At 35.9% G+C, this 144,179-nt stretch overlaps 4 protein-coding genes and 1 non-coding gene across 6 annotated transcripts in view; 1 reads left to right on the plus strand and 4 right to left on the minus strand.

The window, feature by feature from the left end:
- Positions 1-4,566: 4,566 nt before the first annotated feature.
- Positions 4,567-87,218, minus strand: LOC136026441 (transmembrane protein 198-like). 2 transcript variants are annotated; one of them, XR_010617289.1, is made up of 9 exons: positions 87,079-87,218; positions 66,682-66,845; positions 64,757-64,867; positions 58,865-59,098; positions 53,394-53,615; positions 49,004-49,146; positions 34,731-34,902; positions 9,401-9,592; positions 4,567-4,798 (listed from the first exon to the last, which is right to left on the minus strand). XR_010617289.1 is itself a non-coding variant. In XM_065703043.1 (7 exons), exons 2-7 carry the CDS (start codon positions 66,842-66,844, stop codon positions 34,783-34,785), a joined length of 993 nt encoding a protein of 330 aa, XP_065559115.1. In that variant the 5' UTR covers position 66,845; positions 87,079-87,218; the 3' UTR covers positions 34,150-34,782. The 2 variants fall into 2 exon arrangements, 1 of the variants encoding a protein (XP_065559115.1); XM_065703043.1 differs by lacking the exons at positions 4,567-4,798; positions 9,401-9,592 and having other exon boundaries at positions 34,150-34,902.
- Positions 87,219-96,442: 9,224 nt separating this feature from the next.
- Positions 96,443-114,776, minus strand: LOC136026454 (mitochondrial import receptor subunit TOM20 homolog). The gene is made up of 4 exons (XM_065703053.1): positions 114,554-114,776; positions 106,347-106,438; positions 102,988-103,092; positions 96,443-96,651 (listed from the first exon to the last, which is right to left on the minus strand). The coding sequence occupies exons 1-4, from the start codon at positions 114,678-114,680 to the stop codon at positions 96,535-96,537; spliced, it is 441 nt and encodes a 146-aa protein (XP_065559125.1). The 5' UTR covers positions 114,681-114,776; the 3' UTR covers positions 96,443-96,534.
- A 5,658-nt stretch (positions 114,777-120,434) lies between these two features.
- LOC136026464 (U1 small nuclear ribonucleoprotein C-like) lies at positions 120,435-139,155 on the plus strand. Its single transcript, XM_065703064.1, has 5 exons — positions 120,435-120,584; positions 128,439-128,547; positions 130,267-130,341; positions 133,087-133,278; positions 139,025-139,155. Exons 1-5 carry the CDS (start codon positions 120,534-120,536, stop codon positions 139,078-139,080), a joined length of 483 nt encoding a protein of 160 aa, XP_065559136.1. The 5' UTR covers positions 120,435-120,533; the 3' UTR covers positions 139,081-139,155.
- Trnav-uac (transfer RNA valine (anticodon UAC)) lies at positions 136,041-136,113 on the minus strand. The gene has a single exon. It is a non-coding gene; the product is annotated as a tRNA-Val (tRNA).
- A 2,620-nt stretch (positions 139,156-141,775) lies between the features above and the next one.
- LOC136026469 (prolyl 4-hydroxylase subunit alpha-1-like) overlaps positions 141,776-144,179 on the minus strand; it is a 49,866-nt gene continuing 47,462 nt past the window's right edge. Inside the window, exons 10-11 of the mRNA XM_065703079.1 lie at positions 143,897-144,062; positions 141,776-141,921 (exon numbers count right to left, since the gene is read on the minus strand). Coding sequence (XP_065559151.1) covers positions 141,836-141,921; positions 143,897-144,062 — 252 coding nt within the window. The 3' untranslated portion in view covers positions 141,776-141,835. The remainder of the gene's footprint in view (positions 141,922-143,896; positions 144,063-144,179) is intronic.

Here is a 144,179-nt window from a genome sequence, read left to right on the forward strand (position 1 = left end):
GCAGCCAACCATGGACCAACACACATTGTTTTCATGCTTTTTCGCAACTCTGCTCTCTTTTCTTTTGATTCTTCATAATTACTTTATATTCTCAGATTTCCAGGAGGAATGCCCCCTGTCCCCGACCCTGTTTTGGGTACCCATAATAGCCATGTCTTCTTTTTAGTTTTTTTGGGGTTTTACTGCCAAACCTTGTGATAAACTTTTGCAACTTTGTCCTAAGAAGAGTTGTTTACTCTTTTTTTCTTCCCTGACTTGTTCTTTCTAACCAATTATCTTGGTTAATTACACCGGTCATTGAACATACCAACCGAAAATTTTTTAAAGTACCTTGCAAATAATGTATGTAAAGTTATGTAAATAACTTTACATACAGTTATGTAAACACTTACAAGTTATGTAACTTACAGTTATGTAAATACCAATGCAAAAACAAATAAACATATATATATATATATATATATATATATATATATATATATATATATATATATATATATATATATTATATATATATATATATATATATATATATATCATGAAAAGAGAAATCACCAATGCAACAGCACAAACACAAAAAAAAAAGAGACAGAAGGAGAAAAGGAAGACTGTTTTCCTTAATCAGTGATTAATATAGACCAGCACTTGAATGAGGCCTTGACCCTACTCATCCATACAATCACATATATATATATATATATATATATATATATATATATATATATATATATATATATATATATATATATATATATATATATATATATATATATATATATACTAGCTGGGTCCCGGCGGCTTCACCGCCGGGCCCCAGCATGGCACGTGGCAGGCTTCTATATATGGATTCTCATTGTCTCTTGTGTTCGCTTCGCCGCCGGGCCCCAGCACCGTATCCAGGGATTTTTGCTTCAACTCCATTCATGATGCTTTTTCGTTAAGAAAAATCAATTATTAATAATTTATGTTGACAATACTGATTCGATCCAGATTACAACATGCTACCAAAAATGAGGGCCAAGTAGCAACCCATGTTTGAAATTTTAAAATATAGTCCATTTTAATATTTCTATTAGTCTTTTTAGACTTCACTTCTTTTCTTAAAATAGCCATTAAAGCACAGATGATACAACTAAAAATAGCTTCAGGGTAAAAAATGAATGTATTTATTTTCACAGTAACTGCCAAGGCTTTTTCTCTCTTATTATTCACTAAATTATTAGAAATTCTTTTTTATTAAGCCAGGGAACAGACAGGGAACTTCGAACTCAGATCATAATTTCGCACCGTTTTACTCTCTTGCAAGGATCTGAAAATGAACTGACCAGATATTACGAAATAAAGGAGCGGGGAAACCATGAATATAACTGAAAAAAAAATCTAATGGCGGAAAAAAACACCGGATGTTTTTTTAGGGATACCATTAGCTTTAACCAGCTTTACTGAAGAAACGAAATAATTGTACTGTACAAAGAATACCTCAAAATACTGAAAAAAATAGATCTCATTGTTTAAAGATCTAAAAAACATAACAATGAAGGAAAAATGAGAACATAGAATTGTTGGGGATGGGAGAAACACTTAACAAAAAAAACATGAAAACAAAGTGCAATAAAAATATTCAAAAACATTGAACAGTAAGCAACCCCTTTCCGGGAAAGCTACTTTTGGTGTTTTAAAGAATCCAGTGAAGCTGGGTTAATAACAAGAGCTAAGAGCTCATATGGCACTTGTGACGAGGCGAGAAGAGCTAAGAGCCAAGAGATCATATGGTATGAGCTCTAACAAAATTCTATGAATCAATAGATTGATTTAAAAAGGAAAATAAGAGGCTTAATGCCGGTCAAGACTTAAAATAAGAGCTCTGAGTCACAAAGTCCTTCTAAATATCAAAATTCATTAAGATCCGATCACCCACTCGTAAGTTATAAATACCTAATTTCTTCTAATTTTTCCTCTCCCTTTCGCCCCCCAGATGGTCGAATCTGGGAAAACGACTTTATCAAGTCAAATTGTCCAGCTCCCTGACACGCCTACCAATTTTCATCGCCCTAGCACGTCCAGAAGCACCGAACTCGCCAAATCACTGAACCCCTCCCCCCAACTCCCCCAAAGAGAGCAAATCAAGTACGATTCTGTCAATCACGTATCAAGGACATTTGTTTATTCTATCCACCAAGCTTCATCCCGATTCCTCCACTCCAAGTGTTTTTCCAAGATTTCCGCCTCCAACTCCCCCCAATGTCAAAAGATCTGGTTACCCTTTCGCAAGTTACAAATACCTCAATTTTCAAAATTACCCCCCCCCCCAATTCCACCAAAGAGAGCAGATCCGGTCTAGTTATGTCAGTCACGTATCTTAGACAGGTTTCTAGTTACGAGGTCCTTCTAAATATGAAGTTTCATGAAGATCCAATCACTCCTTCGTAAGTTAAAAATACGTCATTTTATCTTATTTTCCAGAATTCCCCCCCCCCCCAAACTGAGCGGATCCGTTCCAATTATTTAAATCACGTATGCAAGACTTCTGCTTATTTTTCCAACCAAGTTTCACCCCAATCCCTCCAATCTAAGCGTTTTCCATCATTTTAGGTTTTCCCACCCCAAACTTCCCCCAATGTCACCAGATCCGGCCAGGATTTAAAATAAGAGCTTTGAGACACGATATCCTTCTAAATATCAAATTTCATAGAGATCCAATCACCCGTTCGTAAGTAAAAAATACCTCATTTTTTCTAATTTTTCAGAATTAACCCCCCCCCAACAACCCCAAAGAGAGTGGATCCGTTCTGGTTATGTCAATCATGTATCTAGGACTCGTGTTTTTTTCCCACCAAGTTTCATCACGATCCCTCCACTCTAAGTGTTTTCCAAGTTTTAGGTTCCCCCTCCCACCTCCCCCCCCAATGTCACCAGATCCGGTCGGGTTTAAAATAAGAGCTCTGAGCCACGATATCCTTCTAAATATCAAATTTCATTGAGATCCGATTACCCGTTCGTAAGTTAAAAATACCTCATTTTTTTAATTTTTCAGAAATACCCCCCCCCCCCCAACTACCCCAAAGAGAGCGGATTCGTTCCGTTTATGTCAATCATCTATCTAGGACTTGTGTTTATTTTTCCCACCAAATTTCATCCCGATCCCTCCACTCTAAGTGTTTTCCAAGATTTAGGTTTCCCCCTACCAACTCCCCACCCCGTCACCATATCCGGTCGGGATTTAAAACCTCATTTTTTCTAATTTTTAAGAATTACCCCCCCCCCCCCCCAACTATCCCAAAGAGAGCGAATCAGTTCCGATTATGTCAATCATGTATCTGGGACTTGTGCTTATTTTTCCCATCAAGTTTCATCCCGATCCCTCCACTCTAAGCGTTTTCCAAGATTTTAGGTTTCCCCCCTCCAACTCCCCCCCCCCAATGTCATCAGATCTGGTCGGGATTTAAAATAAAAGCTCTGAGACACAATATCATTCCAAACATCAAATTTCATTAAGATCCAATCACCCGCTCATAAGTTAAAAATACTTCATTTTTTTTATTTTTTCCGAATTAACCGGCCCCCCACTCCCCCTCCCCCAGATGGTCAAATCGGGAAAATGACTATTTCTAATTTAATCTGATCCGGTCCCTGATACGCTTGCCAAATTTCATCGTCCTAGCTTACCTGGAAGTGCCTAAAGTAGCAAAACCGGGACTTTAGGTTTCCCCCCTCCAACTCCCCCCAATGTCATCACATCCGGTCGGGATTTAAAATAAGAGCTCTGAGACACAATATCATTCCATACATCAAATTTCATTAAGATCCAATCACCCGCTCATAAGTTAAAAATACTTCATTTTTTCTATTTTTTGCGAATTAACCGGCCCCCCACTCCCCCCCAGATGTTCAAATCGGGAAAACGACTATTTCTAATTTAATCTCGTCCGGTCCCTGATACGCTTGCCAAATTTCATCGTCCTAGCTTACCTGGAAGTGCCTAAAGTAGCAAAACCGGGACCGACAGACAGACCGACAGACCGACAGACAGACAGACCGACAGAATTGGCGATTGCTATATGTCACTTGGTTAATACCAAGTGCCATAAAAACCTCGGAGACTCCACTTAAAAATCAGGTTCTGAAAATTCCTGAAAGTCCACTTGGCTCAACTACTTATTTTTAAAACACGAATGAAAGTTTGTCCAAAAGTCGATTATATCCCCTAAATCATTTAAAATACCCACAATATATCAAGAAATAAAAATTTAATCTGACAGTCCAAATTTTAATCCAGAGGTGTTTACTAAAATCACAAATATCCTTCTAATTTATCCTAAAATGACACAATACACAGAAAAACAGATTTCTTTTTTAATAAAAAAGAACAATAACAGACATTTAATGCAATATGGTAAATATCAATTTCTTTCTGTATAAGGCAAAAATTGGAAACAAGTGCGCAGGTTAGAAACAGAATTTAGGCCAAAAAATTATGAAAACAGAAAAGAACAATAGAACATTTTCTCAACACCATAAATCATTTTTAACTTTTATTGATTTCTTTCAACATCATCTCTTTGAATACCACTAGTTCCAATTTGTTCTTTCTGGAACCCTTTTCCAGGCCCTCCCATAGCTGAACCTATAATTCCTTCAGAAGTTTGAACATATCCTCCTCCACCAGAAGCAAGGTCCTTGCTAGCCTTGAATCGCTCACCTAAGTGCTCATCACCAGGAAGAAAATGACTTTCAGATGGGTTCGTTTGCTTGATATCAAGAATCTCGTCATTTTTTGTTGTTCTTGAATAGCCTCCCCCTAAAATCAAAAGTATGAAACATAATCAAACTTATTGGAATTCAACCTACTTCAATTCAGGCTTAATTTTAAATGGTCAATAACATGAAATAAGAGTTAAGAGCTCATATGGCACTTGTGACGAGGTCGGAAGAGCCAAGAGCCAAGAGCTCATATGGCATGAGCTCTAGCAAAATTCTAAGAATCAACAGATTAATTTAAAAGGAAAATTAGAGGCTTAATGCGTGTTGGGATTTAAAATAAGAGCTCTGAGACATGAGGTCCTTCTTAATATGAAAATTCATTAAGATCCGATCACCCACTCGTAAGTTAAAAACACCTCATTTTTCAAATTTTTCCTCTTCCTTCAGCCCCCCCCCAGATGGTCGAATCGGGCAAAACGACTATATCAAGTCAATTTGTGCAGGTTCCTGACACGCCTGCCAATTTCCATCGTCCTAGCACGTCCAGAAGCACCGAACTTGCCAAAGCACTGGACCCCCCTCCCTTAACTCCCCCAGAGAGTGGATCCAGTCCGATGACGTCAATCACGTATCTACGGCATTTGCTTATTCTATCCACCAAATTTCATCCCGATCTCTCCACTCTAAGCGTTTTTCAAGATTTCCGGTTTCTCCCTCCAACTACCCCCCCTAATGTCACCAGATCTGGTTGGTATTTAAAATAAGAGTCTGAGACATGATTCGCTTCTAAATATCAAATTTAAAAATACCTCACGGACGGTCACCCGTTCTTAAAATAAAAAAACCTCCATTGTTCTAATTTTTCCGAATTAACACCTCCTCCAGCTCCCCCAAGGAGATCATATTCAGTCCGGTTATCTCAGTTACGTATCTAGGAATTGGGCTTATTTTTCCCACCAAGTTTCATCCTGATCCCTCCAATCTAAGCGTTTTCCAAGATTTTTGGCTTCCCTCTCACACTCCCCCCAATGTCACCGGATCCGGTCGGGATTTAAAATAAGAGCTCTGCGACACGATACCCTTCTAAATATCAAATTTCATTAAGATCCGATTACCTGCTCGTAAGTTGAAAATGCATCATTTTTTCTTTATTTTTCCGAATGAACCGTCACCCACTCCCCCCAGATGATCAAATCGGGAAAACGACTATTTCCAATTTAATCTGGTCTGATCCCTGATACGCCTGCCAAACTTCATTGTCCTAGCTTATCTGGAAGTCCCTAAACTAGCAAAACCGGGACCGACAGAAATTGCGATTGCTGTATGTCACTTTGTAAATACCAAGTGCCATAAAAAAGAAAATAGAGATTTATCTACAATGCCTCCATGTTAGAAAGAGCGCTTTAATTACATTGGTTCATTTTGGTGATGCATTTTCATAAATCAACTATGTTATCCATATTGTCTAAGGAAGAAAATGGCCTCGCGTTTTTAAAACCGAATTAACTAATGCTGAGAGCCAAATCTAGACAAACAAAGAAAGTCAGTTTCTGAAGACAGATAGCTCCCCCTCCCCCTCCCTTTCGGGACCTGATTGGCTCTTTCACAAGAAACACAAAGCAAGTAAGAGAAACAAGTGTTTGAGTTATGTATCTTATTTTATTTTTATTTTTTTTACAAATAAACTCTGCTTCTCTGTGATAGCTCTATCAAACTACGCGTCAATTAAAGCAAGGAAACCAGAAAATAGAGAAAAAAGGGTATTGTTAGCACCAACTGAAGCTAAAGCAGTATCAGTGAAGAACTTTTCACGGCTGAAATAGTTAACAAGAGGGACAATTTCGTTTTTTTCAGAGTGGCACCTATCTTAAAAGGGACCAATTTTATCAGAGCTAATGATACCCGTCTCTAAGTTTTTGTTTGGAGGGTCCTACGCTGGGAAAGCAATATTCGTAAGAAAAAGAAAGTACGAAAGATTTTCACGTAGGGAGGAGGATTCAATTCAAAAGATTGATTTGGAAAGAAAAAGAAATGGGAATAACAGACCATATCACCTTTTCACTTTTTTTCGGTGATGCTGTCATGAGGCATCACCAATTCTTATTTGGAACAAAAGTAATAATCGTAAATCAAGCTAGAATAGAATAACCAAGGCAGAGTAAAACCAGGCAACGTCCGATGACACTTAGTTGCGGTTTCTAAACTCTTCAATCTGTAGCTATGGTCTGCTTAGCCAATAATAACAATTTCTAAATTATTTCTTGGGATTGTACGTTTAGTATTGTATTTCTTTTGCAAAAGCAAGTAGAAGATTCCGATTTAAGTAGGAAATAAATAAAAAATACTAATCATATTCTATGTCAAATATCTTTCATGGTTATTGAAAGAGGTTATATATATTATTTTCGTTTATAAATTTATCTTACCTTAAACAAACGAACTAGAAAATTTCATGTAGAAAAAACTCATCATAACTGTTCAAATATGGGAAAATAGCACAAATCCGTCTATCTGAGCTAGTCTCATAGATATAAACGTTGACAAGTCTGAGGAACAATAATTTTGTTTAATCTTCTTCTTCGCTCTTTATCCCCTTAAGGCAGAACGGACTCTCTAAACATTTAGAGTTTGCCTGGTGTTCCTGAATTAGTGATTTTGGCAGTTTTTATGTCAATAGAAATAAAAAAAAAATCTGGTGAATATTTTGATCTAATCAAATCTTAAAGCCGACAATTTTTTTTTTTATAATTCCAAAATAATTATAAAACCTGTTTCGGGTTTGCATTCTAGATTGCTATGCTTGACACTGTTGTTGTGGGGTATCAAAAAATAGAGCACAATATGTTCTATTCAACAATCAGAAACTTATTTCAATGCCTAATCGTAATTTTGAGTGAGAATTCCCGTAAGTTCAACCTTCTTATGTTTGTTTAGTTGAAGCGACGAAGAAAACTGATACCTTTGTATTTGAACGAGCTGCCGCCTAAGAAAAAGAATTGACTAGGGAGGAAAATACTTGGACTTAGGCTAGGCCTTAAGAAAAAGTTGCTTCTAAAAATGTATTTCTCAACGCAGTAAAAATAGGATTTCACCCAATCATAGCCTCCTCTCCGGAAAAAATTTTTAGTTTAGCTATGATGTTTACAGACACCAGGATGAGAATTAGAGAAGAAACTTTCCAAGAACTGTTCAGTATGAAACTGCAGAGCTCAGAATTGATAATGAAAAAGATGGCTGGATGAATTTTAGGAAAATAGAACACTAAGCAGCAGAAAATGTCTTAGGGAGTAAAGTTAGAAACACAGCAAGAAATATTAGCGAAGAAACTTTTGGCTTGGTAGAAAAGGTAGGAAGCAAATTACTTAGTTTGATTATACTCTTAATACAAAAAGATGCTGCAGACAAAGTTTTAAGAGAAGAACAGTATGGTTTTAGTTAGGGGAGAAGATTCATCGACCGAATTTTCACTCTTAGACTAGTAGCTGAGAAGTGTTTGAATCATCAGACCCTATTACTCATCATTTTTATATATTATAAACAGACATTTGATGAAGCTGATAGAAGAGCTCTGGTGAAGGTCCTATTCACTTATCATATATCAAATAAGTGCATTAAGTTGACTAGCGCTATGTGCGAAACTAATAATGCTGCAGCTAAGGTAGGCAATCAGGATAGTAGTTGGCACAGTGGGGAATAAAAAGTTAAGTATGATTGTGTCTAACATCTATTCATACAGGCTGTTTTGGCGAACTTTGACCTATGGAACACAGAATAGGCTATAGAAGACCATTGTATCAAAGCAAAACTCTCCTAAACCTAAATTAAGCAGATGATTTGTACATCCAAGATAAAATATTATTTTCATTTAATTTTGCTATATTATATTATTTATAAGTACATTTTATTATCATTATACTTGTAATTTTTCTTTAAATATACTTCACTCGTCCTTAGAAAGACGATAAATAAATTACTCAACATTAGCTTTAAGTAATACACACTATTATTTACCCAATACAAGGCTTCATGGCGGCAGGGCTCTTAAACGTAATGTTTATCATGCTTATTTCTTCCTCAGCCAAGCCAATTAGTTTATTTATGTGAAAATGTAACAAAAAATAGTTTACGGTCAAGAAAATTAATTATTGCCTAATAATTTGTTTTCAATTAATTAGAAATTTTAATTATGTGGTCAAGACAATCAATTAATTTTTTTTTAGTCACATTATCAAACTTTGGTCTACCAAGATACTAGGTACTAAGATACTAGGGGATATAGAAGTACTGTTATTGATGTTAAAAGTAAAGATCACCATCTAGTAGTGTCTAAGGTTAATTTAAAGCTGAAATTTCGAAAGGGTAAATACCTCTTGGGAAGTTATGATATTGGTAGACTCCAGTATTAAAATTTGAGAGAAACTTTCCAGGAACAGAGAATACCAAGCTTGAGAGTTTAAAATTTGACAATGTGGAAGATGGTTGGAATAATTTTAGAAAAATAATTTGTGAAGGTGCTGATGATGTATTAGGGAAGAAAATTAAGACTGTAGCTAGCAATATTAATAAAAAAGCTATATGTTAAATAGAGGGGAAAAGGGGTTTATTAATTAGAATAAATTATTAATTCATTAGAAATATTAATTATGTAGTCAAGACAATTAATTAATTTTTTTAGTCACATTATCAAACTTTGTTCTACCTGTTGGTATTGTGTCTGACGTATAAACAGATTCCATTCCTTCATTTCCTCCACTTGGAACAAACTGAGGACCACGAGGCTCATTTGCGCCTCCAATCTCTTTTGACAGCTTAACTGCCTCCTCAGCACTTCCAACGTTTTTCGTTTTCGACTGCTTCGACATTTTTACAATTGTTAACTATCAGCAAAAGTCTATAAGACAAATTAGTCATTACAATAGGGAATTCAAGAGCATAAATTAGCCTCTTTGAAAATAGAAAACGGAAAGCACGTTCTCTTTAAAAGGGAAAATTAGAATGCCCAACACTTGATTGGAATCAGACAATAAAAGGACATAAAATCACTAGAAATTTCGGGGAGATGCCCAAAGTGGACGCTTAAATACTGTGGGAGGGAAAATGAGATATCGACAGTAAAATGCTTAGAAACTGATTAGAAGTTGAGGCTAAAATTGTAATATACACGTTCGTATGAAGTACATGTTTCACAAAATATGTACATATTGCACCTTGTTGAAATCAGTCATGCAAAGATTTCTAATCTGTACGGCTGGATATGCCTCAATAGCGTACTTCGACATATTTTCCTTCCATCACCCTAACCCAACCCCAATCTTAACTCCACACATGCAGGCATAAACATGTCTAGACATATATGTCTGTCAGTTTCAGGTTATTATTGATAATAACATGGAAAGCTTAGGAGCTACCCGACCTAATAGCACAAAATGCAAAACATGAAACCATTGTACACACATACAATTTAAAGATAGCAATTGAAGGCATCCAATTTTTTTCCAATGCTACTAAGAAGTCAATTTTTATTCCAGAACCACTAAGAAGTTTTCAGTAGACCACATATCACAATATAGCCATTTTTGTGGAGGGGAGCAGGATATTGGCGGGGGTAAGTATTGGCAATACCACACTTGTTTATAGTTTAAAATTATTTAAATTAAAAGGAGAAGGATCAAATGAATGGTTATTTGGTGTATTAAAGCTTCTCACTGTTTATAACAAAAGTCATGGATTTGAATCTAAAGCAAAGGGTACACAAAGTACTAATAAACAAATGATAAAAAAATTATTAAGTAGTGAAAAAATGTTTTTTTTTACAATGAAACTAAATTAATTTATCTTTCAGTCTAATAATAAAAAGTACAAAGCTCAAAACTACTACATTTAGATAAGTTATGATGGATACCATTTGGTTGTACCTAGATATATACTGAATTTTACAGTAACCTGCTTCTGATCAAGTTTCCTGAAACTCCTTGGCAACATTTCAGGCATGACCACCTTACTCTGTGACTTTAATGAATACATGAATTGTAGAATTTTAATTAGCATGTAATTTGCGACATTTGGAGAATGAGGGGAAGCGTAGGGGCGAGTTTAGCAAGATAGATGTGTCAGCAATGAAACGTAAAATAGAAAGCTAGAAAGCATAACTTGTTTGAATTCTGGTTGAACTATCTTATGAATCTTTAAAAAGAAAATAAATACTGTATCACTTCAATACAATGCCTTAAAAGTAGCCTCTTTCAAACAGTACACAAAAGATACTAAAAATTGTCTATTTCTTCTACCACCATGATTCCAAGTATCAGTGCTTTGTCTATTTATTGTTTTTATTGCAACATTCCTTACAAGGAAGTCAAGGCCGAGGGGGTCCTGTAAACAAGGATAAAGGCCCCAAAAAGACGTCGTGAAATTTCACAGACATCACAAATTGGCTCAGCAGGAGCAACAATTACGTGTGATACCTAACAAAAACTCCTATTAGAAATATAACTAAAACCTCCCAGGCTACAAGGGCAGATATAAAGCAAAATTTCGGGGGGACCCATTGTGACAAGGGCGCCAATAAGCAAAATCTTGGGGGGGAGATAATGTGAAAAGGCGCCAAAAATTGACAAATTAAACTTTTAGAATACCGAAAAAAAACAAGGAATGGGGGGCGCCAGAAAACATCTTGGGGGAGGGGTGTTCCCCCGATCCCTCAGGATCTGCCAGTGCCAATCTGGCCTCTGGTTTCAAGGCCTTCTCTGATCTAGTAAAGTATTTATTTGACTCTAGGTTTTACAAACATAATTTTAAGAATATGAATGGGATTTCGAATCATATTTGGATTTTTTTTCAAAATTTCACACATTCTTATACAATCCTTAAAGCCTTCCAAATAAAGATTTAGTTCAGGTTTGAACCTTCCTTAAAATTTCAAAATTTGCCTGTATGACAGTTTATCCAAGCTTTTCGAAGGTTAGTCTTGGTTGGAGGGAGTACGTAAGGAGGCTCATGTTTCAAAAGATCTTTCTATTGCATAATATAAGCTACAGATGAATTTTTGGAAGTTTCACTATCCTAACAACTACTTTTCAAGATAGCAAAGTCTCTCAGTGATTGTGTAGATTTTCGATGGGTAATGCACAGTCTTTATTATATAAGGAATTTAATATCTTTACTTGATTATGATTACTGTCGAAACGCTTTGGATTTAAATTCAAATAAAATAAAAATTCTAATAAAAACAGGGCGGGAGAATGAATCATGATCGCCGCTAGGAAATTTCAGAGGGGAGCAGGCTACCAGGAGCACCGTTTTTATGAATATTTAAATTGAAATATTTCTCATGTTCGAAATTTAGTAAATTTTTAAAGAAGTGGCTCTCCAGAAGGAGACATGCTAAAACAAAAAGAAAAGACATTTTTAGATTGTTAATTTTATGCTCTTTCTTATGGTTAAAGTCAAGTTTGTGGCATCCGCACCCCTCACGGTCCCATAGATAGATAGATAAGTGTATTTCAAAAGCCTATGGGCCATATACACACAAAAATATAAATAAATAACAAACTAGCAAGGAAATTAAACAACAGTATGAATTACAAACACGCACAAAAACAGAAAATAAAACGCGAAAATGCCTAATCTAACAACAAAAGAAATGGTACCAAATTTATCTTGTGGTAGTTTTGTATACAGCCTAGGGCTATACTTGAAGACTAATGGGAGGGGGGAATTATCAAACGTGTGACTTTACCCATAATAAAACATAAATTACCATTCTAAAAATGCCTGTCTTTTGTTTCAGCATATCTCCTTCTCGAAAGCCGCTACTCTGCACATGTACCTTCTTTCATAATTTTATATGTTAACTGGATTCTCTGGGAGAAGTTTCCCTTGCCAGCATTGATGGAATGTGGCTATTCATTACATTTAAGGTTTTCATTGCTTACAAGGAATTATGGTTATCTTTTCTGAGGTAAACAAAACAGCAAAAAATAGTTACTTTGTTATATTTGGGAAATTCCTACTTCATTAGATTTTCAGAGAATGCTAATTTTCAATATGACTGCATCACACCTCTACTCTAACCCCTCCTGAATTCCAAATCAAACTGAATACAAAGAGACGCAGTCTTCCCCGAGCCCTTTTCAATACTTCTGATTTTCTTTTCTCTTTATTTGTACATTTATCACTAGTCCTGTTAGGATTCAACCTACTGATGTCTACTACGGTTTTTCCGGAAAGGGAGACACTTTTCCAAGGGGTAAGGGACTGGTTAGAAAAAAAATGTTGACAAGCAATGAGCACAAAATATATTGCGAACTAATATAATCTTAAATGGTCAACAAAATGAAAAAGATGGCTATATGTGGCCTTTTTAGGAGATGGGGGCTAGGTTGAAAACACATTGTAATGACTAATATATTCGGAAGTGATGCTGAATGGACAATTAATTGATACTACTCATTTCTTTTATAATGTTAAATTCAGAAGGGACTATGCACAAGATTGTTACCATATAAAGTAACTAAAACAAACTGTAGGATTTGTTTTATTATAACAAAAAAGGTTCCATTTTACCTTTAGCTGCTATAGAATCCAATTCAAACAAAAGATGCTTGTAGCTTGCATTAAGCATTTTTAACGTATGTAAAACGTTTTCATGATATAGTAAGTATAGTAATGTATAAGTATAGTAAGGTATAGTAAGGATGACTTATAGTATATGTAAGCAGCTAGCAAATTCCATAACTTGCCGCCCTTCCTCCGGGTGCTGTGTCATCCCCAAAGACATTGTTATTGGACATTTCATCTTTATTGAACTGGAATGGCAATCTAAAAATTTTGATTGGACAACTTTGGGAGAAAAGGGCATGAGAAAAGTTAGTCCCTGTCCAATTTTGCGGTAACTTAAAAAAGAGCACTAGAAAGTATACCATATAAAGTAACTGAAACAAACTACAGGATTTGTTTCGTTATAAAAAAAAACGTTCCATTTTACCTTTAGCCGCTATAGAATCCAATTCAAACAAAAGATGCTTGGAGCTTGCACTAAGCATTTTTAACGTATGTAAAACGTTTTCATGATCACCCGGAGAATGTGAACATGCATTTGCTGTAACGCTATAAAGATTATGGAATACAGCTACACAGAAAGCTGATAATAATCATTAAATGTAAGGATAATTGAAGGTAGAAGAGGAGGAGTGGGCCAATCACGCTAAAAATAAAATTGACAGAGCGCCAATAATTTATTGCTATTTTCGCTCAGGAACTAAAATAACTATCGTCCAAAAAGTATTTAATTAAATTTAGGTTTATCAAGGGAATCTATCCGTATTACCACAAAACCCAACGGGAAGGCAAAAATCTTTATTTTGTAATAACTGGGAGGGGAAACTTAAAATCCTAACTTCTTTAGGCTGTCGAAATGATATTTCAGGATTGTGCTGTCACAACGGGGCTGAAAAGCAAAATATTTACTTCTTTCTACTGGTCATGCTTTTCAGGCAGATATACTGATGACAAAAATTGTGGCTCTTCCCCCCATTGCCTTAAAACGCACAACTATGGCATAAACCCTTGCCTATCAGCAAGTATAGCTGGTATCCTGCAACCCTTTCTTATAAATGCCCTGATGAAAAGCATTTATATCTCAACTGTCAACAGCTTTTCTTGAAATCTGGCGACAAATCCTGACCTACTTTCAGAAGGGGGGGTGGCTAAAATTCCAAATGAATTTTCAATTTACAGTTTTTTAATTCTTCAAAAGTGGCGGTTCCTTGGGTGAGCCTTGCTCTTCGGCAGTTTCTCATCCCTTCTACCTTTCTACAGGTAAGTTAAGTATATGAACCTAATTTTCGAATGAGTTTTAAAAAATCTTCACAAAAAAGAGGGGGACTACACTCCTCTGGCTATCATTTTCCAGGTCTAGTCCAAATACATTCCTTAAATTAAGGGAGGTTGGGTATAATTATCCTCCCTTTCCGTATCGATGTGAAGGAATTCTTTCGGAGTTTATTAATTTAGGCTTACAAAGTTTTTGTTTTAGAAATGAAGTAAAGACTCACGTAAACTAAAAAATAAAAATTTAAAAATTAAAAAAAATGGTAAACCAAGTCAGAGTTGAAGTTGATTATAACTTATAGAATCTATTTAAATGAAGCTTTAAAACAGGGCTGTGGACTCAGAGCTTTGGTAATTTTTTCTGAATAGAGTCGGAGTTGGAGTCGGTATACTGAAAATTTCTGGAGTCGGTATACTGAAAATTTCTGGAGTCGGTTATAGCATTTAACTGACACCACAGCCCTGCTAATAAATTCACTCGGTTAAACAAGACTTTGAAAATTTGACATCCCATCAGGTTAGGTTGAAACCCAGTAACTCCTCCTCCTGGATGCCTTGATGACACGAGTTTAAAGACTCTCCTCCCCGTTTTCTCTCTTAATCTTACGCTTAATCTTGCTTCCCACAAAGTTTGATTTAGATATGAAAGCCCCTTCTTGTGGATGTCACAAATAAAAGGATCGAGCACACCCCCCTTCCTCGACAAATATCGGAGTTGGTATGAACCACCAAGCAGTAAAGGTAGGGTACTGACCCTTATTTCTGGCTATGTTCGGTTGAGATCCACTTGCCCCTTCTTTAAAATGTCCCGACGGCAATAATTTGCTGATCCCTTCCCTTCAACACATAGGTTCCATCGGGTTTGACCCCCCCCCCCTTCCCCCCAAAAAAGTTCAAATTAAAAAACGAATTCTTGCTTACAACAAAGTTTGGTTGAGATCTTATGTCTTTCTGAGAAGCGCTGTCATGACGACAAGAAGCGCAGTCTCTCCTTTCCTTTCATCCCCAGGAGACAGATTTAATCTGGCCCTCAAATGGAACAGCTAGAACATTTACCCGTATGTCTGAACAGCTCTTTCCAGTAAGCTAACCAATCAGTAGGGCAGACAAATAAATGATTCCTGTTATTTAAAAAAAAAAAAAAAAAACAGTGGAAATTCTCCAAGCTTCAGATACAATTGTCTTTGCTGTTTCACAGCCCCAGATTGAAAAGTTTCGAATTTCCATCTCTTACCCTGGCCAAGTGACAGACTGCATATCACAAAAAAAGGATAAGCAAACTAAAGCAATAGTATTGCTCCACAGTACAATTACTTTTTCCTCGCCTGAAATCTTGCTATATTTCAACATACAATAAAAACACGCAACGGTCATGATATCAAATGCAATAATACATTGACATGTATTACGTTGCCATTACAATTCAATTTAATGGGAAATGTGAGCTAAGAGATAAAAATAAGAATACTTGTCGCTTACTTACTTTGATTTCACTGAATTATGTTTAGTACGTAGTTTTAATGTTCTTTGATTCTTAGCAATGTTTCTTTTTGTTCCTATAAGCAGTATTTTCGGCTTCGTTGACTAAAAGCGGCACTAATTGGAACATCCGCTTCTTCGTTTTCTTCATAATTTATGTGCTCCCCTTGTCTATCCCATTTTTTCAGACACTGCTTCTAGTTCTTTTTCACTTATTATTAATCTGTTGATGTCTGCTCTGTAAGCCTTATGAGAAGCTCTCCTGTTTAAAGCATTAGACTATGTGTTTTTTTTCTTTGTTTTTCTTTTTATTCAGAAAAATTTAATTTTCTTTGAAATAAATCCTCTTAGCTAAAGTAGGATCTATTTTATAGTTAATGTTAGGGAGTGGGTGCCACTTAAGAGAGTTGATCCTAATAACAAAGATTAACTAGACCTACGTTGCCTGGGCAACGTGAAGTGTTGCGGCAACCTTTGTTCGGCTTTGCCGATTAAAGTGTTGCGAGAGCAACACTTTGGTTTTGTTTCTTCGCTATCGGTTAAATGCTTAAGTTGTCAAAACTATCAAAGCTTTCAAAACGGCATATTCAAAGAAGAACACAATCAGTAATCACATGATCAAATTCTTCAGCGTTGAAAAAACAACAGCAAAAGAATATCGGAAAAAGGGACTAAATTGAGTTTGCAGCCAGTTGAACTTTATCCTTTTCAATCGTAGACAGCGTGACGGATGGAAACTTGGAACATTATCTTATATAATCTAGTTGGTATTATAAAGCTATCCGTAACTTTTCAGGATCAAATACCATAGATGTGTACCAATTTGCACAAATTTGTAGCCCCTCATGAACCTCCTCTAGCAACCCATTCTTGCTTACAAGTCCCTCTTCCGTGAGAGACAAAGAATAACACAATCAGTAATCAGATGATCAAAGGCTATTCCTCAGGGTTGAAAAAAAAAATAAAAAAATATTGGAAGAAGGGACTAAATTGACTTTGCAGCCAGTTGAACTTTATCCTTTGCACACCATAGGCTCTGGCTCGAGGACAAGCAAAAACCATCCTTTTTGGCCCCAGGCAAGAGTCGTACGGAGCTTTCCAAAATATAATGTCATATTCATCAATCCGGCCCGAGGTCCACACTAACAGCCGATTATTACTTACTAGGCCCCTAAATGTCACTTTGCAGCCGGTTGAACTTTATCCTTTTCAATCGTAGACATCGTGACGGATGGAAACTTGGAACATTATCTTATGTAATCTAGTTGGTATTATAAAGCTATCTGTAACTTTTCAGGATCAAAATACCATCAGGGACCCATAAATTTCCTGTAATGACTCGCCATCCAGGATCGCTTATTATTGGATGGCGAGTCATTACAGGAAATTTATGGGTCCCTGATTCCATAGATGTGTACCAATTTGCACAAATTTGTAGCCCCTCGTGAGCCTCCTCTAGCAACCGATTCTTACTTACAAGTCCCTCTCCCGGGATATACATCCAAGTTCACCGGAAACAAATAATGGGTACACCAACTAGCAAAAGTTCCAAACCCCTTGTCGCTGAAGTCATTGTAGCCTAACAGCCGATTATTACTTACAACTCCCCTACATGTCTTACAATCGGGAACCAAGTTGTTCTTACCATCAATTACACCAGAAACATATAATAGGTACACCAATCAGCAAAAGTTGCAAACCCCTCATTGCCAAAGATGATTATAAGCTAATAATCGACTGTTGCTTGGAAGTCCCCTACATATCTCACAATTGGTATCGGCCTATTTTTGGTTCAAGTGTGTACCTTACCACTGAAGTTGTCAACCCCTTGAAACTTTCAAATTGGTGTATGTCATGAAGGAATTTTTGTAAAAAAAAATGGATGACATATACTTTGATCAGCTCATCAAGGTCTATCGATTGTCATTGAAAAAAAAATTCTATCTGTCTTAGTTCACAAGTTGACTTTTCTGCCGGAGGCCAACTTTCTAACACCACCACTTAGAAAGGAGCAAAGGATAAGCTCTAATTTCTTTAGCAATGAGAGAACTTTTAAAGTTTAAGAGGTATATCTGATACCATTTCTCTATTGCAATCCCAAGTAGAAAAAAAAGAATGGTAAAGTCAGCTGAAATCACGAACAGAAATGGCTAGAAACAATAGATGGCAGCACTTTCGGACCCGTGGGAAAATCGCACTTTTTTGTTTCTGTAAATTTTTCTATTTATCACTCAAAGAAGATATATTGGCTGTGGGGCCGGGGAACTACCACATATATTTAACACTTATAGATTTTAGTCCATCTTCAATTTGAAACTGGTGCCTGCCTGCTTGCCTGCTAGAACGGAGCTTTCCACTCGAAAGCAGAAACATGGTTTGATGAAACGAAAGCTTGGCTGCACAACTTCAGATACTCCTCTCTGACATAGGCTATATAACTCCACTTCACTTCGCACACCATAGGCTCTGGCTCGAGGACAAGCAAAAACCATCCTTTTTGGCCCCAGGCAAGAGTTCTACGGAGCTTTCCAAAATGTAATGTCATATTCATCAATCCGGCCTGAGGTCCACACTTTCCGTAAAAACCGCACAGGTTAGACCCTTACCAGTTTCCAGGAATAAGCTGAGATCGGCGGCATAGGAAAAAAAAAAAAAAAAACAAAAAAAAACGGGACAAAACCAAAGTGTTGCTCTCGCAACACAATGAACAAAAAGATGTGCCAGTAGGTACTTTGAGTGTGATCTGCAAACGATACAAATCAGGCAGTGGGCAGACTATTCTGCTTGTTGACAATCCGCATCATCGGACATTGATCTTCAAGCCAAAGAAACTGGAGCAAAATTTCAGCCAATGAAACAGTCCGTGGAAACCAAATGCAAGTATGGGGCAATCAATCTCAATAGTAAACAAAACACTATAAAAAAAAAGAAATTTCTTGACAACATATAGCTTACAAAAAAATCATTACTTTTTACGACAATTCTAAATACGTATCATCTATTGTGTTTAAAGGTATCCATCGAAATTTATTGATATAAAGAAATACGAACCAGAGGGAGGGGGCTTATTTTGATAAACTAAGGCATATGTAAGTTTCTAAAAAAGGTGAAGCACCCACGAAAAGTGATCCAATGTTCATTAAAACTGTGCCACCAAATTTTGGATGTCTAAGCCAAGCCTATAATTACGAAAATATCTTGTGATAGCATAGTAAAGCCACACGTGGAAACGGTTAACCTCTAGTCTTCGGTTCAAGCCTGTCTGGCCTTGAACCTTGTCTCTTGAGGAGTGGCGATCCTTGAGGTAGATACAGCCAGGAAACTGACACAACTGTGTGGTATCCTCACATGGTTCCATTTGACTTGTCGCAAAATTTCATGTATTACGATGGAACACTAAACCATAGGAGGCCACCGTTAGATTGAAAAAAGGCTTATGTATAGGAAACTACAATGTATTTGACTTCTAAAGATATATGGCTACTTTTTCCAAACACAGACAAAACCACTAGTACCGACAACTCACTACACCACTAAGCAACCTAAGGCTTACACAATCATATACTCTTCCCTCCAACCAGTTGTATTCAAAGCTTCCCATACTATTCAAGGAACCCAACTCTTCGTTTCACCTGAGCTAGACTGCGAAAAAATATGTTGACAATATACCTATCAATAAAATAGATAGATTGGTAATCTTTCACCCTTCATCTATATGATGTGATCATACTCTTTTAGTCCCTTTTTTTATTACAGAGTTGGAGAGAAACATCCTCATAAATTTGAGCACTTTTCTTATTCTTGCCAGATCTCGTCATTTTGCAACACCATTTTACGAACTAAATGGCTTCACAAGGGACGGCTTTGCGTGCGAATGCACAACACAGAGAAAGCTTTCTGAGCACCAACTAACAAACAATTTTTCAAAATAAGTCTTTTTCGATATTTTCAGGTATTGTTGTTCGTTTCGTTTTTCCGTTATTTTGTTATAGTGATCTTCCTCGCTGTAGCTTTTCATGAAGTACAGAAATGAGTTTACATATAAAAATTAAATTAGCTAGTAAATTACTGTCAGTGGGAAAACTGGAAATACCATACCTTTGGTAACGGTCTTCAATAACCGTCTTAATTGAATTTAAGTCCAATAACGACTTTCTAAATCAAAAGTCGTTTAAAATAATTCACATAAGAAGAGACAAGACAAAGCTCTTCAAAATTCATTTATTTAACACCGAAACAACTACCAACTTCGCTTCCTACTTAAACCTACCGTTCATAGCACTACCAGGATTCACGTGACAATCTGGTATACCATAAAAGGTTAACCTCTTCAAAAGCTTTCTATCAGCTGAACCAAATACCTATTCATAATCTATAGAACTCAGGATTATGAGGTATCAGATTCAGGCATTTTTCAATAAAATGTGCCAATTTGGTCAACACATCCTCTCTCCTTCCTAAAACCATACTGTTCCTCCCTCAAAAGACTCACTCTTTAAGCTCAATATTATGACGTATCGAACTCAGGATTTGAACTTAAGATTATGAGGTATCAGATTCAGGCACTTTTCAATAAAATGTGCACATTTGGTCAACACGTCCTCTCTCCTTCCTAAAACCATACTGTTTCTCCCTTAAAGGATTCACTCTTTAAGCTCAATATTATGACGCATCGAACTGAGGATTCGAACTCAGGATAATGAGGTATCAGATTCAGGCACTTTTCAATGAAATTTGTAAATTTGGTCAACACATCCTCTCTCCTTCCTAAAACCATACTGTTCCTCCCTTAAAAGAATCACTCTTTAAACTCTTCGTGCTTTTTTCTTCAAACAGAAATCAGATTAATGCCTCTGCAATTACAGCACTCGCCCTTATCCCTTTTCTTATTCAGTGGTTAGTTGAAGTCTACCTACTATGCCTAGGTATGCTCCCTTTCTCAAAAATAATATTTTCCACTACCTTATATCCTGCTTCCTAACCACCGCATTTAAAAAAACTCATTTCCTAAGTTATACAGGCATAAAGTCTTGTTATTTTTCAATCCTTTTAGTACTGGCTCTAACTCCACCTTTCAAAATATATTTGCCTTCCCTTTCAATAATCAAAATTTTCTCCTTACTTCCCACATCCTTTCCTACAGTTCATCATGGTTTAGCCAATTCTCATAAAGTTCTGCTCATCTCTCTTTGAAGCCACACTTCCGTTTGCCGATTTTCCTAACCACCGTATTTAAAAAACTCATTTCCTAAGTTATACAGGCATAAAGTCTTGTTATTTTTCAATCCTTTTAGTACTGGATCTAACTCCACCTTTCAAAATATATTTGCCTTCCCTTTCAATAATCAAAATTTTCTCCTTACTTCCCACATCCTTTCCAACAGTTCATTATGGTTTAGCCAATTCTCATAAAGTTCTTCTCATCTCTCTTTGAAGCCACACTTCCGTTTGCCGATTTTCGGAGACGACCAAAACTTAATCAACCAATGAAATGAAATCAACCAATGAAAATGCGAGAAAACTATTTTTTCAACACAGCACGGTTGATTTATTTGCCCGTCAAATGCCAAATGGGAACGTGGCATAACACTTTCCTTACAGCAAACTGGGGCCCTTCCGAACCTTTACCCTGAACACGTCCACGGTACTTCCTCTCAATTTCTTAACCTGTCGATACCATACCTTACTATTATACTACTCTGACAAAGAAGACACAAAATAAAAAATTTTTATTTATTTTTTCCGACTATTCAAATCCAATTTTGAGAAATCTGTTAGCTTGTCAACAATAATTTAGTAACGTCCAAAAAAAAATAACAGAACACTAACTCAACATTACACTTCCGATTAATATATCTATATACATACAATTTAATCAACGCTTGTTAAGTTTCTACAGAAATTCAAGAGAGTTGATCACATTTTAAGGTTAGACATATTCAGTTAATAAAGGGGAAATAAATCTCTACTCCATAACTGTACCCCACTTTACTGAGCTTTGGTGATACTTTCAGTTTCTAGCGACAAAATGAAGTCCCAGTCCCTTTACTTTCTACAAGAAGTATTTTGGAAGAAATTCTAATTAACATGTGCACAATGAATCCACTCTAAATACTGACAATTCTTAGCGCTTGTACAGGTCGCTAAGATCATATGTGCCCAACTTTGTAAACCCCTCCCTATTTTGAGAAAAAGATGCATGTCCTACCATCTTAAAAACCAAATTTATGTCAAAGTTAACAGTTTAAACCAGTAACATAATTATATAATCATTTAATTATTAATATAAATAATTAACATTAATAATAATTATTTAAAGGGGAAATAAATCTCTACTCCATAACTGTACCCCACTTTACTGAGCTTTGGTGATACTTTCAGTTTCTAGCGACAAAATTAAGTCCCAGTCCCTTTACTTTCTACAAAAAGTATTTTGGAAGAAAGTCGAATTAACATGTGCACAATGAATGTACTCTAAATACTGACGATTCTTAGCGCTTGTACAGGTCGCTAAGATCATAGGTACCCAACTTTGTAAACCCCTCCCGATTTTGAGAAAAAGATGCATGTCCTGTCATCTTAAAAACAAAATTTATGTTAAAGTTAGCAGTTTAAACCAGTAACATAATTATATAATTATTTAATTCGTAATTATTATTATTTACGAGTTTTACTAACGCTTATTGCTGTTTTTTTCGGTAAAATTGGACAAAAGGACAGATTCACTTGGCGAAGAGCCAAAAATGTTTTATTGTTGAATTTTTGGGAGAGGGAAAAGTTCCTAACCAAAAATTAATTTTTTTCTAAACGGGTAAGATTAACAAAACACAATCAGAAGAAGGGAATGGAATCTAAAATCTCTTTCAAAACTCAAATGTCTGGAGTTTCCTAAGCTAGGGTTTTTAGCGCCCCGCGAAAATATTGATCCCCCCCCCCCTACCATCAGTATCACAACATGACTACCACAAAAATCATAGTATTGATGAAAAACGACTCAGTTTGAAACCCCTCAGAGGCCGCATCTGGGAACAGCCGTCCCCTTGCCCAGCCCCAACCACCCCCCCCCCGTAGCTAGGCCATTCCTTATAACCCTAATTTGTGTATGCTGTTTTATGATGCGGGAAACGCAATAAGCTTCATATACAAGGAAATTTTCAACCATATATATATATATATATATATATATATATATATATATATATATATATATATATATATATATATATATATATATATATATATATATATATATATATATATATATATATATATATATATATATCCAACATTAGGTCAAAAGTTTTATTTCACGGTATAATTTAATTTTCTGCAAGTTACTATATTCTCTTTTCTGTGAAAGGCTTTCGAGCTTCCAGATCGTGCAATGGTTCTAATCTCATTTTCAATTATGTTCCTTTACCAATGTGACAACTATCTTAACAGCAGTGTCACTAACTTTAAAAAAAAAACATAAAATAAGTAAAAGAAATATTAACTAAAAAGTGGCAAAACATAATAGCAGGATGAAACCTCAGAACATAAAAAGTAGAAATGGGAGCAATTCTAAAAGAGGAAGCAACATAAAGGAGGTAGTAGCAAGCAAAGATTTTGGAAGGATTTTAAAAAGTTGAAAAAGTCTACAAGAACATCACAAAATACAACTGAAAATAGCGTATCACACAATATAAAACTGACTATGTTAAACTATAGTGAGCCTTGACACTTAAAATCTAGATAAGAGAATTTTACCAATAAAGGCCTCCCTTCCCCACCATCAGTCCTTAAACAGGAAAACATGGCCCGTTTTATCTGTGAGGCCTGGTTCGCGTGGTTATTTGAGCTAAGTGTTTGATTCATGAAAAGAAATTGGAAGAGAAACCAAACTTGTATAACTGGCCTTAGGGGTTTGAAAAGAATAATTGAATACTAAATTATGCGACATTATACAATTATGAATTATGTAAGATTAGATGTCGTTCATTAAAAACATGACTCTGTTTCCATGATTTTTATTCGTGAGTCCAAACCAAACGTGCACAACCGGCCTTAAGGGTTTGAAAAGAATTATTGAATATCGAAATTATGTGACATTATATTATTGTGAATTATGTAAGATTAGATGTAGTCAATTAAAAAAAATGTCTGCGTCGCCATGATTTTTATTCGTGGGTCTGTTTTTAATGCTGTCGATTATCTTACCATCGGATTGAAAATTCCTTCGATTGATAAATGTAAATTTCGGTTTACGCAGAAAAATGAGGACAAATCTTTCCAAATCTGGCTGTATAAACGAATGAAAATGATAATATGGAACTAAACAGTATCCAACTAGGATACTATTTTAAAAGAAAATAGATTTTCAATAGAAAAAATGTCATTTAGATTGACAATAATATTGTTGAGCGCTGCATTTCAAATGATAGCTTGAATTGCGCCAATTAACAATTTCGGATTGGTTGAAAATTGGACAGTTCCAAGCGAAACAAGTGTAAAGGCAAAAAGCCTCAAGTGAATTGGTTCCCTGTTATATCCTTTAGCGTCTTGCAAGACATATTGAAGCCAGAAAAAAGTGAATTTGCTTCGTTTCCTATGATAAATATCTTCAATATTTATCTAATACGGTTAGTGTTGGTAAAAGTCATGAAAAAATGTAATTCTATTATATAAACAAAGAAATAAATATATAAAGAAAAAAATTCTCATTCTTCTCGTTAAAAATCATACTAATTAACTACAAACATTAAAGAATATTTCGTGATGTTATGTACCCCGTTTCTTCCCATTATGAACAGGGGCTACATCGGTGTGAGCAGGGCCTAACGTGTGTATATTCTATAACGTTTTGAAAACAAAATGTTGTATTATAATTAACAAATGACGGTTTGTTGTACTAAAATCAAGGTAGTTGGTAAAACAAAAAGCCTACAATATGAAACCTAAACCAAGCGAGGAATGGAAAATCAATATGCTGAATCACAGCGGTTGAACGAGATAAATAACTACAAAGAGTACAAATATCAAACTGCCTTTCCGTCATATAAACAAAAACAAACATTTAAAAGAAGAATAAACGACTCTTCTTTTTTTCTCGTTAAACATGGTAATGTTGAGAAATAAAATTCACAAATTATTTCGTGATGTAGTAGATTCATTACTTCATACTTTGTAAGGGACCAAGGCCAGGCGGACTTTAACATAAAAACAGCTCTTGGCAAGATGGTTACATAACGTCCACAGATTATAGTACATTTTGAGAACAGAACTTATTTTAATAAGCATACTTTTATAAATATTTAAGATTTTTCGGGCCCCCTGTAATGTGCATGGATGCTCATACATTTTCGTTTAGTTATTTTGCCTATTGAATATATTACACTTTGTCCTAAGGAACACAGAAAAGGGTATGGGTATGGGACAGTTAGACACAGCAAAGCCTGGAATTAGATTATTTTGATGATTTGAGAGTCTTAGATGAAAATGCTAGCAGAATGATTGATTTTTTGGAGATTTTGCGAGTTCAGAATGCAGGACTAGGTTTGAAAATTAATGTTAAGAAGACTAAGTCACTTAGACTGGGAATAAATAAAGGTGAAGAGGTCATGTTGGGTAACGAGAAGATCAATCAAGTGGATAGCTTCACTTACATTGGTGAGTATTATTAGCAAAGACGGAGGATGCAGTGAAGATGTTAGAAGTAGAATAGAAAAGGCCCAGGGTGTATCCTCATAATAGAACAAAGTTCGGAAGATTAGTAAGATAAGTCGACAAACCAACATTAGAATATTGGAAGCTACAGTGATGACAGTGGTCAAGCATGATTCTGAAATGTGGGCACTTAGGAAGATGGAGAAGGATTCCTTGGATGTTTTACAGAAAAATTGTCAACAGAATGATTTGGGTAGCCGTTTGTCTGACCATATTTCAAACAGTAGGCTGTACGAAAAACATGGTTCTATTCACCTTTCCAGGGCTATAATTCGAGGAAGGTTGATATGGCTAGGACACATATTGCGGAAGAAGGATGAAAGATTACCAAATATTGTCTTTTTAAGCCATCCATCTAGGGCTAATAAAAACGGTTGTCCTCCAGTGGAATTACATAAAAAAAAAACTAGTTTTTTGAACTGAAAGTAAGGAGCGACATTAAAACTTAAAACGAACAGAAATTACTCCGTATATGAAATGGGTTGTCCCCTCCGCAATCCCTCGCTCTTTACGCTAAAGTTTTTAATTGTTTTAAAAAGTAGAACTGTGGCAAAGAGTCAAACTTTAGCGTAAAGAGCGAGGGATTGCGGAGGGGACAACCAATTTCATATACGGAGTAATTTCTGTTCGTTTTAAGTTTTAATGTCGCTCCTTACTTTCAGTTAAAAAAAAATAGTTTTTGTTTAACGTTTTTGAATTAATGCATGTTTGATTTTGGCTCTCCGCAGATAAATTATTAAAATGAAATTTGCATATTAATTCTTTTTTTAGCTAAATGGCTTTCTCTTAGTTTTGATCAGACGATTTTGAGAAATAAGGGGTGGGGAAGGAGCTCTTTTGCCCTCCAATTTTTCGGTTACTTAAAAAGGCAACTAGAACTTTTAATTTTTAACCAACGTTTTTTAAAAAATAAACGTAACTTAAGAATTAACTTACGTAACAAAATTTTATATTCTTATATTTTTATTATGTATATGAGGGGGTTTGTCCCCTCGTTAATACCTCGCTCTTTACACTAAGTAATTTACACAATAGTGTAAATTACTAAAAATACTTTAGCATAAAGAACGAGGTATTTATCTTCTCCTAAATACCTCGCTCTTTATGCTGAAGTATTTTTAGAACCCCTCATATGCGTAATAATCTCTGTTCGTTTTAAGTTTTAATGCTACTCCTTACTTTCAATTGAAAAAACTTTTTCATGTTTTTTTTCATTGTTTTTTTTTTAATAATAATGCTAGAAAATCCCGCGCCCTTTTCACTGAATTTCTCTTCCCCCATGACATATTCCTCCAAGGAAAGATCCTCCCACATAGCCCCCTCCCCTCAACCCCATCCCCAAACCAAAAAATCCCACTGAAAACGTCTGTACGCTTCCCAATAACCATTACTGTATGTAAACACTGGTCAAAGTTTGTAACTTGCAACCCCTCCCCCAGGGACTGTGGGGGAGTAAGTCATCCCCAAAAAAACAGTTCTTATGGTTTTCGACTATGCGGAACAAAATGGCTATCTTAAAATTTTGATCTGTTGACTTTGGGAAAAAAATGAGCGTGGGAGGGGGCCTAGGTGCCCTCCACTTTTTTTGGTCACTTAAAAGGGCACTCGAACTTTTCATTCCCGTTAGAATGAGCCCTCTTGCGATATTCTAGGACCACTTGGTCGATACGATGACCCCTGGGAAAAAAAACAACAAAAAAACAAATAAACACGCACCCGTGATCTGTCTTCTGGCAAAAAATACGAAATTCGAAATTTTTGTAGATAGGAGCTTGAGGCAAATTTTCTCAGGGTCGTAACTTTTGATGACAATCACTAAATTTGATGAAACTTATATATTTAAAATCAGCATGAAAATCCGATTCTTTTGATGTATCCTTTAGCATCAAAATTCCGTTTTTTAGAGTTTCGTTTACTATTGAGCCGGGTCGCTCTTTACTACAGTTCGTTACCACGAACTGTTTGACAGGAAGGGATCGTAAGAAAGGACTTGAAGGAGATTGAAAATTCTTCCAAAAAGGAAAAGAAAATTGAAACTTGTAGGGAGGCTGTAAAGGGAAGCTTTAAATAGATTGGGATGGAGGAAAGCGTGCGCAGCTGTTTCAGCCACAGGCAACTTAGTACTGAATTGCTAGAAGTAGTAACAAAAACGTTTCCTTTTCATAGTGACATATGTAAAAACAATTGCTCTTTTGCAGTTTCTGGTCCTGATTTTCATATTTTTGCCACGTCACTTTTTTTCAGAATAAACGATAGCATTTAATTTTTAGTAGATAATTTCAACATTATACCGAACAAACTAATCTTTAAATGGTTACGTCATAACAACTAACAACGGTCCAAATACTATTCATGCTAATGAGGCAATCCTATAATCAAGAGGCAATTATTACTTAAAAAAGGTAAAGATAAAGAATACGGCATTGGACCTTACAGTCACTACCGGCGGAGCTGGTCTCCCTTTTTTTGCCCTTCAGCCATGAAGTGCAATTGTTGGGCTATTATTATTCCTTGGGGCTAATTATTACATAGTCGACTATTAATACAATACTACCCTTAAGAGGCAATTATTCTCCCAAAGAAGAATTATATCATGTTTTAATCATATGCAATAAGCTTTCACCTATCAGAGGAAAACTTTCTTCTTCTTCTTCTGCTTTAGATTATTATGTAAACATTTTTGGATGATGGAACGCTGTCAAACGTGGCAAAGAGAGAGACTTCTATCTATGTTAGTTACATAGTAGGGTTTAGAATCTTAATCAAACGATGAAAGTTTATTTAAAATTGTATAATTTGGATTGTATCGTTGTATTTTAGTTGTTAAACATGGCATAGTTTAACTGTTATTGGTTAAAAATTGATTTTTATTTCTTGTGTTATTTCGCCAAAATTATACTGTAAGCGATTCAACTTTCAGTATTACTTTTCATAACCTTATATGTAGCGTAATTTTTCATCGATCATTTTTATATGTGAGAGATATCTTAATACAATAACTATAAATATTATAATCCTTAATATTATACATTATATATATAAATACTATAATCCTACTGCCCTTGCCTTGCCAGTATTAGCTAAAATTAATTAATTTTAAATTGCTTTGATGACTTTAAATTATCAAATATGGCATAGTTTAGCTAATACTGATAAAGAGGCAACTGTCAGTATTAATGTCATTTCGTTATGTCTCTTTATGCAATAAAAAAAATTGTTAGCAGTTTTATGCTGTTATTAATGCACCGTAAATTTTATCCTTTTTGTGTACACGGCAAAAGTACCTTAGAAAAACCAATCATTATAAATAACATAGCAGCAAAAATGATATATGTTCCCTGAAAAGGTTCTATTTCTTAGTAGTTAATTTTGAGAAAACAAATGTGACGGATATCTCATTTCTCATAGTCTTTTATCTTTTCTCCTTTCCTTTTTTAATTTTCTCCGAGACACGATATCCTTCTAAGACACAAACATACTACATTACAATTAAAAGAGAATGGAAAGTTTACAAGTGTTGCATCTTAGGTGATTTAACAATATAGGACTAAAAACTGAGGCAGGGTGAAGCAAGGGACTAAATAGGAACTAAGGTAAAGGCTAGATAGGGACTAAAAACTAATAGTGCCACTTACAGTGCAATGTCTGGCAACTTCAATGAAAAAGTAGGATATCTAATTGTTGGTATGATTAACCTACAGAGCAATAGCATTAAATTTGGCTTCTCTGTTAATGATAACTAATCAGCATGTTTTAAATTCAAAAATTATTTTAAGTCAAAATCCAGCTGCAAAAAATAGGCCTAGGTTAGCTGTGCAAAATATTTACAGGGAAAGTAGGCTAGTTGAACTTAACCTGGTAGGTCTAATGGGGGTTGATTCTGATTTCTTTACCTTCCCTTGAATTTTAAATTACCTGAAAATACAAGTATGCGGCCAATTTGGGCTAAACAAAGTCACCAAAATCTAGATGGCGCTGGCGATTTTTCTTTTCGAAATTAGCGCCAGTTTCCGCTCATACGAGTTTCCCATATTATGTGGTCTAATTCAAACACATGCTTAGTTAGACATAAATACCCTACGCATAACCACTATCGACAAGTCAGAACCTACTTCCTGTTTAATAAGCAGCCTTAATTGGTCCAAAGTGATGACGCCTTGAAATAAATAACTAGCATAGCCTATGTGTGAATAGTTCTCAAATCCATATTTCAAACAGAGGCTTTATAGCTATATTTTAAAATACAGATTTTCTTAATCATTTACACATTATGTAAGTCTCCTCTGAAAAATAACGGACCCAGAAAAGTACTCCTTCACCTTTATCCCTATTAACCTCGAAACTCTAGAAGAGTGTTTTTCGCTACTCTTCCAGAAAAAAATCTCAAACTTTAACTTTTGATATTTTGCACGATGGAAAATGTAATTTAAAAATGTATCTTAACAGTCCTTTGGAATTAGACACTTCGTTGTATATGGAGATGGAGAGAATTTTTATCCTTATTACTTTTTGAAGGGTTTTATAACTTATTAATAAAGGAAAAGTTTGTTGAAACTTGAGTTTTAAGAGTAAAATTGACCTTATAAAGTTAAATTATTATAAACTGCTTTATTTATCTAGTATTTTCGTTGATTACGTAATTAATTTTAATTATTAGTTATTTTTTACCTCAGCCCCATATAAAGATTTATATACCTTTAGTAAAGGGGGGAGGGTGAAAGGCTGTTAATATCCTGCAGTTTTTATTCTTTAGTCCTTAGTCTAATTAACATTTTATATTTATATTTATTCTAAATGTTCATATACACTATGTGGATTAGTTGCTGCTACTAATGACATTTTCATTTTCACTTTTACCCCATCCAAGGAGGGATGTACTTTTTTCAGGGGGGGAGTGTTGTCTTTTGAAGTTAGTAAAACGGCTTAGAGCGCAATGAGTGCTTTCAGTAGTCAATTAAGTGGCACCACCAACGCCATTTGAATCTTCGCTAGCGAGCAAAGACAAATTTTTAGCACATTACGACGGGAATGACCTTAACGAATGCCAAGTAGCAACTGAAACTGAAACTATTGCTCTGGCGTATTGCGAACTTCCCATTCGGCGCGCTATGATGTTTGATATTTTTGAAGAAATCTTTCGCTACTGTTGGTATAGATATATTTATGCTGTGGGCACCACAAGGCTGGCTCACACTGAGGAGAGATGGCATCCCAAGAATTTGTAGTTTAAGATTGACTTTTCAATTTCAAATAGTATCCATATAATTCACCTACTTTCAAGACTTTTACAAACTAAACCCCTCCCCCTCCTCAAGTACTGAGTAACCAATTTTTAAATTAACCTAATCATAAACTGCCAAAAGATAAGTTTCTTTAGTTATATAAATAGAATTAGGTTATTAGCATCGGTATATTTTTCAGGCTATTAAATGTAGCCTTAGACTTGACTAAGAGCTTACAGCGATGATCTTTAACACTTGGACTAAAATCAAGTCTAATTTAAGGTATTTGTATTGAATTTCGTAAACGAGCTAGAGCAAAGTTTTCACGCTCAGTGAAAGAAACGTACGTAAAGAATTTAACAGTAAATAGCCTGAAATTCAGTTTTAAGCATGGAATTCCTCTCCTACCTCTATGTAGAGGCATGTGTGTTGAGGACATTAATAGACATGGAGAGGAATTAGTGATACTTTTTGCGATACAGGAGGTTCAAGTCTGTCCGTCTTAAATCCGTTCTTACACTAAACTACTTTAACCTTCATGTTCAAGATGACTCCACTTGACCATTCGATTTGAACATTAAATTAGAATAAATTAAACATTAATAAACTGATCTGGTTAAAGATACTGAATTAGATTAGATATTAGTAGAACTACTACGCTTGAACCTCAAAAACTGAGAAATTTAAAATTGCGCATAAATTCTCTAACTCTTCGTTTTTAAGTAAATAGTAATTTTGAAACAATTCCAAATGGAATGGGGCTAATCATTTCGTGATTAAAGCTGATTGACAATTTAGCATTGATTAATTCTTAAATAAAGAATTAGTAAAGTTATATATATATAAATATATATAAATATATATATATATATATATATATATATATATATATATATATATATATATATATATATATATATATATATATATACAAATATATGTATATATTACTACCTGAAAAAAGTAAATAGAGGTTACATTTCCCCGTAATCTACACAGCCTAATTACTTGCTCTAGAGGAAAATTTCGTACAGAACATTTTTTATGTTTTTGACATTACTTACTCCCATATCTCACCGAACCTCAATCATTCTTGCACACACAAATATTGTCCAGATCTTGCACTCGATTCTCTTGCCCTGACCAAATTTATCCTTGCCCGGAGCTTGCACTGGATTCCCTTGCCTTTACCAAATTTACCCTTGCCCGGAGTTTGCACTGGATTCCCTTGCCTTTACCAAATTTACCCTTGCCCGGAGCTTGTACTGAATTTCATGATTACACACGAAAGTTGGAATCCTTGCAAACGTATTATATCTCACAGACTTTCTATTAATTGTTTTATCTCAAATTAAATTCCTACCCCTAAACTTGGATTACATTCCTTGCGAATTTGACAAAAAAATTAAAGGAAAATGTAAATCAAATAGCCCAGAAAACAAATAAAAAAATAAATTGCTATTTATGAACAGTTTTAGGATTAAATTCAATATGATAATTCTAAAACATTGAGACTCATTAAAAAAAAGGTATCAGCGTCTTCCTACTACACCTTAGAGCGACAATAGATTAAATCAATCAGTAGATTAAATGGATATAGATTACGGCCCAATTTAAAACTTATAATTTCATGTAATTAACTACAATATAATAGTTGTATAATAGTCTTAACTAGTGCTTCAGACAGAGTGGATTTCATGCCCCTGAAAGGAATCTAGAAGGCAAGGCCATATCCAGGATTTTTTTTAGCGGGGAGAGGGGGGTGATTTTTCGGGGAGACGGTACAAAAAAACTTTAAAAAACGCATCACAAATTTGTATATACGAGTTTTTGTTATTTTTTTACGAGTCGGGCAACAACTTTCAAGGAGAGGGGTCAAACCCGGTACCTCCCACCCTTTGGATATGACCCTGCTAGAAGGTTCTTGATATAGTAGAAAATTTCGGAAGGGAGTGGGCCAGTTTCAGGCCCAAGCATAACTCGTCCCCACTGCGAAAATAGGATCGATGAAATAATCATAGAATAGGTATTATGCAAAGAGCAAGTATCTTTCTCGTGTAAGATTTATGTAGTATGGGGATTTTGCACTTCAATTCTCACCCATCTTGAAATAAACAAATAGATGCATTGCTGCCGATATTCTGAAGCTACTAAATAGTATATAATAATGTAAACTTTGCTCACGTCTTGGACTTTTCCCTAAGTGTTTTTACGGAGTGTCACTTTTTCGTTCTCTGCATGTATTTTGGTTTTATTTCCATCTTGTACTTTACTCAGGGGCCCCAATTAGGGAGGACAGGAGGGAAATTACCCCCCTAGACTTTAAAAAATACCTTCTTATTTCTAATTCATATATATTATTGATTTTATCATGGATAACTGGTTGTCCCCCCCCCCTACAATCCTTGCCTCCCCTCCCCCTACATTTATCTGAATTAGCGCCACTGATTTTACTTGGTAATTTTCGTATGGCCTCATCGAAAATAGTAAAAAAACTAACCATAGATTGGGGAATATGTTGCCTCTTTTTAACTTTATAACGTAGTGAGTCTACATAGAAAATTCCAAAACACAAAAACTGACACACACCAAAATTGGAGTGAACAAAAAGGTTAGTACATTTTTAGGCTACTTTTTCAAAGAGACGAGAAGGTGGTTCTTCAGACTAATTTAAGGAAGAGGAATTCCTTCACCCCACCCCTTGTACAGTTATATACACAATAATGAACGTAATTAGTTAGTGATTAAAACCTTCATGATAGTCAAAGTCAAAAACGGTCTTCTTTCTAATAAGTTATTCTGCGTATGCATAATGTAATAAAGACCTGGAGGATTAGTAAAGTGGCACCCTGAAAAGCCTTGAGGGAGAACCCATTGTGAAGAGCCAACACAACTTAGATAGTACAGACAATACTATAAAAAAATCCGCAACATATCAATAAAAATGTCAACATGCAAACAAAAACATGTCAACATGTTGACAAAAAATGTCAACATTTCAGTTATACCGTGGGATAGATGAAAAGTCCACAAACAGTAATAATCAATTATTCCCGTCAATGGAGCCCGTAGGGTTTCTGTTTTAGTCTGTTTGTTTATATTTGTTTAAAATTTGTAAATAACCTGATTTGAAATGTGTTTTCGTTTCCTGTGGGTGGGCATATCAAGAAATAATGTTAAATTTATTGATTCCAAAATATCTTGAAGAAACCTACGGGACAAATTAATTTATTCAATTTTTTCAAATCAAAGCTCACTATAATACAACTGATCACAGACAAAGATAGAATGTTACGACAGAGTTTAAAAACTCGCAAAATAAATTATGTTTTAAGACAATATATGCAATACAATCCCAACAGATAACGATTCATTTTATAATATTCTTTTTAAAAGAGAACTAAACAACATTGACAAAGATTACAAATCCTGGCCTAAAGAGCTATGGTAATGCAATTCCAAAGGCAAGGGGGGCATAAAAAAGATTGAACTTTGAAGATGACTACTATAAGGATTATCGCGATTTGCTCTATTTCAAACTAATCAACAATTCTTCGGAAGGGCATCAAAAATATAAATATATTAATATGTGTAAAAGTCATATTATATGTTAAAAGTTGGCAAAATTATGAAGATTAGAACATATTTCGGAACAATCAAGAACATCCAATATTTTTGAACCAGAGGAAATTTTGGGAAACTACTGCAAAGGTGCCCTTTTTTTTAATTTCCTTGAGCAAGATAAGTATAATTCTCACTTAGTGAGATTTGTATAAGAAAAAGCAACATTACTCAATGTACAAATGATAAATGGAAGAAGAGAGATCTATTCCAGATTGAGCAATTAGTAAGCATCGAGATCCGGTGGAGGGAGGGGGAGCGTTGATTGGTGCGTAGAGTTTGACTGAACTGTGTACGTTTTGTCCTCTCGCAAGAGCTTCTGCTGAACATTGTCAATACAATTCTAAAATACAATAAGCAAAGTTAAATATCATAAATAACATCTTCTCATAGGAAGAAATAAAAATTACAGAACGGTAGAAAAAAGTATGTTTGAACTTAAAGTAAATATGTTAGACATTCTTCATAAGGAATGGGCCAAAGGAATAAATTATCAATCTAGGTTTTTCAAGAATTTCCAATAGATATAAAAAATATTGCAATTTAATAAATGTAAACTTAATGCTTTGCAAATATTATGAATCCCAATGAATATAGGGCACTATCTATAAGGTCTAGTCTTTACGGTGCATATCTAATCATTTTGGTCATTTTCCATTTAGATTGGGCAATTATGATGAATCAATCATTTTATCCATAGTACATATTATGCTGCGCAAATAATAAAAAGAAAGCAGGGTAAAAGAGAAATAGAGAGATGAAAACAACAGGAATGCCACAAAAGACATTCCGTCTTTTCCGACTTTCAAGATCGAAAATCTGACGAAAAACTGACTAGGTAGACAGAAAGCTGACTAGGTAGACAGAAAGCTGACTTGATAAGGTGTTTTCTGCCAAAGATAAATATTGATATATCTTTTTATATCTTAATACCTTTTTAAAAAGTCATATTGACCAATTGCTTCTAACTTAGCTTCAGAAAGGAACGCTTAGCCAAAACTTCTTACTAATTCTTTTTTCTTCATTTGCGTGCAAAATAAAAAAAAATAAAATGAAAAACAGCCTACAAACCAAAAAGAAAAACTTCTCGTAATATAATGAAAAACGATGGTTAGTAATATTTTTGAAAACCGCAACTTATTCTTTGATTTCTTCAACTTTTTACATATGAGTTGGGACCTTCTCTGTCAAGGTTCCTTTGCAATTTTTTTTTTGGTTTAACCTTTGCTTGATCCTCTTCAAGTTCAGTTAAGCCAGTCCCAGTAAAGTATTTGTTATTAATGTCTTCCTGGAACCTCTCATAAGCCTCCATAACTAGTTTCTCCACAATTCTGCATGTATCATCAACATCTTCTTTTTATTAAATATTCTTTCAAGCTCTTGTGGTAAAAACTTTTCACCGGTTAACACCTTCTCGTCTTCCAGCTTCTTAAACCTCGCCTCTTCTTCTAGTTGTTTATCATCCTCTTCTTTTGATTCATCCCCTTTTTCACCTCTAGATACACCTTGTAGCTTGTGCTGGCACAATCGGTTAGTTGGGTAAGGACATCTATTATTAAAAGCAATTCAGGTCAGTTGTTTAATCTTTCCCTTACGTCACTCACCAAAATTTTAGCATTGGGCATCTTAGATCCAATGGAGACTTTATATTCGGTAAACAATCCCAAAGACTTGGAAAAGGCATCGAAAAAACATCGAAATAATCGCATTGGTCAGAAGTGGCAAACCAAAGAAAGAAGAAAAAGAAGATTATCAATTCTGTTACTGTGTGGTATGATGAAAGATCGATAAGCAGTTTTGCAGACCTTTTATGACCCAAAATAAAGGCTTTGGTCATTTCAAGTAGTGCTTTTGCCTAAAAACAGAAAGGACCGGCTTTTCTCAAATTTCTGACAATTTGTCTTACTTGGCCGAATTTCTAGTCTTTTGTAAGAAAATTGACTGGATTGACAGCCCTGAAAACCTTTCTACAGGTTAACACAAAATTAAAAGAAGAGTCTTTGAAATAAAATATAAGAAACAATATGAAAGAACGGTAGGGACAGGAAAGATTAAGTACCAGAAGATACTTTTTAAACACAGAAAAATTAGCTAGGTTTATCCAGAAACCAATGCAACAATTCGACTGTTTGTGCTCAATTATGTTTCTCCATAAGCAATTAATCTATACCACCAGTATGACTGCTAAGCTTTTAGAAAGGCATAAGGTAAAAGACGAAAAAAAGTTCATAGGTAAGCATTAATAACAACGAAAAGCTAAAAAACAAGACGTAAGCGAAAAAGTGGATAACATATACACATGTGATTATGAAATAGCAAGAAAGATGAATTAAAAAGCTTTAGACTCGACAGAAATTTGGCAGAACATAGCCCTATCCGGGATAGAAGAATGGCGAGGGGTCATTAGCATGGCTTTACTTGTACATTAAATATGTCTAATAACTTACAGAAAAAAATGATAAAACATAAATACACGATTAAAATATCCTTTTTCTTTGGTAATTCCAGATGAAGTGCACCTTTGCTACCCCAAAATATTTTAAAATTTACGTTAGAACCGATTTTAAGGTAAAATTATACTCCTCTTAATTAGCTAAATTTTAAGGTAAAATATACCCCCTCTTAAAGGTAAACCCCTCTATAAGAAAGGTAATAAGAGTAAGTGTGTAAATCATAGAGGCATTAGCTTGGTTTCTGTAAGAAGTAAATTACTTAGTATGGTGATACTTTTTAGACTTAGTAATACTGTAGATAAAGCTCTAAAAGAAAAAATCTTGTGGTTTCAGAAAGTGGAGAGGATGTATCCACCAAATTTTCAATCTTCGATTAATATACCCTTCAGTCCTCAGTTTTAAAGATCATAAGCAAGATTTTGATTCAGCTGATATAAGAGCTTTGTGAAAAGTCATATCAGTGTACCCTATACCAGATAAACACATTAAAGCTTCAAGGTTTTGGAAGTGGCAGGGTCAGATGATGTGCCAGCTGAGACTTCCTTAGAAGTAATTGTATTTAGGAAATTTTAGGACAAGTAAAAAAGGAATTTCATTAAAATAGGGAAGATAAAAGGTTAGGGGTGTTGTCTCGGTTGGATGTAGATGAAGATATATTTATCAAAATTATTGGTGAAGAAAGGGTAGAAGAGGAGTTGGAAAAATGTAACGAAATAGTACGGAAGAGTGAAATTGATGAAGGTGTAAATAATCTATATTCAGTAGTGAGGGAAGTAAGCCTTAAGAGCATGGAAAAGAAGAAAAGAGCAAGAACCAAGCATTAAAAAAAAAAGAAGTAATTGCACCATTCCAGAAGACTAAACAACCATCGCTCCCTGAGGAAAATCGGTTGTTAACATACCGTAAACTTCGTAAAGAATATAAAAAGTTGGTGAAGACAATGAAAGTGGAAAAAGAGAAGGAGAGTAATATAAAAATGGTAAAGGAGTTTATGATTAAGGATAAGAAATCGTTTTGGCTGGGAATTAAGGGGGTAATATGACCTTATCAAGAGGAGATTTGCCCTCCACCAGCTTCGTGTCCAGAGTATTTAGAAAAGCAAGACAGGGGGAGTAGTCAGGTAGAATAATATTCAGGTCAACTTAGGAGTCAAACTTGTTTTCCCTTACAAGAAGTGGATTATGGCTTGATAGACCCAGTAGGTCCAAAAAAAGTAAGGACTTCATTGAAAAGGATGAAAGGAACATCGGCACCTGGTCCTGATGGCATGCCAACCCTAATCTGGAAACAGGGAAGAGCATATTTGCTTCAAATCGTATCATTACTCTTCACAATTATTTTACAGATAAGAATTTGAACGCAGAAGTGGACTATGTCGGAGATGGTTTCATTATATAAAAGGGGAGATTAAAGTGATCATGGTAATTACAGAGGAATCCATCTAGGTGATAATTTAGCAAAATTATTTGTAAGGTAGTGGATAGTAAGTTGAAAAGATGGTTACGTTGGAAAGAGGTGATTAGTAAGGTCCAAGCAGGTCTCAGAGAAGGATATGGAACTGCGGGCCACATTTTTATGTTACAAGCTTTAGCGAATAAATACTGGAAGCCCAGAAAAGGTCGTTTGTACGCAGCATTTGTGGACTTGAAAGATGGATTTGACAATGTAGATAGAGTGGTACTTATGGAGAGTCTATTGAAGGCAGGTTTTCTAATTGTTTCTGTAACAATTTTAGTAGAAATTTGTAGAGCAACGAATTTAGTGGTTCGGGTTAGTAGAAATGTCTAGGGTAGTACAAGACAGGAGTAAAGCAGGGGTATACCCTGTCGCCTAAGCTATTCAGTATTTATACGAATAGTATGGGAAAGTTTATGGATGAGAAGGGAGTCCTAGTGCTGACATTGGATGTGTCAAGGGTATACATGCTCCTCTTCGCAGATGAAACAGTTTTGATTGCAGATTCAGTTAAGAAGTTATGGAAGTTATTGAATTCCTTACGGAATTTTTATTAAACAAGAAACTTCAGTTGAATGTTTTAGTGTTTAGGAATGGTCGTCAATTAAGTGAGGCCAACATTGAGGTAGAGAATAAACTTAAAGGTAAGGATGAATAGAAATATTTACAGGTGACAGTTAAGGCAAAGAGTAAATTATTCAGTAGGTATATAGAACATAGTGAGAAAATGAGCAGGTGTGTTTAAGTTTGATTTTAAGGAGCCGGATAAGGGAATATAAGAGATATTGGATACAGAAAGAGATTTTTAGGAATCGGTGATGCATCGGAAGTTGGGGATTTCACAAGAGTGATAAGTTAGAAAGGATACAAGGGGATTTCACAAGAGTGATAAGTTAGAAAGGATACAACTGGATATTATAGGAGATAATTAGGTGTTAATAGAAATATGAATAGTTTAGTAGTTAAAAGATATTTAGGGATTCTTCCGCTAAGAAGTTGTAAGCTGATGAATATGGTTAGGCAGTGTATAGTGAATATGCCGCAAGTTTGGCTACTTAACTCTGATTATTTAGAGGCTCTTAGAGATGAATATCCAAGCTCATAGCCGTACCAGGTAAGGAGGATTTTACAGATGGTGGAGTGGGTGAAATGCGGAATAATGGATTAAGTGTAGATAAAGAGGCCGCAAAGATGATAGGTAATAATTTACTAAATCATGAGATACAGGTTTCACAGCATGAAAGAAGCTTTTCCGATTCTCTCCGCCTCTACACATCGGTGAGGGAGACATAGGGTGATGGGGTTTTGTTTAAGGTGAAATAATAAAAAAGAGAGAAATTGAAGTATATAATTGAATAAAGGGAGAATAATTTTCCACTTGGGGTAAGAAAGATGTATTTAGGGTGGAGGAAAGGGCAAGATGGTCCTTACTCTTGCCCGGTGTGTGGAAGCAAGGAGAACAGTGTGGAACAGAATGATTCTGAAGAATTGAATAAGTTGGGAAATGGAACTTATGGAAAGTGTAGGTTTGATGAGATATGGCTGGTGAATGTAATGAATGTTTTGCAAGTGTTAAAACTTTAGAACGATTTCTCAGGTTGGCAATGGAGCACAAAAGTAGATTTTTGTGATTTCTGTTTTTCTTTGTTTATGTTATGTAATATTTATGTAATGTCAATTATTTAAAAGTGAATTTTCTTTTTGTTTTGTATTGTCATTGTCCAGAACTTTTAGCGCAATAAAATTTACTTACTTTTAATGTTCTTATATAACAACGCAATTAAAGCGAAAATATAACAAAAATATATAATATATTAATATAGCGAAAATATAACTGGAGAAAGCTGGGAAAGAAGTGCTTTTGGTACATTGACGTCACATGAAATTAAACCTGATTTTAAATGAATCAGAAAAGCTAAACAAGGCATAAAAAATGTCTGAGGCAAATAATGCACGAAAATGAAGCCCAAACAAGATCTGTGGCTAGAAAACATGCGGCAACAAGCATCAAAACGAATCCCAAATGAAAACAATGGACAAAAAAAAAATCGGGATTTAGATGATAAGCGACAGGGGTGATGGTTGAAAGAAAAGCACCAGTGAGAACAACAACGAGTCCCAAGAGAAAACCAACAAAATAGATGATTCTTTGATGCATTAACAGGAAGGAGATTGACACCTCGCGACTTCAAAATATAGAATAACGCAATGATTTTGCTATTGCTATATATATATATATATATATATATATATATATATATATATATATATATATATATATATATATATATATATATATATATATATATATATATATATATATATATATATATGTGTGTGTGTGTGTATATATATATATATATATATATATATATATATATATATATATATATATATATATATATATATATATATATATATATATATATATATATATATATATATATCTATATATATATATATATATATATATATATATATATATATATATATATATATATATTATATAGGGAGTTTTCAACTGAGGAAATTAGGTAATTGCTGAAATTTTGAATTGAAATTCAACAAAATTTGTAACCATGGGAACAATTTTGAAAACAATTAAAACCAGAAAAATTATTCAAAGGGTGAATCTTCGGGTCTTCCAACACACAAAGGATAAGCCTTGAATAATTACTTATTATGAAAAGGTTGAAAAAGTTGCACGTCGTAGCTTGCACAGTTGTCGCCCCTCTCCCTATTACGTTCCCAAGGCATTAGAGAATAGCCATCCCTAATTAGTATTAAATAAAAAAAAACAAATTTTTTTAAATGAAAGTAAGGAGCAACATTAAAACTTAAAACGACCAGAAATTACTCCGTATATAAAAGGGGCTTTTCAACCTCAACACCCCACTCTTTACGCTAAAGTTTGACTCTTTCTCTTAACTCTACTTTTTAAAGCAGTAAGAAATTGTAGCGTAAAGAGCGGGGCGTTGAGGAGGAAAAGCCTCTTTCATATACAGAGTAATTTCTGTTCGTTTTAAGTTTTAATGTTGCTCCTTACTTTCATTTAAAAAACTTGTTTTTTTATTTAATTTCTGGACGTTTTTGAATTAATGCATGTTTTGATCTTGGCTCTCCTCACATAAATAATTAAAACGAAATTTGCATATTAATTAAACGCAATTAATTGGATTATTTTGAAAAAAGGAGCGAGGGAGGAGGCCTAGCTGCCTTCCAATTTTTCGACTACTTAAGAAGGCAACTAGAACTTTTAATTTTTTACAAACATTTTCATTGGTAAAAAATATACGTAACTTACGAATTAACTAATGTAACGAATTTCTATATTTTTTTATTGTATGTTTTTATTGCGTATATGAGGGGGTTCTACCCTCGTCAATACCTCGATCTTTACACTACAGCTTAAATTTTGTCCCAATTCCTTAAGAATGACCTCTGAATCCCAAAGGCCGTAGAATAAATAGTTGAAATTACTAAAAATACTTTAGCGTAAAGATTGAGGTATAATGAGGAGGTAAACCCTTCATATGCGTAATAATTTTTGTTCGTTTTGAGTTTTAATGCTGCTCCTTACCTTCAGTAGAAAAAACTTTTCATGTTTATTTTTTCATCGTTTTTTCAAATAATGCTAGAAAATCCTGCGCCACCTTCATTGCAATTTTCTTCCCCCATGGAAATATCTTCCCACGTAACCCCCCCCCCCTCCCTCAACTCTCCCCCCTAAACCAAAAAAAACCTGAAAACGTATGTACACTTCCCAGTAACCATTACTACATGTAAACACAGGTCAAAGTTTGTAACTTGCAGCCCCTCCCACGAGGACTGCGGGGGAGTAAATCGTCCCTAAAGACATATTTATTAGGTTTTCGACTATGGTGGATAAAATGGCTGTCTCAGAATTTTGATCCGGTGACTTCTGGGAAAAAATGAGCGAGGGAGGGGGCCTAGGTGCCCTCCAATTTTTTTGGTCACTTAAAAAGGGCACTAGAACTTTTAATTTCCGTTAGAATGAGCCCTCTCGCGATATTCTAGGACCACTCAGTCGATACGATCACCCCTAGAAAAACAAACAAACAAATAAACACGCATCCGTGATCTGTCTTCTGGCCAAAAAAAAGCGAAATTCCACATTTTTGTGGATAGGAGCTTGAAACTTCTACAAAAATGTTCTCTGATGGGCTGAATCTGATGGTGTGCGTTAAAATTGTATGATTTTTAGGGGGTGTCTCCCCCTATTTTCCAAAATGAGGCAAATTTTCTCAGGCTCGTAACTTTTGATGGGTACAACTGATCTTGATGAAACTTAAATATTTAAAATCAGCATTAAAATACGATTCTATTTATGTAACTATTGGTATCAAAATTCCATTTTTTAGAGTTTCGGTTACTATTGAGCCGGGTCGCTCCTTACTACAGTACGTTACCACGAACTGTTTGATAATAAACTAATTGGATATTAATAATTCAATAGAAATAGTTATGAGAACTTTTTATATTCATATTGGTTATCACCCTTAGCTCTTTCATTTCGACTCAATTAGACCATCTATTCGACCTAATACTAACAAACCATCCAAATATTAGCTAAGAATTTCGATAAAAACTGTACATTTCACGAAAAGAGTAAATATGCATTCAACTCTGCTTAAGACATCTTTTTTATTTCACAAGAGCTTGAGAGTATTGAAAACTAATGACTCCTTCAATAAACATTTTAACTTTGCTTTAAACAAGCTATAATTGAAATTTAAAACTTGAGTAGGTTTTGAACAAGCGACTACTGTCGAGTTTATAAGAGGACGAAAAAAATATACAAACAGGAACAATTAGTAAACCCCCAAAGGGAACAGGATGTTCTTAGGAAGACTAGAAGATCAATACCCCATTCATTTTTTTAATCTTATCTCTAATCCATTTTCAAACGCTTTTCAGGCTAATTACCAAGAAGAAGTTAACACATTTTGGGCATTTTGGCGAAATTAATTTAAATGCTATACAAGATTGTGCTTAACGGATGTACTCGACATTCGCTTTTCATTACTTACATCTGTTGATCGAATATCTTGGGATTATGCCATTCGACAGCCAGATGTAATATCTATACTATGAATCTAATCACCTAAACAGTGAACATAAATCATGTCTGCAACAGAATGGGATAGCAATTACACAGGCGCCAAAAGAAAATTTAAGGTTTAAAAATACTTCTTTTCATCTTTTCGATCCCCCCTCCCATATCTCCTCGAAGGAACACCCTGTCTTCCCCCTAACCCCAGAGTGTAGACCTTTTTGGAATTATATTTAAAGTACAGAAGTGTTAAAAGTAACAAGAGCTAAGAGCTCATATGGCACTTGTGACTAGGCAAGAAGAGCTAAGAGCCAAGAGCTCATATGGCATGAGCTCTAACAAAATTTAATAGATTGATTTAAAAGGAAAATCAGAGGCTTGATGCCGGTCAGGATTTAAAATAAGAGCTCTGAGTCACGATGTCCTTCTAAATATCAAAATTCATTAAGATCCGATCACCCACTCGCAAGTTATAAAGTGTTTTTAATTATTCAGTTTTAATCCTCACAATTTGATGTAAGTTCTTTTATATATATATATATATATATATATATATATATATATATATATATATATATATATATATATATATATATATATATATAGTTTCTCTCTTATTCTTGTATTGTGCTGAAGACGGCCCTTAGACATAGTGCCGAAATATCTACAGAAATAATTTCCACTGTCTTGAAATTTTCCCTATTGTCTCTACGTTGTATTTGTTTGTTATGGAAAGGCAGTGTGGTCTTCGTCGCTATTTTCCAAGATTTCCCCTCTAACTCCCCCCAATGTCAAAAGATCTGGTTGGGATTTGAAATAAGAGCTCTGAGACATGAATTCCTTCTAAATATCAAATTTCAATAAGATCCGATCATCTATTCGTAAGATAAAAATACCCCAATTTTCACGTTTTCCAAGAATTCCGGTTTCCCCCTCCAACTCCCCCCAATGTCACAGGATCTGGTCGGGATTTAAAATTAGAGCTTTAAAGCACAAGATCCTTCTAAATATCAAATTTCATTAAGATCTGGTCACCTTTTCGTAAGTTACAAATACCTCAATTTTCAAAATTACCCCCCCCCCAACTCCACCAAAGAGAGCAGATCCGGTCCGATTATGTCAGTCACGTATCTTAGACAGGTTTTTATTCCTCCAATCCAGTTTCATCCTGATATTTCCGCTTTCAGTATTTTCTAAGATTTCCGGTCCCCCCAACTGCCCCCCCCCAATGACGCTGGATCCGGTTGAGATTTAAAATAAAAGATCTGAGTTACGCGGTCCTTCTAAATATGAAGTTTCATGAAGATCCGATAACTCCTTCGTTAGTTAAAAATGCATCATAAATTCTAATTTTTCAAAGCTAACCCTCCCCCCCCCAATAGAGTGGATCCGTTCCAATTATGTAAATCACGTGTCTAAGACTTCTGCTTATTTTCCCCACCAAGTTTCATCCCGATCCCTCCACTCCAAGTGTTTTCCAAGATTTTAGGTTTCCCCCTCCCAACCCCCCCCCCCAGTGTCACCAGATCCAGTCGGGATTTAAAATAACAGCTCTGAGACACGATACCCATCCAAATATCAAATTTCATTAAGATCTGATCAACTTTTCGTAAGTTAAAAATGCTTTATTTTTTCTATTTTCTCCGAATTAACGGGCCCCCCACTCCCTCTAGATGGTCAAATCGGGAAAACGACAATTTCTAATTTAATCTGGTCCGGTCCCTGATACGCCTGCCAAATTTCATCGTCCTAGCTTACCTGGAAGTGCCTAAAGTAGCAAAACCGGGACCGACAGAATTTGCGATTGCTATATGTCACTTGGTTAATACCAAGTGCCATAATAAAAACAACAATTATTATTTATAGCATTTATGGCCGTGTAAAACATTTAGCGGAAAAGGGTGCAATCCTATACTTTTATTTTAAAGATACGTACGTAATAATCATGTATAAAAGCTAAATTATACTGTTTCTGGATATTTGCCCAATTCTAAAGGTAAAACTGTCATCAATCATTTAGTATTCCAGTCACCAAAATTGGAACATGAGGGGGAGGGATGCATTTCTAAAATCTAGGGGGGGAATTTGCCAATTTCTGGGGATCACGGTTGAAACTAGAAGTTTTGGAAAGACACAGATCCAAAGTTTCTCACCCCTCTCCGATTATAATCTTATAATAACTTATAATTTTACTCTTTTTATGGCACTGGTGGGGAAAAGAAGCAGAAGTCTTAGATATTTGATTTACATAATTGGAACGGGTCCGCTCTATTGGGGGGGGGGAAGTTAATTCTGAAAAATTAGAAAAAATTACGTACTTTTAACTTACGAAGGAGTGATAGGATCTTCATGAAACTTCATATTTAGAATGACCTCGTGACTCAGATCTCTTATTTCAAATCTCAACTGGATCCAGCGTAATTGGGGGGGGGGGAGTTGAGGGGAACCGGAAATTTTAGAAAATAATTAAAGCAGTGAGATCAGGGTGAAACTGGATGGGAAGAATAAAAACCTGTCTAAGACACGTGACTGAAATAATCGAACCGGATCTGCTCTCTTTGGTGAAGTTGGGGGGGGGGGGGGGGGTAATTGAGGTATTTGTAACTTACGTAAGGTTGACCAGATCTTAATGAATTTGATATTTAGAAGGGTATTGCGCTTTAAAGCTCTAATTTTAAATTCAGACCAGATCCAGTGACATTTTGGGGAGTTGGAAGGGATAACTGAAATTCTTGGAAAACGTGAAAATTGGGGTATTTTTATTTTACGAATAGGTGATAGGATCTTAATGAAATTTGATATTTAGAAGGAATTCATGTCTCAGAGCTCTTATTTCAAATCCCGACCAGATCTTTTGACATTGGGGAGAGTTGGAGGGGGGAATTTTGGAAAACACTTGGAGTGGAGGAATCAGGCTGAAGCTTGGTGGATAGAATAAGCAAATGTCCTTGATACGTGATTGACGGAACCTTACTGGATTCGCTCTCTTTGGGGGAGTTGGGGGAAGGGGTTCCGTGATTTGGCGAGTTTGGTGCTTCTGGACGTGCTAGGACGATGAAAATTGGTAGGCGTGTCAGGGAGCTGCACAAATTGACTTGATAAAGTTGTTTTCCCAGATTCGACCATCTGGTGGGCTAAAGGGAGAGGAAAAATTTTAAAAAATTAGGTATTTATAACATACGAGTGGGTGATCGGATATTAATGAATTTTGATATTTAGGAGGACATCGTGACTCAGAGCTTTATTTTAAATACTGACCGGCATTAAGCCTCTTTTTTTCTTTTAAATCAATCTATTGATTCATAGAATTTTGCTAGAGCTCATATCATATGATCTCTTGGCTCTTAGCTCTTCTTGCCTCGTCACAAGTGCCATATGAGCTCTTAGCTCTTGTTTAAACATGCAATAACAATTATACTGTTTCTGGGTATTTGACTCTATTCTAAACATAAAAATTCCGTCAATCATTTAGTCAAATTAGAATACGCTCCATGGATAGGAGGCACTCGTCCAAGTATCTTATAGCTTTATTATTTTTAAATTTATATGAATTCTAGGGTTCCATAAAATTAGGATGCATAAAAGTCAACTCAACAAACCCTGTTTCGGAAAAATCTAACGGAGACAAAACTCCACATACAGAAACTCCGACCAAGGACACACATATTATAAAACACACTTAAAGAAACAACGCATTATTCTGTTATTTTTGGCAATATAAAAGAATTAATTGTTAAAAATCAGAAAAGAGCTCAATCCTATGTTTACTTCAAAGACAGGTAGGCAATAATCATGTATACAGACTAAATTATAGTTTGGTTCCATTCTAAAATTCAACTTCTGTCAATCATTTAGCTAGGAAACAACTGCATCGTTTGGCTAGGACATGTTCTGCTGATGAAGGATGACTGATTGCCAAAGATTGTCCTTGTTGACCAACGGTCTATGGCGAAACGAAAGGCAGATCGTCCACAATTGGGGTGGGATAATATCATAAAGAAAGATCGAAGGTAAATGAGAAAATCTTGAGAGGGTGTAAAGAGGAGGCTTTGAATAGATTGGGATGGAGGAGTATGTATAACTATGTTGGCTTCAGATGGCTTGGGGCTGCAGTCAGTTGTTAGTAGTAGTAGTAATCTTTTAGTATTCCGACCACCAAATTTGGAATATGATCCATGGAAAAAGGGCATTTGTCTTAGTGTCTTATAGTTTAGTTATTTTTGAATTTATATCAATATTAGAGTTTTATGTAAACTTATGCTGCATAGAACTCAACCTAGCAAACCTTGCTCAGCCAAACAAAACTACGGCCAAAGCAAAACTCTATTCACAGAAACTCCGAAAAAGGCAAAAATCTACCGCGTATTAAATTAACCACAAGAGTGGATCGCGAAAACTCCACTCAAGAAATATAACCAGCAATCAAAATTCATCCCTATATTCAGGTTCTGACAAATATCAACCCAGAGACGAATTTCATAACAGTAAATAATTATTCCGCAAATAATTCAACATGTCAATCTCAACTTCATCACAGTGAACAATTTTTTTTGCAACTGGGATGCAACTTTGTTATCGATTTTTATGTAAATTTGAAGGTTTAAATTTTTCTTCCTTTCCCAGGTGAATCTTAGATTGGAATTTACTCGAGTGGATTCTAACCTTTGTCCAGTTTTCTAGCTTTGAATATTGGATTGGATGAAAACTAGTGGATACGTTACAGGTTAAAATTTTGCATTCATCGACTCTTTGCTGAACTGTTTTTCGGAGTAATTGTTTGAAACTGAGTTGAATCTTGCTTGGATAAGTATAACATGGGTTGAATTTTGCACCGTTAATATTTAGGGTATTTAAAATAGGGCATTTACATCATGTAACAATTGAAGGCGCTTGTGTATTATAACGACCACACCAAGAAGTGAAATTAGGTTAATCATAATGAAATATACCAAAATTTGATGAAAACGTAATACTTTAGTATCCAAATTATGGAAACTACGACAGAGGATTATGGAAAGTAGGGTGCCCAGAACGCATTAACCTTAAATACCTAACCTATCCAACTCTATATATTAAATATTTAATTAAAACATACCTGCATAGTAGTTGATCTCACTCAGGGTAAGCTCATTATCTCCGAGAGAACATAGACAAACCGGTTTTAAACAGATCAAGAACAACAGTGTGGTCGGTATAATACACAAGTACACAATTGAAATATATGTGCGTCTACTTTGTTGGATCATATACTGCGACGTTCATATTTTCGCAGATTGATTTTAGGGAGGAGAAGGAGTTGTAAAATCTCAATATGAAACCCAAAGTTTTATTTATAGAAATAACCCAAATATTTTTTGTAAATCCCGAAAAATGCTCTCCTGAAAAGTACACGAAATTTTGATACATTACAAAACTATGTTAGAACGGAAAAGGGGATGCCAGGAAGCGGAACACAGATATACCTGGCTAATTACATCTCCATGAGCTGTTCTGACTTGATAAAGGTACCTATAACGTCGGGATTTGTCTAAGCGCTGCCTAGCTGCAGCATCACTTTCCGCCAATCGTCGCTCTACCAAGCGTCGACGTGAGGCACGAGTATAAGCTAAAGAAAATAATTAGGTATACTACCATGCAAAATACTTTACAAGCTGTTAGTGATGGCATGAGACCGAAGGTCTTGATAAAGGGTCTAAGATAGTTAGATAATAGGATAAGATAGATAGCAGTGGCTAAGATAGCAATGATAAACTAACCATAAATTTTGCTGAAAAGAAAAACACAACAAGTTATGTTATTTTTCGTTAGCTAATTTTTTTTTCATTTTTCCCTTTTTTCATTTTTCATTGCAAGAGAAAGCTTGTTACATCAGGTTGTTTATATTTTTTATTATTGTAATTCTTATTGTTTTTTTTTTTATAAGTTGATAAACAATAATGAATGCTAGTCAGGGTATATATGTCTGAAAATTAGCAGATATGTCTTTTTTCCAGCGGACAACAAATGCTTACACCATAAAAGTCAATCCCAAAAAATTAGCTCTGAAGAGAAAAAAAGTTGCAATGGAGCTCTTTTCTTTTCGTGTGATAAATGATTAGAACCAATTATCCAGAAAGCTGTACAAGAACTGAGTCCATAGCTAAACACCCATCTCAAAAATGGCTTGTTTCCCTCGCCAAGGAGTGAGGGAAACTAGTAAAAGAAAATAAGCTTGTTTCTTAGAAAAAGAAAATATAATGTTAATTTTTTTTATAAAAACATTCTTTGTATATTTTTTCCTAATCTCTTTTGAATTGAGTGTTCATGAGTGACGGAGATTGGATTTACAATTATTATTTTTCTTCTTTTTTTATTCGATTCTTTTTTATTCTTTTTTTTTTAGTAGTATACAGGTAATAGGCTATTTATCGTTTTATTTACAATACTTTTAATAAATTAATCGAAATAACCGGTAAGTAGTTGGGTGTACTTTCACACGTATGCGTATCCTCATAGGTTTTTCTCCGGCGCGAAAGTATTACTTGCTATTTATTTATTTGAGAATGTTAAAGTGAAAACCTTAACTCGAACTTTATTTTTGCTTTAGATTGCGTTGAAGATAAAAGATTCGCTTATGCCAAACGCGAACATGAGCTTTTTTTACATTTAACTTTTTGCTCTACTTTTGCGTTTCATGTTTAAATTTTATCCAATATTCATTTGTAACACATTAAATTAAACCGTGCTTAGACTGGTTTTGATTTTCCTGAGAGATACCGTATTTTCGAAGATCACACTGCCTTTCCATGACATACAAATAACAGTTCCATATGGACAAATCCTTTTATTTGACAGTGAAACAACAACAAAATCTCGGGGAATTCCGATCAGATATACAGCAGCCAGCGTCAGCAGATAAACTATATAAAAAATGGGAAAAGATGTAAGGGCATTTCCCCTATCCATAGGTCGTGTTTGATCCTGGTCCACAAAAATTGTAATTCGTACCTCTTGTCCACCAAAGGTTTTTTTTAGATGCGACCCCCCCTCTTTTGTTTAAAGTCCTGATGCCAATATTTAAGGGTAACTCCTCTAATTAGCCTATAATCAATTGGACAGAACTCCCCAAAACCTAACTAGAACACTCACTCCTGTTTCCCACCAAGTTTAATTGAGATCCAACAAAACACTCAGGCTGATCCGCGATGGCAAAAATTTGGGGAATCTATTCCTCTCATCACTGCCTCCCTATAAACAACCAGGAGACCAAAGTATCAAATTGGGGCCCTTACTCTGACATCCCCGAAAGTTTAATTGAGATCTGATTGCACCTGTAGGACATGCTTCTTCCAAAAAAGTTAGGACAACATTGGACTATCCTCTCTAGTAGATACCCTGCTGATAAGTCTCCCTAATCCACCCCTTCACCTTGCCTTAGACTCGCCTGTGCTTCCAGAGGAACCCAGGCATCAAGAAGGAGCCGTCAACTATCCTGCAAAGTTGCTGCTGCCAGTATATGCTCGCCACTGAGGTTGGATTGAGGTGTTTAGGTTTCGCAGATCTGTCTGATATGTTCAGTGCATGGTGTTTCTGGGTTTGCCACCGCGGCATGTACCCGATGGTTGTCATCAGAGCGCTGCGTTCGGTAGTCTGACATTTTCCATACATAGTACGAGGCCAAGGTATCTCAATCGACGAACTCTTATTACACCTATCACAAGAGGCATATCTTGTATCCCCATAATTCACCCCCGTGTCCCCAAAAAATAATTTTTCAAAGGCACAAACTTTACACTAGCTTTATCTGCCCATCACGTTTAGTTGAGACATAACAGCCCATTTTGGCAGATGTGAAAATGAATCACTCCTTCAGGGGGTCAAAGCCTAGTTAATAAAAGTTGACTTAGTTTTATATAGCTGCTTAATTAACATAACTTGCCAAATAATAATCGTTTAGATAATCATAACTGAAATCGTTTAGATATCAGTAAAAAATTTCATAACTCCTAATGACATATACATAGGATTTTACCTCAGGTAAGGCACATATCTAGGAGTAGGACGCAACTTAGAAGATTCCACACAAAAGCAGAAGGAGGGGATGATCCAGTCCCTCAAGACAAAAAAATTGATTATTATAACGCAATTTTAGATAATTCAACTTAAATAAGAAATTTCAGCACAAAAAAAAAATCAAATTTGAGATTTCCAGATTGATGTTCCGATGATTGTTTCCAAGAAACTTGAGTGATATAGATAACTGTTGATCTCAGGACTAGAAGAGATAATTTCATACTCTAAATGAGCTGAACGATAAATGATTCTTAATGTGTTTGTTTAGGGATTGGGATTTCGTTTTGCTTCTTGTTTATTCTATATGGTAGTCTAGAAGACAAATTCTATTTTTCTTGGAAATTAAAAGAGGCTCTGCATAAGTCAGAGAAGCTGTTTTTTTCTTCTCTGTTATACGATCTTCATCAGGAAAAATTTGTGATTTTCCTTTCCTACCGTTACTGAGCTACACACCGCTGATCACGAGAGAAAAAACGAAACTTCCCTTCTCTTATGCTCTAAAAGAATTCAACAGTAAACAATCCATAAGAAATTCACTTTGAGAACTAAGACAGTTTCGCTTCGCTTCTTGTTTATACAAATTTAATAGGCTAGAAAATAAATAATTTCCATTTTTTCTGTAAAATGGCTGGAAATTATAAGTCTAAGAGAAACTTTTCTTCTCTTTTCCACAAAATACACGAAGGGAAAAAAATCGATCTAACATTTCTTATCATTACCGAATAAGAAATTGCTGATCACGGCAAAAATAAGAAAATAAAGAAGGAGATTTATGCTTATTCTACCAAATTTAACTTATTGTTTAGATGTTGACATTCCCGCAGGCGCAAACCTATGGGGGGAGGGCTAAAGGGGCTGTAGCCCCCTCAGGAAAAAATTACGTTCCGTTTCTAAATGTTATTTAATCTGCTCGGTTTTATCATTTATTCCTTAGTCTTTACTCAAAACTTGTATTCAAAGACCTAAAATAAATTTAAAGTAATGCCTTAAAATGCCTTTTTATCTAAGGTATTTTTAAGGTTATCCGTTGGTTGGCCCAGGAGCCCCCGGTCAGTCCCCCTCCCCTAATTATTTTCTGAGTGCGCCACAGCATTCTCGTCATGGTTACAACCATTAGCAGAAGTCTCCAAAAGATCGGCCGATTGTCAAAGCTAGCAAGACGTTTTTCTTTAAAATAATCCAGAATTCTCTTCATCATTTAGATTAAAACAGGGGGACATTCCTTTTTCTTTTGAAATCATTTTGATCTTCTGGAATTATGCCAGAATTATGTTTACTACTATCGTAATCTTGCAGAAATGCATGTGCCAAAGACGAACAAAGCCTGCTTTGTAGTTCAGCCTACAGCAACGTGCTGTTTAAACTGGAATTAGCTTCCTTTGAAACTTTCATCCGTTTGCAAAATTTTTGATGCTATCAATAATTTTTAAATAAATATTTAAGAAGTCATATTTTTAATAAATATGATAATAGAAAAAGGTTTACATGATGGAGAGGTTCAAGAGCCCTGTGTCACAGGTCCGGCAGGACACCCTGTGTGAGAGTATAAGGCCTTGAAGCTACTGCAGCTTGTACTGTCAAACTTAGCAACTAGCGATAATAGAAAAAAAAAATACTTAGGGACTAGAGTGTTTAATCCGTCCGAATCTTTAAACCCTAAAAAATCCTTTAAAAGAAAAAAAAATGGAAAAGCAACAGCTCTGGGTATCTCTGAAACCACTTGTAATACTAGTTATGACAATTTGTTAGTTAAAAACTATCAACTACAAACGTGAACAAATTTAGTTAAAAAATACTTACCATATTTCATTGTGTGAGCTTCGCCAGCTGTCCAACAAAATTGTGTAAAACTACCCGTTATGGTAAGAAATGGCCAAATGGCCAGAATCAGCCAAGAAAACCAGCATGGCATTTCGCCGTTGGTTAAACGCACCCGGTCCCAGATCCACAACATCATCAAAAATTTCTCAACAAAATAATCAATGGAAGCTACTAAAATAAAGCCACCAAACAGTGCCGTGCCTGAAAGAATTGAAGTGCCGTGAAAGAATTGAACATAACTCTTAGATGAACTAAATTAGTAACAAATAAAATGAAAATATAGAAATATATACCACAAAGAATCAAATAACATAATTCTCCAATGAACCCTTAGGTGAAAACCACCAAAAGACACAGATAATCTTGACAGACAACTAATCTTGTTTCCGTTCAAGTTTGGATTAGACCTAATAACCTCTTTTCATTATTAGGTCTGACGAAAGCATGACACAGTTTCTTTTTATAAAAAATAAGTATGGGTAACAAATAAGGAGCATGGGCAACTTATAAGAATGGAACTGGTATTATTGTCAAACCAATACCATCCAGCGTTTGTCCATTCTTTAAAAAAAAAATTTCATTTTATTAGTGCTAAATTAGTAATAAATAAAATGAAAATGTAGAAATATATGTCTGAGATTTAAACATATGCCTATGGCAAAAGAAACAAATAACATAATCAAACTCGAATATTTCAGCTTCACATCCTGTAACCTTAATCAACATAAAAAAAAGAAAAACTATTTTTAAAGAAAAACCGAAAGCTCAAATCTGAAATCTTTTGGAATTGTTTACTGAAACTTTAAATTTTTAAAGGCTATATGGAGGCATTTTGCGTCTTATCAATTATAATGTATTATCTTATCATTATAAAGATACTATTCAATAACGTATTTTTGTATGTAAGGTAATGTACAAGTTATGGGTGCCTAAAAACATGATCAATTACAATTAATCTTAGTCAACTAACCCTGGATCCACGTACATAGATAATGGGTAGAATCCGAATAGAACTGAGTATATAAGAACCCGTGCCAATCATAAATAAAACTCTGAAAAAGACATTATGATAATAATGTATAAATAATGAATAGGATTTTCATGCTGAACCCAAATATGTAAAATTAGGTTACCATTCAAAGTTATTAGCCAGAAAGCGGGCGATAAGGATTATTCAATTCGGGACTTCTGAGAAATTTGTAGCAGAGGTTTAAGTCTCTTTCTACAAAATAATAAAATATCCATTTTTCGCGAGGACGTTGCTCACGAGAACATATACTTTTTTTTTTTTTTTTTTTTTTTTTATCACGAACGATAAAAAAAATTTCATACTTTCTTTAGTATTTCATACTTTTTTAGAAATTTTTTTTTTTGAAAGTATTTTCATACTTTTTTTAGAAAAAAAATTTTTTTTCATACTTATATTAGCAGATTTTTGCCACTTTTAAAGTAGAAAAGAGAGCGCACTACAGTAAAGCAAAAATTCTACCATTTTATCCAACAAAACAACGACTTCCGCCCAAAGAGAGGCAAAATCCAAGAGAATGAAAACTGACAGGCTGCCAACCGATTTAAAACTACCTAGCTTCGATTATTTTCAAGAAATGCGAGTATATTTGAACTAGATCTGCAATACTGGCGCCGCAAGGTGACAGGTTCCCCCTTTTTAAACCAATAATTTCAGCTTAACACAAAATATTAGATGAATATATATAACTGTACAAAAAGTAAAATTTTGTATGGGTGTTGGGGGATCCGGTAAAAACAGAGACAGGGCGTACTCGCCCCATGCGAAGAAATTTTAGGGGCCGCAAAATTTCACACAAATAATCAAACGGTTATAATTATTTTGTAATTCCTAAAATTTTATTTTTACTAAAATAAAGTAGATGACACAGTTGGCAGCAAGTGCAAGTAATTGAATCCGAAATTTTCTTTTTCCCCAATCTATTCTTTGAAAGTATTAAATAAAAAAAAAAACAAGTTTTTTTTTAACTGGAAGTAAGGAGCGACAGTAAAACTTAAAACGAACAGAAATTATCCCGTATAGTAAAGGGGTTGTCTCCTCCTCAACACCTCACTCTTTACGCTAAAGTTTGACTCTTTGTCACAACTCTACTTTCAAAAACCATAAAAAAAAGTTTAGCGTAAAGAGCGAGGTGTTGAAGAGGGGACAACCCCTTTACTATACGGAATAATTTCTGTTCGTTTTAAGTTTTAATGTCGCTCCATACGTTAAGTTAAAAAAAACTTGGGTTTTTTTTTATTTAATTTCTGAACGTTTTTGAATTAATGCATATTTTGATTTTGACTCTCCGCACGTAAATAATTAAAACTAAATTTGCATATTAATTTTTTTGGCTAAATGGCTTTTTCATAGTTTAAATCGGAAGATTTTGAGGAAAAAAGTAGCGGGGGAGGAGGCCTAGTTGCCCTCTAATTTTTGATTACTTAAAAAGGCAACTAGAACTTAGAATTGTTTTCGAATGTTTTCATTAGTAAAAAATATACGGAACTTACGAATTGACTTACGTAGCGAACTTCTATATTCACATGTTTTTGTTACGTATATGAGGGGGTTCACCCCTTCGTCAATAGCTCGCTCTTTACACTAAAGCTTAAATTTTGTCCCGGTTCCTTAAGAATGACCCCTGAATCACAAAGGCCGTACAATAAATAGTTGAAATTACTAAAAATACTTTAGCGTAAAGAGCGAGGTATTACGAGGAGGTGAACCCCTCATATACGTAATAAATTCTGTTCGTTCATTTGAACGAACAGTCCGCTCCTTACTTTCATTTGAAAAAACTTTTCATATTTGTTTTTTATTATTATTTTTTTAGCTAGAAAATCCTGCGCCCCTTTCATTGAAATTATCTCCCCCATGGAAAGTTCCTCCTATGTAATCCCCTTCAACTTCTCTCCCCCCGCCCAACCAAAAAAACTGTGAAAACGTCTATACACTTCCCAATAACCATTACTATATGTAAACACTAGTCGAAGTTTGTAACTTGCAGCCCCTCCCACGGGGACTATGGGGGATTAAGTCGGCCCCAAAGACATAGTTAATAGGAATTTCGACTATGGTGAATAAAATGGCTATCTCAGAATTTTGATCTGGTGACTTTGGGGAAAAATGAGCGTGGGAGGGGGCCTAGGTGCCCTCCAATTTTTTGGTTACTTAATAAGTGCACTAGAACTTTTAATTTCCGTTAGAATAAGCCCTCTCGCGACATTCTAGGACCACTAAGTCAATAAGATCACCCCTGGGAAAAAAAACAAAAAACAAAGCAAAAAAAATAAACACGCATCCGTGATCTGTCTTTGGGCAAAAAAATGCAAAATTCCACATTTTTGTAGATAGGGGCTTGAAACTTCTACATTAGTGTTTTCTGATACGCTGAATCTGATGGTGTGATTTTCGTTAAGATTGTATGACTTTTAGGGGGGTTTCCCCTATTTTCTAAAATAAGGCAATTCTTCTCAGGCTCGTAACTTTTGATTGATACGTTTTTTATGATATTTTGTGTTCAAATTTTGTTGGTGAATGAAATTTTTTTTTAAATTTGGCCTGTAAATCTTTGGGAGACAATGGTGGGAGGGTGCTAATCAAGATCTTGCCCCGGGCACAAAAGGGGTCATAATCGCCATTACCTAAAAACAAGACTTTCAGTTTGCAAGCTTATTAAAGCAAAATATAAGTTTTATTGTTTCTTTATTAGAATATAAAAGGCAAATTGCATAACTCTGGGGGATTGACCAATGCAATAGCCCTAAAGATACAGTTACAAGATCGTGCAACTATGCTGAACAAAACGGCTATCGGAAATTTTGATTGGAAGTGTTTGTAAAATTATGAGCTAAAGAAGCGGGCTGAATGTCCTCTAATCACTTTTGACTCTTAATAGTCTTAATATAATTAATCAATCTCTGAAGTTGCTCTTTATGCTAAACATTTCAGTTAGCATGGGCTAGGATTCGTTCTTTATTATAGTTTTCAAAATCAATTTCTACTGGTTGCTATCTACCGCTGCTACCATAATAATTCTTTACTATAAATATTACATTTGACATTTTGTCAAAAAATCTTGTAGTTTACATAATATCTCATACTAATCCCTATCTCTCGTTAACTCAAAATTACAAATAGGATGAAGCCTACGGCTTTTCTTAGTTTGAAAAGTAAGAGACGAATTTCAGAGAATCAAGCAGCTAAGTAAATCAAATATTGTAATAAGTCAAATATGACACCATACCTTAGAACAGCAACTTCTTAAAAGATGTTTGTATTATATTTTTCTTAACTATAATAAATATATTGACTTTAAATATAACTTTACAACCCTATACAAGTTAATATAGGCAAGATTTCGTTCTTTATTATAACTAAGTAAAGATATTGACTTTGTTTTACATATATTTCTGTTAATCATAAAAGCATATAGATATGACAAATTTCTGATGTTAAAATTACATAAGCTACTATAGTGTTACAGAAAAATGCAGCTTTTAGTAAAAAACAGATTTTATTTTAAAAATAACACTTTTTAATTACAAAAGATTTTTACCACATCAACTTCCCTTAAAAAGATCCATTAAGCAGCTCTACGATGTTTCAGTGCCCTGCTATCTGAGGAAAAGAAGAAAAAAAAAGATGTCGTATATACAGAATATCGTTGTTGTAGCCACTTTTCCTGATCTTCAAGCCAATATATTTCCCTTGTTGTTCAAGCCAAAGGACGGTAAGTTCCAGTTTAAGGGTTTCGGACAAGGCGGTTCTAACAGTGTACTACGTTTTTTGATCTGATTCTAGTTTTAGGTGTTAAGGGTTATTTCATCTTTTTCTATGGGGCGTGACTGTCTCTTACTAGCTTGCTAGCTACCGCTGCAACCAGGATTAAAGTAAATGTTTGGATTACTTGACTCGGATACTTTTCTCTGTCATACTTTCTTTTCTTTCGTTCGGTTCTTGACATCTTGTCAATGTTTAAAATTGTTCCCATAAAATCACGTGTCGAGTAATTAGGACCTAGCAAAAAACAAAACTAATTTTAGAATTTAGAGGTATTTTTCTAGTTTTAATTAAGAAATTTAATTATTGCTCCGACACCATAAGTAGTTTTGCAGATTACATAATAACTTTAGCAATCCTGAACTGAAAACTAAATTTTACAAATTGAATTTTTTTATGGAAATACACATTAAATCACACGTCGGGTAGTTGAAACTAACAAAAATAAAACTAGATTTTAAATCTTCAGGTATTTTTCTAGTTTTAATATAAAAAATTAAAACTAATTCTCAGACAACATAAATATTTTTGCCGTCTACATAATAGCTTTACATAATTGTTAGCTACCGCAGAGTTTATTATAAGAATAAATAACGTTTATATCACGGTTAAAATTGAATATCAAATAGAAGTAGCCAAGAAGTAAATAGACTCTTACCTATAACGGTCAGAGATCGCTGAAAGACGAGATTCATAACAGCACCAAGCAGAGAGAAACCAAAAAGCATACCAAATGAGATCCATCCAGAACTGATTTTGCCAAATAAAGAATATAGCACCAAGGTAATAACACCTAGGAGGAATCCCGTATGGAGACCCGTCATGAAGAGCCCGACATGGTAGACAAGCATACAAATTAGGCCGTATAGAAGACCGGCTGATAGAGATATTGCTAGAATCATTAAAATTAATCAGGCCACTAACAGAGATAAAGGACGCCCTATAAATTAACTCATAGGCGCAACACAAGGGGAGTTACCAGAATTCAGACGTAATCAATCAGCAATCAAAGGTAATAAAAAGAACAACCAAATAAAGAAAAACACAGAAATAAACCCAGAGTCACGAGATGGGGGATGATACCTGCGTTTCAACGTTAAACCATAATTATTTAAGCATTAGGTGACTCAGATAAAAAAAAAGTAATTCAAATATTTATCAGACAACTAAGAGCAAAAACATATCAACCCAGCTATAAAAATCGTAGTCTATGAGTCATAGATAGAATGTGAGTGGTGATATTGGTAATTCAGACTTCTAAACCAATGTATTAAGCATCAGATCCATTGATTAAAACCATTTAACATACAACCCAGAGTAATAAAGAACACCATAGAAATAAACTCATTGACACGAAATAAGGGTGCTACTAATGTTTTAGCCATAAAAAGTATTTCTTAAGCATTAGATCGCTCTGAAAAAAAATTAATTCAAAATTTATCAGGTAACTAAGCAATAAGAGATCACCCTTATAAAAAAAAACTCGTAGCCCATGAGTCATTGGCGCAACATAAGGGGTCTTACTGATATTCTAGCCTTCATAAGTAGTTTGTTAGCCATCAGATCCCCCGATTAATACTCATTAAACGTAACCAGGCAGCCAGAAGCAATAAAGAATATGCTAGAAATAAACTAATAGGCACGTTCATTATTCACTAGTTCACAATATTCACTAGGCGCTTTCGGCTGTGATAACTAAAAGGATGACGCATGCCATTTTGGTCGAAAATGAGTTACGTATGTATCGCAGACAAATCAGCACGAGGAATCGAATAGTACAGTCAGAACTGCCCTATCTCGTACCGTTGTGATGATAGAAGACATATACCACTATATGGCGTATGTTCTTTTTATCACGTCTTGTTTCAATTCAGAATGACAGAAGAGCAAAGTCTTAAAGCTGTAACATCGGTACCTGACATTTATCTCCTTTTTTGTCAAGGGAAAAGGAGATTTGTGCTACAAATTGAATAATTTTGAATTCACTCGGAATCTTTGAATTTAATTTATACCATTGAAAAGAGAATAAAGAGTTGGTTTAGAGTAAGTTCCTTTTATCTCCATTAGCCTAATCCTTCAGAGCCATCACAGCCGACAAACTTTTTTCCGGCTTTTGGGTCTCCTGAAAAGTTACACAATGGCGTAAGTCGCCCTTTTAATCATCACAGCCGCATTGCTTTTGAACTAGCAATTCAAAATGGAGATCCAAGTAAACAAACAATCGCAAAATTCCAACTGTGACCAGAGATTTCAACTGCATGTGGGTGTATAAAAAAAAAAAAAAAAAAAAAAAAAAAAAAAAAAAAAAAAAAAAAAAAAAAAAAAAAAAGAGATCAAAGATGTTATGACATATAAACTAACAATAATTAATGATATAAACTAATAACTTGAATCACCAAATTAGTTTTATTAAAATCAATAGAGCTGTGTAGCGTTGCAATTTTCCGCGTCTTCAAAAACGAGTAGCACATTGAAAGTCGAATTAGAATGTGAGAAAAACTATTATTATAAATATTGAATTTAAATAAAATCGCCTACTCATGGAGCAAGACTGCTTTTTCAGATATTGAGCTTGCCAAAAATAGTTTTTGAAGAATCGAATACGATGAAGGAAGACTGTTTTGAATAAATAACGAAATTTGGCCCTTTTTGCGACAGCATTACAACTGACGTAAATCCCTTAGCCACCCCTAACAAAATCCTGACCACGGCCCTACTGCAAAGCTGATTAGAAATTAAAACTCAAATTTAGGCTTTTGATATGCTTTCACACCACCCCCTAAGAAATCCTGGTAACGGGTCTAGGCATTTACCTCCCCCCCCCCAAAAAAAAAAAACCCTACCATGGAAAATCCCCCTCCCCATTGAAAATTCCCCCACACGCAACATTGAGTAGCCAAAAAGAAAGTAACCAACAATACAGGTACATAAAATGTCGACCAGATGTCATAGGCGGTAACAAAACAGACCAGATATCAAAAACAGTTTTAGGACAAAGGTTCATTGATCTCCAATCACTTTCGGCTTAAGAACCAAAAGTAATAGAATTCTCAGTTTCTGATTCAATTAACATTCTCCAAAGTTTCTATGACCATGATTCGGAGGTGAGAATAAGAAAGAGGCAATTCCAGGTCATTGTGGAGTTTAATGTTATTCTTTACTATCATAATAACAGCATAGATCAGAAATATTCCCAGAAATCAAGAGAGATTAAATATCACTTTCTACCTCCCGCTTCCCCACCCACCTTTCCCTTAAAACTAATTCTACATATACCTGGAAGCTCAATGAGGGGTGAAAATGTTTGTGCGACTTGTAAAAACGTAATAAAAATGCATAAGAACACATTTGCACTGCATTTTTTCTACTCCCCCCGACAAAAAAGTCCGGGATATGCCCCACGGGATTATATATCAATTTCTACATCCACCCTCTCTTCCTCTCTCCCTAAGAGCTAACTCTGTATTTACCAAAATTAAATAAAGCTTACAACAAGTTTCCCCCGAGGATTATCGTACCAAATCAAGGGTGCAAGAAGATCGGGAAAGGGCTCGTTTGGACAAAATTAAAATTTTAAGTGCCATTTTTGATCAAACAGAATGGAGGGCAACTAGCCCCCTTCCCGGCCCCTTTTTCCCCTTAAGATCTCCGAATGAAATTCCGAGAGAGCTTTTTCGTATATCATAATTGAAAGGTCCTATAAATATAGGACCTTTCTATAGGGCCTTGTCAAGACCCCCCACAGCCCTTAGGGAGAGGGCTGTAAGTTTTGCAATTTGTCCATTCCTTACAGATAGTATTTGTTACTTGGAGGGGTACGGACATTTTTAGTTCTGGTTTAGTTTTTATAGTTCTAGTTTTTTTTTTATAAGTCGGAAGTAATTGGAGACCATCCAGCCCCTGTCTCAAGTTTTTTCTTATAACTGGTCCTTCTGTTACCCCTTAGGACATCTGATTGACATTTTGAGGTACCTGTTCTATACTTTTTCTTTGGATACTCAATTTTGCGTGTGGGGGAATTTTCCATGGGGGGGGTACTTTACGGGAAAGTGGGTTGTTTAACTGAGAGGTAAACGCCGGCTCCACGGGTACCTCCATTTACGGATGCTTCAGAAAAGCAAAAGAGGTTCTATGCCAGATTGTGTATCAAGCTTCTGGTGTAAAATTGGAAGATAAATAGAACGTCTTAAAATAGGGCAAAATGAACAGTTGATGAACTGGTTAGCAAAGGAATTTATTTGTTAACTAGATCGTGCTAATTAACTTTATTTTATATGAATTTTCTAATGAGCTGAAAGGAACCCAACATCAGGACATTGCAGACTACCGATGAGGAAAAGGATAGGGGTGTTTCATTTATTCTCTAAACAGTGCAAGCTCTCAAAATAGGTCAATCTTTGCCCTTGGTGATGAAATAAATATAAAAAATGCCACAAATCTTAGTTCTGGGGAAATTTACTGTTACGATATGAGCCATGTAGAGTTCTTGGTTGTTGGCATGTGATATATTGTTAAAGACCAACTAGCTAGAAAATGCATACGGAAATCGAATTCAAATAAAGGTCTGATGCTAGGTAACCACATAGTATGATGCATTCAAAATGCAGATTTAAATCAGGAGAGGCTGGCCTTCCAGTCGTAGGACATAACTAGCAACCTGACAAGATGTTTTCGATAGTCCAAGCTCATGCGAAAAGAATTTTCAAAAGGAAAATCCTATACTTTCGTTGTCTGGCCGACTTAAAAAACAACATCACGGAACACAATCGGAAATCCTTAATACTTCTCAAGCACATGTTTACCACCTTTGAATTATTATTCCTTCTTCACTAGAAAATACTTATACCTATTACATAGGGACCATGAATAAGGCCAAGGCCAAGCTTTAGGTGAAAGCTTTCAGAGAAAGAAAATTTGCCAGGCACGATGCTTTGCCTACAGCAAGGAGCACGTTGCTAGCACTCGGACTTCTCTTGACGACGAAAAATGACATTCAACTAGACGCCGATATAGTAAGTAAAGCCTAGAAAATCAGAATTGCTGCTGCACAATTTGATTTCATCTACATACTCAGCTTCATGAGACTTCTGCTGAAACAGGCCAACAATCTTACTGGTTATATCCAAGCTGAGGATATTAACATCCTGCCAGGGGCCTATCACACAATTGAAAGAAGTGACATTAAACGCATGCCCAAACATCGCTGATAAATACAACAAAAGAAGGACTGAAGCATCAGCAATTCTCCCTAAGACAATCGTTTCGGATTCGAACATGGAATATAAACAGCCGGATAATTACGCTCTACAAACAGAATCCAGCCACCTCCACAGACTACACTCTATTCCAGCAAGAACTAGAAGTTTGACTTCTTCTTCAGCTGCCCCTGATCTGAAATACAAGGAGTTCTGCACTCTATAAATGCGATCAGTAATAGCATTCCTAGTTTCAGATATGGAAGAAACTGTCAGAGATGCGAAAAAAAAAACATTTCCTTGAGGATGGGTGCCATGTAAATGGTGAACTAAGTTAGTGCAGTAGCTCCGTAGCACTATTCGCATTATCCGTAGCACTATCTCTTCATCCGTAGCACTATCTCTTCACACAAGACACCCAAGAACGGGTCACTGACAGAACACTTGAAAATGCTTTAGAAGTTGCAAAACACCTGAAACATAGTCTTCTGTTATTAGGGGAAGCGATCCGTAAGGCAAAGAGTGTTCCTTTTATGATGGCTAAGGGAGGAAATATAAATAGCAAGATCAAGTTATTGAAAAATATTCTTAGATGAACGGTCAATGAGTAACGACATGACAATTTACTGACACTATCCTGCGACTGTTATCTTCTGAACTACTGTTACTTTTTTCAAATAGATCAAAGATGGAAAAATCAGGAGCTTAAAATCAAGCTCCTGCAGAATCCTCTTCACCCCCCAAGAAATTATTATCTGTGTACCTGCTTGATTGTGTTTATCCTTGAACCAAACTTGGTTCAACAACATGAATCATTTCTTATAGTGAAATATAGATTTCAAATAAAAAAAAAAACTCTCCGAGTATTGAACAAATTTTCACCAAACACATCTCAGAATTCCTCTTTCTAAGTAAAAGTATGTAACAACGGTATAAAAATGCATAGAAATCCGATTATTTAACTGAAGGTTCGTGTTTTAAAGTCTTTTTCCGTTTTTTAGAGTAAAGAAAAATAAAATTTTTGTTTGTTATGCAATTCAATAAAAGTGTTGTAAGAATTCCTTGATAAAATTCTCCAAAGAAAATTAGACTTTTAATTAAAATCTAAATTCCAATGAACAATAGTTACACTCAATTTAAGCCTGTTCTGCAGTATTTAGTTCTTCTGGATCTGCACTGTAAGTGATGCTGGTAAGTAAATGGTGGTAACGCGTACAGACTTAATTTACATTAAAACCATGCTATAGCCCTAGTTCCCTCTCTTATCAAACGCCGATACTCTTTTATTATCGGTATTTTATTACTGCGCCATATTACTAATCACCCATCAACAAAGCTTAGTTAAGGAGACTTACCAACTTTCCCTAAAAATGGCAGTCTTTCTTCCTCTTGGCAGATCAGGAATACAACAACAGAAGAAAACATGAATCCAGTTAAAAACATAATGGCTCGAAAACACCGATAACCTGAATCAATGAAAACAAAATTACCTTGAACATAAAGAAAACATGAAAAAAATAAAAGATCTTAAACACAAAAGGAAACATGAAGCCAGTTAAAAACACAATAGTCCCTAAAACACCTATAACCTGAATCGATGAAAATAAGAATATATTGAACATAAACAATGGCGACTGGTTAGAAGGTTTGCTTCTATTAAAAGCAATTATAACAAAAGATTAGATGAGACAGTGTGCTTTTATTTGGCAGATCCTCAGAAAAAAAACTCATTCATTTAATATTATTAATTCTACAGAAAAGTGGAATAATTCTTTATGCATCAGTCCCTGGAAAACGAACAAAAAAGTGACATCATTTTCATAGTTTCTGTACTTAAAAAGCTTAGTCTTTAGAGCTTATATGCCTCCGCCATCTTTTACACCACTCAGCAGAAGCGAAGATGTTAAAAGTAGAATAGCCAAGTCACAGGGTATTTTCTGACAGTTAAAAAAAAAGTTTAGAAGAATAGGAAGATAAGTCTACAAACCAAGATTAGAATATTAGAAGCTACAGTGATGACAGTAGTCTAATATGGCTCTGAAGAATGAGCACTCCAAAAAGCGAATGAAGCTTTGCTGGATGTTTTCCACAAAAATTGCCTACAGATTGTTCTGGGTACCCGGCTTACTGACCGTATTTCAAACAGTAGGCTGTACAAAAAGTGTGGTTCAATCCCACTTTCTAGGGCTATAATGAGAAACAAGGTTGAGATGGCTGGGGCACGTTTTGCGTATGAAGGAGAACAGATTACCAAAGATTGTCCTTTCGGCCAACCATCTAGGGCTAAACAGAAAGCAGGTCGTCTGCGGTTGGGGTGGGAGGATGTCATAAAAAAAATTCAAAGGAAATGGGAACTTCCTGGGAAGGTGTAAAGAGTGATGCTTTGAATAGATTGGGATGGAGAAGGAGCGTGCGTAGCTGTGTTGACCACAGGCGGCTTGGTACCACGGCGAGTTGTTAGTAGTAGTAGTTACCCAAATGAGTAGCATACGTTAGAAACTGCAAACGAACCACGAAGCAAATTTTTAGCTTCTAATCCGCACTAGTTCAAGCTTGCTCACAGGCCTTGGGTTGGGTTGAGTCAAACAGGGCTCAATTTGAATGGGGGTTAAGTTATACAAGGGTTGATTTAAACAGGGGTTCAGATGAACGAGATTTCAGGGGGTTGAGTTGCAGGGGGGTCCAGTTAAACAGGGGTTCAGTTGCACGAGGGTTCATTTACATGGGGTTATTGCATAGAGTTCAGTTGCACCTGGGGTCAGATGTAAGAAGGATTCAGTCACACAGGGTTCAGCTAAACAAGTCTTCAATTACACACACATCTTTGCAACATAGTGTATGCTGTTTTGTGAGGCCTGGAAAAATAATAAATAATATTCTCTTCCCTAACACAAAAACTCTAAGTCCCCTGACGTTGCCCCTCCTTGCTCAATAAAAAAAGACATGCCTTTCATGGATGTTTTAAACTCACCCCTAATACACGAGACAAAACAAGATGTGCTTAAAAACTATAAATACAGTTTGTCACCTTTTGAAGAAGTTTAATGACCCCAAGCAATCTCTCTGATGGAACATAGATGCTTGCCTTTAGGGAAAAAAAAAGAAAAAACAACACCTGCTCTCTTTTAAGCATCCAAAGACCAATTGAATGATCATATTTCAACTCTCCCCGGAAACAATTACCCACTCCCTAGCATCTATAGCACATGTCATAGTTTTCATATTAGGTATTGGTCAATATGCATCTTACCAACACTGTAAATTATATAAAATAGATTACCAAAAAGACTGTACACCATTCCAAATATGAGATATGTCCCACATATAATACTGATTGATACATCATAGTTATAATCCAAGTAGGTACACCTCGCACTGGCTGTCCGAGTATTATTGTCAGAATCTTTCCGAAATTCTAGCAGGCGTTCATGAAGTACATCCATCCTGAAACAAATGATTGTAAATACTTCACGACGTCAGAAGGGAATCTAAAAGTATGTTTGAAGACCAAACTGTCTTGGGGCCCCTTTGAATTTATCTTAAATAGGATAAACTCCCCCGCTAACACATCTTCCCCTTCCCCCATATGCAGGTATTCTAACTTGATTAGGGCTAAAAGTTATACTAACTGTTGACTAGGATTAGCATATATGTTCAATCAAGGTTATAGGCTTTTCCATTTGTTATGAAAGCCTATAGCCTTAATAGATAATATTTACCTTAATTCGCACTTTGGAGCGGTATTAAGGTCCATACAGGATCAGCAAATTAATAAAATAAAAACAAATAAACAAATATAAATTAATATTTATAATTAATATTTACTTTTAATAGAGATACAAGGTTTTGGCTTTGTATACCTATGCATAAAAACTAGAGTATGAGTAATTATTATGCACAAAAAATTGTCACAAACATGATAAGTAATTGTCAGAAAATGACTCAATAGAACTTATACCAGTATTTGCAACAACCTGGGACTATAAACCAACTTTGAGCCTTGGACTTATTAAAAGAACCATTACTAGTGGGTCATGTAGAATGTATTTGAAGCTGCATAAGGCAATTGTGAGACCAGTCCTGCAGTTCGGAACCTACCTTGCTGGTCCCTTTTCCAAAAATGATACTCTGCTGATTGAAGGTGTGCAAAGGAAGGCCACTAAATGTGCATCTGCACAGGCGAACTGCAGGCGAACCGGCGGTCTGCAGGCGAACCTGCAGTTCGGAACCTACCTTGCTGGTCCCTTTTCCAAAAATGATACTCTGCTGATTGAAGGTGTGCAAAGGAAGGCCACTAAATGTGCACCTGCACAGGCGAACTGCAGGCGAACTGGTGAACAGGCGGTCTGCAGGCGAACCTGCAGTTCGGAGCCTACCTTGCTTGTCCCTTTTCCAAAAACGATACTCTGCTGATTGAAGGTGTGCAAAGGAAGGCCACTAAATGTATCTCTCAACTTGGCGAGAACACTATAGTGAAAAGCTATCCACCTTAAGGCTAACATCTTTAACCCTCTAATGTAGGAGCAGTGACATGCTACTGACGCACAAACATGTTAACCAAGGCCAAAACAAGCTCTTTACTCAGCTAACAAATGAAAGGCAAACATGAGGTCGCTCCAAGAAGCTTTATAAGACCTTAGTTAACTAAATAATTAGACAAGTTTTTTTTTAGCAAAAGGGTTATCAATGATTGGAACTGTTTAAGTGAAGAGGCCACGTCATTAACATCAGTTGAAGTTTTCAAAAGGAAATTTGACAAAGAATGGCAAGCCAAACCTTCAAGAAACAAATGGAGCTGTCCATCACTCATGTCTTATAAATAGTGATAAATGTATATGTACATTTAGCATAAAAGAGAAGAGGTAGGGTACTCTAGCACCAAATTTGCATGCTCTAGCAGAAATTGATGCTGTGCAGCTGTGTCAACCCTAAGCCATAGAAGAATGATCTCCTGATCAAACTTACTGATGATCACCACTACAAAGTGGGCTTAGGTTGCATCTATCTAGTGCTCTCCTGGTCAGATGGCATGTCATTGGGCTGTAAACACAGTCACGACCTTCTTTTTTTATTTTGTGTAAAGTGTAAACATAGTTGTCATCTGAACACCACACCTGAATAGATTCAGCATTGTACCGTATTTTACTCCTAGATAATTTCTAGATAATTGAATATAAAGTAAATAAATTTTACAAATTGAAAAAAATTCCAAATAACAACACTAAACAATTGGTACATATGCAAAAATAACACTCTATCATATCTATCACTGGATTATGGCAATCCAACACTTGTGCAATTCCAAAGAAGGCAAAGTTCAAACCGTTTTACAATACATATGAACTCACTTCGAATACCAAAGGATACCCAGGTACAGAATCTAGGGATAGCTTTAAATAGTATGCTCTCCTCTTGATCCATAGAAGAAATTAAAGCCAAGCGGCTTAAAAAATAAAGGCCAATACACAGACTGAAAGGTTTCCCTGAGGGTGCCAAGACAAAACTAAACTTCTATAAAGAACATTAGTATCTCCGAGTTGATTATAGCCTCCAAACATATGGCTCTTATATAACAGCACCATCAAAGCAACTTTAGATCAGGCAAAATACTGCTCTTTAAATTCGCAAGATCCAGCATCAAACAAAATTGAGTTTTCTTTCGAATGAAAACAAGATACAAACGACTGCAAAGCATTAGGAAATCCTCCTCATGTACACAGAAACTGTAGCACCACTAGACAACATCATTTACACTTGGCCATTTAGACTTACACAACTTTCTTGAATATTGCATGAAATAACGCCAATCTCCTTATTTCATTGATAAAACCCACTCCAAAAAAATACAACCTGCTAATCTATGTAAACAGCCTGGTGTGAATTTAGACTTTACTTCAAATAAGAGAGAAAAAACAAATCTCACCTACACCAAATCCCATTTCTTTTAGCAGCTAAATAAAATATATAAAGATCAGAGCCCAATATAAAATGGTGCATGTTAATGAATTGTAAGCAGAGATATTCCTAGGGGGAGGGGCCAAAGCTAGAGAATTGCCCAGTTTGATTCAATTTTCACTTTGATTAGCCTTCTTTTTTTCTTACAGCGTATTTGAGTCAGGAGGGGGGCGCTGTAACTAATTTTTCCCAAGGCACTACAAACCCTAGGAACAGCTCTGACAGCTTTTGCTAACCATAACTATAACTCTAAGAAAAGGGAGCTTTGATAATAATATAGACATGAAAAGAAATAGCTTTTTAGACTGATCTCAAATATACAAAATTCAAAGTTACCCATCAAAAGCTACAAGTTGGAGAATGTTTACCTGATTTCTGACAAAGGAGAAACACTTCTCAAAGGGCAAGTGATCCTGACAAGAATTATACTATCAAATTCAGTGTATCAGAGTACCTTTTTGTGGAGGTTTCAAGTCCTTGTCTACAAAATGCAAAATTTGAATTTTTAGTGTAGACAATCACTGATGAACATTTATTTATTTCCCCCCCTCCCCCTTGGGATCATTTTATTGAACAAATGGTACTTGAATATTAGGATAAGGCTCATTAGAAAAGAAGTTGAAAGTTCTATTGCTCTTTTTACGTAGCAAAAAAAATATACCACAGCAAAGCAGCATTTTTTAGTCAAAAAAGATAATTTTGGCCTAAAGGATATCAATAAGTTATCGAGCGAAAATTCAGAGTCCCTCAATCTTCCATTATGTCAGCAGAGATACAGGTCATCAACATTTCACTTGAAACCCAGCTATGTAACACACTTAGACCAAGCAGATATATCACATTCCTATATTCAGAATCTGTGCAACCACTTCTAGCAAGTCAAATTATAATATCTTTGAAACCTCCAAACTAATAGTCTTGACTCTACACTGACTCCAAACTAGCTAAACTGTCCTATTACAGCATATTTCACACCACATGGGAATACTAGAACAAAAATTGAATAAACACCACAAATAGCACTAGCCCTACAGACAACTAGGAGAAGACCGCTCCCTATTCAAGACATCCTCAGTCTAAGAACCAGCAGAACAGCCATTTTATGCCCTTTTCACAACCCAACACGAAAACAACACCTATTGCAGCATCAGATTTAATGGCGCAATGTTCAACAAGCACCCTCAAATGTACCAAATGTCAATATCCTTGATTTTGTCACTTGCAAGCACCATCCAATGGTGCTTCATTTGTTGACTCTGCAATTGCAAAATCATAAAATTTTCACTTACAAGAACCCTGTACTTTCCAAACAATCAATATATAGGACCTATAGTGGCCTACACATGAAGAGAAGGCAATATGTGTTTATTTTGTTCAAACCTTTAATTTGAGGTAATGTCAACAAGCAGCAGAGGTTTGATAGTGGCAAGACAAGTAGAATTAGAGCTAGATGGACTAATATTGGCAATCTTGTTGGATATTGATCTCAAGTCCACTTAATGGTACACAGTGATTGATGAATGAACAAATAGATTGGGCTCCATGCCAAAATAGATCAGGTATCCCTCTCTCTCTCTCTCTCTCTCTAGTGGTCAGTTTGAAGAAGAAGGAAAAGAAAATTGCAAACACAATCATCCCAAATTTTGAAAATACTATTATTTATAAAAAATATCCTTCTTACTACCATTTAGAGGAAGACTTTAGAGGAAGACTCAAAATTCAAAGGTCTGATGATAGCCTCAACAACACCATGGTTACAGTTGAAGAAAGGTCAGATACCAACATAGCCTAAATTGCAGAATTCATCACAACAGAAAACTATAAAGGAGGAAGCATTCAAACAGCCCCCAAAGGGCAATATCAAGTATTCCAGTCCTCTCCCTCCCCTTAATCCCAAGCAACATCAAGTTTATTCCAAATCCCCAGGAGAGACCATTCTTAATGAAAAATATGCAACCGATAAGGCTTTCGCTCTTTAAGCCTCTAAGGTAACACTTCAGCATCAGAACTGCTACAGATGGTTGATCAAAAGCTATTCCAGAAACTAACCATGCCAATTTGGAAAGACCAAAAGAAATTCCAGGAAATTAGAAACACACCAAGTCCTTCCCCACACCCGACATTCCAGATACTCTTTGGTCACCAAGATCATTTTACACCCCACAATTATCTCCAATCCATGTCACCTGTTCATCATCATTCTCATCACCAGCCAGTGATAGAAAACTATGATACACATGCCATAACTAGCCTCATAGCCTAGGCCATAACAACCACTTTCCATTCTCTAAATAAAATGCCCAATGGAATCAAAGCAGTTATCTTACAACAAATAGCAGCAATACAAAAACAGCACTAAAGATTCTCTAATTGAATACACAATCACTATCCAAAGTGAAATTTGAACAGCTACTTGCACATACCAAACAAAAGAACAATCATGTTGTCTGCCTCTAAAAACCACACCTTGATCCAGAAAGAATGAGATACTGACTCTATAGAAAAGAAAGATCATTAGGTAGGAGAGGGGGAGGTATAGCTGCCTTTGTAAGGAAAAATGTTAAACACATATATACACAAACCAAAGGATTGCTCAAATAAGGTAGATGCAGTAGCATTGAAAATGGCTCTAAAGAGAGAGAAATACTATCAACATACTCCTTTTAAAACATCAATATTGGCATCACACAGATTGAAGACCCATTAAGACTGGAAAACTAATTTTTTCCTACCACTGATGAACAAACTGATGCCAGACAGAGCCATTTTTAAATATGCACTGTCCCACAACTACTAATAGACCACTATATCATACCAGTGGAAACTTGCAGATTTGTATATGAAGAAAATTAGTCTAAACTGACATCTAACATTAATAAGGCAAAGTGGGCAATGTTTGAAAAAAAAAACTGGCTACAAACCTATTCAAGAAATACATGAGCCAGAACCTTGTGTCAAACAAGACCTAAGAGCTCAAATGGCACTTGTGGCGAGGTCGGAAGAGCCAAGAGCTCGTATGGCATGAGCTCTAGCAAAATTTTAAGAATCCTTCAACCCCCAGATAGTCGAATCAGGGAAAACGACTTTATCAAGTCAATTTGTGCAGCTCCCTGACACACCTACCAATTTTCATCGTCCTAGCAAGTCCAGAAGCACCAAACTCGCCAAAGCACTGAAACCAATACCCCTAACTTCCCCAAAGAGAGTGAATCCAGTCCGGTTATGTCAATCACGAATCAAGGACATTTATAAGCGTTTTCCAAGATTTCCGGTCCCCCCCCAGATTCCACCAATCTCAACAGCTTTGGTCGGTATTTGAAATAAGAGCTCTGAGACATGAGTTCCTTCTAAATATTAAATTTCATTAAGATCCGATCACCCATTCTCAAGTTAAAAATACCTCAATTTTTCCAATTTTTTCAAATTAATAACCCTCAGCTCCCCCATAGAGAACGGATCCGTTCCAATGATGTCAATCACGTATCTATAGCTTGTGCTAATTCTTCCCGTTAAATTTCATCCCAATCCCTCCATTCTAAGCGTTTTCCAAGATTTCCGGCTCCCCCTCCAACTCCCCCCAATGTCACTGGATCTGGTCGGGATTCAAAATGAGAGTTCTAAAGCACAAGATTTTTCTAAATATCAAATTTCATTAAGTTCTGATCACCCGTTAGTAAGTTACAAAAACGTCATATTTTCTAATTTTTAAGAATTACTCCCCCCCCCCCAAAAAAAAACTCCACTAAAGAGAGCGGATACAGTAGTATTTGGGACTTGTGATTATTTTTCCCACCAAGTGTCATCCCGATCCTTTTACTCTAAGCGTTTTCCAAAATTTTAGGTCCCCCCCCCCGCTCTGAGACAAGATTTCCTTCCAAACATCAAATTTCACTAAGATCTGATTAATCCTTGATAAGTCAAAAATACCTCATTTTTTTCTAATTTTTCAGAATTAACCCTCTCCAAACTTCCCAAAGAGAGCGGATCCGTTTCAGTTATGTCAATCACGTATCTAGGACTTGTGATTATTTTTCCCACCAATTTTCATCCTGATCCCTCGGCTCTAGGCGTTTTCCAAGATTTTAGGCCCCCCTAACTCCCCTATTGTCACCGGATACGGTCGGGGCCTAGAATAAGAACTCTGAGACACTATATCCTCCGAAACATCAAATTTCAATAAGATCCGATCGCTCCTTCATAAGTTAAAAATACCCTCCCCTAACTCCCCCAAAGAGAGCGGATCCGTTCCGGTTAGGTCAATCGCGTAGTCAGGACTTGTGTTTATTTTTCCCACCCAGTTTCATCCCGATCCCTCCACTCTAAGCGTTTTCCAAGATTTTGGGTTCACCACCCCAACTCCCCCAATGTCACCTGATCCGGTCGGGATTTAAAATAAGAGCTCTGATACAGGATATCCTTCCCAACATCAAATTTCATTAAGATCCGATCACCCGTTCGTAAGTTAAAAATACCTCTTTTTTCTAATCTTTCCAATTTAACCGTCCCCCACTCCCCCCCAGATGGTCAAATCGGGGAAAGGACAATTTCTAATTTAATTTGGCCTGGTTCCTGATACGCCTGCCAAATTTCATCGTCCTAGCATACCTGGAAGTGCTTAAAGTAGCAAAACCAGGACAGACAGACCGACAGACAGACCAACAGAATTTGCGATCGCTATATGTCACTTGGTTAATACCAAGTGCCATAAAAACTAACAATCTATTTTAAAGAAGTAGTAAGGGCAGCAATACTTAGAAACCTGAACAAACAATATCATCAAAGGAAACATCTAAACCACGGTTAAATGATGGGTGCCAAACCACAAAAGAGATGCAAAAAGAATCCCATCTCCACAACAGATATCCAGTAAAAAAAAGAACCCACTCAATACTTAGAAGAGACACATAGAAGGCTAAAGCTCTAAGACCTACTTGAATAAGGTTGACAAATATACACTTAGCCTAAATAGAAAACAATCCAATTTATAAACAGGATTATGGAAGCAGGAAAAATGAATAACAAGAGCTAAGAGCTCATATGGCACTTGTGACGAGGTCGGAAGAGCCAAGAGCAAAGAGCTGATATGGCATGAGCTCTAGCAAAATTCTAAGAATCAATAGATTGATTTAAAAGGAAAATCAGAGACTTAATGCCAGTCAAGACTTAAAATAAGAGTTCTGATACACGAGATCCTTCTAAATATCAAAACTCATTAAGATCTTATCACCCAATCGTAAGTTAAAAATACCTCATTTTTCCAATTTTTCCTCTCCCTTCAGCCCCCCAGATGGTCGAATCGAGGAAAACGACTTTATAAAGTCAATTTGTGCTGGTTCCTGACACTGCTACCAATTTTCATTGTCCTAGCATGCCCAGAAGCACCAAACTCACCAAAGCACTGCCCCCCCTAACTCCCTCAAAGAGAGCGGATCCAGTTTGTTTACGTCAATCACGTATCTAAGACATTTGTTTATTCTACCCACCGAGTTTCATCCCAATCTCTCCACTCTAAGCGTTTTCCAAGATTTCCGGTTTCCCCCTCCAACTCCCCCCAATGTAAACAGATCTGGTCGGGATGTAAAATAATAGCTCCGAGACATGAGTTCCTTCTAAATATCAAATTCCATTAAGAACCGGTCACCCGTTCTTAAGTTAAAAATACCTTCATTTTTCTAATTTTCTCGAATAAACACCCCCCCTCCAACTCGCCCAAAGATAGCGGATTCAGTCCGGTTATGTCAATCATGTATCTAGGACTTTTGCTTATTCTTCCCACCAAGTTTCATCCCAATATTTCCACTCTAACGTTTTACAAGATTTCCTGTTTCCCCCTCCAACTCCCCTAATATCACCAGATACGGTCGGGATTTAAATTAAGAGCTCTGAGACACGAGGTCCTTCTAAATATAAAATTTCATTAAGATCTGATCACCTATTCGTAAGTTAAAAATACCTAATTTTTTTTTCTCTCCCTCCAGCCCCCCAGCTGGTCGAATCGGGGGAAACGACTGTCATCAAGTCAATTTGTGCAAGTCCCTGACATGCCTACCAATTTTCATCATCCTAGCATGTCCTGAAGCACCGAACTCGCCAAAGCACTGGAAATCCCCCAACTCCCCCAAAAAGAGCGGGTCTATTCCAATTATGTCAATCACATATTTTGAACTTGTGCTTATTCTTCCAGTCAAGTTTCATCCCGATCTCTCATTCTAAGCGTTTTCTAAGATTTCTGGTTTTCAATATTTCTGTTTCACCCCTCCAATCCCCTATGTCCCCAGATCCGATTCGAATTGAAAACGGAGCATCTGAGACACAAGATCTTTCTACATATCAAGTTTCATTAAGACCCGATCACCCACTCTTAAGATAAAGATACCTCAATTTTCACATTTTCAAACATTTCCGGTTTCCAACTCCCCCCAATGTCACCGAATCTGGTCGGGGATTCAAAATAACAGCTCTGAAGCGCAAGATCCTTCTAAATATCAAATTTCATTAAGATCTGATCACCCATTTGTAAGTTACAAATATCTCATTTTTTCTAACTTTTCAGAGTTAGCCCCCCACTCTAAGCAATCTAAGTGGAGCGAATCTCTCCACTCTAAGCGTTTCCCAAGATTTCCTGTCCCCCCCATGATTAATGGGGGGGATTTAATAATCGGGATTTAAAATAGGATATCTGAGTTACGAGGTTTTTCTAAATATGAAATTTCCTTAAGATCCAATCACTCCTTTATAAGTTAAAAATACTTCATTTTTTCTAATTTTTCAGAATTAATCCCCCCCAACTCCCCCAAAGAGAGCGGTCCGTTCCGGTTATATCAATCACTTATCTAGGACTTGTTCTTATTTTTCTCACCAAGTTTCATCCCAATCCTGCCACTCTAAGTGTTTTTCAAGATTTTGGGTTGCCCCTCCAACTCTCCCCAATGTCACCAGATCCAGTCAGGATTTAAAATAAGAGCTCTGAGAAACAAAATCCTTCTAAATATCAAATTCGATTAAGATCCGATCATCCATTCGTAAGTTAAAAATACTGAATTTTATTCTAATTTTTCCAACTTAACCGTCCCCCACTCCCCCCCCAGATGGTCAAATCGGAAAAACGACTATTTGTAATGTAATCTGGTCTAATCCCTGATACGCCTACCAAATTTCATTGTCCTAGCTTATCTGGAAGTGCCTAAACTAGCAAAACCAGGACAGACAGACTGACAGAATTTGTGATTGCTATATGTCACTTGGTAGATAACAAATGCCATAAAAACCTTAAGCACCTTCTACTTCTATCTGGGAATCAACTTGAAGCTGATGACAAATAAGCTGAAGCATTTTTGGATATCTACAAAAAAGAATTACCAAGGAAAAACAGTCAAAGACAATGAGAGATTAAATAGTGCCTCTGAGCCAACAGCCCTTGTGCAGTCATTTACAAGAGTTGAATTTCTACTAGCAATAAAGTCCAGGAGAAGACAAAACCCATGTCTCCTGGATATCAAAGGCACATAGAAATTTCAAAGAAGGACTCCATATTACCCAGGCAATAAAAAAAAATAATTTTAATGTCTACAGGTGCATACTTAAGGGAGCAAATGACAATGCAAATTCATTTTGACCCATCATAACCCTTGGAAAACAATTTAAAAAGGGTATAAAACTGCGTGCAGTAGATGCAGATTCTACTGGATGCAGAGGCTTACAACATTCTACCAAAGCCCCTAACTGTATTAAGAGTACACCACTAAACCACATATACTACACATAAAAAGATAAACTTGATGGAAATAATTCATGCACTGAGATTTCCTGAAACAATAAGTATATTTATTGACGACTTTCTATATCAAACCGTTCGTGGTAACGAACTGTAGTAAGGAGTGACCCAGCTCAATAGTAACCAAAACTCTAAAAAATGGTATTTGGTTATTTTGGAATTTTGTTATCAAGAGCTACATCAAAACAATCGCATTTTAATGCTGATTTTAAATATATTAGTTTAGTCAAGTTTAGTCTTACCCATCAAAAGTTACAAGCCTGAGAAAATTTGCCTTATTTTAGAAAACAACCCCTAAAACCCTAGAATCTTAACGAAAATCACACCATCAGATCGTATCAGAGAACCCTATTGCAGAAGTTTTAAACTCCTATCTACAAAAACGTGGAATTTTGTATCAAACAGTTCGTGGTAACGAACTGTAGTAAGGAGCGACCCGGCTCAATAGTAAACGAAACTCTAAAAAACGGAATTTTGATGCTAAAATATACATCAAAAGAATCGGATTTTCATGCTGATTTTGAATATATAAGTTTCATCAAATTTAGTCTTTGTCATCAAAAGTTAAGAGCCTGAGAAAATTTGTCTTATTTTAGAAAATAGGGGAAAACAACCCCTAAAAGTCACAGAAACTTAACGAAAATCACACCATCGCATGCGGCGTATCCGAGAACCCTATAGCAAAATTTTCAAGCTCCTATCTACAAAAATGTGGAATTTCGTATTTTTTGCCAGAAGACAAATCACGGGTGCGTGTTTATTTGTTTGTTTTGTTTTTTTTCCCAGGGGTCATCGTATCGACCAAGTGGTCCTAGAATGTCGCAAGAGGGCTCATTCTAACGGAAATGGAAAGTTCTAGTGCCCTTTTTAAGTGACCAAAAAAATTGGAGGGCACCTAGGCCCCCTCCCATGCTCATTTTTTCTCCGAAGTCAACAGATCAAAATTTTGAGATAGCCATTTTGTTCCGCATAGTCAAAAACCATAATAAATATTTCTTTGGGAATGACTTACTCCCCCACAGTCCCATGGGGAGGGGTTGCAAGTTACAAACTTCGACCAGTGTTTACATATAATAATGGTTATTGGGAAGTGTACAGTCGTTTTCAGGGGATTCTTTTGGTTTTGGGGTGGGGTTGAAGGGAGGGGGCTATGTGGGAGGATCTTTCCTTGGAGAAATATGTCATGGGGGAACAGAAATTCAATGAAAAGGGCGCAGGATTTTCTAAAATTACTAATTTCGAAAAATTTCGAAAAAATAAACATGGAAAAGTTTTTTCAATTGAAAGTAAGGAGTAGCATTGAAACTTAAAACGAACAGAGATTATTAAGCATATGAGGGGTTCTAAAAATACTTTAGCATAAAGAGCGAGGTATTTAGGAGGATATAAATACCTCGCTCTTTGTGCTATAGTATTTTTAGTAATTTCAACTATTTATTCTATGGCATTTCTGATTCAGGGGTCATTCTTAAAGAATTTGCACAAAACTTACGATTTAGTTTAAAGAGCGAGGTATTAACGAGGGTAAAAACTAAGCATCGGCACTGTTTCTGTTTTTGAGAAAAACAGAAACAGAAAAAAACAGTTAGAAAAAAAACAGAACAGAAACAGAAACAGGTCAAACAAAAACAGGTGACCTGTTTCTGTAATCTATTCTCTTTTTTGAAAAAACAGAAAACAGCTGTTTTTTTTTAAAAAAACAGCCGTTTTAACAGCTGTTTTTCCTGTTTTTTCCTTACTTCTTCTATTTCTAATAGGAAAGAAAACATCTTCTTGTTAAATCCTTGTAGTCACATACAAAAGATGAGCAACTTCGTGTAATTCAACACACTAGCGTATTTTTAGGGGGGGGGCGAAATTTGTCATAAAATGTGTCCAATCGGGTGATACCAACGCTATATTCCTTTCAAGCTTAAATTTCATTTATAATTGACAATTTACCCTAGTTGCTCTTAGACCGTTGCTTTAGCGGTAAACCATTGCTCAAAGCATATACCAACACTATATTCACTGCTTAAAGCACGGATGCTTTCAAGCCTAGGCTACTTAGACCGCTGCTTGCTAATATATACCAGACAGACACAGAGTCATCCCATCTAGCTTATGTCCACCGCTTAAGTTAGAGGCTATTTAAACCGTCGCTATAGCGGTAACCCATTGCTCTAAGCAAATACCAACGCTCTATAACGCTCTATGGTTAGACCATTGCTCAAGTGGTAATAACCCTCCGCTACACACATACCAAGGTGTCTAGGTTCACCGCTTAAAGTACGGATGCCTTCAAGCCGTGGCTTGTTGGACCGCTGTTCTAGCGGTAACCCATTGCTCTAAGTAAATACCAACGCTATATTCCTCTTTTATATGGGGTTTCATTGAGCCCATGTTTGCCGCTTAAAGCATGAATCCTTAAAGCCGTCAATGGTTAGACCGTTGCTCAAGCGGTAATAGCCATCCGCTACACATATACCAACAGTAGAGACATTGTCATATGGGGTTCCCATCTAGCCCATGTCCACTGTATAGCGTTCAAGCTTCTCTCTCTTTCTCTATCTCTCTCTTTCGCTCAGATTTACCCCGCCGTGAATTAGCATGAGAGGTTGACTCTAGTTGAGCATTGTGGAGTGACATGCATGAGAGGAAAATTTTCAAGTAGTCAACCCGTAGTCAACGGGTTGACTCTATTTCGGCATTGTCAAGGGACATGCATGCACGGAGAGGTGTAGCATAAATGGGAGACAGTCACAACGGCAATCAAAGGGGTAAAATTAACCTTGACTGGGTTGCCCACTTAATTGGACAATCGGTCTTAGCTTTTTCTACAATTGGCCATGACTTTGACTTTTCCCACAACTATTCCCTTTTTGTTTAAATTCAAAAATCAACGGTATCATGGTATCATGCCCGCTAGATGTGCGTTTCGGTACGGTAGGTACGGGTAGGTATCATGCGTTTCGGTATCATGCCCGCTAGATAGTGCGGCATTTGAAAAAAAAAAAACAGAAAAAAAACAGAAAACAGATAAAAAAAAACAGAAACGGAAAAAAACAGATGAAAAAAAAAACAGAACAGAAACAGAAACAGGTAAAACAAAAACAGGTAGCCTGTTTCTGTTTTCTGTTCTGTTTTTTGTAAAAACAGAAACAGAAACAGGCAGAAACAGGCAAGAAAAAACAGAAACAGAAACAGAAAACAGAAACAGTGCCGATGCATAGTACAAACCCCCTCATATACATAATAAAAATTTCAGAATATAAAAGTTTGTTACGTAAGTTAATTCTTAAGTTACGTATATTTTTTACTAATAAAAAAATTCGTTAAAAATTAAAATTTATAGTTGCCTTTTTATGTAACCGAAAAACTGCATGGCAACTAGGCCTCCTTCCCCATCCCTTATTTCTCAAAATCGTCTGATCAAAACTAAGAGAAAGCCATTTAGCCAAAAAAGGAATTAATATGCAAATTTCATTTTAGTAATTTATGTGTGGAGAGCCAAAATCAAACATGCATTAATTCAAAAACGTTCAGAAATTACATAAAAAAAACTAGTTTTTTTAAGCTAGGACGATGAAATTTGGCAAGCGTATCAGGGACCGGAACAGATTAAATTAGAAAGTCGTTTTCCCGATTTGACCATCTGGGGGGGAGTGGGGGCCCGTTTAATTCGCAAAAAATAGAAAAAATGAAGTATTTTTAACTTATCAGCGGGTGATTGGATCTTAATGAAATTTGATGTTTGGAATGATATTGTGTCTCAGAGCTCTTATTTTAAATCCCGACCGGATCTGATGACATTGGGGGGGGGAGTTGGAGGGGGAAAACCTAAAGTCCCGGTTTTGCTACTTTAGGCACTTCCAGGTAAGCTAGAACGATGAAATTTGGCAAGCGTATCAGGGACCGGACCGGATTAAATTAGAAATAGTCGTTTTCCCGACTTGACCATCTGGAGGGGGAGAGTGGGGGCCGATTAATTCGGAAAAAATAGAAAAAATGAAGTATTTTTAACTTATGAGCAGGTGATTGGATCTTAATGAAATTTGATGTTTGGAATGATATTGTGTCTCAGAGCTCTTATTTTAAATCCCGACTGGGTCTGATGACATTGGGGGGAGTTGGAGGGGGGGGAACCTAAAATCTTGGAAAACACTTAGAGTGGAGGGATCGGGATGAAACTTGATGGGAAAAATAAGCGCAAGTCCCAGATACATGATTGACATAATCGGAACTGATTTTCTCTCTTTGGGGTAGTTGGGGGGGGGGGGTATTTCTGAAAAATAAAAAAAAAATGAGGTATTTTTAACTTACGAATGGCTGATCGGATCTCAATAAAATTTGATATTTAGAAGGATATCGTGGCTCAGAGCTCTTATTTTAAACCCGACCGGGTCTGGTGACATTGGGGGGGGGGAGTTGGGAGGGAGACCCCTAAAAATTGGAAAATACTTAGAGTGAAGGGATCGGGATGAAACTTGGTGGAAAAAAACACGAGTCCTAGATACATGATTGACATAACCAGAACGGATCCGCTCTCTTTGGGGTAGTTAGGGGGGGGGTTAATTCTGAAAAATTAGAAAAAATGAGGTATTTTTAACTTACGAACGGGTGATTGGATCTCCATGAAACTTGATTTTTAGAAGGATACCGTGTCTCAAAGCTCTTATTTTAAATCCTGACCGGATCTGGTGACATTAGGGGAAGTTTGGGGTGGGGAAACCTAAAATGATGGGAAATGCTTAGATTGGAGGGATTGGGATGAAACTTGGTTGGAAAAATAAGCAGAAGTCTTGCATACGTGATTTACATAATCGGAACGGATCCACTCAATTGCAGGGGGAGGGGGATAATTCTGAAAAATAAGAAAAATGACGTATTTTTAACTTACGAAGGAGTGATCGGATCTTCATGCAACTTCATTTTAAGAATGACCTTGTAACTCCGATATCTTATTTTAAATCTCAACCGGATCAAGCGTAATTGGGGGGGGGGGCAGTTGGGGGGACCGGAAATATTAGAAAATACTTAAAGCAGTGAGATCAGGATGAAACTGGATGGGAACAATAGAAACCTGTCTAAGATACGTGACTGACATAACTGGACCGGATCTGCTCTCTTTGGTGGAATTGGGGGGGGGGTGTAATTTTGAAAATTGAGGTATTCATAACTTACGAAAGGGTGACCAGATCTTAATGAAATTTGATATTTAGAAGGATCTTGTGCTTTAAAGTTCTAATTTCAAATTCCGACCAGGTCCTGTGACATTCGGGGGAGTTGGAGGGGGGAACCGGAATTCTTGGAAAACATGAAAATTGGAGTATTTATATCTTACGAGTAGATGATTGGATCATACTGAAATTGGATTTTTAGAAGGAATTCATGTCTCAGAGCTCTTATTTCAAATCCCGACGAGATCTTTTGACATTGTGGGGATTTGGAGGGGGAAATCTTGGAAAAACACTTGGAGTGTAGGAATCGGGATGAAGCTTGGTGGATAGAATAAACAAATGTCCTTGATACGTGATTGACCAAATCGTACTGGATTCGCTCTCTTTGGGGGAGTTGGGAGGAAGGGTCCAGTGATTTGGCGGGTTTGGTGCTTCTGGACGTGCTAGGGCGATGAAAATTGGTAGGCGTGTCAGGGAGCTGCACAATTTGACTTGATAAAGTCGTTTTCCCCGATTCGACCATCTGGGGGGCAAAAGGGAGAGGAAAAATTAGAAAAAATTAGGTATTTATAACTTATGAGTGGGTGATCAGATCTTAATGAATTTTGATATTTAGAAGGACTTTGTGACTCAGAGCTCTTATTTTAAATCTTGACCGGCATTAAGCCTCTTATTTTCCTTTTTAAATCAATCTATTGATTCATAGAATTTTGTTAGAGCTCATACCACATGATCTCTTGGCTCTTAGCTCTTCTTGCCTCGTCACAAGTGCCATATGAGCTCTTAGCTCTTGTTATTAATTTGAACTATTAATTCTACAGCTTTTGTGATTCAGGAGTCATTCTTAAGGAATTGGGACAAAATTAAAGCTTTAGGGTAAAGAGCGAGGTACTGACGGGGGTGAACCCCTTCATATACATAATAAAATATGAAAATACAGAAGTTCGTTATGTAAGCTAATTTATAAGTTATATATATCTTTTACTAATAAAAACATTCGTAAAAAATTAAAAGTTCTAGTTATCTTTTTAAGTAACCAAAAAATTGGAGGGCAACTAGGTCTCCTCCCCTGCTCCTTTCTCAAAACTATGAGAAAGCCATTTAGCCAAAAAAAATAAATATGCAAATTTTGTTTTACTTATTCATCTGCGGAGAGCCAAAATCAAAACATGCATTGATTCAAAAATGTTCAGAAATTAAATAAAAAAACAAGTTTTTTAACGGAAAGTAAGGAGCAACATTAAAACTTAAAATGACCAGAAATTGCTTTGTATATGAACGGGACTGCTTTTTCATCAATGCTCTTTACGCTAAAGTTTGACTCTTTCTCTTAACTCTAGTTTTTAAAACAGTAAAAAACTTTAGCGTAAAGAGTGGAGCATATGATATATATATGAGTGTAATATATGAATATTATTAAAAAATTGCAGGTAAATGTTTAGTTTTGTCACAAGCTGGAAACAATGCTGCAATGCAGCATTGTTTCCAGTTTAGAGCACTTAGAACTGCTAATTATAGAAGCACATCCATTTTTTAGCTTTCTAGAATCCATTTTTTTAGCTTTCTAAAATCCCCCTCCAACAAACTAAAAATGTGTAAAGTGGGCAGGCTTTTGAAGCTGAGGGAAATGTTGGGGTTGTACAATATGAATGAAATTATATTCAAAATACTATTTCCAGTCATCACTGGCAATTCCTGTATAGTAGTAAGTTGAAAGATAAGTAAAGAACTTATGCATCCATTAATGCTAAGTATCCACTTTCACTTTTGAGTTGAAACTAGCTAGTGACCTAGAGCAATCAGTTAAATATTACATTTATGTTCTGTTGATTTGAAGAAATAACTTTCAATGCAATGGAGATTACACAGTTTTTCAGTTCAAGATTAAATTTGTTTCAAAAAATTCTTTGGCTATGGGAAGGTCTTGGTGAAACAACTTTGATTGAATAGTGATTCTCATTAGTGAATATTACCTATAGAGCAAAAAAATTAGTCTACAAGCCCTGCAGGCAGCAAGGTCATTGCACTGGAAGGCATTTCTTCAAATCAATGGAATATAAATGTAATATTTAACTCATTGCTCTGATTCACAAGTTCACTGGCTAGTTTAGACTCAAAAGTGAAAACTAAACACCAATGGATGTGTGATTTTTTAATTATCTTTTGACTTCCTACTATACAGAAATTACCAGTTATAACTGGAATTAGTAGGCTATTTAAAATATAATTTCATTCATATTGTACAACCCTAACTTTTCTCTCAACTTCAAAACCCTGCCCACTTCATGCGTTTTTGGTTTGCCACATGGAGGAGGAGGGTCAACTAGAAATGGATGTGCTCCTAGAATTAGCATTTCTAAGTGCTCTAAACTGGAAGCTATGCTGCTTTACAGCATAGTTTCTAGTTTAGACAGCTTGTGACAAAACTAAGCATTTACCTAATTCTATTTACCAAAGCATTTACCAAATAACCAATATCAACAAGCTTGCAAACTCACTAAATCTGCAATTCGTTTCTGTTTTCACCACTGAACCCAATGGTCCTTTACCCTCTTCACCTGAATACATTGTAACATCCCCAATGGATAGCATCACTCTATTGCATACAGAGGTTCTCAGACGCTTACAGAAATTAGATACTAACAAATTGCCAGGACCAGATAACCTACATCCCAGGCTATTAAAAGAAACTGCAGCTATCATAGCAGAACCACTTAGGAGAATTTACCAGACTTCAGTTACCTCTAGAGAGTTGCCAGCAGACTGGAAAGTAGCCAACATTACACCGGTTTTCAAGAAAGGTAGTTGTTCCAAGCCTGAAAACTATCAGCCAATTAGCCTAACCTCAGTTGTCATTCAAAATACTTGAGTGCATAGTCAATGATTCAATCCTTAAGCATTTGACAACCAACAAGATCTTGTCCCCCAAGCAGCATGGCTTCCAGTCAGGGAAATCAATTGAAACAAACCTCTTGGAATCATACAAGGAAATCACAGACCTAATTGACCATGGACATCCAGTTGACCTGCTCCTGTTGGACTTTGCTAAGGCCTTTGACAAGGTTCCTCACAGTCGACTGCACTCAAAAATATCTGCTATTGGCATCAATCAGGCTGTTGTAGACTGGCTGATGAATTTCCTTACAAAGTGCAAGCAGAAAGTTTGCTTATTTGCAACAGATGGATAACCAATATACTCCAACAAGGCTGAAGTAATAAGTGGAGTACCACAGGAACTGTACTGGGTCCAAATCTCTTTCTGATTTACATCAATGACATATTTAGCCATATTGACAATGGCATGCACCTGTTTGCTGATGATGCCAAACTCTTTGGTATTGCATGCCCTCAGAGTATCCAGCACAACATTGATGAGTTACAAGTTTGGACCCATGACTGGCTTCTCCAATTTAATGCAGGAAAGTGCTGTGCATTACACCTTGGACCCAATAACCTAATGGCAAACTATACAATCTACAACCCCACTACCAAAGTAAGAGAGCAACTAAAGAACAGAACAGAAGAAAGGGATCTAGGCATCATTATGGATGATAAACTTAAATTTCACAGCCATGTCCAGCATGTTGTTTCCCATGCAAGCTCTAGCCTTGGACTACTAAAACAAACCATCAACAGCAGACAGGCATCTATATTTATAAAATTATACACAGCTCTTGTCAGACCTCATCTTGATTTTGGCATGTGTCTTGCTGGTCCTTCTTATCAACAAGATGCAAGGCTCATCAAAAACATACAGAGACGAGCAACAAAATGCATAAAAAGTCTAGCATCAACCTCATATGAGGACCAACTCAAGTACCTCAAACTACCCACTCTGGTTTACCAATGCTTGCACAGTGATATGATGCTTACTTACAAGCTACAGAACAAAAAGTCAGCAATCTTTGGTGGCAATCTCAGTACCAGCACAGCACAAGAGGACACTCCAAGAAGCTACCAAAGTTTAGAAGCTCCTGATCTAAAACTTGCCAAACATTCTTTTTGAGAAAAGTCATAAATCATTGGAATCAACTGAAAGATTCAACTGTCAGTCCCTCCATCCAGTCCTTCAAAAACCAACTTGACAAAGAGTGGGAGAAGAAGCAGTGGAGGTTCATTTGGCAGTCATCAACCCCAGAGCACTACAGGTCTGGAAGACCTTAAAGCTCTCAGATGGATTAAGGTAAGGTATTCTGTAGAACAAAAAAATTATATCTAATTATAATTAGTATCAAAATAAAATATCTAGCTAGATAGATAGGCTAGTAGTATTTCTAAGAATCTTACACATATACCTAGCTAGCTGAATATTTGATTGTCTATTGTGCATACTAAATGTCCACCTAGTTTAATAAGGATTGAACTAAGTTTACATCCTGAATATTTAACTAGCTTAAGTGGATAATAACATATCTTAGACTTTCTTATATAGCCTATATATAGGCCTATATCCAACTAGGCAGATAAGTAAATTCCCAAGGCAATTTGTATATAGTATTCAACTATTTGGTGTTATTCCTATTTATTTGCTAGTTAAACATATAGGCTATTAGAGGAGTAAAAATAAAGTAGGCTATTAAGAGGCACCATGACTCTCATGCTTTATTATACCTGGCTAATGGTCCAAAATTGTTTTTCAATTATTTTCGTAGTTAGCTAATGTCCTTTTTGTTTAAATTGCTTTTTGATTAGCTAACTAGTTGGACATTATCCATTGGGTAGGCCTTTAGGCTATTCCCACTATTGATGACTTGAGGAAAAGGCGGGATAAATGCCACCCATAAATTACCTTATAAGATTGTCAAATGAGCTCAATAACTTATGTACAGTTTATCGTTAAGATATTTGAGATTCAGTCAATCATCCTCGTGTTCTGTATTCTCTCATTTCCAATTATTTTTGCTCTACAAAACAAAATTCTATTTGGTTAGGTTCGACGCTCAGCATAAACAAAAAAAGAGAGCGTTCAAGTTTTCTGTTTTGGTGGATGATGCAAATAATTATTTTTATCTTTGATCAACCGATGCACACCAGACGTTACTGCTTTAGAAGGCCCTGGAAATTTTTCAAAACATATTGGCACAAACCTAGATTTTCAATACGCTCAAGAGTTGAACTTGACTAAGCCTCAGTGTATGTTCAACCTTTTTAGAATTATTCGTTTTCTAAAGTCATTAAATAAATGCCTACCAAGATGATTCGTGAAAAAGCTCTCTTGTCAACACCAATAAACTCCAAAATATGCATTTCGGAAAAACTTTACAGGAACAGGTAACTGTCCAAAATAAATGAACTTTTAGAGATTTTGCAACTTCAGGGTGTTAGAGTAGATTTGAAAATTAACGTTAAGAAGGCCAAGTCAGTAAGGCTAGGATTAAGTGAAGATGAAAAGGTGACGTTAGGTAACAAAAAGATTGATCAGGTGCGTAGCTTCACTTACCTGGGTAGTATTATTAATAAAGGCAGTGGGAGCAGTGAAGATGTTAAATGTAAAATGGCCCAGGCTCAGGATGTTTATTTTTTTAGTTAAAAAAAAGTTTGGAAGAATAGGAAGATAAGTCTACAAACCAAGATTAGAACATTAGAAGCTATAGTGATGACAGTGGTCAAGCATGGCTCTGAAGCATGGGCGCTCCAAAAAGCGGATGAAAATTTGATAGTTGTTTTCCGGAGAAATTGCCTACGGAAGGTTTTAGGTACCTGGCCGACTGACCGTATTTCAAACAGTAGGCTGTACGAAAAATGTGGTTCAGACCTTTTTTTTAGAGCTATAGTGTAAGAAAGGTTGAGATGGCTAGGCCAAGTTCTGCGGATGAAGGATGACAGATTGCCGAATATTGTCCTTTTCGGAAAACCGTCTAGGGCAAAACGGACAGCAGTTCGTCCTCGTCTTGCGTGGGAGGACGTCATAAAGAAAGATTTAAAGGAAATGGAAACTTCCTGGGAGAGTGTAAAAAGGGAGGCGTTGAATAGATTGGGATGGAGGAGGAGCGTGCGTAGCTGTGTTGGCCTCAGACGGCTTGGTGCTGCTTTGAGTTGTTAGTAGTTGTAGTAACAGGTAATTAATAAACTGGAGAGTTCAAAATTTGACAATATAGAAGATGAATAGAATAATTTAGGAAAATTCTTTGTACAGTTGATAATGGTCTCCTAGGGAGGAAAGTTATGAAAGCGGCTAGGAATATTAGTGAAAATGTCTTATGTTTAATAGAGAGAAGTAGGGACTTGTACAGGGATTATATGAGTAATAGATCATATAATATTAATAAGATGAATATAAAGAAAGTGGTGAAAGTATTAAAATGTGAATTAAGTGATGTGAAAAATGTGAATTAAGTATTAAGTGTGAAGTGGAGGCCATGGATGAAACCACCAAAGATGTGGAAAATGAAGCCAGACGGCAAATTAATAATATCATGTACCGACAAGTTAACAAATTGAGAGGGACTGATCAATCTGAATGTGTCCCTATTAGATAAGAAGGGACCCTGGAAAAGGGGCAGTCGTCGTAGTAGTAGAAGTAGTATTAGCAGTATGTACATAACGCCTTTTGGTTAGTTCAACATCTCCATCCACACACCTGAAAGTTCCGACATAATGCTCAAAGCTTTACAAAAGGTACTGATAATACGCCTTTTTGGAGCTGCATACACATAGGGTTTGATTTAGTTTAACTTCCCCATCAGCACTCCCCGAAGTTTTCACTTTAATATCCTTAAATTTTATAGTTGGCGTAGTAGTAATAGTCATATTAGTGGTAGTAGTAGCATGCACATTTTGCCTTTTGGTCGGTTGAATATACCATTTATCGTATCCTGTAAGTTTCGACGTAATACCCTAAACCATTTCTGAAGTGTTTCTGGCATGCTGTTTTTACAAAGATTCCAGACTATCTTCACCTTAATACTCTTTCCCTTTTTTTAAACCAAGAACCAAACATGCCCTCCACGCACTTAGCGTAATTGGCTGTCCCCCCATCAACCCCAGTTTGCCTTCCCCCTCAACCCTTTTTTTAGTAGATATCTATGTCCCTGTGGTAATATAAACCCATTTTTCACTGTTACTTTAACTTGATTTGGGAAAATTGGTTCCAACTTTGCCCCTCCCCCTAGGATTTTTACGTAACTACGCGACTGCCCTCCTTTCAAAGCCATGAATCCTATAAGTAAACAATGAACGAATAGTATAAACTACTGCCCTTATCCAAGGGTTGTGGTGGGCTTATCATCCCCAGTGGCATAGCAATTGGACTTTTTAGCAACGTTGAACAAAATGATTACACTGAAATTTTGATCGGATGCCATTGGGGAAGGGCAGTGAAAAGGGGAGTGGGAGGGGCCTGGTACCCTATAGTCCCTTTGTTTTAGGTTTCCCTGGATGGCTGCCATAAAACTCTGATTTTCTTTTTTTTCGACAATAAAACAGAGCTTTTTATAAATGACCTTGACAGGCATTTATATTATAAATTAAAAAAAAACACACAATTCTATTATTTGTAGAATGCTGAAAAACTAAGTCCAGGGTTCAGCTACACGAGGGCTCAGTTGCACGGGGGTTCAGTTGCAAGGGGATTCAGTTGCACGGGGGTTTAGTTCCACGGAGGTTCAGCTGCTCGGGGTTCAGTTACATGCACACCTTTCGGGAGACTGAGCTTCGCTAGGCTGGCATTTACACGGGGGGTTCAGTTAACTGAGGTTGAGATGCAAGGGAGTTAATTTAAAAGAAGGTTCAGTTGCACGAGGGCTCGGTTGCACGGGGGCTCAGTTATACGAGGGTTCAGTTGCACGGAGGTTCGGTTATACGGGGGTTAAGTTGCACAGGGGTTCAGCTGATTGGGGTTCAGTAGCACGGGGTTCAGTTACATGCACGCCTTTCGGGAGACTGAGCTGTGCTAGGCAGGACACTTCTAAGGCCCTTGAAAAAATTTCAAATTGCCCGTTGTTAGGAAAATGTTCAAGATCATGGTTACAGCATTAGCTTCAGCCAAGTGAAAAGCAAGCAACTTACCGAAGTAACAGGAAATTTATAAACGCACTTGAAAAACTACCATTTGAAGATGATGCAGGAATTGTGAGTATTATTTTGAAGAAACTTAATAGTTAAGGTTGGCTATGAAAACAATTTTATGGACATTTCCAAAAGAGCCCAAAACTCGAAAACAATGTCAGATCATAGGCAGCGCAATAGCGCTGCCTAAGTAAAGAACAATGTTGGCACAATGTATTATCTATTTAATTTTTAGAACAGGGCACTTCGTATAAAAGGAGTTGTCTTAGAAAATTCAAAAAGGGCTAGTGCCCTTTTCAATAGTCGAAAGTGAATGGAGGGCAATAGCCCCCCTCCCAGTATCATCATTTCCCCAAACACATCCAGTTAAAATTTTGGAATAGCCATTTTTTTCAGCGTAGTTGAAAGTTCCAAAAATTATGTTTTTGAGGATGACCACCCCTCCCCACAGCCGTCAGGGTATGGGTTGTAAGTTGTGCCCTGGGGCACATAAGTTTTTTACAGAAAGGGTGGTCGTATAAAATTCAAAGGTGGCTCATTGTATTGGTAATCAGAAGTTCTAATGCTTTTTTAAGAACAGCAGTGATTGGAGGGCAGCTACCGCACCCCCCCTATACACACTTCCCGAAATATATCCAATTAAAATTTTGCGATAGCAATTTTACTCAAAATGGTCCAAAGATCATATAACAAGGCCTTTGGGGCTGAAATAAACCACCCAAGCCTGGGGGCAAGGGTTGTAAATTATGCGCAGAGGGCATCTAACGTTTTTATGGAAGGGATGGTTATATAACCTTTGCAGGAGTCTCATTTGGTTGAAAATTGAAAGTTCTAGTTCCCTTTTAAAAAAGTAATGGAAGGCAACTACCCCCCCCTCCACTAGCCATCTTTTCACCAAAAACATCTGACTGAAATTGTGAGTCAGTTATTTTGTTCAACAGAGTTTATAACAATGCCTCTAGGGTTAGCACAACCCCCCAGAGCCCTGGGGGCAAGGGTTGTAAGTGTTGCCCTTGGGGCATATAAGGTTTTATAGAAAAGGTGGTCGTATTTGCTTCAGAGGGGTTTCATTCAAAAGGTAATCAGAGGGTTTAGTGCCCTTTTAAAGAGTAAAAGTGATCAGAGGGCAGCTATCCCCCCACGTCTTGTGTTCCCAATACAGACATTAAAATTTTTAGATAGCCATTTTATTCAAATAACTCAGGAATGACTGAGTAACTCAGGAATGTTCAGGTAACTCAGGAATGACTGAGTATATTAATTCGAAACTTTCAGGAAATGATAAATTGACCAAAAAGGCAGTATTTGCACGCTACTGCTACTTACTAGATCACTCTATAATAATATCACTAGAACTAACACTTCTGTATCGGATAATACCGAGGCTGAGGATATTGAAATAAACATCAGAGGAAACGTTGAGGGAAAACGTTAAACTAAATCAAAGCATATTAATCTAAGCATACAGATTGCATATACGGGCGCATCAACGATATTTTAGAACGGATTATCGTATCAAGAGGAAATTTTAGGGGTATCATGAGTGGGATATTCAGTTGACCAAAAGACAAAATGTACCTGCTACGACTGCTATTAATACTGCTGCTACTACTCTTCCTACTTCTATAACTACTACTATTATACAAGTACAATTAAGGCTAAGCGTACAAAGCTGAAAATTTGACAGAATATTGAAGGAGGGTTTGAACTAAATCAAAACACACTGTGTGCATGCAGATTGCCAAAAGGGCGTATCTCAAGAATAGATTAAGTTGGAAGTTGGAACTATCAGAGAATGCTTAAAGAGGAAGATCAACTGACAAAAAGGTAATTTATGCATGCCACTATTAGCACTACTATCACTGCTACTTTTACTAATACTACTACTGCTACTAAACTAATCCAGCTAATACTTCAATTGCAGCAACTTGTAAGGCTTAGAGTATTAAGATGAAAACGCCGTCGAAAGTGCAAATCAGCAAAATTTTTGGAACGACTTACCATGCCAAGGTATCATGGGTATCAAGGTTCCGGGGTATCATGAAAGGGATGTTCAACTGATCGAAAGGCAAGTTATATATGCGAGTACCACTATTAATACTGCTGCTACTACTACTAGCACAATACTAACGCTGCAACTACTTCCCCTACTACCACCGCAAATACAGTGATACTAGTACTATTAAGGCTAAGTCTACGAAGGTGAAATTTGAGAGAATATTAATGGCAAATTCGAACTAACAAAAGACACTCTGTGTATTTAGATTGTCCTAAAAGCATATAGTATACTTTTAGGGTTATCTTAAGAATTGATTTGTGTATTAAGTTGGAACATCGGGTGTTGAAGGGAATGTTGAAAAAACCAAAGGCGATATGTGCAAACTGCTGCTACAATTGCTACTACACAAGCTAAGGGTATTAAGATGAAGCTTTCAAGGAATATTTAGGCAGATGTTGAACTAAAGCAAAACACACTGTTATCATGTTGATTGTCAAAAGGCTGACAAAGCAATATCACACTAATGGCTTACATTATTAAGCTAGACCTTTCAGGGTAAGTTGTGGCGGATTTTAACTACCCAGAAGACAATATGTGTATACTTTTAAAACTACTACGGTTACTGTAACTAATGACACTGAGGGCAATAAGGTGAAACTTTTAGGGAACGTTGAGGGGGGGGAGGGGGGTCAATTAAACGAAAAAACTATATGCATACCAGTATTGAAAGGAAACACAAACAATATCATTGGCAGCACGGCTCTATCGTAACTAGTAAAATCATTAATATTTTAAAGGAGCTAATTTGATTGGAAATTAAAAGTCCTAGTTCCCTTTTTTAAAGTCAAGTGATTTAAGGACAATCAGCTTTCCAATTCTGTTTCCCTGAAATAAACCTTGTCAATATAAAACGAAGAGAATTAATTAAAAAAAAACTTTTTCCACAAAATAAGTTTTTCAAGGAGAAGTAAAGAATTTCATTAAATCAAAAATGAGCAAAAATAGAATGAACGCAAAACAAACAAAAATTTAAACAAATAACGAGGTCAAACTCAAAACGAGCAGAAATCAACATGATTAGGGCTCACAGCCCCTATACCTCTTCAAGGCTAGAACATAATTGGCACTTTACTGAAAAAAAGGTTCCAATTTTATTGCTTTATTAAATAAAAAATTATTAAGATTTTAAAGAATAAATATGAGCACATGTATATTAAACTGACAATACAGATTCATTTATATTTTTTTCAGTAAAGTACAAATTATTTTAGCCCTACAAAGCGGGATTGAACCACACTTTTCGTACAGCCTACTGTTTGAAATATGGCCAGTCTGCCAGGTACCTAAGACAATTCGTTCGCAATTTCTCTGAAACACATCTAGCAAACCTTCCTCCATTTTTTGGAGCGCTCATGCTTCAGAACCAGTGTCATCACTGTAGCTTCCAATAATTTAATCTTGGTTCGCACACATTTTATCTAGTGCCCTTTGTAAGTGACAAAATATATTGTCCCACATTAAATTGGTACGTGTGCTTCAAAATATCGATTTTTCACGAAAAAGGGTCTAAATAGCAAGAAGTTCAACTTGTTACCTACTACTTACGACTTAGCGGAGAACGACCCACGGCCTACATATGGACACAGGTATAATAGTAACCAGAAGTTTAAAAACGTATCCTGACAGAAACTGTGTAACGAGCCATTTGAAGCTGATGCAGGAATGGAACATTTATTTCGGTTATTTTAGTTAAACAAATTTACGTACATTTCGAAAAAGAGCCTGAAATCTCTCGAAAATGATGTTGAATATGAAATACGGCCTATTCAAGAGTGAACCGCAACCCATTGTAGCCCAAACTAAAAACACGTGAAAAACTATGCAGTGAGGCACATTGCTATTTGATGCAGCTTCAGGACAGGTAACTAAGATTTCAGTTAATGTTAAAAGTAAGAGTTTGTTGCGAAAATAGGCTTTTGGGGGTTTCAACAAAGAGCCTTAAACTCCTCAAAATAGCTTCGGACTAAAATGAAAAATGCATTATTGGAATCACCGTGGTTGGAAACCCTCCACATGAATTATAACCCCCACATTGAACAATTAGAAAATCACCTTTCAGTATGAATATCACTGATACGTATCTTTTCCCACAGGTGACTTTATCAAACCAGTAGACGTAGAATGCTGGACAGTGTTCGTTCGAACGTAAAATCCTAATATTTATAAATATGTATAAATTGTGCCTTCTAAAACCTAAAAAACACATTGATTCTATTTCATCTACATTTTGTATAGGCATTTATTGGAATAGTAGCTCAGAACTCCATATTAAAGTTATTTGCAAATGATGTCAAGCTGTGTAAAGCTATTCTTGATATAGGTGCTGTCTCACTTCCCCAAAGAAACTTGAATGCTCTTTGTGAATGATGCCACCAAAAAGTAAATACACACATACAAGTCTAATACTAAGCATTATTTACATAAAAAAAAACACTGAATGGTGTTAAAGTTCCCTGGATACATGAAAAATTCCCTGTTAAAAAAAAAATTTCCCGTTGTTAAATTTCCCGGTGTTAAAGATTCCCTCGAGTTACTAGAGATCTTGGGATTTACTTTGATCCTAGGCTCAAGTTTGATGACCATATTTCGACAGCGACGAAGAAAACAAATTTCTTTGCCTAAAACAAAGCATCGCGCAATTTCAATATTCGTGGAATGATACCACTTAATAAATCAACTTCACGACTATTAGTCGAACACAGTTTACTTTTGGAATCCTTTTAACCAACGTAACCATGCACGTGTTGACATGAGGCACCAACCGTATAATTAAAGTTATAGCAGCTGAAATTGAAGTTCTGGGATGAGCTTACGGTTAAAATAATCTATTTAGGATTATTTACAACATTCGTCATATTAACTATAAATCATTCTTCACAACGTCGTTCCTATAAATTCTACCCCCCCCCCCCAAAAAAAAACAACTAAAAGGCATATTGATTCTGTTTCACCCTACATCTAGTGATTAGAATGATCGGAATAATTTACTGGACGAAATAATAGTTAAGGTGGGTAAGGGCTTTTGAAACATCCCTTGCTGGTAGCCTAAAGGTTTTTACCAAGGTGCTTATGAAAGTTACTAACATTTTCTTAAAGAATGTGTTTTGTTATATTTCACTTAATTTTGTTGCTAGTAGTGTGTTTCAGAATATTTTTTTTTCATTCCACTTAACATAGCTCCTTTAATTATTAGTTACGAGAACACAATAGCGGTTTTAAAAAATTATGTCATAGTATGACCGTATATACGATGAATTGAATTGAATATATAAATTGAATCCATGCTCTCTGAAGTGATACAGCTTGGAGACAATTAAAAATTTATTGTTCGAAAACAGAATTTCCTTTGAAATAAATTCTGCTACGGCCACTCAGGTCCAAGAAGTACACGGGATAACTCTAGATTACGAAATAACTCTGAGCATCTAATCTGTGAAAATTTTGAAATCATTAGGAAGCTTTATAGTCTAAAAAAGCTTATTTCAGCGTTTTAGGCAAATTTTTTCTTGTATGGTTAGTTTGGAAGACTAAACAATGTCATTCATGACGGACAATGGTAACTCTTTTTTGTAACCTTTTAAAACCTAGGTAAATATAGTTCTGTTGTGTTTTAGAAAATAAGCCGAACGTCTTTTTTAGGGTATCTTGCTTTCTCTTGACGGATTATAACAGAACCTTATCACTTCGGAAACACCACAGGATTTTGACCATTTGACCAGGTTTGTTTCAGAAAATCCACGTAGGTTTATTTGGATATTTTTTTTTCTGTCTGAATTAAACCAATTTTACCAAAACTGTTACAAAGTTAAGATAAAACAAAATTTTGACGTAACAAAGTTCGTATTGTACTTAGACATGTTCTATACCTAAGACCAAGGTTTTCTGTCGGCACTTGGCATGGTATAATGAGAGCTCACTAGTATGACTGCAGGATGTGGCTCAGCACTTAAGCAAGTCTGTATGAGTAACAATAGTTCAAACATGAACAGTTTAGCGTTACGAAATTATTTGTCAGTCTGTTGAAGCGTCATATTTTCAAATCCCCACTCCAGTTACTAATCGCCAAATAAACTAAATATAGACAATGTATCAGCTTATTTATAATCGCTAGGGATGTTGGGAGTTATCAAAACCATAAATTTAAAAAATCATCAGACAATCATCAACAGGCCTCGTTTCTCACTCTAGCTCTTCTTCTTGAATACCAGAAGAACTGGCTAACAAACGCTGACCAGCTAATGGTAGTCGCTGCAGCAGCAAGTGGAATACAGGTGCTGGCAGACTTTGCTGTAGAACCTGAAAACAAAATTAAAATCCTTAAAAATTCAGCAATGATAGTAGAGACTATCCTAATATCAATACTAGTTTAAGGTGAAAACAATAAATACAGCACAGATAACCAACTATCATTTGTTTGGGTGTTGTCTACTTTTTTCCACAATTTTTATCACTTTGCCTTAAAATATGTTAGGCATATTTTATACTTTTTAAGTACCAATGTCAGTGAAAATGAAATTTAATTGTTCCAATTGGTTGAGTGGAAATCTGCACAATCTTTCTCAAGCAAGGTTTTACCCAGTGGGTAACCAGGTTAGAAGAAAACTCGATAGGAATACACACTTTCAGTTATACAATCAGTAAAAACACTTTCTTGGTTGGAGCCCCCCCCCCCTCGAATCGAAATTTTTGAAATACCCCCTTACCAAATGAAAAGAAATCCTCTGCCTTGGTTATAAGCAGATTAAAGCCCAATATTGTGTTAGAAGCTCTTCCCTCTTCAAATTACAAACAAGAGCTAAGAGCTCACATGGCACTTGTGACGAGGTCGGAAGAGCCAAGAGCCAAGAGCTCATATGGTATGAGTTTCTACCATATTCTAAGAATCCATAGATAGGTTTAGAAGGAAAATCAGAAGCTTAATGCCGGTCGGGATTTAAAATAAGAGCTCTGAGTCACGAAGTCCTTCTAAATATCAAAATTCATTAAGATCCGATCACCCACTCGTAAGTTAAAAATACCTCAATTTTTCTAATTTTTCCTCTCCCTTCAGCCCCCCAGATGGTCGAATCGGGGAAAACGACTTTATCAACTCAATTTATGCAGCTCCCTGACACGCCTACCAATTTTCATCGTCCTAAAACGTCCAGAAGCACCAAACTCGCCAAAGCACTGAACCCCACCCCCTAACTCCCCCAAAGAGAGCGGATCCAGTCCGGTTACGTCAATCACGTATCTACGACATTTATAAGTGTTTTCCAAGATTTCCAGTTTCCCCCTCCAACTCCCTCCAATACCAACAGATCTGATCGGGATTTGAAATAAGAGCTTTGAGCCATGAGTTCCTTCTAAATATCAAATTTCATTAGGATCCGGTCACCCGTTCTTAAGTTAAAATACCTCAATTTTTCTAATTTTTCCAAATTAACAACCCCCCGCTCCCCTAAAGAGAATGAATCCGCTTCAATAATGTCAAAAACATATCTATAGCTTGTGCTTATTCTTCCCATCAAGTTTCATCCCTCAAAGCGTTTTCCAAGATTTCCAGTTTCCCCCCTCCAGCTCCCCCAATGTCGCCAGACCTTATCGAGATTTAAAATGAGAGTTCTAAAGCACAAGATCCTTCTAAAGATCAAATTTCATTAAGATCTGATCACCCGTTCGTAAGTTACAAATACCTCATTTTTTCTAATTTTTCTGAATTACTCCCCTCCCCAACTCCACCAGAGAGAGCGGATCCGGTCCAGTTATTTCCGTCACATATCTTGGACTTGGGCTTATTCTTCCCAACAAGTTTCATTCTGATCTCTCCGCTTTAAGCGTTTTCCAAGATTTTCGCCCCCCCCCCCCAATGGCACTGGATCCGGTCGGGATTTAAAATAAGAGATCTGACTTACGAGGTCCTTCTAAATATGAAATTTCATTAAGATCTGATCACTTTTTTGTAAGTTAAAAATACCTCATTTTTTAATTTTAGAATTAACCCTCCCCCCAGCTCCCCCAGAATTTTTAGATTTATATTTTAATTTTGTATATTTTTTCATCCTTTTTTAATTAAAAAATAAGAGAGATACTCTTAAATTTAATGGATTGTAATTTTTTTTTCTCTTCTCAACATATTAAAATGTGAAAACAAGAGCTAAGAGCTCATATGGCACTTGTGACGAGGTCGAAAGAGCCAAGAGCCAACAGCTCATACGGTATGAGCTCTAGCGAAATTCTAAGAATCAACAGATTGCATTAAAAGGAAAATCAGAGGCTTAATGCCGGTCGGGATTTAAAATAAGAGCTCTGAGTCGCGAAGTCCTTCTAAATATCAAAATTCATTAAGGTCCGATCACCCACTCGTAAGTTAAAAATATCTCAATTTTTCTAATTTTTCCTCTCCCTTCAGCCCCCCAGATGGTCGAGTCGGGGAAAACGACTATATCGAGTCAAGTCGTGCAGCTCCCTGACACGCCTACCAATTTTCATCGTCCTAGCACGTCCAGAAGCACCAAACTCGCCAAAGCACTGAACCCAACCACCTAACTCAGCCAAAGAGAGCAGATCCAGTCCGGTTACGTCAATCATGTATCTACGACATTTATAAGTGTTTTCAAAGATATCCGGTTTCCCCCCTCCAACTCCCACCAATGTCAAAATATCTGGTCGGGATTTGAAATAAGAGCTCTGAGACATGAGTTACTTCTAAATATCAAATTTCATTAAGATCAGGTCACCCGTTCTTAAGTTAAAAATACCTCAATTTTTCTGATTTTTCCAAATTAACAAACCCCAGCTCCCTCAAAGAGAACGGATCCGTACCAATTATATCAATCTCGTATCTATAACTTGTGCTTATTCTTCCCATCAAGTTTCATCCCGATCTCTCCACTCTAAGGGATTTCCAAGATTTCTGTTTCCCCCCTCCAGCCTTCTATGTCCCCGGATCCGATTCGAATTGAAAATGGAGCATCTGAGATATAAGATTCTTTTATATATCAAGCTTCATTAAGATCCGATCACTCATTCGTAAGATACCTCGATATTCACGTTTCCCAAGAATACCCGTTTCCCGCTTCAACTCCCTTCAATGTCACCGGATCTGGTCAAGATTTAACATGAGAGTTCTAAATCACAAGATCCTTCTAGATATCAAATTTCATCAAGATCTAATCATCTGTTCGTAAGTTACAAATACCTCATTTTTTTTATTTTTCCGAGTTACTCCCCCCCCCCAACTCCACCAAAGAGAGCGGATCCGATCCGGTTATGTCAGTCACCTATCTTGGACTTGTGCTCATTCTTTCCAACAAGTTTCATCCTGATCTCTCCGCTTTAAGCGTTTTTCAAGATTTCCGGTCCCCCTCCCCTAATGACACTGAATCCGGTCGGGATTTAAAATAAGAGATCTGAGTTTTGTGGTCCTTCTAAATATGAAATTTCATTAAGATACTATCACTCTTTCGTAAGTCAAAAATACCACATTTTTTCTATTTTTTAGAATTAAAAACTCCCCCAAACAGAGCAAATCTGTTCCGGTTATGTCAATCCCGTATCTAGGACTTGTGTTTATTTTTCCCACCAAGTGTCATCCCGATCCCTCCATTCTAAACGTTTTCCAAGATTTTAGGTTCCGCCCCCCCAACTTCCCCTTCATCGGATACGGTTGGGATTTAAAATAAGAGCTCGGAGACACGATATCATTCTAAACATCAAATTTCATCAAGATCCGATCACTCCTTCGTAAGTTAAAAATACCTCATTTTTTTTTGTTTTTTCAGAATCGACCCTCCTCCCCCAACTCCCCCAAAGAGGGCAAATCCGTTCCGGTTATTTCAATCACGTATCTAGGACTTACGATTATTTTTACCACCAAGTTTCATCCCGATCCCTCAACTCTAAGCGTTTTCCAAGATTTTAGGTCCCCCCCCCAACTCCCCCAATGTCACCGGATCCGGTCGGGATTTAAAAGAAGAGCTCTGAGACACGATATCCTTCCAAAAATTAAATTTCATTAAGATCCGATCACTGCTTCGTAAGTTAAAAATACCTCATTTTTCTAATTTTCAGAATTAACCCCCCCCCCAACTCCTTCAAAGAGAGCGGATCCGCTCTGGTCATGTCAACCACGTATCTAGGACTTGTGCTTATTTTCCCCACCAAGTTTCATCCCGATCCCTCAACTCTAAGCGTTTTCCGAGATTTTAGGTTCCCCCCTCAATTCCCCCAATGTCACCGGATCCAGTCAGGATTTAAAATAAGAGCTCTGAGACACGATATTGTTCCAAACTTCAAATTTCATTCAGATCCGATCACTCCTTCGTAAGTTAAAAATACCTATTTTTTCTAATTTTCAGAATTATCCCCCCCCCAACTCCCCCAAACACAGCAGATCCACTCCGGTTATGTCAATCACGTATCTAGGACTTCTGCTCATTTTTCCCACCAACTGTCATTCCGATCCCTCCATTCTAAGCGTTTTCCAAGATTTTACATTCCCCCCCCCAAGTCCCCCCAATGTCACCGGATCTGGTCGGGATTTAAAATCAGAGCTCTGAGAGACGATATCCTTCCAAATATAAAATTTCATTAAGATCCCGTCACCCGTTCGTAAGTTAAACAAATTTTCTATTTTTCCGACTTAACCAACCCCCACTCCCCTCCTAGATGGTCAAATCGCGAAAACGACTATTTTTAATTTAATACGGTCCGGTCCCTGATACGCCTGCCAAATTTCATCGTCCTAGCTTACCTGGAAGTGCCTAAGGTGGCAAAACCAAGACAGACAGACCGACAGACAGACCAACAGAATTGCTATATGTCACTTGGTTAACACTAAGTGCCATAAAAAGAAAATAATTTGCAAGCTAAAACCAAAAAAACATTTCCCTTTTGGTTAATTTTGGAATCTTGCTTACCACTTTTTCTTTTTGAACAAACGCCAAAATGCTTTTTTTAAATCAGCAATTCTTTAGCTCTTGACTACCTAAAAACGTGTTTTTAGATCCAAGAATTCTAATTTTATTGTATGTGAAAATCCATCAGACTGATTCGAGAAGGAGGGGTCAGTCCCCATCGTCTACAAACGGAGACAGAAAGAGAGAAAATGAAGAAAAGGAGATACAAAAAATAAAGATGAGAAACAGGAGAAAAAGAACAAATTTAATAAAAAACTAAAAAAAACTAAAAACTGAAAAAAAAACTAAAAAAAGGAAAAAAACTGACAAATAAAGAAGAAAAAGAAAACTAAAAAAATAAAAAAAAATAAAAAAGGTAAAAACTACAAAAAAAACTAAAAAGAAAAAAGAAAAAAAGAACTAAAAAGCTTAAAAACAGGTAAAAACCAAAAAAAAAAACTATAAAGAAAAAAAAGGAAAAAAACAAAAAATTTATTTCATCATATACCAATTCAAAAACGAATGTATATACAGACCGGGACACAGGGAATATAAATGACGACCGGGACACTCAAAGAGAAATTACAGACTGGGACACCGGGACACAAATGACGACTGGGACGTGTGTGTCGACTGACGTCATGTTTGTGTGTCAACTGACGTCATGTTCGTCGACTATAAATGACGACTGGGACACAGGGACACAACTACAACGGGGACGCCGGGGGGCACAGGGGATAAATAAATGACGATGGGGACACAGGGAATGTTTGATTAGCAATCACCATCAACAAAGCTCAAGGGCAATCATTAGAATAATGAGGTATAGATCTGAATACGGATTGTTTTTCCCATGCACAATTATATGTTGCGTGTTCAAGAGTCGGTAAACCTGACAATCTATTTATATGTACAGACAATGGGACAGCAAAGAATGTTGTATATTCGCATGTTTTACGTAGTTAAAAACATAAATATATATATCTATCTATATTCACAGGTGGGACACAGGGACACAACTACAATGGCGCGTAACTAATATGGCGCGTAACGACTTACCCAACAGCTAGTACGTAATAAAAACAAACGAATATAAAAGTTCGTTACGTAAATTAATTCAAAAGTTACGTATAATTTTACTAATAAAAACGTTCGTAAAAAAAATCCAGTTTCCTTTTTAAGCAACCAAAAAATCAGAAGGCAACTAGGCCTCCTTTCCCGCTCCTTTTTTCTCAAAATCGTCCAATCAAAACTATGAGAAAGCCATTTATCCAAAAAAAAACAACTAATACACAAATTTCGTTTTAGTTACTCAAGTGCAGAGAGCCAAAATCAGAACAAGCATTAATTCAAAAACGTTCAGAAAATCAAATAAATTTTAACTGAAAGTAAGGAGCAACATTAAAACTCAAGACGAACAGAAATTACTCCGCATATGAAAGGGGCTGTTCCCTCCTCAACACCCCGCTCTTTACACTAAATTGTTTTACTGTTTTAAAAAATAGAGTTGAGAGAAAGAGTCAAACTTTAGCCTAAATTTTAAGTAAAATACTACATGATACAATTTAATCAATATTTATGAATTATGACATTATAGAAAAGCAGCAAGGAAATTTTTCCATATGTAGCATGGTACAGGATAATTGGATATAGTTTGGGAACAGGTTCTACCTGCTCTGGAACAACAAATCAAAGATAACGGTTAAATTTTTATATAATTACAAAAATCAATGCAATAAGAAGAAAGACTTACAGCAAGTAGCTGCTGTGGTTGACCACAAACTGCAACAGCATTACTTAAATGTACAACTCCATCTTCAAGATCACCATTGGCCAAAAGTTCCTCACCTAGTCGAACCTGAAAAGAAAAACTGGAAAATTAAATGTGCATTGCATTTTCCTTGAATTCATAGAAGAAAAAGCCTATGAAAGTAGAACAGTTATTTCAAAGCAACTACATCAGAGAAAGTCATAGTTTGGACACACAATGATAGTCTTTATTACATCAAATTAGGTATCATATATTACATGGACCCAAGGACTTCTTTACCAATTAAAATTCCAATCCTGCTGAAAAAAAGGGATACAGAGCCATAAGTTACAGTGCATAAAAAGTCATATACCTGAGACTGACTAAATAGATACATTCAAACTTGGGAAGTCAGCATATCTCACAGAAGTAAAAGCAAATGACAATTGGTTCTCCTGACAGTCAAAAAGAGAAACAAACACTGGATTTACCTGAACTTGATTATTGGCATTGTTGCAATTGGGCATTGTTTCTAATATTTCCATATTCCCCTACAAATTCTATTGTCATCTCACCCACCATCTCTCTCCATCTCACCACCATCTTAAGAGGATACACTTGATATTCCTCATTACCAACATCATGGTGGTGAACCACCTACATATGTTTATTTTTAGGCTACAACATCTTCTTCTTTGTTAGATAGCACTTGGACTCCATCATTTGGTGTCCTTCTGGCTTCAAACTCGGTTAATTTTCCTCCAAGGCAGTGAATTTATATTTTTCCAAGGGGGACAGAAAAACTAATTTCACTTTTTCATAAGGGCCAAACAAGAGAAACATAGGGTCTTGTTACCTATCCCCTGCAATTTAAGAGTAAACTCAGCAGGTACCCCTACTGCTCTTGCAAAATAACCCCGCTTCTTTTGCTAGTCAACCCTTCTTCTTGTATTTACAGGACTTCTTTTATGAAATATCGAGACTTCAGAAGAAGTCAGTGATCCTCTTGAAGATCCATCTCTCTTATTGTGCTGGGAGGTCTGCTTTTAGCAACATCTTAATATTTTCCTGCAATCCCAACTTCCCTCCAGAGAATCATTGGTTCTTCCCTCCAGAGAATCATTGCTTGGCTCTTAATCCTCAGAAACGTCAAGTTATCCATCCAGTCTTTCAATATGAGCTTCAACAGTCTATAGTGAAGTTATTTGTAATTTCTATGTTTCAGTGCATCCCTAAAGGTGATAGATACCGAGTTTTGGCTGATTCCAGAAAACCTCTGGATTGCATGGTTTCCATCCAGTTTTTAAATATGAGTTTCAACAGTCTATAGTGAAGTAATTTGTAATTTCTACGTTTCAGTGCATCCCTAAAGGTGACAGATACCAAGTTTTGGCTGATTCAAGAAAACCTCCAGATTGCATTGTTTTCCACTTTGTCAACTTTCTCATTACAACGTGCTCCCTGGTGGGTGGGGATGTCTTGGAAAACTAGTTCTACTCCCTTCTAGGCAAGGGCTATTGTCAATTATTGCAACAGATGGACATCTCTGTCAGTAACTTCAAAATAGATTTTCTTGATAATTTGTAGAGATGATTGCGACTCTGAGAATACAACTGCCTTTTTCCTGGGAGGAAAGTTTATGTGGACCACCTTCAGAGCCTTGCATATTGCATCTATTTCAGCCATGAGGACAGAGGAGCCACTGGGAAGTAGTTTCGAAATGCGGAGGTTTATCTGGAGGATGACTACTGCATCAGCTGCTTTACCTGCTTGTACAGATCTATCTGTGTAAATTTCCAGGAACTCATGAAACTTTGTCATACGAACTTTTTGGAATTCCACTTGAGTTATTACTGGAGGCATATTTTACTTCTTTCCCACAATGAGCTGGAGGCATACATTAATAGGAGTTACCCTCCATGGTGGAGGAAAGAGAAGTGTGTGAGTGATTTTTCTTATGATTGTCAGGAATCTTTCCATCTTTGATCATTTTGTTTGTCCTTTGTTTGCAGTTCTTGGTATATTTTCTTTCTGTTCTTTCTTTTTTACTCCATCTTTTTTTTTTATGATAGGTTATAAATAAAATGAATGAATGAGTGACATCTCCAATTCCTCCTCACAAAACAAATCCTTTTGTTTTGGGGTTTGAAGCCCCCCCCCCAAAAAAAAAATGTTGATCCAACTTGTAAAAACATAACAGAAATGAATAGAAACAAATTTTTGATACGTTTTTTAAGGCTTTTTTGTACCTCCCCCTGAAAAAATACTTTTGTAGCCACCTCTCCCCCCCCAAAAAAATACTGGATACCAAACTGGTAGTATTGTACTATTATGCCATCTGGCTACATCTTAGATCTTTGCAAATTTTACTATTTTTTCTACTTCAAATATCCTTGATTCATATCTTAATCCTATCTACTCCTCTTACTTTCCTCTCATTCTTGTATGATCTTATTGCTCAAGGTACAACATTTTCTCTCTCCTACCAAGCTCAAAGCATTTTTACTACTATTCCACACTTTATTTTCAACTTTCATCCATATGGTATTATGTTCTACTTTGCAAACTATTCTATGGATATTATATTGTTTATCTTCTACAGCATCAAATTCTAAACTGAAAAGTTTCAAATCCAACTGATCTTTGAGACTCCTTCTCAAATTCTCTGCCTATAGTCTATCAATGTCATACTTTCACAGAGGTTACTCTCCCTAAATGTCTGCTTTAAACTAACCGTAGACACAACTGGCTGAGGATCTTGACTATTAACATCAGTATCGACACTTCTGCATACCCTGGTGTCTTGCTTTGATCCTGCTAGTCTTGAATTTACAATAACATAGTAAAATAAGTTCAGCCACCTTACCATAATGTGAATATCATGTTAACTTACAAGCCATCTTATGACCATATACTGTGTTAGCTAAAACTAGATTATTGTACCTGCAATAATGTAGCAGTCAATTATCATTGCTATTCTCCTTCCCATTACCAAATTTAATTAAGCTATGATACCATCTATCCCTATTTGTGTCATCCTGGGCGTTAAAGTCTTCTAATAAATAATGTATTTCTACCTAGGATCCTGTCTAGTTGTTCTTGTAACTATATATAAAAATTCCATCTGATTGACTACTGTCTCCAACAGTCAGTTCTACAGTGATATATGCCACTATGACTGATACCTCCTGCTATTTGGTCATAAAGTGAGCATCTAGAATCCTAGTATTAATACCTTGGAAACCTAAACAAGATTTACAAGCTTCCTTATTCATGATCAGCCCCACTCCCAGTCTAGCCACTCTATCTTTTATACACATCAAAGGAGGTTCAAGTAATGCAAGGATCATTTTAATACTTACTTCTTCAAGGAAGAATTTCTGAACTTCTTCATAGTTGTTCAAGTTAGGTATCACAGTAGCACTGCCAGTTTTTGACTTTTTCTGCTTCCTTTCTAAAACATGATTAACAATAATTAACGTTCCAATCTATAAAAAAATGGTGCTGCAACTCTCTCAAAGGAAGGAAAGATAGTATACCTGTAAAGAATCAACAGTGGATATTTGCATTTTGTGACCCCCTGAGCCATTGAAAACTGAAGAATTAAGAAGAAAAAAAAAACTTTGTCTGCTTGGAACATCTGCCAGGAAGAATTATCATGTGTCTCTAGAAATGCAGGGCTCAATTTCTCTCAAAACTTGAAAATCCCTCCTCACTGGTTTTTATGGCACTTTAGGCACTTCCAGGGAAGCTAGGACAATGAAATTTGGCAGGCGTATCAGGGACCGGACCAAATTAAATTAGAAATAGTCGTTTTCCTGATTTGACCATCTGGGGAGGAGTGGGGGGCCTGTTAATTTGAAAAAAAAAATAGAAAAATTGAAGTATTTTTAACTTATGAACAGTTGATCAGATCTTAATGAACGTTGATGTTTGGAAGGATATTGTGTCTCAGAGCTGTTATTTTAAATCCCGACTGGATCTGGTGACATTGGGGGAGGAGTTGGGAGGGGCAAACCTAAAATCTTGGAAAACACTTAGAGTGGAGGGATCAGGATGAAACTTGGTGGGAAAAATAAGCACAAGTCCGAGATACATGACTGACATAACCGGAACGGATCCGCTCTCTTTGGGGTAGTTAGGGGGGGAGTCAATTCTGAAAAATTAGAAAAAAATGAGGTATGTTTAACTTACTAACAGGTGATTGGATCTCAATGAAATTTGAAATTTAGAAGGATACCGTGTCTCTGAGCTCTTATTTTAAATCCCGACCGGATCTGGTGACACTGGGGGGGGGAGGGGAGTTGGGAGAGGGAAACCTAACATCTTGGAAAACACTTATGAGTGGAGGGATGGGGATGAAACTTGGTGGTAAAAATAAGCACAAGTCCTAGATACATGATTGACATAACCGAAACGGATCCGCTCTCTTTGGGGTAGTTGGGGGGGGGGGGGGGGGTAATTCCAAAAAATTAGAAAAATGAGGTATTTTTAACTTAGGAATAGATGATTGGATTTCAATGAAATTTGATATTTAGAAGGATATTGTGTCTCAAAGCTCTTATTTTAAATCCCAACCGGATCTGGTGACATTGGGGGGAGTCTGGGGTGGGGGAACCTAAAACCATGGAAAACGCTTAGATTGGAGGGATTGGGATGAAACTTGGTGGGAAAAACAAGCAGAAGTCTTAGATGCATGATTTACATAATTGGAATGGATCCGCTCTATTGGGGGGGGGGGGGGGGGGGGTTAATTCTGAAAAATTAGAAAACATGACATATTTTTAACATACAAAGGAGTGATCGGATCTTCATGAAACTTCATATTTAGAAGGACCCCATAACTCAGATTTCTTATTTTATATCTCAACCAGATCCAGCATCATTGGGGGGACTGGAAATCTTAGAAAATACTTAAAGCAGAGAGATCAGGATGAAACTGGATGGGAAGAATAAAAACCTGTCTAAGATATGTGACTGACATAACTGGACCGGATCTGCTCTCTTTGGTGGAGTTGGGGGAGGGGGGTAATTTTGAAAATCGAGGTATTTGTAACTTATGAAAGGGTGACCAGATCTTAATGAAATTTGATATTTAGAAGGATCTTGTGCTTTAAAGATCTAATTTTAAATTCCAACCAGATCCTGTGACATTGGGGGGAGTTGGAGGGGGAAACTGGAATTCTTGGAAAATGTAAAAAATGGGGTATTTTTATCTTACAAATAGGTGATTGGATCTTAATGAAATTTGATATTTAGAAGGGATTCATGTCTCAGAGCTCTTATTTAAAATCCCAACCAGATCTTTTGACATTGGGGGGAGTTGGAAGGGGAAATCTTGGAAAACACTTGGAGTGGAGGAATTGGGATGAAGCTTGGTGGATAGAATAAGCAAATGTCCTTGATACGTGATTGACGTAACCATACTGGATTCGCTCTCTTCGGGGGAGTTGGGGGGAGGGGTTCAGTTATTTGGCGAAATTGGTGCTTCTGGACGTGCTAGGATGATGAAAATTAGTAGGCGTGTCAGGGAGCTGCACAATTTGACTTGATAAAGTCGTTTTCCCAGATTCGGCCATCTGGGGGGCTAAAGGGAGAGGAAAAATTAGAAAAATTAGGTATTTATAAGTTACAAGTGGGTGATCGGATCTTAGTGAATTTTGACATTTAGAAGGACATTATGACTCAAAGCTCTTATTTTAAATCCTGACTGGCATTAAGCCTCTGATTTTCCTTTTAAATCAATCCATTGATTCTTAGGAGCTCTTGGCTCTTAGCTCTTCTTGCCTCATCACAAGTGCCATATGAGCTCTTAGCTTTTGTTAAACTGGAATTGTAGTTTTGTATGGGACTCTGCAGCAGTTTTGCATGGACTACTGTAAGCTTTGCCTCTCCCCCTTTATCTTAATATTTGAAGCTTCCTGAGACATGTGTGTATGAGTGTTCAAAAGTAGTTATTATAATTTTTTTTAAGTTTCTTTAAATAGCCCTACAGTATTTTTAATCATGCCTCAAGTTGAATTCAACTATTTTTAGCAGTCAAAACTCAGCACACATTTCTATAGCAATCTATTACTTAAACTCTTCATTAGTGAAGATTGGTGTTGAACAGGATATGAACTGGGATCTAGCCCATTTCAAACCAACATTCAATGCAGTGGTGTCAATAGGGGAAAGGGGACAGTGTTTACATTATGTCTATAGAACAGCTAAACTGTGCCTTTGTCAAAAATAACCAAACAAAGATCTAAAAAGTTAAAATTTTCCAAGATTATTGTCAGCCAATCCTAACCATCAGCCAGTTTCAAGTATCTGCATCAGATCCAAGAGAACTTGCTGTCTATGTCTATGAAACATAGGCTACACTTCAATAATACCATTTTTCTAAGATTATATACTGTCCAAGTACTGGGGGTATTACTCTAAGCTAGGTCTAGCCAAGCATAATTATTCAGCAGTTGTTGTCTTTTTGCAATGGTTAATACTACTAACTCAGAGGGTATCATTTTTGTACTTCTAGTCTTTAGGAGGAAACAGTTGAAACTGCTTTAAAACATTCTGAATACTTACTTATATTATTCCCTATGGCATAAAAATAAAATGTATCAAAACCCCCTTCTCATTAATGTTCAAATATATACCCAGAATTGTGTCTATATAATGAATTTCCATATGCTGTACTTATTGTTGTAATACTTGTTTGCATAATATCATTTTGAAGAAAAGGGGGTGTCCATAGAAAATTCACATTGACTATATATGATTCCAGATACATATTTGACCATTAGGAGGGGGTGGTGTAAAGTTGATTGGTATACTTTCAGCAATGATATAAGTAAGTAGGTCTTTTATAGGATGTTTCAAAGAAGTTTTTAAGAGTTTTGTTAATTTATTTCAAATGCAGTAAGCCCTACAAATCTTGTCACACTAAACACTGTAACCTTAGCAACAAAAAGAACAAAATATGCAACAACAGAAAAACATACTTTACAACAGCTTACACACCAAAAGAACAACTAATATGACAAGAAAAAAATGGATCAAAATAAAACCCTATATAGGACTCTAATGAAGCTAATTAGAATCAAACAATGGGTAACTGTGGTCTCTGCATTTTCTGGTGGTATGGTAGATGTGTCAGGACAAGGTATGAGTTTGATGGCTCTTTGTTGCACTTTTTTTACTTTTTGGTCTGTCTCTCTTATTAAGAGGATAACAAACTGATGAGCAATACTGCAGTATCAGACATAAATTAGACAAATAAAGTAGCATCATTGAATGAAGGCTAAACTTAGAGAATGTGTACTTTAGGCTTAATAATTGTTAATTTAACCTAGACTATAGGCAGCTTTTGAAACTTGTATATCAAATTTGAGCCAAAGCAAACACCAAGGTCTTGAACATACTCCACACTTGTTTTAACATCAATGTTATCATCAATTAAAATTTACAGGCCTATATTGTAGTGTTTCCTCCTGGAAGGTTTAAAGTACAATACTTCATAGTCACTGAAGAATTTTGGTAAGATTCTAGACAAGCCAATTTTGGCTATATTGGAAAAGCATCATGTTAGAAAAATGAAACTTTCAGCAACGAACCCATGATCAAAAACACACTTCAAGAAGGTATTGCCAAGCTACTATGTCAACCCTCTTCTGATTTTTAAGCCTTAGAAATTCGCCAACTTTTCAGGTCTATTACCTATAGGAATATGACAAAACAATGGTTTTAGTTTTTAAAATGTAATTTCTGGTATTTGAGAAGAGTTTTTAAGCCAGATTTTTTTTTATTTAGAAAATATATCTGCATATCTTTGAAACCTCATAAACTGGGATTGAACAATGTTGTTACCTTAATTCACACTTCAGAGCAATAAGGTCCAATGGATCTGTGTTGCTCCATGAGTGATGATGGCTGACACATGTTACTGATCTGGATCATGCCAGCAGTATTTCCAGTTACTGCATGACCACTTGTTATCCAGTAACTTCTTGAAAGTTATAGGTGAAGTTGCCGACACTGTAGACTTGGAGAGGGAATTCCACTTGTTGACAACTCTTTTGGAGAAGTTTGGATGCATTTTGTGCTTACATGGCATTTAGAAAGCAGAAAATATAGTTGTGAAGTAGAAAATACATTTTTGTGCTTTATTTAAGTAGATTTTGCAAGGTTTCACTTTTATAAGACAGTCATTATTAAAAATCATCAAAGGTCAGTGCCCTCTAGACAGTGGTGAAATTTTGTCAAAATCCTAGGGAGGGAGGTGCAGACTTGGAGCCAAGTTAAATCATAGGAAAATTACCTCAAATTGTATCTTCTAACAACTAAGGTTGAAGAACCTGTAGATGTTACCAGGTAATCTTGACTTGATATTCATGTCATAGTCCATGAGTGGATCATCACTATTTGCATATATACAGGGAAGTTCAGTTTCATTGTTTGGTGTTACTAGATGTATCACCAGCAGGGTGTGTTTGAGGGCTAAAAGGGGCAGGTTCCACCTAATAAATCCTGCTGGTTTGTTCTACTGCACCTTCCATGAATTCTTGCTCTAATCATGGTTGACACTGATCTTGAAGCTGTCAACAGATTTGGCCAACAAAGTAGATTCACTGATTGAATTCCACAGTAGAAAAATGTATTTGGTGAAGAAATTGAACTTTTCACACTTTCTGCTTGATTTTTTATATAGTTTTATGGAATTTCCTTATGTTTTGGTGATCAAAAATGGGCTTAATGGTGTCACCGGTCATCATCTAGATACAGGGATGACATCTCATTTCTTTCTATGGTATGTTAGGGTAAGCATGTCAGCTTTTCTGGTCACAGCTTATAAAAGATTTGCTGTTTGGTAAAATGGAGCTTGGTTGCTCTATGCTGGACCTTCTCAAGTATCTCCATGTCATTATTAAAGCAAGGGTTGGCAACTGAAATGCCAAACTCAAGATGGGGATGAACAAGGGCTGTTTAAAGCTTCTTAATATCTCTTGGTTGCTGACTTGTCACTGAACCCTTGATCAAACTAAGGACCTTGCCTGCCTTAGTTGCTTGGTTCCAAAAGTGACTATGAAATTTAAGCTTATTATCAATGATTACCCAAAGATCACACTCTTCCTTGGCATTCTGAATGGGCATATTGGCACCTGCAGAGTCAAACATGTGATAACTATGACATGAGTTGTTTAGACTGAAATGCAGTACTTTGCATTTGCATGGGTTGAACTTGAGCATCCAGGTTGTTGCCCACAGACAGAGGTTGCTGAGATCTTCTTGCATAGAAGAGCAATTTTCCATTGAGGCTGCTGGATTAAGGAGTTTGGAATTGTCTGTATACAGTTCCAAGCCCTTCTTGACTGCCTTAGGAACATCATCTACATAGAGTTTAAACAGTGTTGGCCCTAGTTTGGTCCCTTGAGGGACACCACTCTTAACATGAACTGGTGTAGAGTAGATGAGGTCACCTCTTTCATCATATATAGCAACAATCTGAATTCTATCAAATACAAAGCTGTGGATCCACTGGGAAACATCATTGTCTATTCGATATGCTGACAGCTTGAGCATCAGGTAGCAGTGAGACATCTTATCAAAGGCCTTAGCTTCATACAGTAGGAACACATCAACTGAAAAACCCTGCTCCAGTGGATCACTTATAGATTCATAAGCTAGTATTAGATTTTTTTTTATATGCATGCCTTTCTTGAAGCCATGCTGACCACCAAAAAGAAGGCCATTCTTGGTAATATGCACTATGATGGCACCATTGACTAACGCTTGGAAAGGTTTGGCCATAACCAAGGTCAGGCTAATGGGTCTATAGTTCTCAGGCTGGGTTCTAGATCCTTTCTTTAATATTAGAGTAATTATGGCTGTCTGCCAATCTGCAGATAGGCTCACTGAAAAATGAGTCATATAGTACCATAAAGATAAAAATATATTAAAGAAAACTGACCCATTTCTGTAGATGCTTGAAATTTACAGGCTTATCTTAGTTTTGATACAATTTTAGAAGAAACTGAATTTTAGCAGGGGGGCAAACAGGGGCCAGGGAATTTGCCCTCACCCCATGTCCTACAGAAAATTAAACCCTGTCTCTAGAGGGAGAAGGAGTGGAGATAGGTACTTCAAAAGGTAAATACTTTGCAGCTTGTATTATTGACTTACAAATAAAGTGAACATACCACTGGATGCTTTTTTTATGCTCTTTACAAACATAATAATTGCTTTTCCTGCAAATTCAAATGACCAAAAAATTTCTAGTTTTTGGGTTAAATGTATCAAAGTATTATTGACTTACTAATAAAGTGAACATTCCACTTAATGCCTTTTTTATGCTATGTATAAGTATAATAATCACTTCTATTACAAATTCAAATTTAAGCACTTTTTGAGCTCTTATAAATGATGAATTTTCAACTAAAGTATGAGTTATCAGTTGTTTTAAAGAAAATAATACTGTCTTCTCTTAGTGCTGTTTTCTTGGTTGTTTTTGACAAAATAATAATATATTTTCTCAGTGCCAAAATTATTTATAGTTAGGCTAGGTCAAAAAGTGCTTAAATTTAAATTTGAGATAGAGGCAATTATTATATTCATAAAGAGCACAGAAAAAGGCATCATGTGAGATTTTCATGTTATTGGTAAGTCAATAATATCAACTGTGATATGTTTATTGTTTTTGGGTATAAATAGGCTTACAACATTGGTTTAATTACTACTTGGTTATAAACCTATTCTTTTAGTTATATAGTCCATAAGCTTTGATTTATTATGATTAAGTTGGCTAAGAAATTCAATATAATTTCTCTATATTTATATTCATTATGTTTTTTCTGTTGCTTTGATATTTTTTTTACATGTAGGTGTTTTTAAAAAGCCTAACAGAATAAAACAAAAACACAGTAGATTTTTTTGGAATTTTTTTATTTAACTTAATCTTGACAAATCAATGTTTGTGAATTGTAGGCCTACAACTTTTACAAAATGGACTTATGAATAACTCATTTTTATATCAAAAAATATAGAATGAAATTATTATTTTTAAGGGTCCTCAAAGTGCTTAAAATTGAATCAGCAAGAAAAACAATTAGGCTAGCCTGTCATATCTATAAAAAGAACAAAAAAAGGCATCTAATGGTATGTTCACTTTATTTTTAGGTCAATGATGTGAACTGCAAAATGTTTTTTCTTCAAAATACCTTCCCAGGCCAAACTTTAGTAGCCTATGTAGGCCTACATCCATCTCTGTAAGTTTCATTTTCTAATCTTAACCCCTTTCCAAGATAGCAGGAAAGAAGCTTGTCAAGAATTTTACTAATATTTTTAATACCTGTTTTAATAGAGAAATATCACAATTCGTCCAACAAAACAATGGATTAGGCCTCATACATTAGTTGAGCATTTAGGCCTATTGCACCATTCCATGGAATTTAATTCAGAAGAATCCATGCAAAAGACTGTTACCAATTTGTAAGAATCAAAGGGTAATACGAACGGAATTTTTCATCATAAAACACCAGAGTTTACAGTCTGGCTAGCCTACACCTATCTCTAAAACAATCCTGCTTACTCTCTCTCAACATTTTCTTGTAGTTTGGGTCACTTCGCCTTTTTTTGTCAAAATATACACAGTAGCCAATAAAAAAAGTTCCAGCAGCCATTCCAGCAGCAATCATTGCATTTTTACTTAATAGCATTTTGATTTTTTAAGTTTTATTGTGAAAATGTTTTTGAGCAGTTTCTTCCTTAATTAGTAGCACTTAGAAACACCTAAAGGAGGCCCACACTGAATACATCGTGACATTAAATTTTTCGGACTTGCATCATATTGTTCAGCATTGTCGTTTCGTACATGTAAACTGCTTAAATGAATATTAAAAATTTTACACTCTAAGCTTATTTCATCTGCTATATAAGCCTTCCTAATAAGCCCTGACGGTATTTATTGTCGTAGAGTGCACTTTCGACAAGATCTTTTAAAGATGTCTTTTTGTTTTCGGCTTTTTTAAGATACAGGTTCTGTTAAACTATGCCAGAAACTTTGAACAGGATCTTTGATTGCTGTGTTGCAAATCCCTGGTAAAAATATCGATCGTATATTTGAAAGATTTAAATAAAAGTACCATTGCTTTTCTTGTAGATAATTATGAAGTTTTTTTTTTTAGTTTTCTTGCGCAAAGGAGAGCGGGAACAAATAGAAAAAGTTGCATTGGTATTGCCTGCCTGACCTTTGAACGTTCAGCAATGGGAAAATACAATCCAAGTGTCATTATTTTTCAGAAGCAAGAAAAAATTTTGTTCCATTAGTTAATCATAATTTTTATGTTTGGTTCATTTCTCGTTGAGTTTGCTCGAGGGTTATTTCGTATTCCTGGGTGGGTGTGAGATAGCTCTACCGGTCACTAAATTGAGATTTGAGCCACTTGTCGTTCGTCCCCTCAGAATAAATAATGGAAATACGGAGAACAGTCCCTGGCAATCATGAGTTGTGGTTCAAAAAAGGCCAATGCGACATGCTATGAACATAAAAATAATGGATTACAGAAAGTGACTGCAAAAGCATGTTTGAAGCTGAAATTAGTTTGTTTTGGATTCCAATTTCTGATTATCGTAAGAAGACACCCTATTAAAATATTAGGAAAACATTACGAAATGACTTATATGATTCCTTGAAAATATTAAATTTGGAAACAGCATTGAAACGCTGTGCTAGAACTTGTTTAAATATTACCAATCATTATTTTACCCATGATTTGCTTTTTAACAAACTTGATCTTTCGCAGTGCAAAATCAAACCCCATTCAAACTATTTCTAGATACATTTTTGTTTAAAACAGTAAATAATACTGTATATTGTATTGTTGTAATGATCCAAATTATAAAATATAAGGATAGCCTTGTATATTTTTTGAAGAAGTGCTTTTAGACTTTTGCATTGAAATTGTCCTATTCCATAGTAGTATTGGGAATATTTTATTACTCTTTTTGAAATTTCAGTTCAATTTTTTTGCAAAACTACCTATTTTGTAATATAGCTGTTTAGTTTCATACTGGCTAAGCATGTATATCATAATGTTTTATGCAAAGTCTGTAAGTATGATTGTACTTGAACTTTGAACTAGGGGAATCAAATGCAGTTGACTAAACTGATGTCAAGTCAAACGAAGTTCTGACAAGGTTCGAACGTCAATAGCTAGCTTCTTTGTCAGTATGGCAGAATGTTAAAAAACTAAAAACATAGCTCATGTCTGTGAAACCTAAATATTTTTTACCTAATTAGGGTAAAAACCTAATTAGGGTGAAACCTAAATAAGGGTTCATGTCCAACCTATCTGATTGGTCAAGAACCAATTGGATTTTTGCAGTCATTGCTCACTGATGCTTTAGAATATAAAAAAATATATCTATAAGAAATTTACCTTCATTATCCGTCTGAAATGCCTTATAATGTTATACCAATTCTAAAAGAAATTAGTAGATATATGACTTTTTAAAGGACTTTTTAAATGAAGTAGGAACTTCCTAGGAGGGTGTGAAGACGGAGGCCTTGAATAGATTGGGCAAGAGGAGAAGCGTGTGAAGCTGTGTTGGCCTCAGGCGACTTGGTGCTGCGGTGAGTTGTTGATAGCAGTAGTAGTAAGGCCGCCCCTGTAAAAAACTCCGAAATCCATAAATTAAATTACTAACATCCGTAGGTCGCTATGCACTGACTTTACTAAGCGTCAGGAGTTACAAAAAGTCAACTAGAGTTCAGGGATAAAAACAATCAGAGTAAATATGGCTAAAGAGACTGAAACTTTTGAAATATTCTGTAGTTCAACTAAAGTTTAAAAAAAGCTCAAGGTCCAAACGCCCTCATACTAAACTTTCTTTTGTTCTGTGGATTACTTTCAACCGACTAATCACAAAACGTTTTATAGAATTAAGTTCCTATACCTAATGTCAAAAAGTGAACTACCAAATATGTTTCCTAAACTATTTAAAGCATAACTTACTTTTGGCACTGAATAGATTTTTGAGAAAAAGAATAGAAGTAAAAAAAACTTTATTTCTTGAAAAATTTTCATTTTATGAATGGATCGTAGTGAGTGGTTAGGTGTTGCCAGAACAAATTGGAATGTGTTCTAACATCAAGCTAACAAACAAAAATCCAGCTCACAATTTTGTCTAATACAGTGTCAAAGTTTATTCATCTCTACCTAAACAAGCTAAACTTCTTAAATAACTCTAGATAAACTTACCCAGTGCCGGAGCCTTTATAAATTTGATACTTCGTGCTACCTAGTTAGCATTCCGAGCTTACCCCTGATTTAGATATATGACTGAATTGAATCCTTTAGGGTAATTGACATTTTTTTCCAGAATTACACCCTGCGTCGTATAGCCCATCGAAATTAGCGTGACACAATAAATTACTTCAATAGAGGAATACAATTCTAAAACATTTTTGACTCTTTCAAGTAATAAAAGTCTCGTCTTCGTAATTTTTATTGATTGTATAAAATTCTACATTAGCTCAATCGGCGGTCAAATTTACTCATTTGTAGTAATTTTTATTCGTTTTAAATTTCAACTAATTTCGACCAGCAGTAGTTTCATGAAATAAATATTTATAGTTTTACGATACAGATGAAAATAAGTGGGTTTATTATTCGAATGCATCCAAGATGATGGGGATATTTAGTCTTTTGTAAGGCTGAAGTAATCCTTAACCCCATCCTGTAGACACCCTAGAATATATATGACCCGTAACCAATACTTTTGTTAAAAGAATCAATTTATGTTACATTTTGTTGAAAATGTTTGTTTGTTTCTATAAATGCATGCCAAGTTCATTTATTAAAAGGGGTTATATTAAAATTCGCTAGGAAAAATGACGTCACGAATCAAGACGACCATATTTGTTTTCTGAATTTTCAAGTTAATTATAGTTCTCTTGATCTTGGAGTTTTACTTGAGCTGTGTTTCGTGGCCTGAAATTTCAAATGAAGCCAGTACAAGAAGATCGATTTTTTTAGCGTCAAAAATAGACCACTTTTTTTATAGCCTCACATCTCCTTGATCTAGTTAACTTATCTTGAAAGTTTTATAGCAATTGAAGGAAAAAATTTTTTGGCCCATATTGGGGTCTCAGTAGCCGATAGAACGTGTTTTTTTTGCAAAGTAATTATTCCTGTAAGGTTCGTCTATCCCAGTATACATGCCCAGGGAATTATTAGTGGCTCGGACACGAACAAATTTTGGGAATTATGAATCAGCTTAACAATTTTTTCCTTTGATTTTGTCTTTATTGAGGCTCCCTTGTCTCTGGGCTCATGTCCTGTAGATCTAAGCCAATCTGAGTCAGTAGCCGATAGAACGGTAGCCAATCAGTAGCCGATAGAACGTGCTTTTTTTGCAAAGTAATTATTCCTGTAAGGTCCGTCTATCCCAGTGTACATGCCCAGGGAATTATTAGTCGCTCGGACACGAACAAATTTTGGGAATTATGAATCAGCTTAACAATTTATTCCTTTGATTTTGTCTTTGTTGAGGCTCCCTTGTCTCTGTGTTCATGTCCTGTAGATCTAAGCCAATCTGAGAACGTGGGGATGTTGGCCCAGAGGTTACATATCGATATCAGTAATATCCAAAACAATTTTTCATTGGCGCATAGTTGGCCATTTTTATGGGCCTTTTAGGTTTTATGTCGCTGTCAGAGACAAACGGAACATTTGCTCCATTGAGGGATATCAAAAAATAAATGTGGCCAAAATTAGCTTTAAATATTTTTTGTAGACAATTTTCCACCTAACCTTGCCATTTTCACGGCAATGGGGGTCGGGGGTCCCCCAGAATAAAATTCTAGGTGCACTTCACCCCTTTACTCTGTCTCCAAGTTGTTCTTGAGATAGCCATGATATGCTATTTTGATATCTAGGTACACATGGTTCTTTTCGACTGGCATCGTTACAATGCTAAAAATATATGTTTATCCAACAGGGGTCGTGATGCAAAAACATCAAACAGATTGTAGACTAAAATCTGTAAGTCCTTCTCATCGGTTCCCGGTACAAAACAAGGTTCAAGTTTCACTTAATCCTCTCCAGCAATTCCGGAAACATTTTATCTCTAAAGCCGTTCAAGAAACATTACAGAAAAGTAGCTTGGTCACATGGCAAAACAAAGTTATTTTGGTTTTTATTGCAACTTAACCATGAGTAGATCATAGTTTCGATATGGCTTTATAGTGAAAAACTAGTGAGGTGGATTCGAAAAAAATTAAACCCCCCCTTCCTACTTATGCCCTCCCTTCAAGCCAAAATTCGTGGTCTTCTTGGTCCCCTTACACTCCCCGAAGTTTTCAACTTAATGCCGCAGTTCATTCCAGTGTCATTACAGATTATTTGGTAATGATGCTCTATAGCGTATTTTGGTTCACCTCATTACTTAGATGAGAAACATCCTCAATAAACAACCATAAATTTAAATAAGTTACAGCCTTTGCTCCACTGACTGCAGGATTCATGTCATTCCCAGAGGTAGGTTTTCTGAATCTTTCGCTATTTTGAACAAATAGCCATCTCAAAATTTTGATCAGATGTCTTGGAGGGCTTCATAATATTGGATACCAAATATGAAGATGAGAAAAGGGATTATTGCTTTCAGCTCTTTAAAAAGGCACGAGAAGATTCAATTTTCTATAGATTGACCTCTATAAACACCATTTTGTACTAAGTGCTTGGTGAAAGGCTCTTTACGAATGGAGCGTGATCTTTCATCATAGTACTAACTAGACTATGAAAGATATTCTTAATTATACCCACGTAAGTGATAGGCCATCCCCCCAAGTGACCTTACTCGTTGGATGATTCCAGAGAATCCTATAACAAAACTTCCTTTGAAAATCCCCCCTCATGTCTCCTATTGTGTTCCAAGCCCTGAACTTTGTTGCTTTTCATGCACTTTTTCATTGTGCAAATCATACCAAACTAATGGTCGTAGTCAATTAGTGTAATTAGCTCTCAACACAGCACACACAAAATAAAGTCAAGCTGCTAGACTACTTTAACTAACTTATGTTTGTACTTAGCCCCAATACCTTGATGGATCAGATTTTTCAACGGGTGTAGAACTGAAGATTCTTGATCTTGTATTTGAGTGACTATAGGTAAAAAGTTGTCTCATCGTTTTTAGATTTAGCACCCAGGTACTTTAGTGCAGCAAGACTAGGAAAATAAAAATAACACTGAACAATGCAAATTTAAAAGCAAATAGGGAAACAATGTATATGGTTCATTCCTCAATGGAATGTGGAAAGTAATAAAATAACTGGAATAAATATTTCTCAGTGGAATAGACCCAATATTTCAACTATACTTGTTTGAGACAATGGTAATGACGAAAGCGATTTAAAACACACCAGAGAAAGTACATCCGTAGCGAGTACGGTATGATGTGTGTATCACAGCTTACAAGCATTATAGAAAAAAAGAAGTTTACGCAAAAATTTTGAAATCTGATTGTTGCTGGCAATTTGCATCAGTAATCCTTGTGCAATAACAGTAGACATGCCTAAATACTACTGTGACTATTGTGACACGTACTTAACACATGACTCGGTAATACATTGCAAATGCCTTTTTTCATTGGAGTTTTGATTAAATTAATAAACTAGGCTACAAGAACTTTAGTGCCCTCTTTTTTCCTAGGCTATAGGCTACCTTGGCAATTTGAAGAAAAGCTACGTTTTTTTTGTAGGTGGCATGCCAATATAAGTGATATTGACAAGGTTGCTTAAAACACCTGGATAACAGTTGAATGTTGGCTAGTTACAAACTTTGACAGCTAAACCTTTGTAGATTATTACCTTAAAATTTACCTTAAATTGCAGCTTGGAGCTATATAAGGATTATCCATCCTTGTGATGCTCCATGAAAAAAAGAATTTGTTTGGTGTAGATTGTGGCTGTTAGACTAGACTCTTGTGGAGGACTCTGCAGCTTCCCAATTGTAGCCTAAAGGAACTCCTGGCAGAGCCATTCCCTATCAAGGTGGGACTTGAACATGTCAGTTAAAGTAGCAGAAACTGTTTCTTCAGACAGCTGGCTCCACATATTGATGATTCCTTGGCTGAAGAAATGGCTTCTATGTCCACTTGAGGAATGCTGCATAGGGAGCTTCAAAGAATGTCCTCTAGTACCAGAGTGCAAGGGCTGTGCAAAGAGACCAGGAAGGGTGTTTTTAGAGAGGATTTTTTGGTTAAAATAATGTCACCCCTTTTCCTTCAGTATGTCAGCATTGGCAGCTTCAAATGATGTAGTCTTTCTTTGTATAGAAATTTATTCATGCTGCTAACCATCTTAGTGGCACAATGCTGGACATTCTCAAGCAACTTCTTATCTTTTTTGAAAAAAAGGGGCTGCCAATGACATTCCAACCTCCAGGCATGGATGTACAAGTGCCTTATATAACTTCATAAGAACTCTTAGGTGATGGCTAGAGATTGTTCTTTTTATGATACTGAGGGTTTTATTTGCAGAAGATGAAACAGACTTAGCATGGCTGCTAAACTTTAATTGGTGATCTACAATAACCCCAAGATTTATTTCATCAGAAACAGGAGAAAGGAAGTTGTCTTGAAGGAAATACTTATGATGCTTGCTGTTTTTGCCAAAATGGATTACATTGCATTTGTCAACATTGAAAATAAGGAGCCACATGTTAGCCCATCTTCCTATACTGTCAAGATCTGTTTGAATTGATTGCTGGTCAGAGGGAGTAGCCGCTTTTCCAACTAGTTTTGAGTCATCAGCATAAAGGGTAATAAGATTTGAAAGAATTGTTAACATAGAAGTTGAAAAGTGTTGGTCCAAGAATAGTGCCCTGGGGCATGCCACTTAATACAGTTGTGGGAGAAGAGAAATGAGGAGTTCCTTGTGAATCAAAAACTCTGACACTCTGTGATCTTTCAGAAAGGAAGCCCATAATCCACTGTACAACACCTTCATTGACACCTGTAGCCTTCAGTTTGATTATGAGAAAATCATGACAAACTTTGTCAAATGCTTTGGACAGATCAAGAAGAATCATGTCAACAAGAAAACCCTTATCAAGCAGTGTAGTCACTAATTCATATGTTTGGATGAGGTTAGTGTCCACAGATTTACCAGATCTGAATCCATGTTCTGATGTGGAAAGGAAATTATTGACCTCAAAATGTTCAATTAGAGCTTTATTAACAAATCTCTCAAGTACCTTAACAACTGCAGAGGTGATGCTTATAGGATGGTAATTTTCTGCCAAGTCTCTTTGTCCCTTTTTATGAATTGGGGTTATATAAGATGTTTTCCAATCATGCAGTAGTTCCCCATTTTGAAGAGGTAACTAGAGCAGCATGCATAGGGGGTAACTGAGAGCTTTTTGACACTCCTTAAGAAGACATGGATGAACACTGTCTGGTCTCTTTGACTTATTTACATCAAGCTTGTCAAGACTATTGAAAACCATTACTTCACTTACTGACAGATAGGCATAGGGAAAAGCACCTCATACAATGGAGGATCTGGTGAGGAGGTACCTGAGTTTTGGGTAAAGGCAGAAGCAAATTGTGCATTTAGAATGTCAGCCTTATCTATTGGAGATGAGTGTAGTACACTGTGGTCAACAAGGTCAGGAATAGTATGATGATTTGGGTTTTTAGAAGAGACATGTCTCCAGAAAGATTTTGGGTTTAACTTGATTATCTAATAAATTTTGTTGCAATTTGATTAATTGCATCAGGACAAAATGAAAATGGTACTCAGTGTCTTTTTCATAGCCTACTCTTTCACTTAGTCATAGTTACTTTCATAAGCAAAGAATCCAGCAAACCCATTTTGATAAAGAATAGCCAGTAATTTTTTTAATTCAATGATTATCAAAATAGCCTAGTAGGAAGTAGACCTAGGCTGCCTTTAGAATAAGAATTTCACCTTGAACCCAAATATAACATTAATGTCTGTCACAAATGTAGTTAAATTTGCAGTTTCCAACATTTTTTTTTTTAACCTCAAAAGGTAAAACACTCCATACTAACCAAAGTTTGCAAATATGTTTCTGGAAAAAAACAACTGTTTAAAGAGAAAAATTGCCATTAGCAGCTCCTTTAGTAATGGCAATTATTTTTTTCTTTTGGTCTTAATATTAAAATATTATTCTGAAAAAGGAACTGTTAGAATTTTCAAAAAGAATATAAAAAACCTCATAAATGACATCATAGCAAAACTGTCATAATTTTGAGAGGTTTCTAGCTCTTTCTAAAATTTTCTGTAAATTTGTTTACAAAATAACATTTTACTATTGAGACTTCTGAAATTAATAATCACCATTCCTGAATCAGCTACAAATGGCAGTTTTTTTCACAAATCAATTTTCTTTTAACATCATGTTTTTAAACATTTGGTTAGGCTAACCTACTATGAGCTGCTTTGATCCCTTTTAGCCTTTAATGGGTTACAATGTAATTTACCCCAAAAATAATTCTAGAGTTCTGAAATAGCATCTTTGATAGTATGAACCAGCTGTTGATGAGAAATAAGGACACATAAAAAAAAGCCTATTGGAAACCCACAAGATTATAAAACTTATGTGAATAGCTTGAGGTTACATCTAATCCTTTTAAGGGTGAGTAGGATGAAATTGCAATGGAAGTGAAATTACATTTAAAAAGAACATTGACTAGAGAATTGAATAGTATTTTTCTTTTTATCTCTGATTTCTGTCCTATAAAATAAGTTTACTATACTCCCTTCAATATCCTTAGGCTTTTAATTTTCTTTTCATATTGACTTTGTTTAGTAGTGTTTACGAAATTGATAACAAGAAATAAATACAAAAAATAATACAAACCCAAAAGATCAGAGAATTTTTTATATTGCCTAGGACTAAGACCATACATTTGAGAGAGAGGGCTGGGCCTCTTTAGTACTAAATAATGCAGGAGAAAAAGAAATCCTTATTTCAATTGATTTGGAAATTTTTTATCAATTATGATTTTTGAGCTTCATCCAGTTTTACTGCATCCTGATGCCTCTTGCCCTAATGCCTGGGTATTTCCCAGGTTGTTCACAAAAGCTTACTGATTGTTATGGTTTATATGATTTTTTTTTTTACTCATTTCTCATCAACAGTTGATTCAGAAAGGTCATATTCCAATAACCAATTGTACCTATTTACTGAAGAATAAATCCCAGCAATATCAGCAGTTTCATTTATAGGTTATATCCATGTTCAAGTATTTGGGAAGAGGCTGGCTACATCTGCTAAATATTTATGTCTTAGGCATTATAATGCTTCTTATTATCAAAAAGCAGAATGCAAGTTTGGCTACATTGGTAAATCAGCTGTAGACAAGAGTAATAAATTATTTTTGAAATTCTACCTTTTTTCAAACAAATCATGGTAACAAACTGCAAGTAAGATACCAACTCAGCCCAATTGTAACCAAAATGATAAAATATAGAATGCTGATAACAATAGATACAATTCAGCAAAAGAATCATAAGCTAGTGTGATAAGTAAGTTTTTGAAACATTTACCAAAGGTCTTATCCTTATATGGTATACCAGATAATCACATTAAAGTGATTAGTGCTATGTACAAGAAAAACATTGATGGGACTGAGGTTATCAACTGGTTTCATGTTAAATCAGGATTTAAACAGGGTTGCATTTTTCCTCATTTATAGGGACCATTTTGGTGAACATTGTCCTAAAGAACATGGCAAGGGCAATGAGAGAACACAGAATCAAATTAAGAAGTAAGACTCTCCTAGACTTATATTATGCTGATGGTTTAAGCATCCTAGATGAAAGTTTTAGCAAAATTAATGAACTTTTAAAGGTTTTTGCAAGTTCAGGGTGCCCCTTACCTTTAAGGTCCTCTGGACCTGTAGTGCTCTTGAGTTGATGACTCCCATTTGAACATCCACTGCCTCTTCTCCCACTCTTTGTCAAGTCTGTGTTTGGAAGACTGGATGGAGGGAGTGCTAACAGTTAAGTCCTTCAATTTATTCCAGTGGTTTACAACTCTTCTTGAAAAGTACATTTGATGGATTCTTGACCAGGAGCTTAACTTTAGTAACTTCTATGTCCCTTGAGACTTACATCTTGCCAATAAGAGGGGCCAGCAAGGCACATGCCAAAATCAAGATGGAGTCTAATGAAAGCCTTAAAAAGTTTTATGAACATTGTTGTCTCTCAGCTACTGATAGTCTTTTTTAATAAGCCAAGGATGGAATTTTCTTGGGAAACAACTTGCTTGATGTGCCTGTGGAACCTCAACTTGTTGTCAACAATGACACCTAGGTCCCTTTTGTCTTTTCTACTCTCTAGTTGCTACCTTATTTTACTGATGAGATTTAAAATTGAGTAGATAGCAATTGTGTTGTTGGGTCCAAGGTAAAAAATGCATCATTTGGTTGTACTGAGAAGCCCGTCTTGAGTCCAATCCTGTAAACTGTCTAGGTTGTGTTGGATGCTCTGTGGTTTTGCAATGCGAAAAAATGTGGCATCATCAGCAAACAAACGCCTTTTATTAGCCACATGATTGAAAATATTGGTGTACATCAGGAAAAGAGTTGGACCTTGTACAGTTCCCTTTGAAACCCCAGTAATTACTATGGCCTCGTCAGGATAGAGTGGCTGACCACCCATCTCAATTCTGATCTGTGAACACCTTGGGATTAAGAGCACTACATGTTCAAAGGATCTTTAAGGTAAGGTGTACCCTGAACTTGTAAAAACCTTTAAAAGTTTATTCGTATTGCTAAGACTTTCATCTAGGATGCTTAAATCATCAGCATAATATAAGTTCAGGAAAGTTTTACTTCTTCATTTGATACCATGCTCTCCAATTGCCGTGACTGTGCTCCTTAGGACAAAGTCAATCAAAATGGTCCCTATAAATGAGGTCAAAATGCAACCCTGTTTAACTCCTGATTTAATATGAAACCAGTTACTAATCTCGTTTCCAACCTTAGCCACATCAATGTTCTTCTTGTAGATATCACTAATCACTTTAATGTATTTATCTGGTATACTATATAAGGATAAGACCTTTGGTAAAGCTCTTCTATCAGCTGACTTTAATGCTTACTGATAATCTACAAAACTTAGGACTAAAGGCGTTTGATGACTCAGACACTTCCAATTATTAATTAATCTAGTTGGGAAAATTTGGTTGATGCATCCACTAACCTTCCTAAAACTACACAGTTCTTCTCTTAAACCTTTATGTACAATATCTCTAGGTCTAAAAAGTATTGTCATACTAAGTAATTTGCTCTCTACAGAAACCAGGCTAATACCTCTGTAATTACAACATTTGCTCTTATCACCTTTCTTATGAAGGGGTTTAATTAGAGATTTTCTTAAATTGCTAGGTACTTCCCCTTTTTCAAAAATCATGCTCATAATCTTCAGTAGCTTATCTCTGACCTCACAGATACCATACTTCAAAAACTCATTTACCACACTATCAGCACCTGGGGCCTCAAGTTTCAGATTTTACTTTATTTGTCTGGGAAAACCAACACATGTCCAAAGTGTATCTTAAAGCTAATGCAATCTTAGATCATATCAAATATTTTGTTGTATTAAACTGTAAGTAAAGAGCAATTTAGCTTAATGGTAACATAAAATCTAAGAAACAGGGTCTTGATAATAATAAATACGTCAAAAGAATTGAGTTTTGATGCTTATTCAAAATTTGTAAAATTCATCAAGTTTAATGTTACCCATAAAAAGTTACAAGCTGAAGAAAATTGAAAAATTTTTGAAAAAGAAAGAAACCCCACCAAAACATCAAGTGATCTTTGTGAAAATTATGCCATCAGACTCAGCATATCAGAGAGCCCTTCTGTAGAGGTTTCATGCTTCTATTTGCAAAAATGAGGATTTATATATTTTTTGCTAGAAGGAAGATCATGGATGTGTGTTTATTTATTTTTGTCCCAGGGGTGATTGTAGAAGCTTGAGAGATGGCTTGCTTGACTGGAAATCAAAAGTTCTAGTGCCCTTTTTAAGTGACCAAAAATGTTTAGGGCAGCTACCCCCCCCCCCATGCCCTTTTTTCCTCAAAGCTGTCTGATCAAAATTTTTAGATTTCCATTTTGTTCTGCATAGTAAAAAGGTCCAATAATTATGTCTTTCAGGATGACCTAACCCTCAAAGCTCCAAGAGGAGGGGCTGCAAGCTATGAACTTTGCCCACTGTTTACATATAGCACTGGTTATTAGGAAGTATACAAATATTTTTTGGGGTGGGGGAGATTTTCTTTGAGGGAGGTGTATTTTCTACAGAGAGAATTTTCTGTTTAGAGGGAGTTTCTGGGGGTGAACTTTCCAGAGAGAATTTCATACAAGGTAAAACTTGCCAGAATTTGTATACAAAATTTATTCATTTTCTACAGGAGAAATTCTCCATGGGGAATTATCACCAGGAAAAAACAAATAAAAATAAAACAAATTATTTAAACTAAAATCATAAAATAAATTTTGAAAGAGTTTCAGCATCCTCACCTCACATAGGTTGAGCCAAGGTTATTTTATGTTGCTACAGCACTATCCAGGATTATAATACTACCAGGGAAATGAAAAACTATAGGCCTAATTGACCAAATTCCAAAGCAGTGGTCCATGTGGCTTAATTTGTTAGTCTTTGGTCTCTATGATGACTATGGACGCAACTAAGATTTTCTGAGTTTTCTTGAAGTCTGATGAACATCAGTTTCTTACTTCACATTCTTCAAATAATTAGAGATGGCAGTTAAGGTTATATACTACTACTGTCAAGACTTCACCACAGCACAAAGTTACATAAGGCTAACACAGCTACGCATGCTCCTCCTCCATCCCAATTTAAGGTATATAGAGACTGAATACATTGAAAACTGAATCTTGCAGATGAAATAAATGGATAATATAAATTAAGTAAGAAAAATTATCCAAAAAATGAATGTCATAGAAAATTTTTGTCAAGTTTATGTAAATATATGGAACAAAAACAAGAAAACTTCTGAAATAAGTAACATGAAGCAAAACAGAGTGAGCTGTAAAGATAAATCCTCCCATGGCTAGTCTAATTAACTCCCGAAGAAAATTGGACTGTTTTTTTATCAGAGAAGCAAATTGTTTGAACAAAAAATTTCGATTCCCCTATATAAGTATGACTTTGCGAATATTTACGTTTTCTTTCGTTTTGTATTGAAGTACAAATTACAATTTTATGGATCTATTGTTCAACTCCTTGGTTTAGCTTTCTTTTTCTTTTTTGAAATAGAGGCTATTGTGTTTTAGTGTTTTTAGGCCTTTTCTTTTTTCCACAAAATATATGGTTGTCTAAAAATTTTAAAGTGTAAGAAAGTTAAGTTTCCAAACAAACTTTTTATTTTGAAAGTTAGTAAGAAGAAATATACATTTGAATTATTTTATTGCAGCCATCTGTCAGGAAGACTCACTGCAGTGGAAGGAAACACAAAGAAAATGTAAAATTTTTCTATCAGAAGTGGATGGAAGACCAAGCTCAACAGCTTATTGATGCCACAAGTAAGTTTTAGGTACCTGTTGACAATAAGCTAGTAATCTACCCACCAAGACTACCATTTCTAATGTTCAAATAAATGCTACTAACTTGTTTATTTGCAATTGACAGAAAAACGGCCAAATTTTGTGGGCTGGGCCAAGAGCATTCTGTTTTGAAGTTAAGCTCTTCATACTAAATTTACTAAGAACTCTACCATCTTATTTAAAATAATTAGCATTTCAAAGTAAACCAAGGTTTACTTTGTTGACACTTTTGTCTCATGGTCTGGGATAGACTGATTTTCCAGATAAAGTAAAATGCCAGTTCAAATTATGTCAAATTACCCAAATATTTTAGCTTGAAGTCATTTATCTCTGCTAAGCTTGATATATAGCCTACATATGTGTAGGCTATGTATAAAATTTTCCCAAAAATAGCTCTGCATTTTTTTTTTCTGAAATTGGTATACTGCCATTTTCCAGTGTGAAAGTGGTACCTTACACCCGAATGCAAATACTTGAACTAGATTGCATAGCAGAAAGTTTACCTCAACAAATTGAATCACATAGACTTTTTGATCAGATGATAATTTTAATCAGATGCGATAACAAAAACAAGGGAGTATTTCCTTTTTGTAAGCATGTTGTGCTGATTAGAGATTTAAATCTGTGTTCAAATGGTATTACTAGGAGACAGTGGAGTGATTTTGTCAAAATCCCGGGGGGGGGGAATTTGAGCCAATTTTCCCAATTCAAGTAAAAAATTAGGCATATAGTACCATAAAGGCAGGTTTACTAGAGAAAACTGATCTATTTCTGTTGATGCTCAAAATGTATAGGCCTAACTTAGTTATGACAAGATTTTCGAAGACGTTAAATTTCCTCTTGGAGGGAGAGAGGGGCAAACTAAGTCCATGCCAGGGGATCAAGCATCACTTGGTGAAATGAAAGACAGTTTTTAATTTCTATTACACTGCAACTTCACTTTTATTTTATTTGGCAAATATTTTATTGTTCTTATGCTGACAAATATTCTATATTATCAATGATTGAGTCAAATTTTAATCTGGATTTTAGAGAGCACATTACAATTTGATTTGATTGTCAGCAATATAGAACAGTTTGTTGGTATAAACATGCCAAACGATTTGCCAAATGATGAAATAAAAGTTGTTTTGCAAAAGAGATAGAAAAGCTGTCCTTCTTTTCACTATGCAAAGTTTGGTCCTCTAAATAGGAAAAGACGAAAAGAGAAGGAAATAAGGCTAAAAGAAGTCTATATGAATTAAAATCAAGTAGTTGCAGGTATCAAGCCATAAGAAAATGCCAAGACAGATAGTCCAAGTGAGTGACAGGCAAATCTGGCATAAGCCCTTTTTAGGATTGTATAAAAATGATGTTCCATTTATTTCCTATTCATTTCCTATGAATAGGAAAAGAGGATATGACACATTTTAAAAAGAAGAGAAACTTAAAAATATCTTGTTCATCAAATGAGATAAAGTAAACAGATCCTAGCCACCAGTAGAACTTGCCTATTTTTAGGGAATGATAACCAAGTGAAACTTTATAAACAGAACTGAGAATGTGTTTTGTTTGTTTTTTATTGAAAATTCTCCTCTTTTCCGAGTAAAATGTATCTCTTTTAACTTGTTTCTTTTTTGTCACTTTTCTCAGTATGTAGTGATTTATACACACACTTTTTCTATGAGTTGTTTCTTATAAGCTCTTTCTTTGTTTTAGCTGCTGCCTATAAAGCTGGAAAAATATCTTTGAAACCTGGTGCTGCAATACCACCGCCCACTGGACTTGCTGGACGTAAGTTCAAAGCCTCTCTGTTTTCTGTGTTTCATTGCACTAATTTACTGTTCATTGTGTAGTATTCTCTTTAAGTTCCTCTCAAAACTTCGTTACCTAAGCATGTTTTTTTTTGCAAATAATGTTGGTTTTGATCCTATGAAATTTACATCTTTTAATTCAATGTTATCCGTTTATTGGTTCAGTGTTTCTACTTCCAGATTAAAAAAAGAACTCAAATTATAGCCAAAATAGACACAAACATCAAGCAATTTCTAACAGAAATTACCAAGTTTTATTCTGACATAATTTTTTCAACTTGGTTTGTATGTTAAAAAATGCATTTCAAAGTTGAATGGGGGCAGGAGGCATAGGGGAACTTCTTGCTTTGGCAAAGTTCCATTATAAAATAGTTAGTGTTGCCAGGCACTTCAAAAGATATCAGTGGCAGTTTTACGCCTAGGCAGGGGTGGAGCTCCCCTTTTTTTGTCATTTGACATTAAATTCCTTTTATGTTTTATAAAGGGTATACCTGCGGTATACCTCCCCCCCCCCAAGGTTATGAGGCCTATAATCACTACTGAAAAGAGCTACTGTGTTGCTAGACATCTTTCTAGACTTAATAAATCTGTTGATTCTATTTTTAACTTAATTGGTGAATTAGTGTTAAAAAAACAGACTGTATTTCTTTTTCAATATCACCCTGTTATGCTAGAGAAGTAGCCTATAGGTTTAGAAGAAGAAGGCAAACTGCCCTCTCATTTTTCTTTCCCTACTGGGTCTACTGGTCTACCCTCCTCCTCTCCACTTTGCAGACATTGCAACGTAGGAAATGAAACAATTGATCATTACCTATTTGAATGTAATATGCTGACGCCTGCACAGCTTATCTTTAAAGGTAAAATGTTAAAGTGTTTCAAACAACAAAAAATTCCACCATCAGTCAATAGCCTAGGTGACTTAACCTGCACAAAGAGTACTAAACTCGAAATACATACCTTGATCATTCAGTTCCTGGAATGAAAAGAGTCTCTGTAAGACATAAAATCAAAACCGAGCCATCGAAAGCGACTGGCAAATGCCCTTATTAGTCCAACGCATATAGAGTCAGAAGGAAAAAGGCTGAATAGTTTTGATTGAAAAACCCACTTCCCGTCTAACAGAAGAAGCCCCTGTGTGACCATTTGGTCAAGGAGCCCTATAGAAACTCCTGGCTGAAAAGCCCCAGCTCCCCAACTCCCCAACTCTGTGGTACTGTTCTAGTTGTCAGTGCTTTGAGAATCATTGTTAATGCTCTGCCATATGTTATTAGCTTATTTTGTTGTTGCTTTTTTATTTTTTTATTTCTTTGTTTTTCTTTTTTGTCTTTTTTTCTTCCCTTATTTTTCTTACTTTTATATTTTTCCTTATTCATTTTTTATTATACTTTTTCCTATCCACAGTTTCGCCATTTCCAAAGTCTGAGCGCTTCCCTTTTATGAGCCACTTCTTAGGGTAAGAGAGGGGTTTTAAACGTTTAAGGTCAAACATGTTTTTCATTGATTTTGGGTGTTTTGGATTAAAAAAAAAAAAATTATATTATCTAAGAAAGCTTTTGAATGCTCTTTCGTAGGCTAAAATTTAGAAAGTAAAAAGTTCAAAAAGCTTGTTCTTTTTTTTATGTAACAACTTTTTAATAGTATTTTTTGTTATTGTGGGAGTTTCAAGGGAAATACTTCAAAAAACTAAAAGATTAGTTGGGGAAAAATTGGGGAAAAAGATTCTTACTGTATGTTTGATTTCGGCGTAAGAAGTTCAAATAGAGCTATATATTCTGGCTTTTGAGCAAAAAAAGGAAACGTCTTTATGCCCAAACATATTTAAGGTGATTGCTGGTAAACTTCAGCTCATTTGTGTTTTAGCTTTAAAGAAAAGGGCTAATCATAATCATTAAATACTGAAATAAAGGTACCTAGTGCAATTTTGTAATAGTATTTAAGTGGATGTTAGAAGTACCCTTATTATTTGGGTAATTACTGTAGTTGGATATTTCATTCTTGGCTATTTTAGCAATTGGTAGTGTGTTTTTTTTTCAAATTAGCTTTTATTGTTTCAAACAAATTAAGAAAAATTCTGAGTGCTAAAACAATGAGCACTAAAAACAATCTGACTGCATTTTTTAGCTCAGCGTGCAAAATAGCACTAGAAAAGAAATAATTAAAACTGATAAATTTTAATTTCAAAACGAATTCAAAACACCCACATTTGGTCTGCCCAAGCCGACTGAGGCTAGTATCGCTGCGCACGCTCCTCCATCTCAATTTTCTCAAAGCTTTACTCTTTACTTCCTCCCTGAACGATAATTGTATCTTCAAATATAGCACAAGATAAAGCCCGGATCACACTCTGCTTAAAAAGGCACGTCCGGTTTGTCGACTCTAAAGTGTGTTGAGTATCCGACTGTTGGTTGCATCTCTTGTGTTTTGGTGCATAGGACAGGAGTATCCGTTTTCGTTTGAAAATGTATTATTGTGGCTTCAGGATAATCCCTTTTTTCTAATATTTCATTCTTGATGCCTTCTTTTAGCCTTATTTCTTTTTTATTCTGTTTTTGTATTTTCTTAGTGTTAAAATATAATCTATTTATATATCCTCCCATGCTAGTGTCCTCTTAAAAAAAAAAAAAAAAACCCTGCGGAAGAGAAGACTCAGTAATTCCTCCTGGATAGTTACCGAGCAATGTTCTATGTTGCTTATTTTTTAAACAGTATGCCTTTATTTTTGCAGCAGTCCCGCCTCCAGCCCCAGCACCTCTTCCTGGGCCCAATCCTGCAATGGTAAGACCAATGGGGCCGAATGGTATGGTCCCAGGGCCAGTAATGGGACAAGTAGGTGGACCAATGGCACGTCCCATGGCGCCAATGGCTCCTATGGCAGGAGTTCCAATGATGGGGCCAGGTGGTCATATGCCTATGATGGGTAAGTAACATTGACACGGATACTTTGAACATGATACCACATCACTGGGATGGGTAGGTTACCATAGATTGGTTTTGTTTCAAGGAAACTGCTAGAAAGCCTTGAAAAGGGGTTGTTTTGATGCAAATGGATTAATTTTATGACACATTTTACATCACTTATTATAAAATCGGATTCTTGTGAATCGTAGTGTTCCTAAGAAAGCCCCTAGACGGTCATCAAGAAAGAGTAAGACAAGACCAACTGAGCAATAATAGAAAAAATATGAAAGACAGATGGTATGTATTATACAGGACTTCCTGAAGACATGCAATTTTATTTCCAAGGTTTCAGAAGGGTTAAAACGGCTTAGGAACTCGCTTCACCGGGTTTAATGAACTGGTTCCTCTAATGAAGAATTGTACTTCAGTGATTTACCAAGTTTGGTCGTGCAATAGACTTGGCCTGAAGATTGGAATTCTGTCTCTATATGGCTGATGGTATTTGCTGCTTCACAGACAGTTCTTATGTTGTTTGCAGTGTACCTCGTAGGGTTCGTCCGTAAAATTAATTGTAAAAAAAAATAGAAAAAAATCTATCTCATATAATCAGGAGTTTGGGTGATCCAGTTTGGCCTATCCCTGCCTTAGTAGGAGCGAAGTCTATAGGGAAATAGGTGGAGTTCATTTAGATATCGTCGAGTCCTGTATTTTTCTGCTCGGAAATGATATTGCCGAGAAAGTGAGGAGGCAAACTGACGAGCTTAATCTCTGTCTATGCCGGTTCTTTTTCATAAGCTGCAGTGTCCAAAAAGGCAGCTTCTGTGAAAAGCATCATATCGAATATAGGTCGGGCTGAAAATATCTCCTAAACTGAACACCTAGTTGTCACTTAGGGCAATTGATTGACTTCGCTATAACTCTAGTATCTTGAGTGTGGCATAACAACTGCAGTCCTTTGATCATCAGCACAATTGGGCTTGATAAAACGTAATTGTACCGCTACCTACAGCCATTGCTTGTTTAAAAGCCTCAATTACAACTTCCAAGACGAAGCTCTTATTGCTATGAAGTTTCAGCTATCTGCTCTAAGCCTCACGAAGGCTTCGATCGAAGAAGTCACGCACTGGCTCTTTTCGGGCTCAGTACATTTCTGTCAAAGCGCTGTTCCATTGAATATTCGTGTCTTTTATGATGGGAGGACTAACGTTACACATCTTACAGGTTCAAAAAGATCGAGGGATATTTAGTGGGATTGGGGGGTTTCGTATTCTTACCAGGGCTGCTTCGAGCGTCAACATGTTGCAAGAGAGGCCCTTTCTCTAGGTATTGAAGTCTCACTATCGCTTTTAAGCTCTTGATCATTTAATTCCGAGCTACTATCACCATCACTACCCCCACCGTTTACCCAGTTTCTTTGACGTCATCATCTCGATAATCAGATCAGGAAAGTATCCTCGTTCCGCTCTATCTACGATGTCGTCAAATTCTGAAGTGAATCCAAGATTGTTTAGGTGGAAACTCTCCAAATCTGCCTGGTCTCTGTATTGTCACAGATTAAGGGCATTAGTCATCCCATTGGGGGCGAGCAATACGGACGGTTTGGGTGGTACCGTTGCAAATTCTATTCGTTATCGGGATTTTAAAGCAAAGTTTAGCACTCCAAAAACTTTGGAAAAGTCTAACAAAATGGTGGAATTATAAGATTTATAATTTAATAAGCTTTAAGGATCAATTTGTTTTTAGGATCAATTCAATTTGATCCTAATAACTATCTGCGTGTGAAATATATGACTGTAAAATATAAACTTAGCATTGATTTTAGAATTGAATTGTATTTTTTCCCCTATTTCAACTAGCAAAAGATAAGAAACAAGGTGTCACTTTAACGGTTCTTTTAATGTTGTTTTGATTTTCATAGTGGCAAGTCTTTTCTTCAGAACGCGTAAAGACAGCGCTATTCGCTAAATAGCAGACTACCCTAGAATAGTTGCTAGACAGCGCTGTGATGCTATTCGCAATCAAAACACTTAACATGAGAAAATAACGAGTCGAATAAGGACAGAAACAGTCAAAATGCCAATAGTAAAACCGAACAGAAATGGTTCTGGAAAACGGCCTCCTCTTTCCAATCCCCCCCCCACTTCCTTCCCGAAAACAAACGAAAACGGTTGAAAAAAAGCAAACAGAAAAGAATTCTTGAAAGAATGCAAGTACATCTCCTGTTTTGAAAGAATACTTTTGTGTTGTACTAGCTTTGTATGAATTTAAAATTAATGAGTTTCTTTTTAATCTTGTCAACATAAAACTACTTGTCCTGTTCCCCACTTATCCTGTTTTATTTCCTTATTCCTCACGTTCTTTCTCCCTATTTCTTCTTTTTTTATGAATTGGAAGCAGTATAAATGCCAAACCTTTTTTTTTCGGCATAAAATGTTAGGCCTATTTTGTCCAACTCAAGCTGCTGAAATTTCACTTCCCTATGACAAAAAAAGAGAAGTTGTTCAAAGCTCATTAGAGAACTATCCGTTCAGTTTTCTGGCGGTTTTTGTTGTCATCAAACTTCTTTCTTTCTTTTCTGGTCAGAGAAGTAAAGTCTCCTCTTCTCTCTCGTTTTCTCTTTCTTCTTCCTGCTCCTTTATTTCTCGCTATTATTTCTTTCTTTTGGCCGCTTATCTTTTTTTAGGATAGGAAAAAAATTTATCGACTAATCTTTAAAGTGTAATTATATTGGTTTCTAGGAATTCTTAAAAATTTAGTTTTTGTTATTGTATTGAAAAAAGATGGTTCCATCCGGGATCGAACCGGAGACCTTCTGCGTGTAAAGCAGACGTGATAACCACTACACTATGGAACCTTGAATAAGTAGAATATCTATATACATAAAAATGTAGTGTCCGTTAGCTTATCGTTATTACCGTTATGCGTCTTTTTAAATTTCACTAAATTACTTAAGATGTAAAAAACCGGTGATTGCACAAATATTTGGTAAAATTCTAGTTAATTGACTTCTTGCTATCTCAGAAAGGGTTTAGGTTAGGAAAACGAAACTTTCAGGGATGGGTCTACAGGCTAAACTATGTCCCGGGAAGGTATTTTAAAGTACCCATCTCCACTACTTCTCCCTCTAGAGGGCCCTGAAGTTTACCTATATGACAGGTCTATACCTACTGAAATTTTGACAAAACAACATTTACCTTAATCTTCAGTTATTAGTTGCTTTTTCAGTGCCTTTGGTTCTGAAAATGCAATTTCTGTTATTTGAGTAGAATTTTGAGCCATATCAATGTATTTTTTCAAAATTTAGGAAATGTATTTGCATATCTTCAAAACCTTATAAACTGGAACTGAACGAAGTTATGAAGCTGGAAACAATTGTGTTGTACTTCAATTAAGCAGAAGATCTATTTTGCAAGGTTTCACTTTTATAATACACATATTTTAAAAGGTCATCAAAGGTCAGGGCCCTCTAGAGGGAGAAGGAGTGGAGATAGTTGCTTCAAAATACCTTCCCGGGACATACTTTAGTCTGTAGATTTATCCCTGAAAGTTTCATTTTCTTAACCTAAACCCTTTCCGAGATAGCAAGAATTCAATTAACTAGAATTTTACCAAATATTTCAATATATTTTGACAATGGATTAAAGCAATTCGAAAACCTTAAAACAGAAAACCAAAAGTTTGAAGTTTAGTAGAAATTGTTGAAGTTTAGAATGCTTGCTGCTCAAAGAAAATTTGTCAGTGTCAATTAACGTCAAAAAGAAAATATTATTAGATTGCTTAAAATGTAAAAGACTGGTGATTGCACAAATATTTCTATATATTTTGACAATGGATTAAAGCAATTCGAAAACCTTAAAACAGAAAACCAAACCAATTTACGTCATCAATTCGATCCAAAAATGATATAGCGTTGCCGGGACCCAGAACACAAGGGACAATGAGAGTCCATATATAGAAGCCTGCCGCGTGCCATGCTGGGGCTCGCGGAGACCGGTGACAAAGCCGCCGGGACCCAGCACTATCTGTGGTTAGAACACAAGGGACAATGAAAATCCATATATAGAAGCCTGCCGCGTGCCATACTTGGGCCCGGTGGCGAAGCCGCCGGGACCCAGTACTGTCTGCGGTTAGAACACAAGGGACAATGAGAATCCATAAATAGAAGCCGGGACCCAGCTAGTAAGTATATAAAAATACAAAAAGCGGAAGAATGATAATATTTCAAAATGAAAATAAAATAAAAACAAAAACGTAATACCACTGCGTCCCTTAAGAAAAATTTATTTTCTTCCTTGTTCATTATGGTGCACTGTAATTCAGGCTAAGACATATCCAGAGAGAGGCAGGACTTTCCTAGTGTATGGTTTCATTGCGTACTTTCCCTGTGACCCCACATGTGTTTAGCCGACTGTAGTTTGGTATTTTAAGCAAATTTTAGTAACTATATTGGCCCAGCGCATATCAATCCACAGGTACCTATAGTTCCATAAATAGGCTACTGTTCTTGATCATGTATGACAACGTACTCCACCCATAGGTAAATTCGGTCGTGGTTGAAATGCTAACCATTTCCCGTTGAGTTTACTCTGAAAAAAAAGTCAACGACTAAAAATAAAATATTTTGGTGATGATGTATAGATTCTACGTTGTACAAGGTGCATATTTTAGAAACCAATCTAATACATTTCTAAATTCCATACATATATCATGTTAAACAAACTCACGCTATGCGAGTTACCACATAGTCCCCCACGTAAGGAATGGGTTTATATATACTCGAAATCTTGGATTTTCTACGATCTTTCTTTTGGTTGTTGTACACTGTTTAGATTTTTCTTATGCGTAAATCCCCCTCTGTTGTTACCACAATTGAATCGGGAAAAAAGGCAAGCGGAGACTTTTCTTGTTTACAATTAAACCCAACCGAACATTTACCTAGAAAAGTCTTAACCCAACCGAAACCGAGAACTCAAACCCAACCGAACACATTTGAAACACGCAATATTACCTGCAGCTGAACGGTGAGCAATGCAACGATCCAAGGAGTGGTACAACCATTATGTTCAGTTCACAGCTTAGATACCAGCATACAGTTATGAAAACTCATTTATTTTTGGGACACAGTGCGCGGTAGCGATGCTAGCGGCTGGAGACAGGAAACTGGTATTGGTGTCTAATTGGTAACAGGAAACTGGTATTGGTATCTAAGCTGTGTATGCAACAAAGCGAATTTGCGTTCCCGCCTATGATGTTGTAGTACGATCTACGCGTTGGAGCACGGGTTTGGAGGAGGATCCAAGTTCAGAGCCCTGTACCAAAAGCTTCTCACGGGCAAGATAAAAGTTTTCATAACTGTACTGGTATATAAGCTGTGGTTCAGTCGGACTATTCAACAAATACAGGCTTGTAGGAATATGTAAAAGAAGTATTAAAAGTGGCCTTTTTAAATAAGAAAAAAGTAAGGATTCTATAGATATGAGAATAGTCAACTAAAGGGATGAATCTAACAGAATAACATAGCCTAAGTGGTCTTTCTAAAAATATGTTTATGTAGGTAAGTCAATTAAGTAATAACTTGATCTTCTTGATCTTGAAGTTCTTGATCTTGAATAATGTTCACTTTATTCATATTAATGATTAACGTTGATTGCGTAACGGGTTTCATTTTTAGTGTCCTTGGTACTTGAAGTGTTTCAGAGTGCTACTGCTTTTTACAACCTGTTCACTTATGCCTTCACATCTTAACATGTATTTATTTTTGCTAGGTATGAGACCCATGATGAACCCCATGATGATGGGACAATTCCAGCAAAGACAATGAACAAAATAGTTATACTTTTTTACAGCTATTATCCATTTTGTAAACTGTACAATAAAACAGTCTTTTATTTCATGATTTACTGAAAGTGTCTTCTTTGCGAATACTGCCAAGTATATAGAAACGTTGCTGTCTCGTCTGCAGACTGTTGGAAGTTGCTGGAACACTTTCTTGGTCATATTTTGAGAGGGTGGTTACTCCCCTCCACTTATTTATGCTTCAACTTAGAAAATGGTACATGATACTAAAAAAGGCTTGGTTATTTTAGCCCCATTAAAAAATGGATTCAAATACTGAGAAGGTATTTAAGCAGATCAGGCCATAATGTTACTTATAATTGCTAGACAGATTCCACGAGAAAGCAGTCTTATGTCCTTACCCCCTCACAATCCAAACAGAGAATCTTGGTTATGAACCACAGTACCCAACACTCCGATTTTTATATTATGAACATGCGACAACATCCTCATTAAGATTCTGTTAAGTTTCCTGTCTTATTGCGGGGGTAGTTTTATTTTTAAAACATAATGTTCCAGACCCTGAAGATATCAAAAAAATTATATATGTTATTAAGTTAAGTTTAAGAAATTTTTTTTTTGCAAAAAATGGCAACAGGATATTGAAATTATTTATTCCGAATATTAATGCATCTTGTAAATATTCTGTTTTTAAACCGAACAAAACTAGAAGTTTTGACATTATTCTCTGTAATGGTAAGTTGAGTAAGTAAAAATACTAGCAAATGTCAAAAAAAAAACAACGAAAAGAAAAATAACTCAGGAAGTGAGCTTGAAAAAGTCTCACTAGAACTTCCAGTTTCCAATCCAGTGAGCCCCCTCCGAAGATTATGCAACCACCCTTTCTATAAAAACTTTATATGCACACGAGGCATAACTTACAACCCTTGTCCTGAGGGCTCTGGGGGGGGGTAATCTTCAAAGACATGGTTACTGAACCATTGAACAACGCTGAACAAAATGGCTATCTCAAAATTTTGATTTGATCTATTCGGAGAATTGATGGGCGTGGGGGGCTGGTTGCCCTCCAATCGCTCGACTGTTTGAAAGGGCAATAGAACTTGCAATTTCCAATTGAACGAGCTCCTTTCGAAGTTTCTACGACAAATCCTTCTATACGAAGTGCCCTGGTTTAAAAAAAACAAAAAAAACTACATTGTGACCATATTGCTCGTAATTTGACCACATCGCTGTTTATCATATTTCTCCTATTTTTGAACAAATGGCTATCTCAAAATTTCTAAAAAATGCATTTTGGGTAAATACGAAGCATGGGGAGGGTAGCTGCTCTCCAATCACTTTGACACTTAAAAAGGGCACAAGAACTTCTGGTTACCATTTAAATGAGTCCCCTCTGAGGTTTATACGACCATCCTCTGTATAAAAACTTTATATGCCCCCAGCGATTAACTTACAACCCTTACCCTGAGGGTTGTGAGGGGGTCGTCATCCTCAAAAACATAATTTCCGGACTGTTCAACTACACTGAACAAAAGATATCTCAAAATTTAGATTGGATGTGTTTGGGGAAAAGAGTGGCGGAGGGGGGTCTGGTTGCCCTCCAATCACTTTCAACTGTTAAAAAGGGTACTAGCTTTTTCAATTTCTTTTTTAATGTGACCCTTTCGAAGTTTCTACGATAACTTCTATGCGCAATGCCCTGGTAAAAATAAAAAATAATAGCTTGCGTCCCCATCGCTCTTTACTTAGAAAAATATGTCACTTGGTAAATATAAATTGCCATACAAACTGAAAAGAACAGTAATTGCTGTCTTTTCATTATTTGACAACTAGAGTTAGCGAACCAATGCAAAAAGCTTGAGGTACAGCACTGTCATTGGAAATTTATCTAACCAGATTCTTTGGAATGCAAGGTCAGACTTAACTGAAATGGTACGAAATATAACCAGTCTACTCCGTTTTATGCCACTGATTTATCAAGCTTACTACAAAGCCTTTTTTGCAAAGAAGAACTCTATTAGTATGGCTAAAGCTAGTGTGGGTTCAATGGGTACTTTTGCTTTGATCCAACACATGTGGGGCCCATACTAACTTGATATTGCAAGCGAATTTGAGTAATTTAGGCAAATATTGGCCTAGTACATAACCTTTCAGAAGAACTTGCGTTTTCATAAAGACGACTTAAAACCCTTGGTTACGACTTTTTGTACTCCGTTTTATGCCACTGATTTATCAAGCTTTACTACAAAGCCTTTTTTACAAAGACCTCTACTAGTATGGCTAAGGCTAGTGTGGGTCCAATGGGTACTTTTGCTTTGGCCCAACACGTGTGGTGTCCATACTAACTTGATATTGCAAGCGAATTTGAGTAATTTAGGCAAACATTGGCCTAGCACATAAGCTTTCAGAAGAACCAGCGTTTTTATAAAGACGACTTTAAACCCTTGGTAACGACTCACTTCACTCAAAGATAAATTGGGTCGTAGTTCACAATTCTGACCTTTCTCGAGATTTTATTCATAACGAGGAGTTTGAAAAAAATTCCAAAGTGATTTTCTCTTTTTATTGTTGAGTGTTGTGGAATGCTACTGTCTTCCGATGACCTGTTCATTATCATTTCTCATCTTAACGTGCATTTATTCTAGTTAATAGGTATTACCCCTGATGACACCATTATTATCTGACATTTCTGGCCAAGATAATCAGAAAAAAAGTTAAAGTTTTTTAAAGTTGTTATTTATTTTGTCAACCAACACAATTAAAAAAAATGGTCTTTTTTCTTATGAAATACCGAAAATGTCCTCTTTGTGAATGCTGCAAGGTCTATGGAAAAGCTGTTGTCTTTCGTGAAACCATTTGTTGCAGACTGAAAAAAAATTGTAGTGAAATTGTAGTGAAATATCTATTAAATATACTTAATATTAATAAAATTTTTATATAAAGCTAGAGAAAACTTCTTGACTACTTGAATGTAGCACAAAAAAAAGAGTACTTGTGCATTAAACACCCAAACAAGAAATACTTTTTCGGAATTCTTGTTTTATTTTTTAAGATCCAATGAGTTTATTTTTGCCTACTCACAAACATGTAAACAATTCACAGAATAGAAAAAGAAAAAGAAGGAAATTGAAGCGAATGAAGAAAAAAATCAACGTTTAAACAAGAAAAGTTAATAAACAAATTGTATGTGTAACATATTATGTGTTACATTTTGCCATGTTTCTATGCTGCATATTGTGCATTTTACAATTAATATGCTACATTTTCTAGTTTTATACTATTGGTCCAAGGAGGATTAAGCTGAATCTTATTGATTTGAACGGGGCTGAACTGAATGAGGCTTGAATTGCATTGGAATTGAGTTGAAAGATGTTAATGAGAATAAGGACTAAGTTAATCAGGGTTCGAGTTAAACATGGTCTGAGTTCAACAAGGTTTGGATTGCATGGGGGTTGAATTAGGCGGGAGCTGAGCTAAACAGGGCTTTTTTTGAAAGGGTGTTGAACTAAATGAGGACTCACTTTACATGGGAAGTTCTCCCCGCAGCATTCCTTCAAAGTTTCAACCTAATGACCTTAGCTGTTTCTGAGATTTTGTATATATGCTCTTTAGAAAGTCTGGGCGCAGAAAGTGTTTTTTGGTTTAGCTCAACATCCACTTCAATATTCCCTGGAAGTTTCAACTTAATACCCTTTGTCGTTCCCAAAATATTGCAGAAGCCCCTCTTTTCCGTTATTCTATCATTAAAAAACAATGTATTCTACAAACGAGTTTTTCAAGCGTAAACCCACTGCAAATCACCATCAATAAATAAATGAAATCCAGGACGAGCAGAAACTACAATACTTAACCGAGTCAAACTGAAAACAAGCAGAAACAACCTAAAATTAGAGTATGGCTGTGCCTTTTCAAGACCAGAAAATAATTTTCGCTTAAAAAAAACAATGTTTATTTCGACCTATGTGTTTCTATTTGTCATAACATCAGTAAAAAGACACCATCATAACAAAGATTCCTGAAAAATAACAAAGTGGATTGACAGTTTAATATATATACTGATGGTCATTCCATAAGGTCATTAATTTTGGATTTATTAAAGCAAAAAAAGAGAAAACGTTTTAATATTTATTTTGTTTTTAGTACAGAGCAAATTATGTTCTGGTCTTTAGAATGTATTGGCTGGGCGTCAGTCTAATTCTTCCGGGTATCTCCTCGTTTTTTGTTTCAATAAGTTATTTATTGTAATTTCTGTTCGTTTTATGTTTTTTTTTATGGTAATGTATAGTAGTTTTATGCTTGAAAAGCTATATGGCTTTATTTTTGCTTATCTTTGGTTTAATGTAGCTCTTTACTTTTCTTTGAAATACTTCTTTTGTAGAAACCGTTTTTTAAAATTTATTTCTGCTTGTTTTCAATTGATAGTAAATTTAAAAAAAAACTATTTTTTTCAACTGAAAGTAAGGAATAACTTTAAATATTAAAACAAACAGAAATTATTACTTATGTGAGAGGGGTTGTCCCCTCCTCAACACCTCGCTCTTTATGATAAATCTTTTTAGCACTTCTGAAAAAGTTTCTTATTGTTCATTAAACGAACCTTGTGTTTCAAGAGTGGCTCTTAAAGAGTTGGGACAAAACTTGAACTTTAGCGTATTTTTACAGGTATTTTTATAGAAAATATTGAAAAACGAAAAGTTGCCTTATTTAGATTTTGAAAAATATATTTTGACCCCCCCCCTCTTCACCTCATTTTGTTGAGTTAGTACCGCTGTTTCTATTCCTGTTTTAGGGATAAGAAATGATTGAACGTGAAAAACAAAGCATGAAATGAATCTACATACTCCATTTTGATCCTTTTAATACTGGACAGCCTCCATGTCTTGTTCGATAATCGCCTTCTCCGCTAGTTTTAAGATTAAACCAAAATACAGCACTCCCCTTTTCTGGCCAGACTGAAACACCAGCAAGTGTAAACGCGGTTGCACCACCTTCCGGCACATCTTCGAGCTAAGAAAATAACATTGTTCTTCAATAAAATTTTTATGGCACTTAGTATTAACCAAGTGACATAAAGCAATCGCAAATTCTGTCGGTTCCGGTTTTGCTACTTTAGACACTTCCAGG

This window comes from Artemia franciscana, chromosome 1 (assembly GCF_032884065.1).
Source record: "Artemia franciscana chromosome 1, ASM3288406v1, whole genome shotgun sequence".
Classification (NCBI taxonomy): Eukaryota; Metazoa; Arthropoda; class Branchiopoda; order Anostraca; family Artemiidae; genus Artemia; species Artemia franciscana.

Bases quoted from the DNA above. Each gene is read 5' to 3' on its own strand.
- LOC136026441 (XM_065703043.1), bottom strand. From the start codon at position 66,844: ATGGATGTACTTCATGAACGCCTGCTAGAATTTCGGAAAGATTCTGAC. The intron at 59,099-64,756 runs GTAAGTCTCCTT...TAATGATTCTAG, and splicing joins GCCATTTTTAGGGAAAGTTG to CAATATCTCTATCAGCCGGT. The intron at 49,147-53,393 runs GTAAGTATTTTT...TATTTTCTTTAG, and splicing joins AGCTCACACAATGAAATATG to CTTATACTCGTGCCTCACGT.
- LOC136026454 (XM_065703053.1), bottom strand. From the start codon at position 114,680: ATGCTATTAAGTAAAAATGCAATGATTGCTGCTGGAATGGCTGCTGGA. The intron at 106,439-114,553 runs GTAAGCAGGATT...ATCATGTTTTAG, and splicing joins CAAGAAAATGTTGAGAGAGA to AAAGGAAGCAGAAAAAGTCA. The intron at 96,652-102,987 runs GTAAGTCTTTCT...TTTTGTTTTCAG, and splicing joins AACCACAGCAGCTACTTGCT to GTTCTACAGCAAAGTCTGCC.
- LOC136026464 (XM_065703064.1), top strand. From the start codon at position 120,534: ATGCCTAAATACTACTGTGACTATTGTGACACGTACTTAACACATGAC. The intron at 128,548-130,266 runs GTAAGTTTTAGG...TCTTTGTTTTAG, and splicing joins ACAGCTTATTGATGCCACAA to CTGCTGCCTATAAAGCTGGA. The intron at 130,342-133,086 runs GTAAGTTCAAAG...TTATTTTTGCAG, and splicing joins GCCCACTGGACTTGCTGGAC to CAGTCCCGCCTCCAGCCCCA.